Genomic DNA, 141,658 nt, shown 5'->3' with positions numbered 1-141,658 from the left:
GTGGTATACGAGAGAGCCCTATATTTGGCTTCGGTACTGGAGCAAGACACTACAGATTGCTTTTTGGCACACCATGAAATGAGACTTGAGCCAAAAAATACAGCATAGCCTGTGGTATATTTACGATTGTCAGGATCACCAACCCAATCGGAATCACAAAAAATGTTAAGTTGAGAAGCTCCCTTGCGATAAAACGGACCATGATCAACACTCATTTCAAGATATCTTAAGACTCGCTTAACAGCAACCTAGTGAGAAGTGGTAGGAGAATGCATAAATTGACAAAGTTGATTTACAGAGTATGCCATATCTGGTCTAGTAAGAGTGCAATATTGTAGTGCACCTACGAGTTGCCGATAAGTGGAGACTTCAGTTTCGGATAGTGCAGAACCATCGTGACTAGAAAGTTTGGTGCCACATATGGTTGGAGCAGAGTAAGGCTTAGCACCGATCATACCAGCACGATGGAGGAGGTCCAAAATATATTTGGATTGTCTCAAATGTAAAAATTCAAAGGTGCGGTGAGCTTCCATTCCTAAGAAATATCCAAGATCACCAAGATCTTTTATGGCAAAGGACTGCTGCAGTTGTTTTATAATTGAGAAAACAACAAACTTGTCGGTACCTATAATAAGAACGTCATCTACGTAGACAAGCACATAGATGGTAGATGTAGGTGTGGACAAGATAAATAATGATAAATCAACAGTAGATGTGCAAAATCCAATATCATGAAGAGCCTGAGAAAGACGATAATACCAAGCATGGGGTGCTTGTTTTAAGCCATATAAAGCTTTGTGTAGACGACATACGTGATATGAAAATTGAGGATCAACAAAGCCACGTGCTTGTTCCATATACACAGTTTCATCCAAATATCCATGTAAGAATGCATTAGAAACATCTATTTGACGAATGCACCAATCAAAGTTAACTGCCAAAGCCAATATTAATAGAATAGTAGAGCTTTTAACAATTAACAACAAGACTAAAAGTGTCGGTAAAATCAACTCCACACTTTTGATCATACCCTTTGGTAACCAATCTTGCCTTGAACCGATCGATAGATATCTGGTCTAGACCCACTTGTTGCGGACAATGTTATGGCCAGTGGGTTTAGGGCGCAATGACCAAGTGCCATTGGAGATAAGAGCATCAAACTCTTGACTCATAGCAGCTCGCCATTCGATAGAGGCAGAGGCTTGAGAGTAACAAGTGGATTCCGTAGGTTGAATGACACTACTAAGAGCTTGGAGAGGATGTTTCGTAGAGTAAAACATTTGGTAGTCAGGGAATGATTTGGGGCAAAGTGAACCTGTGCAGGAACGAGTAACATTGGGTGGCATCGGTTTAAGGCAAGCCGAGAGGGTGCAGGTGCATGTATGATAGAAAAGGTAGGTGGCGTAGGGACTAAAGGAGATGGAGAAGATGAAAGTGAAGCAGATTTAGAAATAGAAGAAGGAAGTGGGGAAGACAGACCTGAGTTAGAAGGAGCAGCTGAAGTCAATGTGGAGAATGCATCAACAGGTAGAAGAACAATCATACGAGTTGCATGTGCTGAGGAGTAGGGATGGCATTTTGAGAGAAAGTGATACCTGGAAAAACAGTTTCATCGAACACCACATGACGTGTAACAATAATTTTGTTAGAGATGGGATCAAAGCATCGATAACCTTTGTGATGATAACCATATCCAAGAAAGATACAACGTTTGCTACGATACATTAGTTTGTGAGCATTATATGGACGTAGTAATGGAAAACATAGACAACAAAAAGTGTGGAAAGAGGTGTAATCTGGTGGTATTTGAAATAAAAGAAAATGAGGATTTGCATGATGAAGAATTGGGGTTGGGAGACCCATCTCCACAATGTGGCAATTTTTTGGAGTTATAAAATATATTTCATCTCATCTCATCTTCACAATTGATACTATGTAAAATATATCAAAGCTGGAGAAATGTTTTTTTGTGAGATCCCAGAATTTCATAAGTTTTAATTATTTTAATTGTGTTATTTTATTTTAATTTATTTTGGTGTATTTTTCCTTATATTTTTAAATTTAGTGTATTATTTTAATTATGTTATTGTGTTATTTTAGTTTGGGCTTGTAAATTCTATTGTTTTTATTCTTGGGCTGTGTGTGTGTTTTGTTTGGGTTGTGTGCGTGTTTTAATTAAACCCAGCCCTTGTGTTTGATCCAACCCGTAATGAGACCAGCCCGTGAGGCATCTGGTAACCAGCTTTCCCTTAAATCGAACGGCGCCGTTTTGATGGAGTCTAGGGTTTCATCCCTTTTCTTCTTGTGCTGTGCAGCAGCAACTCTTCTTCTTCCTCCTTTCTTCTTCTTCTTTCTTCTTCTTCTTCCTTCCAGCGGGTTCCTCTTCCTCAACGCAGCAGCTGTCGACGCCAACCGGACCATAGTCACGCATTTCAGCCGTTTGTCGCCACCTCCATCTTGCTTCTTCCTCTCCGTGTCATTCGATGGAGGCTCCGAAGCCTTGCTGTCAAGCCGTGGCTTCACACGGCCACCACCACCATCCACCTCGAGCTTCCATGGTTTCTCCATATCCATCATTCGTTTGCTGTCAACCCGCACTGCCACGCACGGCTTGAGCTGCGGTTTTCCTTTCTTCCACCCGTGTGACACGCGGTCCCTCCAACCGCCACACTTGGCCTATTTAAGGCCACGGGTTCCTCAATCTATATCTCTCTTAAACTTTTCATCCCTTTGTATTGGAGTGTTTGGTCTGTGAATTTTTTAGTGAACCCGAGTGGTTGTGTGGCTTTGCCGAGTGCTTTTGATTCTGAAATTTGTGAGTTTTGGGTGTTAAAACCGAGAGCTTGAGATTTTGTTGTGCTTGGTTTTGTTCTAATTGAGGAAAAATTGATCGGTTGGTGTTTGTTGTTGCCGTGTGATAAAACCCAATTTTTGGGCACTGTTCCGCTGAGCTACCACCTTGAGCAAACGTTCTTTCGCTTGATCTTTCAGAAATACCTATCTTCGTGTGTACGTAATTTTTCAGTTTTATTAATAAAGTTGTTGTAATTGTATTTTGTAAACTGTCATTTCTAATGTAACTGTTAATTGTAATGATTTGTTGGAATTGGGCCATGGGCTGGTTTGGAGGACAGGGTATGACGTGTATTGTGAAATGGTGAAATTGTAAATAAATGATTAATTTTATAAATGAATTATGTTAATTGTATATTCCTATTAAATGATTGAACTGTATATTTATAGTTTTTATTGAAATGTGCTGTGATGTTACGTGGTCTGTTGCATTGGTTACTAAATATGTGGGTGCGTGTGTATCACGACTCCAAGCCGAGATGGGGTATTATCTCAGTGGAGCTCCTCTGGTCACTCGGGAATGTAACAGACTGACGTGACATCCCCTGAGTTGTCGCAGGGTGACAATGGGAATGGACGAGACAGTAACGCTCTCGTACCGATTCCGTGACCTTTTGGCAGGCGAGGTTAGAGGATGCTTGGCCATGTACGCGCAAGGCGCAGAACTGAGCATCGCTCGTTACGAAGTCTCATGCACGGACGTTACCCGTGATGTGACGAAGAGAGCCAAGCTGTGCGGACGGTCCATAGGGGAGACCGTGGTGCATGCTTAATTTCGTAATAATTATGATTGGGACCAAAAATAAGATTTTTGGTGTAAGTATAAAAATGACATTTTTGAAAAATTGAATGTGGGTTGTTATTCTGTCCGTATGGGGACGCGTGGTTATATAAATGTATTTTAAATCTCTTGTATGTTGTTTTGGTTAATTACTTGCTGAGATGTCATAATCTCATTATGGTGTTTTACCCTACGGTTCCGTTTTATGGTGCCGTAGAGTTTGACGCAGAGCCCTAGTATGAACCTGAAGGACCGACTTCGCAAGAAGCTTAAGTTGCTGATATGTTGTTCAGCGTTTTGGGATTTGTTTCCCTTATGTTATTTGTTTTCTTTAAATTATCTGTTGGAAGACTGTAAAATTCTTGTAAAATTATTTTACTGTTTTTTGAATAATTTTGATACTTAATGAAGAAAGACCTTTTATTTTCTCCACTGCGAATATTATTGTGTACATTTATTGCGTGTTGTACACACTTTGAGCACTGGTCGTTGGGGTGCGTGATCCGTGTGGCCATCATCCTGGTGTCACGAACTCCATAAAAATAACATGTGGGAGACGAGGGCGCCACAGGTGGTATCAGAGCGGCCTGGCTCTGGGTAAAACTGTATAAATACCTAGGTGCAGTACCAAAAAATTTTATTGTAATCGAGTTTTAAAAGACACGTTTTATCAGAAAGATGGACCAATCAGGAATGCCACATCCAGAACCTGAGAATGACTTGTCTTGTACTGATGGGAATCTCGCCATGGCTAGAGCCTAACCCGTATGATAGAATTTCTTCAACAGAATTTTTCGCGGCAAAGGGAGCAACAGAACGGTTGTCCGTACGAACGCTTTCTAGCTCATAGGACCCCTGCTTTTTCTGTACAAGAGGATCCACTTCGTGTTGGAAGGTGGATTAGTGATCTCGAAAAGACATTTGAGATTTGTGGGTGTACTGAAACTCAGAAGGTGTTATACGCAAGTTACCTGTTGCAAGGTGACGCGACTGCTTGGTGGGGGACCAAGCGGGAGCTTCTGGAAATGGAGTTAAGATCAATTGCAGCAGTATCTTGGCTATGGTTTAAAAAAGAATTCAATGATTGTTTCTTCCCGAACACTATGAGGAAACAAAAGGCACGAGAGTTTAATAATTTAGTGCAAGGGGAGATGACGGTCGAACAGTATGCCTGGAAGTTTATAGAACTCGGGAAGTTTGCTACACATTTGATTGCAACAGAGGAGATGCGGTTCGAGCGATTTCAGGAGGGTCTACGGCGAGAGATCCGTAGACAGGTTGCTTGTTTGCAAATTCTGACTTTTCAGCAATTAGTGGAGGTTGCTTCGATTGCAGAGCGAGAGTTTATTGATCCTGTTGCTGCTCCAATTGGGCAAAAGAGAAGAGTTTTCGGGGAAGGAAGTAGTTCGGCATCTGCACCTAAGTTTATTTTCAGGACTGGGGCCCGACTGCAGATGGCCACCGGAGTACGAATGGGGGGTCGAGCGCCAGTATGTGGCATATGCAATAGACATGCGAGTGCCAGATGTCTGGGATTCAGTGTTTCAGATGCGGACAAACGGGACATCTTGCTTCCAACTGCCCTACTATGATGCAGGCGAACCGAGGCGGTTACCATGGTGGGAGGACTACCTCAAGACCAACTATTTAAGCTAAGGTCTAAGCAGTGACACCTGGTGAGGTAGATGATGAAGCTCAGGAAACCCAAAATGCTGGAGTCATCACAGGTATAGATTTCTATCCAATCATTTGAAGTTACTTTATTGGGTGTTTTGTTTTGTTAGATTTAATTGGTAGTTTTAAATCTTTTTAGGTAGAGTTCGACTGTATGATTATTATGCTTGCACTTTGTTTGACTCGGGAGCATCTCAGTCGTTCATTTCTGCCACGTTTGCATGGATGTGCAACCTGGTCTTTAAACCTTTATCGCAGTCTTTGGTAGTGAAGTTATCAAATGGGGAAACTGTGTGGTGTTCGAAGGTTACCCTAGGTTGTCCTCTGGTTATTAATGGAATGACTCTTAAGGCAGATTTGATAAGGTTTAAATTACTTGAGTTTGACATTATTTTAGGAATGGATTGGTTATATCAGTATTTCGCCAGCATTAATTGTTGTAGTCGGATTGTTAGTTTCCAACTACCTGGGGGAAAGTATTTAGAGTTTGCAGGAAGGAAGATAAAGGCGAAACCTGCAGTTATATCTGCCATTCAAGCAAGCAGGGACTTAGCAAATGGGGCAGATGCCTTCTTGGTTCATGTGGTGTCTACATTTTCGAAGAAGAAATCTTTAGCAGATATTTCGATTGTGAGGGAGTTCTCTGATGTGTTTGTAGATGATTTGCCTGGCTTACCACCTGTTTGTGATTTGGAGTTCGCCATTGATCTAGAATCCGGTGCGGCACCAGTTCATAAGGCCCCGTATCGAATGGCGCCAGCGGAATTAAAAGAGCTGAAAAGTCAATTGCAGGAACTGGTTGATAAGGGGTTTATTCAGCCTAGTTTTTCACCTTGGGGAGCACCAGTGCTATTTGTTAAAAAGAATGATGGTACCCTTAGAATGTGTATAGATTATCGAGAGCTCAATAAAGTAACCATTAAGAATAAGTATCCCCTACCTCAAATTGATGATTTATTCGATCAACTTCAAGGTGCTACTACTTTTTCAAAAATTGATTTAAAATCGGGATACTATCAATTGAGGATAAAGGATCAGGATATACCTAAGACTGCATTTAGGTCTAGGTATGGGCATTATGAGTTTAAAGTGATGCCGTTTGGATTAGCCAATGCCCCTGCAGCATTTGTGGATATGATGAATAGAGTATTCCGACCCTATCTAGATTCCTTTGTGATAGTTTTTATTGATGATATTTTGGTTTATTCTCGAGAACCGGAAGAGCACACTAGTCATCTTCGATTGGTTTTGGGTAAGTTAAGAGATCATCAACTCTTTGCAAATCTGAACAAGTGTGAATTTTGGTTGGAGGAGATTAAATTTCTTGGTCATGTTATGTCCCGTGATGGAGTAGCAGTTGATCCAAGTAAGGTCGAAGCTGTATTGGCATGGCCACGTCCTTCAACGGTGCACAAAATTTGAAGTTTCTTGGAACTTGCTGGTTGTTATCGCAGGTTTGTAGAAGGCTTTGCTCGATTGTCTGGACCTCTCACTACTCTTACCAGGAAAAATGTGGAGTTTGTTTGGTCCGACAAATGCGAGAAGAGTTTTTAGGAGTTGAAGAAGAGGTTAACTACAGCACCTGTTTTGGCACTTCCGGAACCTCATAAGCCGTTTGTGGTTTTTAGTGATGCTTCCAAATTTGGTTTGGGATGTGTTATTATGCAGGAGGAAAGAGTTGTGGGGTATCCATCCCGCCAACTGAAGGATCATGAGAAGAATTATCCCACATACGACTTGGAGTTAGCAGCTGTGGTTTTCGCTCTCAAAATTTGGCGGTACTATTTATATGGTGAGACTTGTGAAATTTACACTGATCATAAGAGCCTTAAACATCTTTTCTCGCAGAAAAATCTTAACATGAGACAGAAGAGATGATTAGAGTTAATCAGTGATTATAAGTGTGAGATTAAGTACCACCCAGGAAAAGCAAATCTGGTTACAGATGCACTAAGTCGGAAGTCTTATTCAGTTGATAAGGCTGAGTTATCAGGGTTAGACTCTCTCCTTTCTGAAATAAGGAGACTTCTTGCTGCGAGTTCACAGCAGGAAGAGGTGTTGAATTCAATTCATGATATCCGAGTTCTTGATTTTGAGGAGTTGAAGACTTTGCAGGAAAATGACTCTAAGTTGTTAGATATTAAAGAAAGAGTCAAGAAGTCACAAGGACCCGCGCATTTTAGTCTAAGCAGATATGACATTTTTTTATTCCGTAATCGTAGGGTGATTCCTACAGATTCAGAATTTAAAGAAAGAATCTTGACTGAGGCCCATGCAGTGCCTTATTCAGTTCATCCTAGAAGTACAAAAATGTACCGAAACTTGAAGAAAAGTTTTTGGTGGGAGGGAATGAAAAGAGATATTGCTTTGTTTATTGCAAAATGTACAACTTGTCGGCAGGTTAAAGCTGAGCATCAGAGGCCCGCTAGCTATCTTCGACCACTCCCTATTCCTGAGTGGAAATGGGACGACATCGCAATGGATTTTGTAATTAGTCTACAAAGGACGCCTAGTGGGAAGAATTCAATCTGGGTTATTATTGATCGGTTGACCAAGAGCGCCCATTTCTTACCTATTTTTAACACTGATACTTTGGGAACTTTGACTCGGATATATGTCAAGGAAATTGTGCGTCTTCATGGAATACCCAAGAGTATAGTGTCAGATAGGGACCCACGATTCACGTCTCTCTTTTGGAAAAGTTTGCAGACAGCTTTGGGCACCAAGTTGAAATTCAGCAGTGCTTATCATCCTCAAACTGACGGCCAATCAGAACGCACTATTCAGACCCTTAAGGATATGTTGCGAGCTTGTGTTTTGGATTTTAAGGGAAGTTGAGAAAATCATCTGTCGCTTATAGAGTTTGCTTATAATAACAGTTTTCAAGCGACTATCCAAATGGCCCCTTATGAAGCTCTTTATGGGAGAAAGTGCAGATCTCCTTTGTTTTGGGATGATGTTGGTGAAGGGAACCTACTTGGACCAAAGATTATTCAGGACCTGAGGAATCAGGTTCGAGTTATAAGAGACAAGATGGCAGCTACGCAGAGTCGTCAGAAAAGCTGTTCGGACACGAGGAAGATGATTGGATGTACCTCAAAGTTTCTCCAATGAAAGACGTTAAGCGTTTTGGTAAAAAAGGGAAACTTAGTCCGAGGTATGTTAGCCCTTTTCAGATTCTGGAGAAGGTTGAACCAATTGCTTATCGTATTGCCTTGCCAGAATATTTTGGAGAGATTCATGATGTTTTCCACGTGTCGTCATTGAAGAAGAGCTTTGGTCAGCAGGAGCCACGTTTCGTTGATTCAGGGAGCATTCAACTCCGGCCTGATCTCACGTATGAAGTTGTTCCAACTTGGATCTTGGACAGAAAGGAGCAACAATTGAGATCCAAGTCGATACCTCTAGTTTTGGTATCTTGGGGAGATCCTTTAGCTCAGGATTTTTCGTGGGAGAGAGAAGCAGACATGAGAAAGTTCTACCCTTACTTGTTCGGGTAGTTTTGAATGTTTGTTTTCTTTCTCAAGTTTGTTTTGAGTTTTGTATTGTATCTTGTTTCGGAATCAATGAAGGAACTTAACAATTTCGAGGACGGAATTTCTTTTAAGGGGGGAAGGATGTGAGATCCCAAAATTTCATAAGTTTTAATTATTTTAATTGTGTTATTTTATTTTAATTTATTTTGGTGTATTTTTCCTTATATTTTTAAATTTAGTGTATTATTTTAATTATGTTATTGTGTTATTTTAGTTTGGGCTTGTTAATTTTATTGTTTTTATTCTTGGGCTGTGTGTGTGTTTTGTTTGGGCTGTGTGTGTGTTTTAATTAAACCTAGCCCGTGCAAAGTGTAAGCCCAGCCCTTGTGTTTGATCCAACCCGTAATGAGCCCAGCCCGTGAGGCATCTGGTAACCAGCTTTCCCTTAAATGGAACGGCGCCGTTTTGATGGAGTCTAGGGTTTCATCCCTTTTCTTCTTGCGCCGTGCAGCAGCAACTCTTCTTCTTCCTCCTTTCTTCTTCTTCTTTCTTCTTCTTCTTCCTTCCAGCGGGTTCCTCTTCCTCCACGCAGCAGCTGCCGATGCCAACCGGACCTTAGTCACGCATTTCAGCCGTTTGTCGCCACCTCCATCTTGCTTCTTCCTCTCCGTGTCGTTCGATGGAGGCTCCGAAGCCTTGCTGTCAACCCGTGGCTTCATACGACCACCACCTCCTTCCACCTCGAGCTTCCATGGTTTGTCCGTGTCCATCATTCGTCTGCTGTCAACCCGCACTGCCACGCACGGCTTGAGCTGCGGTTTTCTTTTCTTCCACCCGTGTGACACGCGGTCCCTCCAACCGCCACACTTGGTCTATTTAAGGCCACAGGTTCCTCAATCTATGTCTCTCTTAAACTTTTCATCCCTTTGTAATTGGAGTGTTTTGTTTGTGAATTTTTGAGTGAACCCGAGTGGTTGTGTGGCTTTGCCGAGTGTTTTTGATTATGAAATTTGTGAGTTTTGGGTGTTAAAACCGAGAGCTTGAGATTTTGTTGTGCTTGGTTTTGTTCTAATTGAGGGAAAATCGATCGGTTGGTGTTTGTTGTTACCGTGTGATAAAACCCAATTTTTGGGCACTGTTCCGCTGAGCCGCCACCTTGAGCAGACGTTCTTTCGCTTGATCTTTCAGAAATACCCATCTTCGTGTGTATGTAATTTTTCAATTTTATTAATAAAGTTGTTGTAATTGTTTTTTGTAAACTATCATTTCTGATGTAACTGTTAATTGTAATGATTTGTTGGAATTAGGCCATGGGCCGGTTTGGAGGACGGGGTATGACGTATATTGTGAAATGGTGAAATTGTAAGTAAATGATTAATTTTATAAATGAATTATGTTAATTGTATATTCCTATTAAATGATTGAACTGTATATTTATGGTTTTTATTAAAATGTGCTGTGATGTTACGTGGTCTGTTGCATTGGTTATTGAATATGTGGGTGCGTGTGTATCACGACCCCAAGCCGAGATAGGGTATTATCTTGGTGGAGCTCCTATGGTCACTCGGGAACGTAATAGACTGACGTGACATCCCCTGAGTTATCGCAGGGCGACGACGGGAACAGACGAGATGGTAACGCTCTCGTACCGATTCCGTGACCTTTTGGCTGGCGAGGTTAGATGATGCTTGGCCATGTACGCGCTGGGCGCGGAACTGAGCATCGCTCGTTACGAAGTCTCATGCACGGACGTTAACCGTGATGTGACGAAGAGAACCAGGGTGTGCGGACGGTCCATAGGGGAGACCGTGGTACATGCGTAATTTCGTAATAATTATGATTGGGACCAAAATTTTGATTTTTGGTGTAAGTATAAAAATGATATTTTTGAGAAATTGAATGTGGGTTGTTATTCTGTCCGTATGGGGACGCGTGGTTATATAAATGTGTTTTAAATCTCTTGGATGATGTTTTGGTTAATTACTTACTGAGATGTCATAATCTCATTGTGGTGTTTTGCCCTACGGTTCCCTTTTATGGTGCCGTAGAGTTTGACGCAGAGCCCGAGTATGAACCTGAAGGACCGACTCTGCCAGAAGCTTAAGTTGCTGATATGTTGTTCAGCGTTTTGGGATTTGTTTCCCTTATGTTATTTGTTTTCTTTAAATTATCTGTTGGAAGACTGTAAAATTCTTGTAAAGTTATTTTACTATTTTTTTAACAATTCTAGTACTTAACAAAGAAAGGCCTTTTATTTTCTCCACTGCGAATATTATTGTGTACATTTATTGTATGTTGTACACACTTTGAGCACTGGTCGTTGGGGTGCATGATCCGTGTGGTCATCATTCCGGTGTTACGAACTCCATAAAAATAATACATGGGGGTCGAGGGCGCCACATTTTTGGTACTCAATACCAAAACAGATCAATATATTGCAGTATATAGAAAGTTTTATGTTACATCAGTATTTATCCAAATTTACAATTCAAACTATTTTATAATTTAAACTAGTGATGTGCTTATCTATTTAACATTTGAATTTGAATGGTGTTGTATATCCTTCTGTTGCGGATGATCATTATCCTTTTGTTGTGGATGAACCTTGAGATCTAACGATTTGGGTTTGCATGCTGTGTCTAGAGAGGTAAGTTTAACAGATGGAAAGATGAATTCTTGTTCTAGGTCAGCAAAAGATGAGAAGGAGAAGCCAAATAAATCCTGTGATCATCTTGATTCTGCTAATTGAGCACACTCAAAGTAGGAAGCTAGGCCATAGATCTCGGCAATACTCAGATGATGTCCTTGCAATTAAAGGGACAAAACTCTCACCGAGATCCAAGAACATTGAGAAATGGGGTTGTTGTTTCAAAATGAGCGGTTAGAAAAATAAAAATATAAACTAATGTGACGGAGTGTATGGTGTTGGTAGCAGAGTAGAACAACTCTTTTTATTAATCCACAGTCCACATGATTGATTTGTTTTTACCCGAATATTAAAACACTAAAATTCGTTCATTAATCCACAGTTCACAATCCACGTTGATTTGTTTCCGCAATCCCTTAGGGCTGGTTTTGATAGTGGGTTGATATAAGATGACTTGGAAATAGTAGTAAAATGATTTGAGTTAAAATATTTTATAGGATTTTGAGAAAGAAGAGAGAAAATGTTGAATAAACATATTATAAAATTAAAATATTATTAGAATATAATTTTTTTAATATAAATTTTATTATAAAATTTGAAAATTTTGAATTATTTTATGTTTTGTTTGAAAAAATTGTAAGAATTAAGTAATGATTAACTAAAAAAATTAAATATTTAAAATTAAAAAAATATTTATATTTTTAATGTTTAAATAATAAAATAAAATAAAATAAGATAGGATAGAAACATCTTTCTATTCAAACCACGCATCAAAATAAGTTTTACTTTGGATTGTTGTGTCCCTACAATTAATATAATAAAAGAGGAAATAAGGGAATAGGTGGAAGCTGGTTTGCCTGACTTACCTACCACTTTATAGTAAACAGCATTGTTTGGTTGGAGTTGCCCCTGGCTCATCTCTAAAGACCAAGTGCTTTTGGATTTTCTGCCACTTTAGGGGTTGCAATCAATGTTTTGAATACCGTACCGGACAACGTATCGGTCAAGGTATTGGAATGAAATATTTTAGTACCGATATCATTTCGAGATAGCATTTCGGGATAACGTTTCGAGATAGTCGATCTATAAATAAATTATATATATAAATATATATAAAAATTATATTCTAAAATAATAGTCTATATATAAATAAATTATATACAAATACATATATATATATATAAATTATAAATAGTCTAGTCTAAATTGAGGGTTAAAAAATAAGTTTGTAGTTTGAAAAAATAAAAAAAAAAAAAATACAGGCCGAAATATCGCCGGTACCGGCCGAAATATAGGCCGGTACAGGCCGAAATTGAGGCCGGTATGACCGGTACCTGCCGGTATGGAACAGGTATAGTACCTGTACCGGCCGGACCGTCGAAACGAAAAATTTCGATCGTACCGGCCGGTACGATACGAAATTTAAAACTTTGGTTGCAACAATAACCGTCAATGTTTTTAATACTGTCCTCCGTACCACCGAGTCTTGTACCAATCACACGTTTTGGGGATCCACACAAAAATTGACTTCTATCATACAAGGCAAAACCCTTGGAATAAAAAAAAAAAAAAACACTTAAAACTCAAGTTCAATTATGGCCCAATTTTTCTTTATTTTCTTGATTTTAGAGAAGGTTTGGAGGATGAGATAATAATTTAATGTTTTATTTGAAAGTTTAAAATATTATATTTTAATATTAATATTATTTTAAGATTTAAAAAAGTAAAATTATTTATTATATTTTGTATTTAGATTTAAAAAATATGTAATGATAAATAATATAAGATGAAAATTTTATATTTTATTTTGTACCCCGATGTTATGGTAAGATTTAGCCTTAACAAAATTTAAGAGACATATTTGAGTAATATTATATACAGTCATGAGTTGTTCAAGTATTGCATATTCATTTTGAAAAAGTATGAGTTCTACTATTAAAAAATTATTATTTTTATGTAGATCACATATTTATTTATTTTTTTTAAAATAATGCACGGCGCTTACCACTCTATAATTACGAATATCATTTCTTGCTTTCATCAATCGCCATATCAACAGCATCTCAAGAATCTATTAAATATTTTTTCTTTTTGTACTTTGGGTTGGGCTCCAGACTGAAAGATATTGAGGTTTAAATTATCAATGCCTGCCTGCCAAGTAAAGTGAACATTCGAAATTGAATCGCACTTGGGTTTTGAACACATACATGTAATATATAATATGCCTTATTCTTATTCCATTTTGGGTCCATTGAAAAGTAAGCGGGCCCAAATTGGGCCTAATCTAATCTGATTCTAATTAGACCCACAATCTAATTAAGAACATGTGCGGAAACTAGACTTTCATCTTCCTGAACTCAATATACTAAACGAAGCTGACAGTTCCCCAATTCTACTGGTTCTACTATTTTCTGCTTGTTACCCAGATTTTTTGTTTTTTGGACTCAAAAGAGCCTGGAATATAGCTTTGATTTTGGCACTCATATTCTAGCCGTAGGGGCATTAAAAGTCAACATTTTTTTACGTAGATCATTTCTCAAATGCTTAGGTGTTGTTTGGTTACATAAATCATCTCATCTCATCATATATAATTATTATAATTTTTTCAAACTCTCATATAAAATATAATAAACAATTCAATTTTAAGATACAAATTATATTGTAACAATATTTTATTTAACTCTCATCTCATCTCATCTTATCTATATATCTAAACGAGGCCAGATTTCATGTCATTTTGAACAAAGATTGTGATTTGTATGCGGTGAATCGGCACTCATGTATCAATGCCATTCTACGGGTACAAAGGACTTATATGCTCTGATACGCAATTGCAACGTCTACATATGAAGCCAAAGCCGTCGTCATTATCCACTAACTCGTTGGGCAATCAGTTCATTTTTCTTGGGTACAGATTGATTGAAAATTCAGTATTCCCATGTGTTTTTTTTTTTTTTTCCTCGTTAAAAAAGAGTAGCAGCCTAAGGTAGACGTTGACAGAGGACCCTTAATTTGGATGACAGAATACAAGGGGATTGTATTACAAATTCCTCGAACTTTGATAGCTTGGACTTTTAGGACTTAGATAAGTATGAAGTATTCCTGATGTTCTTCATAATTCAAAGTGGCTCGTTCGTGATCGTAATCTTTCCTTTTGGCATGACAATTGGGCGGAGGGTGGTCCTCTTAGTAGGTCTTATCCTGATATTGAGCAGCCTTTATTAAAAATAGTTAAGTGTTGTCTCTAAAATGGGTGGGATGTTCCCCTTCTGGAAAGGCTTGTTGACCCCCAAAAAATTTCTGACTTGTGTAATTTTTTAGCTAGGAGGAAGGAGGGTCAAGATGTTTTAATCTGGTTAAATGACACGGCTGGTAATTTTACTACTAAAAGTGCCTGGGATTGTATCCGTGTTAGGGCGCCTCCTTTACCTTGGGTTGATTGGATTTGGCACAAGAATCTTCCTAAGAAAATTTCTATTATGATGTGGAAGGCTAATTATAACTGCTATAGCGTTGATGAGAAGATTAAATCTATTGGTATCCCCTTGGTTTCTAAATGCCACTGTTGTTCTAGGGGTCAGATTGAGGATTTGAATCATGTGCTTTGTACTGGTAATTTTGCTCGTCAGATTTGGCGTATGGCTGCGACTTAGTTAGGTGTTCCCATAGGTGTGTATCAAACTTGGCAGGAACAAATAAATTTTTGGTTCCGTCGCGCTAATAAGTATTCTCAAGTTAGAACTATTTTTGGTCTTCTCCATTCCATTGTTTCTTGGAAACTTTGGGATTGGCGTTGCAATGCCAGGTATGATGGTAAGGTTTCTAGTGTGGAGTCGGTTTGGCATGTTATCATTTTTTGGCTTCGCAGGATTATGCATTTGATTATGCAAGTCTCTAAGATTTCTAATCAGGATGTGGCTATCTTAAATAAATTGGAGATCCCGATATTAGCCCCTAAACCTAAGCAGGTGCGTGTGGAGAGATGGTCTAGACCACAAGATGGTTGGGTGAAATTGAATACAGATGGTAGTAGTTTAGGTAATCCTGGGCTGGCTGGTGCCGGAGGTGTTCTTCATGACCATAATGGTAAGCTCCGAATGGTGTATTCCGTGTTTTTGGGTTAGGGCTCTAATAATTTTGCAGAAATGCACAGTGTTTTGGAGGGGATTCGTAGGTGTTATCATCTTGGGTTTTCTCATGTTGAGATTGAGACAGATTCTCAGCTGCTTGTCAATTGGATTATTAAAGGGACTTACAATATCTGGTATCTTGAGGATTATTGGGATGAATTACATGACTACATCAGACGCATGGAATATCGTATTCATTATATTTTTCATGAAGGTAATGATGTGGCTGATTTTCTTGTTAAGAAGGGTGCTGGAGGTTTAAACATGAATTGGGTGGATGATAGCAATATGCCGACCCAGTTAAGAGGGATTCTTCGCACGGACAGGATTAAGCTTCATTATCTTCGCATCTCGTAAGTTTGTCCTTGGTAAGTTTGGTTTTCTATGGTTTCTTTTATTCATTGGATATTATTATTTGTTTGTGTGCTCTTTCTTGTAGGTGTTGGTTTGTTTCTAGGGTTGGTTTTTGTTTTTTGTTATTGTAATTTGAGCAACTGTGATTAATGTTTTGTTTGTATGGTTGTTTAGGTTTTTTGATATCTGGGTTTTGGTTTTATGCTTATTTGTATCCCGCAGGTGTTTGGTTGTAACCACAGTTTTTTTCCGTCACAAGTGAGGGCTATCAATAAAATTGGGGTACTGTTTTTATTTTTTATTTTTTTAAGACTTAGATAAGTATTTAAAATACGACTTTCTTTTGAAATGTTTCTATCTGTCAACTCTTAGTTCTTTCTCCTCTCCATACCTCATTACACTGGGGGCGGGTAACCATGCAGATTGAATGGTTACCCTGCACAGGACTTGAAAGAAGAAGAGTTCAACTTTGCCTCGCATGGTTGTTAGGGGGAGAGACTCCACCATGCACGTCAATGATACATTGTATTCTCATTTTACTTTGTTGAGATGATGCTATATATGATCAATACTCGACTTGGTTCTTATTTAAAACATATTATGTTTAATGATATCTTGTTAACTTAATAAAATAAAAGTGAAATGGAGATACAGTTGTATTTTTCTATATTTTATAAGATTTTTCTCCCATTGTATGCGGTATTTTTCTCTACCAAAAAAGAAGATTATCAATAAAAATGAAGATTTCATCCCTCTTTTTCAAAACAGAAAGTCAATTAAGGTGTGATTTGGATAGTGAATTAAGATAAAAATTAAAAGTTTGATAAAATATTGTTAGAATATTATTATTTTGATATTTGAAAAAATTGAATTGTTTATTATATTTTGTGTGAAAATTTAAAAAAATTATAACTATAAGATGAGACGAGATGAAACGTTTCTTGTATCCAAATATGACCTAAATCATCATGCATATATCATAATAACATCAAATAATGACAACATGGATACAATTATTCTATAGCTTATTCAAGAAAGAGTAATTCAAAAGAGTTGTAAATAGCCACTATCTCATAAAATCTCTCGAAGACGCTCGCAATGAACTACAAAAACTCTTCATATGTACTTTCAACTTTATCACCGTATTCAAATTTCCCTCGAGAGAAGATTTCCCTCGTGAACTGCCAGGGTGCCCACTTTCTCTCTCAGATAGGTGAAAAATCATTTTATCTCACTATTATAATTTTTTTAAATTTTTAAATAAAATATAATAAATAATTTAATTTTTTCAAATCATAATTTAATTTTTTTAATTTTATAATAATAATATTAAAAAATAATATTTTAATTAATTTTTAATTTTTATATAAACTAATCTCACACAGCGAAATTTAGTTGTTTATGGTCAATGTTGTCATGATGGGAGAAGCCGTCTTCATCGGGTTAATTGGGGGCCGGCTCTCGAGATTCATAAATCAAGTCAAAGGTCCATAATTTGGGTACAATAATTGCTGTCTATTAAGTAATTAGCTTGATTTTCTCCTCTATGGCCCCCATCCAACAAAAGTTGTTGCTCCTTGCTTAATCATGATGTCCAGCTCTTTTTATTTATAGATTTCTTTTTAAGTATAGAGAATGCTTTAATTATAAAAAAATATTATAAATTATTAATTTATAAATTTATTTTTATAAAAATTAGTTGTGGTCCGGTATTCGCAAAGGTTAAAAGATAAAATTGAATAGAAAAATTTTCTTATCAATCATTACTCATTATCTCACACTCTACACTCTATAAAAAATACTCACACATCCTATAAAAAAATCCTCACACCTTGTAAAAAAACTATGAGTTCCTCTTTAGAACAGACCGGTTGGTCTCATGGAATTAACAGCCTCCAATTAGAATGAGACACGTAGGGTACTTCATAAAAGGCAAAATAGACCTTTTTCATCTGATTACACCCTTGAAAGCCCTTCACTCGTGCACCTCACTGCCTCTGACGAAAGCAGACCTTGGAGAGTGCAGAAAAACCAGACGTCCTTCAAGACGTCTACACCTATGGCCATCAGATGAATAAATGGGGAAATGAGAGTCCTAAAGAATAAATTGAAGAATGTTCTCTTTAAGAAACAAAGTTGCATCTACACCCCCATGACCATCAAAGACCTGCAACAGGACAATAATGATCAACAAGCTGCATTGTTTATTCATTGATATAATACTTAAAAGTAATCGACAAGTCAGAACTATAATTTCTAAATAGACAAGTTCGACAATTTAGTGACAGACCCCATAAAAAGCTCCAGGAGAAGAAAAGTGTTCAATTGGACCTAGATGTTCAAGAAGATTATCTATACAGATGTCCTCATCCTCCATATATGGTTTTGGTCCAATCTCCAAACAGCTTTCAGAGCGAAAAATAGGTTCAAACATGGTATTTCCATCTGATGGTGACTTTGTATTCTCTGGGTTTGGTCAGGGTGGAAGACGAAGGGGGCACCGAAAATAGAAGCTTGTTTTCTCTGAGTTTGGTCCGTATGGAAGACGATGAGGGGCATGGGACTTGCGGAAGAGTTTTTGATCTTCTGTAGAATGGGTGTAGAATATGTAAATTGAAAGATTTACGTGGAGACCTATTATTGGAGGGCGGTTGTTTGAGATTAGACACCTTGACCGGCTTAAAAGAATTTTAAAAAATTATATAAATGTGAGATATGAAAATAAATAATAATTGATGTATAGACTGGATAAGGTGAAATGGAGCGAATTAGAGACTTGCCTTTTGCTTTAACATGGGTTGGAACGGTGCCCCATTATAACTTCCACAGCGATTAAACTATTTAGCAATTTTATTTTATCAGTTTTAACAATAAAAATGAAGGAAAATTATTAATCTTAATTGTCAAGAAATTTTTATGGAGAAAGTATAATATAAAATGGACCAATCATGATTGGGAATTTCTCTACAAACATTTCCATTAATCAATCAATTAAATGATAGAATTTACATTTGCATGACCCAAATCACCGATCATCACTTCCTTGCCTTCGCTTCGATAGGATGAAAGTGCCTCTCTCACTTTTTCATTTTTTCCCAGGTATCCACTCCGATTTGAAGCCGGGACGACTCGGTGGTAACTCGCCACCCATTTGCCATCTCCTTCGGTATCCTCCGGAGCATTAGATAGTACTCGGCTCTCCAAACCCACCACCAATAATAACATATTTTCAAAAAATAAAAATAAAAATAAAAAGAGTAAGCCTCATTGGTTAACTCGGCCGAGTCAAATGCAGCATGTACTCGGCGACGACTTTCTTCATCTGTTCAATTGAGTTTTTCTTAGAGGGGCTTCCCTTGAGCAGGAGCCAACTCGGAGTGATTCACATCAACGTAAGATGTAAGAACCGACTTACCCTATGGTTTTCTCGGCGAGTCCATGAAGCAAAGGTCGAGATTCGGGCCAGAAATCAAGATTGCTCCTGATGCCCGCGTGGCAGGACCTCTGGAAGTCCTCCAGGTTCACCAACCGGGCCGATTTACTAGACTCGGGTCCCGAGATGAGCCGTAGCACCTCCTCGAACAGTGACTCGTCGCAAGGAATCGCTAGCGGGCCCTGGTTGGCGAACCCGTACTCTTCTTCAGCTTGGACCAGGAGCTTCTTGAAGACCGGGTGGTTGAGGTAGGTCGCGCGCACCACGAACCTCTTGCAACTGGTGCCCACGCAGACCGCCACGTGTCCGGCCGGTACGTCAGACGGTATGCGATTGGCTGACATGCGAGCCTTGTTGCGCCACCGTCGCAGCATTTGGCGGAGCCTCACAATGTGGCGGATTTTGCTGCATTTTCCGAGTCCGGCTGACATTTTCACGGGAAAGAACGGAAAACAAAAGAATGACACTCCTTTTTGAGTCTCGACTACCGAGGGCTTCGATTTATTTACTTGTTTATTTATTTCAGATGGCTAGAAGCAGATGATGTCCAGGGAGTTGGCCGTTCGGGGAGGGAGGAGACTTATATAGGGATGGTGGCCCGATATTACCCTTGCTGTTGGGAATAATTACGTTGTTCTGCACTTCTGTGCCGCTTTTGGTGACTGTAAAAGAAATGAGATTGCACAATGATAAATGAGATTGCACAATGATACATACAGTTTTTATTTGAGAATTGTATTGTAAGTTAGTTTATTTTATTTTTATATTTTTTTAAAATTATAATAATATTTTTATTAAAATAATATTTTTTTTATTTAATAAAATGACTTACACATGCAGACTCTATTTAAAAACTGCAAATAAAATTTTTCAATGAGATTTACAATTTTGTAACCAGTAATTAAGCACTCAATTGAGTTAATCATTTGCAAAAGTAAATTTAATATATTATATGAAATTATGTCAATTTATAAATTTATTTTTGTGTGATATTTTTATTGATGTATCACTTTTTGAATGAGAATAACTTGACTCGTAATAATTGAGTTGTTAGAGTATGAGAGAGACATATACATGTATGACAAATTAAATTTTGTTCTGTCATTGCGTATAACCTAATGTTGGACTCAAGGAGCCTAATCAACCCAATGAGTTGAATTTAAGATATCAAGACCGTGATTTATAATAAAATTCTTTATTGTTTCGTTTTATGCTTATTATTAAAAAAAAACAAAAAAAAAAAAAACAAAAAGCTATCCATCATGTTAGTGCTATGTTTTGATCAAACTTAAAAACTCAACTTTGCCTTCCCCAATAAAAACAACTTCGGTCCATTGTGCATATGGGATGTCTTTTTAATTATTGACTTACAAAAAGAAAAAAAAAAGGTGTCTCAAATAAATTGGAAACTAGAAAAGTAAGGAAAGGTTCAAAGTGTAATTTGTCATTTTATTTAAACACACACATATTAATGTATTTAAATAAAAAGATAAAAATGATAAATCATATGTTGATATGTGGTGTGGATATAATAAGTAGCATTTTTTTTCTGTCAAATAATGGGTTTTCACTTTATCTTTGAATTTTCAAAACTAACGTATTGCATATTTAAATTATCAAATATTAATACTAACACTATTATCTAATTATGGACATTTAGATATATGAAAAACATGCGATGTGACACAATTTTAACCGTCATATCTTAACAGATGGGGGCAAAGCGCTTATTTTTTAGTAGCTCGAGGGTTCTAAGTATAATTTGTTTAATGGTTTGAGGGTAAAAAGTATGAAAAATGCTTGTTGTAAGCGCTTGGTACAAACGGCGTGCAAACGTGATTGACGTGAAGACATTTGATGAGAGAGAGATCGAGCTGATGAGAGAGAGATGAGAAGAGTTGAGGTGAGAGAGAAAGACCGAGCTGATGAGAGAGAAAGACCGAACTTATGAAAGAGAAATCAAGCTGATGAGAGAGAAAAAATTCATTTTAAATTTGATATGACATGAACGACTATATGCCTGTTGTATCTACTGACTGTATATAAAAGAACTGATAAAGTATAATCATCCCTAGAAAGTACGTATTCTTGCATATAGGCAATTAAGAAAAAAAAATAAACAAGGTTCAAATTCAAGATGATGAAAGGGAAACTCTAGGTTGAAAATATGAGACATGCTCAAAATGTATCTAATAATGTTGTTGGATGCGGTTCATCTAACTAGATTGTGTGCAGTGAAATTGAAACATGTATATGTCTCGGTTGCCAACAAAGGAATAGGAAAAAAAGAGAAATTATATTGGTAGTTTTAAACTGTATAAGTCTTGTATACTCATTTTAAAAAAATAAATTAGATAAATCTAAAATGCACGTGAATAAATTATTTTTTTAATGATCAACTTTATTTTTTTTAAAGAAAATGTATGAACCTTACATTTACGACTATATTAAATATTATTAAAAAAATATATTCATACAACTTTTAAGGAAGAGTACAATTTCTTAAAAATATATATATATATATATATATATTTAATAGTTGACGTAGAGAATATTGACAGTATAGAACTTTGATTTACAAAAATTTAAAATAAAGATTTTCATAAAAATCAAAATCTACCAAGTTACCAACAGACAACAGTGCTTAATTTGTGTGAGGAGAAGGTGGAGGTGCTGCCACGGTGGCGGAGGCCCAGAGGAAAAAGTTTGAGCTGTGCGTGCGGGACGGGTTGCTTTTGGCGCATGAAGTCAATAACTCCAAAAACCCACCATGCACATGCGTAGTTGGAAGATAAAAAGTTTCTCCAAACTTCCTTTAGGCCATCCTAGATGCTCTCCGCTACGGTCTACTCTACACCTCAGACACAACTACTCTGTATTCTCCAAATCTGACCATGTCCCCATGTGCAAACTGCAAAGGATGCCCCCACCCCTTTCCCATTTGTTTATAATTCCCCCCGCAAACAAACAAAGGCGCCGTTTAGAACTTAAGGTTGAACTATTTTAAGATGAGTTTAATTTTAAATTGAATTTAATATTTAAATATTTAATTTTTAAATCATTAAATTGATTTCAATTTAAATTTTTTTATATATAGGATTAACAATTTTTTTTAATTTAATATTTCATTACACGTGAGATTCACAATTTTTTTAACTTTCTATAAATATATCTAAACTCACTTTAACATCTAAACACATATAAATTCATCTTAAGTGAGTTTTATAAAATTTATTCTATCATCTCAATTCATAATTATTCATAAAGAACTTAATTCATCTTAATTCAATTCAACATTTAAACAATACGTAACTGTTTCCTCTCCCATTTTAACGTTTTATCTCTATAAATATAAAATGAATAATAATATAGTTACAACTCTTTTCACCATTCTATTTTAAATGAAATATATTTTTGCAAAATAAAAATCAGATCATAATGCTTTCAGTTTAAATTATAATTATACAGAAAATTATAAAAAGATTTGCTTGTGCATCATTTTTTTTCATAAAAAATAAGGTCGAGATGGTGGGGCCCCAATAGAAATCCAAGGGTCCACGTGCATGATATGCTTCGGTATGATACATCCCCTTTAAAATGTCTCATTTGTAAAGGTAGTACCCTACTTGTTAGGATTTAAGGATCATAGCATTTATTTTCATTGTTCATGCATCAGCATACACAATGTGAACAGCATTCGAAAACCACAGTTTGGGCAACAGTGATCTATAACATCCCCTCCATTAACGAATCGTGTTACGTACATTAATTTGTTTTGTTTTCTGGTTTCAATTAATTTGCATGTTCCATGTTCGTATTTAGGTCCCACTCTTTTTATGACGTGGCAGCATCCCATATGCAGGCTTCATTTCATCACGGTTCTCTAGGAACATGGTTGTATCCTAGGTCACTGCAATGTGCTGACATGGCATCATCTTTCATCAAGTTGGGACCATTTACAGAGGGTTCTGGGGTGGGACCCTTTGGGTCCTACGAAAAAAGACCGTCCAGGTTCGTATCAGCTTAGTTGTACCGAACTGTGTGCCGAACCCCACGGCCCGTCGCGAGTGTACTACTCTCGTACGGGCACCTCGGTGGCAATGTTCCATTCACACACAAATTCATCTGTGGTCTTATCAACAACATCCAGGTGTTCCGGCCCAACATCTCTTATTGACCGCTCGATCGTGAACCATGTCCCAAGCATTTTTATCATCCTAAATGATGATCTAAAAACATTTTAAACAATGTAATTGTATTTATCCTGATAGTCAGGATTGTACACTTAATGCCTTGTTTTTTTTTTAATTTATTTATATATATAAATATATAGTTTTGATTGGTCGAATTTCTAATTTAACTAAAAATATCTGTTTACAAATTCGTTCATACATTATATGAAAATCTTTTACATAAGTTAGTATAAAAAATATTATGTTTTAAATATATTTATATAATTACAATTGACTCTAAAAAATAATATATTTACGTGAATTTATGAATAAATAATGCTAAATACAATCTTAAGTATGCAATTATCGTGCATTTTCATTGAAAAAATAGATTTTTTTTTTGTAAATCTTAAATTTATTTACTTTTTTAAAAAAGAATGTCGAAAAATTACATTCGAGAGACGGGATAAATCATTTTCTTCTGCAATAACAACTTTCTATTGAAGGTGACGTGCATAACCTTCATGCTTTATGTGGTCTTTAATTAAGGTAGTTGATAGTGATCAATAGATTACATAAATGAAAAAGGGCAAAGAAGTTAGGAAAGCAAGGGTATTTATTAATACAGAATGTGGAAGAAGGACGTGTGTTCTACTTAGTTTTAGCCAAATCCAAAGCAAACTTGGCAGTTTGCTGTGATGTTTGTTTTTGGGGGAATCTCATTATCCCTTGTCATCCTTCGGGATCTACTCCTAATTAACTTGGATTAAGCCCGACAATCTTGGTGCTAGACGAATAAAGAGTACAATTAATTATATTCCCAAGCTGGCTTGGTGGGTGGGACAAGCTCGGATGCTTATGTTAAAATCACCCATTATAAGTACTAGAAATGTTTGTTTTTTTCAAAAGAGATGTCACCCATTATCTGCCTAATGCTTTGGATTTTTATCTCACCCACGCACAGCCTCTAGATACTGTCACACCGTGGCTGTGGTTCTTCGATCAACGCAAGCTGTAATTTGTCTGCTTTCTTAATTTTCTGTTGCTGAAAACTAATGATCATTAATATTAATGATACGAGCTCAATGCTCGTTCAACGTCCTATAAAACAAAGAGAATGGGATCTCGAATCTCGACGCATAAATTTAGATTTAGATTTTGATAAAATTAAAATTTAAAATCTTGAATTCTAATTTTGATTAGACAGAGAATTAGAGTCGGATTGAATTTTAATTTTGATGCTAGGCTGCCGTCCAGCAGTAACTGCTAAATATGCCGTACTGCCTAATCAAAATAAAAGAATATACTAACATTATATTCTAAATTTTTTAGTCAATTTGTTTTAGTAGCAATATGAATTCATTCGGCAACATTATAAATAGCCGTACCCTTTTTCTTTTGTTAATGTATTTGAGGCAGGTCGTAAAAGGAGATTAAAGAAAGACAGTACAGATGGGGGTGCACTAGAACGTACAATCCGGAACATCCAACTGTTTTTGTTCCAACAAAACAACGGACCCTCGTGAATAAAGACGAAGTTAAACCTCTTTAAGCATTGGATGATGCTAAGTCCACCAATCTCAGCTACTGTTGAGAGCTACCTTAGGTATAATGATTTTTTTTTTATATATATATTTTTAACACTTTAAAAAAATCGTAATATTATTAAAAAATATTTTTTTAATCACTAAGTAAAAAAAAATAAAAAATAAAAATTCTAACGATAATATCGAGCGGTAAAATCAGTAGTGAGAATATCATTTTTCTTAAAAGATTAAAAAAAATAAGATATTACAGCCACCGCCGGTAGCTTTTGGTCTGTTTTTTTTTTTGCTTTCTTTATATGTATTTTTTTAATACTTTTTAATATTTATTTTAAAAAAATATAATATTATTAAAAAACACTTCTTTAATCAATAAATAAAAAAATAAAAAATAAAAAAAAGGAGCGGTAGCTCGGAGCTGGGAGTGACGAGACTAGCATTATTCTTAAGTAATATTTATTTAATTTAGAGGAACAAATACAAATAGAATACATAAAAATAAATTTACAAACTGATTTGATTTTAAGAGATCTGTTAAAATTATTTTATAATAAAAATAATTTTATAGTATGAAGTATCACATCAAATTATATCAGTTTGTAATTTACTTTTGCGGCTAAAGTATTTTTCCTAGAGAAAAAAAAAATAATAAACCAAATAACCCATACTAGGCCCCCACCACTCATCAGGTGAAAAAAAAAAAAGGAAAAAAAAGAAAGAAAGGTTTCGGATACCACCCATCAAAGATGCAAACGGTATGCCGGATTATACGGGAAAGTGAGTGGAGACAACCTTTTTTCTTGCTAAAAATAATAGGTAGGTCACATGGGGGAGGTTGACGAGAAGCAGAAACATCATAATTCACCAAACGGAAAAGCATATCTTTCCCAACTCCTCAATTTAACCTCAAACTCATAAAAATAACCTTTCAACAAACATTCAAACAAACCTTTGATCAAAGCTACAACTATTATTATGGGGGTGGGTTCTGATAGAAGCCCCGTACCTCATCATGATTTACAATATATTCCTCCAATACTCATTACATATTTATATATATATATATATAGATCTGTCATCTGTCTTCCACTTCCTTTATTTATTTATTTATTTATATACCAACTGCATGCGATGGCTATGACAAGTACATGGTTTACATGAAATGTACTTTACACTCCTCAAATCCCCCTGAAAAATGATTGATGAACCAACACCTAGTCATGGGTTTTTGACGTCTGTCCAATCTAGGTCTGGTATACATAGAATCAAAGCAAGAATAGAATAAACTTCCTCGTACCCTCAGCTAACTGGTATTTTTTTTTTTTTCCCAATCTTTGAAATCTGTCAAAATTGCAAGATACAACATTTGACACAAAAGCCCCCTTGATAAATATCAAATATACAAAAAAAAAAAGAAAAAAAAAAAGAGAGAGATTTGTTGAAATAAAAAATCCAAAACCAGAATACATATTAGAATCCTATTAGTTGTGGATGAATCCGAATGGTAAAAATTGCTTAGTCTTATATGAAGGAATTTATTGTTTTCTTGCTACGTCGTATGGAGGGAAATCTTGATAGAAAATGATACACATACAACCTTCTACACAATCATGTTTTAAGAATTTTAGCTATTGATAAATATTAAATAATTAATAAAATATTAAAACAAAAAAGTAAGAAAAACACAAAACCTTCATATAAGACATCGAAGACATTAGTGATTAGAATCCTCCATATTGGTTGTAAATGTATCCGAGATTCCGAACAGTGAAAGTTTGTTTGGGTCAGATAAGGAGGAAAATCCTGATATAATAAGATTTGGGCTCTTGGCCCTTGGGTTTCTGCATTCGAACAGATAAGTGTACCTAAGCTCTGGGGTCGAGGTAGAGCTTTGGGCTTTGAAGATGGATTGGGTTCAAGTTTGCAATGTGCTTGTTCGTGACACAACTCTCTCCCTAACAATCGAGCACGGATCCTGTAGATTCATTTCCCTTTGGTCACACCTTCCCGGCTATTTTGTCTTTTTAATTTTCCTGGGTTTTATTTAAAAAAGAAATCACACGCGTTAACAATAAGAGGATATCTTAGAGCCGATCGGGCTTATAAGAGCTTAAAAACAGCCCGCCAATCCTGTGATGCCATGTATGAGGCACACCTAGTTAACTGTGTGATCGAGATGCATATGATGAGAGCCTTTTCAATGTCGATACCCTCCCCCCAACTTCCAACTCTCTAATGCTGATGCAGGCCAGTTAACTTCTTTCTTTTCTCACTTTTTTATTTATTTTATTTTATTTTTTTGCCATGACTGCTAACGAAATGGTCGTCTGCAGGTATTTACGTATTTATACTAAGATTATGAATCGACAAATAATATATAGAGCATGAATCTCATATATTTTGGTTGATTTAGGTTGAAATGCCTTATTGCGCATTCATGGTATCAAATATTTTTTGCATCGTTTTACATCTCGATTTTTGCAAAGGCGTTGGGGCATCTTCATGTATACTATGGATACCTTTAGCTTCTTTTTTTTTCTTCATAAATGCTTCAATGAGAGGTAAGAAGGGGCGTGAGAGAGGGGCTTGAGCTTGCTACAGCGAAGAGAGGTACTGCAATTGTTAAAATTCACCCACTAGGTCTTTGTTCTCTTTTTGGGTATGGCTTTCTTGTACTTACGGAAACCCATTGGCTGAAGATTCTTCCAAATCCATAAACGAGAAACAATCAGGTGAGTTAAAAGCACTTTGGTCATATATACCATTTTATGGATGGGAACAACCTCTGAAGATGAGACGTTTGGGCGTCGGAACTGTCGGCGTTGGAATGAGAGGTGGGCATCGGAACCATTGGCGTTGGAATGAGGTAGGCGTCGGAACTGTCGGCATCAGAATGAGAGGTGGGCGTCGGCAAGAGACGGACTGAGTATCTTCGAAAGGGAGAAACAATTTTAAAAGGGGGCTATGTGAGCTTGTGATTCTCTGTGGGTGAATCTTGCATCTATTATGTGTAATGTCCAATGTGGCATATACTTAGTGGAGGGCTGTTTCTATACTAAAAGCAGCCGGACCGGCTAGAAGCGCCCCTCTAACAATAAATAATAATGAAAACAAAATACCGAACGACAAAAAGAAAGAAAGAGAGAAAAAAAAAAACGTATGTTAAAAAAGTTGTATACCGAAAGTCAGTACCTCCTGCATCAACTGTTATGGAAAGACCCTTTCTCAATTCAATGGAGAGAATGAATGATATGGTGAAATTGTAAGCTTAATGTGTGTGGGGGGGGGGGGGGGGGGGGGGGGGGGGGGGGGGGGGGGGGGGGGGGGGGGTGGGGGGTTGAAGAACAATCATCAGCCTCAAATTAAAAAAAAACAAAATTCAATGCAATAAATAAATAAATTATCGATGCCACAAAGATGTTGAAATATTACATGAAAATAAAAATCGATTCCCACAATTACATCAGAACAAGAGAACACCTTACGCATTCTTTAAGACTCATCTTTAATTTTGCGTTTCTTTGACGTCCTGATTTGGTCACTGTGCAAGGAATATGCTTCACTGTGCTCTACAATTACCGATTCTCCCTCACTTTCTCTTCCCCTCTTTGTACTCCTCCTATAAAATGTTCACAAATTATTGTGTAGCGCACACCAGAACCTTTTAAGATTCAAATATTAAAAAAACTTTTGATTTCTTTGATTTAAATCAAAGTCCAGTAAAAAAAACCTGTCAATACGTGAAACATCTTCCATATGTTTAGCCAACCAGCCAATGCTTCCCGTGTTTGTTGGAACCATAGACCCAGAAATGTGCAGTATTTCCTCATCAAAACTGCAAATATGAACCAATGATGCGAATCAAGTGATCAATATATAAAAAAGGACGCTTTTCACATAAAATCAGTAACAAATTTATGTAAAATTCCTTGGTATGAGAGAGAGGATGGTGGAGAAGCATGCCATACTTTAGTCAATAAAAGGATAAACAGATATGCAATTCTTTGTGTGTCAGTGACCAGCTAAATACCAAATGTAATTAAAAATGTGTACCTCTTGACTGAAAAGCGTATCGTGGTTCCAACCTTTATCACATGTCGCTTGTGAAATCTGCTAGCATATTGTTCCTCACCGTGTTTCTAGGTCAAACTCCACATATCATAAAACAAAATCAACATCTCAACCATATAGATGTGTTACAAACACAAAGGAAAAGGATGTGAACTATGAAATGTGATGGTGAAGATCCACTTACGGTTTTATATATAAATTCTTCCCGAATGTCTTCATCTGTCATGACAGCAGATGAAAAACCAAGAACAATGACATGAATGGATGTTTGAGTAAGCTTCACAACCTTCCCTTCTGTAAGTGAAAAATATGAGGATAGTCAAACATACAGTACATAGTCATGAAATCTGATGGGCCCTAGTCTATGAAAGTGATAAGATCAAGGAAAAGAAAGAAGCTGAAAAAGTTGATTGCAGGCTTTGTTCCACTAGGGGCAGGAACACACTGACATACAAAGGATTAAAGATGATTCTTGACATCTTTGACAGGAAACTTTTATAGCTGTCCATGTCCTTCCCTATGGTAATCCTATATCACATAGCATATAATTATGCCTAAACTATAGCAATCTTGCTTTATTTATCATAAATACTACCAACCGACCCAATTGATAATTACTCCTAATTACCATTTATTACTCCTTATATTTATGATTCGGTGTAGGGATCCTCCTAATCCTATCAAAATCTTAAATGAACTCTAGATCTGCTCCCTTCCTAGAAAACAAATCTGGTATTATACATTACAAAAAGAATAATAATAAAAAAAAGGACAAGGAAAAAAACATGAAAAGGAAGAAAGGAAAATACACTATCTGGTGAATAATCAGAATGGTCATAGAAAAACTACCTAAAAGCATGTTAGGCTTCGGAGAAAAAAGTAACAACTTTGCTTCTAGTCTCACACAAAAATAAGGGTGAAGTCCAGGAAGAATCTTTGCAACTTTATCTTGAATTTGGACGTCATATGCTAATACCACACCATCAAAAGTTTCATTGAACCTGTAGTCAACACCAAAATGCTCACATAAGCACATCATCCCAAGCAGACTTACTCCATCTTGTAGATTTCAAACGATTAAGATTCAAATTCAAATCAGACACAGATGTCTCGCACTCTCTACCATCCCCCTAAAAAAGACCAGAGTGCTTAATGCTACAATATTTAAAACCGCAGAATTGCACTTTCAACTATGAAAAATAACATAAATAGTGCCACACGATGCAAGTTATGCCATATCCTCTTGCCGGCAGGAGTGTAATAAGCAACATCATGGTCAATCAACAATAATAAAAGTGGTAAGGCTTGCTGCATATGCCAAAGACCTTCCACTCATAGAATTGGCATATTAGGATAAAAACCCTTCCATGGTTACTCAAATGTATAACATAGAAACTTAATCAACTAGTGAGCAAGCAAGGTGATCGAGTGCAATAATCTTAAAAATTGAGATATCAGTGCACATTAACCATTCATGATTTTGAGACAAAGGGTGCAAAGAGAGTGCATCAGCATGTGTACTTGTCAACATATGAACTTACCTGAAGTTCAGAGATCAAGTGTAAGCCATCATGTGCACTGAATTTGCACCAAAAATAAAAATCGGAAGGAACATAAGCATGAAGAGTTAAACATCACTATTAATACATGTCAGTAGAGTAAAAGCATTATAGTTGCATCATCAATGACACAAAGTTAACAGAGTATACAGAAATAAGGATGTTATCAAGCATTGTATGCAGGCGCCTAGCTCTTTTTTTTTTTTTTTGTTTAATGATCAAGATAACAAATTTATAAAAATGGAGATTACAGCTCATGGGGGAATAAGGAGAGGTGTTAGATGAAGATATGTGGTGGGGTGGTTTGTATGGGAATGCATCCAATAATACTCGATGCAAATGCCTAACTGAAATATCCGATAAATAGCCATGAATAAGAGCAAGACAATACCAAAGCTATCAGTATTCAAAGCATAACCATTTAGACTCACAGCATATTCGCCATCTTAGTTATTTTCTCAAGTTTTCTCGTCATCCAAACAATAGCACATCAACGCCAGCCCCGAACAAAATTTAACTCCGCAAGTAATAAATCTAAAAGAGTAAAAGCTCATTCATACACACTCCAATAACATGGACACCAATGTTTCATTAACACCAGCATAAAAATTAAAAATCATCAAGCCCCAGAAAATCCAAAAACACAGAAGGGTAACGAAGAGTACTTGAAAAGCAGAGAGCTGAGCTCGCGTAGGACAGCTTGGGGAACCTTGGTACTCTTCGATGGGTTCACGTAAGCAACCAAATTGGCATCTGATACCTTCAACCCCTCCATTGACGGGTTCCAATTACTATTAGGAACTAGGGTTTCATTTCGCAGAGCTATAAACCCTAAGCAATTGAGAGGGCTTTACTGCCAGAGAAGCAAAAACAGACGCTTTTACGGCCACGATGCTTTACATCGTTTTAGATGGAGGGTCTTAGGGTTTTCGTGGGATTTGGGCTATATATATAGCAAGAAAGAGGCAAGGGGCTTGAATTTGCTGGGCTTTATAGGCTGGGCTTGTATTTATTAATTTTCCACCAAATAATTTTGATTGGATTATCCAAAAATGATAAAATCTCTCTCTCTCACAACTAAAGTTAAAAAAATATACATATAAAATAAGTACAATAATATAATATTTATTGTTATCCGAATAAATTCTTTGGACAACATTACATGCTCCATAAATATTAGAAGACCCAATTTACGTGTCTCTATTTCTCTCTTAATTTATGAGTTTTATAAAATTCAAATCTCTTAAAGAAAAAAGGTAAAAATTATAGTTAGTTTTAAGTTTTAAAAGATAGCAGAAAGATGATAGGAATGTATTTTATGTAATGTTATTGAAAATCTATTCAATAGTGTAATTTTGCAATACATTGGTAGTTTTGTTTATGATTTTTGCCCACATGTCATTATTGTCATGTCTTATCAACAAAGCTCATTTATCATCATCATGGAGTGGTAACTCAAGAATGAAATGATTTCATGGAAGAAAAACAAAACAAAAATATTGTATTTTTTTTTTTTTTTTAGTGGTTCTATTTTGTTGTCTATAGGTTCTCACTCTATGTGCCGTTTAGTGCAAATTACATTTTTTTTTTTACTTTTTTTAAAAAACTATTTTTTAAACATATTTAAACATTAAAAAAATACAAATACACTAATAGCCACTTTCTTAATAGTTAAGAAAAAAATTAAAAATAAATAAAAATAAAATACATAAGCGGTTAAAATGAATGAGCAAATTGAAGAGGCATAATAACATTATTATTATTTTTTTTTATAATTTTCTGATTTAAGCATTTTATTCCATTTAGAAATGATAAATACAGAATGTGAATCCACTACATTAAATAGAGAAATTTTAAATAGAAGCCTTGCACTACATACATCTACATAATCAATATGTAATTTATTATTTTTGTCATTTTATCTTTTTGTTTTTGATACAAGAGGGTGGGAGATTTCGAGCCAAGATTTTCTATTTGGAGAATCGGGTCACATGCCATCAGGCTCTTGCCAATGTCATTCTATTTTAATACTTAAATATATGTATTTAAATAAAAATATAAAAATAACAAATCACATTTTGATTAAATAGACACGTGTGTTGTAAGCTTTCTTATAGAATAACTCACATTATTCGCGATTTAGATCTCTCTCTCAAAATTGCAACCAGAGTGCAAAGCAATGGTCCCAATACTTGATTGCAATCATCCACACTTACAGCATTCAATACGTCATTGCTACGCTAAAACTTCTGTACTGAAATTTCAAATGGGTGGTGCCACCGATAAAAGGTATGATAGTGTAATTTTTTGGTATTTTATTTTTTAAAGCATTTTTTCTATGTATGTTTTTTTTTTTAAAAAATACCAAAAAAAAAAAATACAATATACAAAAATAAACAAATACAAATCCAAAAATAAAAAATAAAATAAAAAAAATAAACAAAGCAAACGATACAAATGATAAATACACTTTCTCGGTATACCTATCATTTTCCTTTTCAAATTGTTTTTGGGGGTAAAAGAAGTTAAGCAACGATCCCATAATTAATATCTTTATATCTTGTGTATCAATTTTCACAATCATTGGTTGAACTTCTCGTTGCTGAATTTAATGGTAGATCTCCATGAACTATATCTATTTTGCAATGCATATGGTTGCACATATCTTATTTTTTTTTTTTGGCAATCAGATGTTAAGAATATAGTACAAATAATAAAATCCATCTCTTCCCATCAGATTAAACTTTTGAGACAAGTGGTAATTTTACATGATATCAGAGCAGAGGTCGAGCAGAGGTCTTGAGTTCGAACCCTGACTCTACATTCTACACTTTACCCATTTAATTAAATATTCCACGTGTCGGGCATACTCATTGAGGAAGAGACTGACGAGGAAGAGTATTAAGAATATAATACAAATAATAAAATCTATCTCTTTTCATCAACTTAAACTTTTGGGACAAGTGATAATTTCACATAAGAAGTATTCTAATGGCTTCTCAAATAATGAAAAAGCAGGGTAAGCTCGTACAAACGAAATTACTAAGGAACCTCAATTGGCTAATTTTCTGATTAATTTCTGAGCTTACCCCAATTAACAGATCAAAGAAAGGGTGCAAATGGATGCTCTGCTGCGGGTGCCATTAGGCCTGGATTGAGGAAACGAAGCTGGTAAGGTGTCTTTGTGCGCACTATTGAATCGATTCAAGAAACTCATCCAATGTTTGACCCATACACTGATTACAAGTGGTTATGGAGCTGATGCAAAGTCAAGCATTCCATGCAACATATGCACCAGATGTCCTCTCCCCAGATAACCATCCGAGTTGTTCCAGCTTTTGCAGTATATTCACCACAGAGATTATTGATGAGTAATTTTTTTTTTGAGATGCTAATGAAAAATATCAGAAAAATGCTAATCTTTGGGGCCTGACTTCTGAGTAAGGTGGATCTTGATTCAATTAGAAACATTGTACAGAAGAAAGCATATTTTAAAGCTGAAACTCAAACATCAATATGAAATACCTTAACAGCAGCAAAAATACACTGCGATTACATATAACAGCCTTACAACTACATTGCATACATATATCATTCTTCACTGCCGATTTGCAGTTGGGAAAAGAGAAAAAAATAGATGCACGTATTCTGCTACTGAATCAGTATCATGAGGATGTTTAAAGCAATGCTCACACAAATTCTGTGTGAACAAAGATGGGTATGGGATATAAATATATGAAAAATTATATTTGCAAGTCGGTGTGGGCTCTACACTGCTAACATGTGAGAATTTTATTTGTAAGAGAATTTATATTACCTCCTGTTATTTCCTATTGAAGCCCTCTTGAGTGTCATACTCTCACAGGCTTCTGTAAAACGGCAGACAAATAAACCTCTAATTTCCCTGACCCGGCTGAGTCTGCCTTCTCCCCCACAACCCATTTGAGCTTTTTATATGTAAACCTTTCAATCAAACTTGTTAACTCACTTTTCTTCTCGTTGTTAGGACAACAAAAATTATCCAACCAAAACAAGCCGCCAGCCCTTAAAATGCGATCAATATCAAACATAAGGAACTCCAATTTCTCAGGTTTTCCCCCCATATCCAATCCACCAACGACGTGAACAAAATCAAACGTGTTATCGTAGAAAGGGAAACGATGATCTAAACTCAAGAATAGAGGGAAAAGTCCTCTTGCAGCAATAAATTCGCTAATTGGGGCATCAATATTCAAGGTGCTAGTGATCACAGTCACATTCCTCTCTGCCATTCTAGCAGCAAAGGTCCCAGACCCACCACCAATATCAAATCCAATTCTGGCCCCTCCACTTCCCAAAGCTAAAACATCATCAATTAGAAATTCATTTTTGCCTCTAGACTTGACAAACTTCTGATTCTCGTACCCACCAACCAAATCGAAACAACCAACACAATCTCTACTCAGTTTCTCGCTGTTCAAACACTCAAAACTCTTACACTCAAGACCACTCCAGATAACATTCTTATCAGCGACAGGTTTCCAGAGAGAAATGGGAAAAGGGTCGAGACCCACCTTAGGAACAGACTTGGCAAAGCACCTTCTTCTGGGCAAAGGCTCACAACCGCGCAAAATTAGCTTCTGGGCAACGCTCCAATCGTCAGGGCAAGGCCCAGAGACCTTGTAAGCCATATACTGAGACAATAAGTCCACGGATTTCACACAGGAATGGCCCACGGAAGCAACCATTTCGGTGATCCCAGTTCTTGAGTCTTTCCCCAGTGGAAGCTGGCGAGGCTGGAGAAAAAGCTTCAGCTCGTTTGCAAGGTGAGGTCTTGACAGATCGAGGCTTTCGTAGCCAAGAAGCTCTTTTTTCATCTTGGCTAGCTTTTTCTTCGAGGAATCGATCTCTCTGAGGATCAGCGAGACGTGCTCCGAAATGAGAGAGATGTTATTGTGAGTTTGGTGAAGTAGGTGGCTTTGGCGGTCCTTTGGGGAGGATGTGAAAGCGTAAAAAGCAAATAGATTGGTGGTGAACAAAGAGAAGAGCATGATAATGTTGATTGCTGAAGAATACAGGGCTGCTGTTCTGAATCTTGCTGTTCCATCCCCGATTTTCAGAGCTACTGACCCCATCAAGGTTCTAGTTCTTCTAGTTTTGGCTCGAAGAAAGAAGAAAGTGAGATGGTTCCGATAGATGAGACTTGTGAAGTGGAGCTTGTGGAAGAGGATGGAATGAAGAAGTCATATGTTATCGAGAGGAGATTGGGATCGAGAGGAGATTGGGGTAAAGAATCAATCTGCTCCCCGCCGCACACCAACACTTGAAAGTCAGTTTACATAAAGCCAAAAAAATAAAAATATATCTCTCTCTCTCTAATGTTTTGATACTTTTTATAACTGTAACGTATGTTATAAAAAAAAAAAAAAATTGTTTTGTAAAAGCTGCACAATTTTTTTTTTTTTTAAAAGAGTAGATTTTATATTAAAAAAATATAAATAAACATATCATTTTTTAGTGAAATCTATTTTTTTTTTAAAAGATATGTACAAAACTTGTTTATTTGAGACTTTTACTTAAGAGTATTATTCTTAAAAAAAAAAAAAATGTATTTTTATGCAAATTTGTAAAGAGCAGAATTCATACAGCACACAGTTCGTTCACATTGTAAATAGCTTCCTGACCAAATATTCTAAAAAAAGAAAAATTGGAGTAAATTCTCATGAAAAAAATATTTGCAGTTTTGAGAATGGATGGCCTAATTCTTTTATGAAAAATGATAAAGATATAGGGAGGACTTCACGGGGTTGATACAAAAAGAAAGAATTTTATTGTAAAATGTCATATAATTACAATTAATTAAATAAGAATTAGTTTATAATAATATAACATAATATGATAGGATAGAAATACTATATATATATATATATATATATATATATATATATATACACGCGCGCGCGCGCGCGAATACAATAATTACTCTTCTGCATTCCAGAATATTCTAGCACACCACATAACCAAACGAATATTTTTTGATTCTTCGTTCTCTCTTCTATCAAATAAAAATAATATTGTTTCTTATCTCTCTCAAATAAAATATTGTCCTTTCATTTTTTTTTGGCAATAAAAAGAAATTTTTGATTGAATTGAAGGAAAATCAGGAGTCTACATATATATATATATATATATATATATATTCTCAGGTATGCTCATTAACCCTCTATCCCTTTTTTTTTTTTTTTTTTTTGTCTGTCCATCATTATACAGGATTTTCTCGGGTATATTTCTTCAAAGCTTATCCTGCATTTGATGCTTGCGTCTGGGTGTTTAGCCTTGAATTAGCTAGCTCTCAATAGTTCCGTTCTGTTGTTGTGTGTTTCCATTGCGTATGCTTGCGAGAAGTTGCTGGATCTTGTTTGTATATTTTTTGTCTTGCTGGATTTGGTTGGGATTGGTCTTGAGTGTTAAATAATAGGTAGGGTAATGTACTAATGATACCTTACACTTCATTTCCTACTGCTTCATTACCAATGATACCTTACACCTCATTTCCTACTGCTTTACTACCCAGTTTTTTTTTTTTTTTTTTTTTTTCCCTCCTTCTCCTTCTAGTTATTATAATATGGATTAAAAATCCCAAAACATGAATTTCTTGCATAATTTAAAAGAAAATAAATTCAATCAACTAACGAAATCATGTAATTTAATTAAAAACAATATGATCTTTTGTCTTAAATAATATGTTTCATTATCTTAAATAATATGATAGGATGGGTTTTCCTATGATTTTTTTGTCTTGCTGGATTTGGTTGGGCTGGATTTTGGAGTGTAAGAATTTAGAACCAAAAAAATATTGCTGAAACATAAACCTGCACGAGAACACAATACTCTGAACCACACGGGAGCATATTTTTAGGTCTTTCAAGCCCGAGCTTCTCCTACTTTAATAATAATGTGTATCACAAAACAGTACGAATAATAATGCGTTCATAAGTTTTTATATGTTGGCTGTCGTGTGGGGGAATCTGTTATTGTTTACCAAATAGATTTCAATACTCATATGTACTTGGCTTGGCTGTGCTCATTTGTTCGATCGACCAGGGGTTCTAAATTTTTTCTGAATATGTTATTGTTTGCCAATCTGTTATAGTCAGTCAACATAAAGAACTTGGAAAACTTTTCACCATTACAGTCCAAGGGTCAGTGAGAGTCAAAATGGCCTCAAATTTTTTTTTTTTTTTAAGATTTAATTAAAAAATAGCAAAAAGCCGAGCTACACATAGAGGAACACCTAACTGGAATTAATAATTTAATAGCCTCAAAATTATTCAAGGGCAATACTAACCTTTACAGAAGATAGGGGTGCTACCCGCACCCCCGTCCGGGGTGTGCCCTTGTCCCGACCCCTGCCCGCCGCATGGGTGGAATCAAAGTGGGACGCATCTCAAGCACGGCGTTTACTCAGACGCCAAGAGTTAGGCTCATGATATCTGTCATAAAGCGGTTCGATTCTTTCCTGTCGTTTGCGCTTGCTCATCTTTGTAGGATCTGCCACTTTGAAGAACCTTGGTGCCAATTCAACAAGCCATTTTGGATCTATAACCGTGACCTCTCGCATGTACTCTTTTGTGGTCATAACCAGCTCATTGTAGATGACCCAGTCAGGTTGTCTCTGGAAAAGAGCACTGCTAGGATGGATATAAACTGGCTGATTCTCAACCAGGGTCCTATAACCCTCCTGTGGGTCCTTTCTAGCAGCATGGAAAAAGAATCCTGCAGTAATTGCCTTCCTTATCTTTATAAAATTCCTTCCTGCGCTCATTACATCCAACTTATATCTGCAGTGCAGTATCAATTATCGAGTCAGAATAGATATATGACAAGCAAGCTCTACCTCAGGTGGCATTACTATAACCACAGACAATCGTTAAAAAGTACAGCAAGGATGCTGCTACATCAAAGAATCAGAAAGTCTCTTTACACGTCCTTTTCTGTTTGTGACTAACTAAATGGATTGAGAAAAAATCCTAGCAGCAAGCAAGTAATAGGGCTCATGAAAATTCCAGATAAATTAGTCAAAAAGCAGTTATCCTAGCATCATTTATAGTAGAAAAATGTCACTTCAGGGTGGAGAGCACATTTTAACTTCACTGATATACAAACTCAGATGGCCGTTCACTGCTATCATAATTGCGTGGATACAACCAGGGTGGGAACAATTATTATTTTGCAACTAAGAAATGAAAGTCGGAACTGGAAGCAAAGCTAATGGCAGGAATCAATTCTAGAACTTTGATAGATAAAAAGAAAATGGAAGACCATACTTATCCATGATGGTGAGCAGCTGTTTCCTGACATCCTGAGCCCTCCTCAAGGACCTAGACTGAACAAAGTTCTCAAAACACCATGGCCCAGAAAAGTTATTATTTTTCCAGGCATCATAAACTGTAAGTAACGTCAGATGGTCTCCCTCAGGCTGGAAAAACTTGGCCCTCTTCTGATCTGCATGGGCTTGTTTCTCCCGAGGCCTGTAGAAGATATTGCCCGTTTGAATCATTGCAATGATTGTCAAAATCTCATCACTGCATCCAAGGTCCACACTGGCGAGTAGCATCTTAGATAATGGTGGTTCAAGCGGAAATTCTGCCATTTTCCTGCCCAATTTAGTCAGAAGCCCCTCCTCATCAAGAGCTCCTAGACTGTACAGCCGTTCCATGGCAGAAAGGAGCGCTTGTGGGGAAGGTGGGTCCATGAAATCAAAAGACAGAAGATCATTTATCCCCATAGCTTTCATGGTAAGCGTAGTCTGCCCTAGGTTAATCCTCTGGATTTCAGGAACTGAAGTAGGAGACATCTCATTGCGGTATGCACTCTCAGTATAGAGGCGATAACATTTCCCCGGCCCTGTACGACCAGCACGCCCGGCTCGTTGCTTGGCCGATGCCTGTGAAATAGGAGTTATGACCAGTGAATCAAGCCCTTGCTTCGGATTATACACATTTTGCTTCGCAAACCCAGGATCAATTACGTAAAAAATCCCATCAATGGTCAAAGATGCCTCAGCAATATTTGTAGCCACTACCACTTTTCTCTTCCCTGGCGGGGCAGGGTCAAATATCCTTGACTGCATTTCACTAGGAAGTGCACTATATACTGGTAGAATAATCAATTCCGGAACATTTTCACCTAGCCCTTTCATCCTCTCATAAAGAGATTGGCATGCAAAATCAATTTCCTCCTGACCAGTCAAGAAGAGAAGGATGTCTCCTTCAGGTTCCATCAAGTGGATCTGTAGCACGGTAATTAGGGATGCATCTAAGTAATCGCTTTCTGGCTGTTTCGTGTAGAGTATCTCCACAGGAAAAGTTCTACCAGGAATTGTAAATATATTACAGTTGAAGAAATACCCTGAAAACTTCTCTGCATCCAGTGTCGCAGAGGTGACGATCAAGCGAAGGTCAGGTCTCCGTTTCACTAGTTCTTTAAGTAATCCAAAAAGAACATCTGTATGCATTGTCCTCTCATGTGCTTCATCAAGCATAATAACAGAGTACTCAGAAAGGTTCTCGTCGATCAAAACTTCCCGAAGAAGCATGCCGTCTGTCATGTACTTGATGACAGTATCTGGACCAGTACAATCCTCAAAACGAATAGCATATCCAACTTCCTCACCCAACCGACAGCCAAACTCTTCAGCAACCCTCTTGGCCACGGACATGGCAGCCACCCTACGGGGCTGAGTACAACCAATTTTCCCCTTCGTAGTATATCCAGCTTCCGCAAGATATTGAGTTACCTGAGTTGTCTTACCCGAACCAGTCTCACCAATGACAACTAGGACCTGATTGTCATGCACAGCCTGGATGAGTTCCTTCTTTAGTTTGTAGATTGGCAAGGTTTGCCTTTGTTCCTGAAGGGAGAGCTTTGACCTCTGCCCAAAACTGATGGATTTTCCATAAGCATCCTTCTTCCATTCAGGCATGTCATATGCGGATAAACCAACACCTCTAAGCTCCTGTGCTAGATGCCTCTCACCCATATCTGGCATAGGGTCTTCCCAAGGACGATTCAGATCCTTTGGAATAGAGTCGAGCATCGTACGCTGTTGCTGTTCCCTCACCTCTCTCCGCTCCTTTATCAGTGCAGACTGAAGCGCAGCTGCACGACCCAAAGACCCTTCTGGGTTCTTGAAAATCTTAACAGGTGACATATCCATCGAATACCGGCTCTGCCCTTGCAAGAATTCCGGCTCATCCTCGTTCAGTTCAATCTCAAGCTCTTCCTCAGCACCCTCTTCTTGATAAAGCACTCCATCTCCTTCCTCATCATACGTCGGGTAATCTGTAATACTCATAACACCCGAAGCAACCAACTGCTTAGCTTCCCATATCTCCGGTGAACTCATCCTTTTTAATGGTCTACGTGAAGGCACACCATCGTCCTCCTCCACAATCCTGATCCCCGAGAGACCCGTCCTCATCACTGGCCCCTCCCTTGACCCGCCGGACGGATTTGTCCTATTTGTATCGTCCTCTGAGCTCTTCTTCAACGGAAGCAAATCCTTACCAGTATTCTGATCAACATCCCTCATCGAAAGACTCAGCTTCTGACCCGATACCGAAATCACCTTCACGTGGACTTCCTGATCCCGCTTCACCACATCCTTGGCATTAGCAATCCGCCGAGTCGCCATCTGTGAAACGTGTACTAAACCCTCCTTCCCCTTCAAATCAGTCAATTGCACGAAGCAGCCCGTGTCCATCACTCTTGAAACCCTACCCTTGTAAACCTTATACAATTCGGGCTCATTGGACTGATACCGCCCATTGTGCTGGTCTCTACCTCCTCTCCGATAATCCTCCTTTTCACCATTATCCCTATCATCCACATTTTCATCGTCTCTCCCATTCTTCTCGTGTCGATTCCTGTGCCTTTCCTTATTCCTGTAATCCCTTCTATCATCCTCCTCATCATGGATATCCCTATCTCTATGCCTCTCGTCTCTATCATATCTATCCCTGCGCCTATCTCTTCCATCTCTACCACTGTCTCGGTCTCTGTCTCGGTTCCTGTCTCTGCCTCGGTCTCGGTCCCTGTCCCGGCCTCGGTCTCGGTCCAGGTCCCGGTCTCTCGCTCTATGCCTATCTTCTTCCAAGGGTTCTTCCCTGTCTCTACGGCGCTCCTGGGCCTCCAATTCGATTTCCCTCTCGATCTCCTTAGCTCTATCCCTATTATCCGCAATCACCAGCGCCGAATACTTGGTGTTCTTATCATCCGGAGCGATCTCTTTGCTCGATTCCTTCTCGGACTTCGGCTTCGGAGGAAGAATAGCGTGTATTATTGTCAAAAGCGTACGTACAAAGTAATCGGGCATCTCGGCGCCGTTTTCCTTCAATTTCGCGTCGAATTCGTCCACGGTCTCGCAGTCCCGGCCCAACTCGGTGATGAATTCGGCGAGAACTTTGTCTCCAAACCCTAGATGCGTTTCCAGTTCCGAGCATACCTTGGATACGAGCGATAAGTATTCGAGCTTCTTCAGACCGTCGTCTTTGGGAGCGGGTGCCATTGGTGAAGATACAGAAGTAAGAGATTCAAGGAAGCAATAGAGCGAGACTTGTGCAAGTTCTGGGAATAAGAGTTCACTGTTTTTGGGACTCTACCAGACAAGAAGGGGAAGACATTACGTAATTGTTAGTTTTGGTCTCTTTTGAACTAAATCGAAGGTTTTATCCACTGAAGTGCTGCAGCCAATCACTCTGCGAACTGATTGATATATTAGATTCATTTATAATAAAAATAATTTTATAATTGAAGTCATTTTAAATTATAAAATTATTTCATGACTAAAATATTTTAACAAAAAATAGTATCACATAACAAATAATTTTTTTAAGACATAATTTTTCAGAAAATAATAAATATATTTTTATAATTGAAAAATGATTTTTAAACGTTTTAAACGGATAAAAGAGATCCATCCCGAGTAAAAGATCAGCACCAGAATGGCTAAAGTAAAAATCAAATCGCAACAAAATTTAACGCCATCACCGCCATGCCAAATACTTTGTGTAAACCAATATAAGAGAGAGGCACACGAACGTCTAATGGCAGACATATTTACCAACAAAATTTCTGCTCCAACAATCATAGCGTTAGCCACGACAAGCTTTTACTATTTGCCATTCATAAAAGGACAATCTCTAAACTGGGGTGGCAACGAAGGAAAATTACACGACATTTTCTCCAATACGTTAAATGAAAGATAATTTTATAAAACATTTTACAAAAATAACGTTACTTTATAAAAATATCCTTATCTTACAACATTGTTATAAAATGTATTATGAAATGTACTGTGTGTATATCAATCAATTCTTGGCAACAAATACCCTTTAACCATCGTTACCAAGAAAAAAAAGTTAACTATATTTTAAAAAAAAAATTATTTCTCTACATATTAGTTATTGATATGTTAAAAATTAAGAAATTTAAATTTAAAAAAAAAACTCACAAATGAATAAAATAAAATTATAGGTCCAGCAATACTCTTAAAACAATCTTCATCTTATAAAAGAAACACAAGTCCTCTCCTTCCTGCCAGCAGCCCCAAAAAATGTCATCAGTGATGAGCCTTAGCATCAGCTTTCTGATGTGACTTTGCCTTTGCCTAGCAGCAAAAAGGGGAGAAAAATAAATCAAACTTCCATCAAATTTTTTTTTACAAAAATACTGTAGATAAAGAACTGCTGCCGACGGAGATCAAAACAAGATTGATAAACCCAATCATGATAACATAGAGAAAATATTATACTTCTGCGGACTTGGATAGGCGTTCTTTTTTTTTTTCGACAAGTGGCTTAAATTAGGTGTTCTTTAGCTCAGAAAGAGAGACAAAACATCACAACAAACCCCCTAAACTATTATCCTTCACAATCCAAGCTACAAATTTCTGTAAACGCAAATTGTCATGAAAGTATCAAATTGTAGTGCTAAATACCAAAATTGGAAGTTTTGAGGTATCAATGCAAAACGGATAATAGTTTGAAGGTAAGTATAATTTCCCACCAAGAAATTGTGTACTTTAGGAAGAATTTTTTTTAAATTCTACTTCAGTACACTAAATAGATCATATCAGGTAAGTTGCTCACTTCAACCTCTCGGTTAAAGGGTGCTTAGCAATAAAACTACAAGATAGAAGTGAGCTTAAAAATGTAACTCAGGAATATCCGGGACATTTTGCTGACGCACATTGAATTCCATAAGATGAAAAATGGCACCAAGCCATTTACAATTTCATATATAAATACTGCAGTTACTTGGGTGAAGAACTTTGGCCCTAGGACATTGTATCCTCTCTTGAAATGGTGCTTAAATAGACATTATGTGCATTCTACAAACAGAGCATTATTTTTTCATAAATCTGTAAACAGAGCATTATTAAAAGAAGGTTTTGACATCCAAAAAACCATATCCTCAATGAACAGACTGTTATTTTGTCTCTCATCTTTTTTCATCCCTTTCCTCTTAACAATCTGAGTACCTCATCCAGGCTTCACTAATCTCTAACCCACTTGACTTGCTTCCATGTCCAATGGATCAACACTTACATTAATTTCAAGAGCAGTTAAAATGTGAGCACAATGGCTCCAGCTAGACCTCCAAGCTAGGTCCACTGCAATTTTATGAAGTAGTCATCCTTGATGGCTTGGCTTCACCAGAGCACTCGGTAAATGGAGGCCAAAATGTTTTGGATGAGTGGGAACTCTCACTTGTAAGTTGGGTTTATCCAAGCATCAAACCATGAAAATTAGAAGCTATGCTAGCCAGCATCTTAACCCCTTTTTCTTCAGTCTTTCAAATGTAAAAATTCCTTATCCATACAGACCCCCAACATATGTAGCCTTGGCTATTATCATGTCACACAAAACTTTGATCAAGCTAGAACTCCGACGTTATGCTTATTTTACCTTATATATGATGAAGAGTCATCATGTAATCTGAATGCAATGCTCCCCCTCCCCACTCCTTCCCCATAAATGAACTTAGCAATCTATTATTAACTACATGAAACTTTGTTCAACATATGTCTAAACAGTTACTAGTTTATGGGTTGCACATTATGCTGGGGATGTTCACGTGGCCCATGTTGGTGTCAAAACAATCCGCACTCTTTTCTTCTTCACTGTTTTTTACTCTCTTCAATGTTAAAACACTTTCAAAGTACAAAGTAATATATCATGATATTTTTAAAGAGATACCATGCCATTTTATAGGTTAGAAAAATATCATAAGTATAAAAATGCAAAAATATATACATATGATGAGAGTAATTTAGAATATATATATATATACATATATATGTTACAAAGAACATAGAGAGGCTTGTATCCCTGTTCTATTCTGCAATGAAGTCTCTCTCTCTCTCTCTCTCTCTCGGAGATATTATACTTTCTTCCTCAAAAATACCATTTCTTCAGCAAATATGACCTCCAAACTACCACGGTTATACTAAGCCCCCAAGAGGAAATACCTACACACAGCGACTAAAAAGATTGAAAAAACTAGATTAACTCCAACACATCATCATTAGCCTTAGCACATAGACATAGAGTTTTAAAGAAAAATTCCCTAATTTCTTCCATCAATTGTTCTTTGTCTTCAAAACATCTCTCTTTCCTTTCTAGTCATAAACTCCACATCAAGCACAAAGGAATCACTTTCCAAATGGCTCCAATAGGTAGACTCCGCCCAGAATACCTCCGACAAGCTAGTAAATTCACCACATGCTTTGGCATCACCCAAGAAATGCCCACCCTTCCAAAAATGACATTCCATAAACTATTAGCCACCTCACAATTTGAAACACAAGTTCTAATTATCCACCTTATTTAAGTCCCGGCCATTAAAATCATGCCCGCCCAGCTTAACGGATAGACATTAACGAGGGGAGAAATTGAAATTTACGTTTCAAAGTTCTTCCCTTTCTTTTCATGTGGTTGGGGGAGGGAGACCCAAACTATAAGCAATGTTAACTTGTAGCAATTTCACATGCAAGCGTGCTAACTACAGACCCACTTATACGAGCAGTGAAACAGATAATTCTGGACCGGGCCAACCAACGGTAGCACGCAAGTCAAAAGCTAAAATCCAGAAAAAAAAAAGGGGAAAAATATGATCATAAATTACTTTGAGAATCTTAAGCTTCAGGCTTCCATAGACCACACCTAAAGTGAATGCTGATGCACGAGCCACCTGCAAAGAACAAAGAACTCAACTATTTGAATACCAGGAACGCCGAAAACACTAAATTGTGATAATTGACTTCGAATCCAAACAGAGATTTGATGAAGAATGAAAGGTGAAGATTGAAGAGGTACAAGAGCGAGAGTGCTGGTGCCAGAATAAGGGCCTGGAGGCGGTGCCATCCGATGACCAAGTGCTTTTGGTAAAACCCTAATCGGATCAAAATGTCCCAATTCGCGGATCAGGTTTTCTCCCCTTGCTTTCGCTCTCAAGTATTGAATATCACGAAGCACATAAAGTGTCGGGTCGGATTTTAAACCGAAAGATCGTGTGGCTCCGCATCAGTTTGGGTCAGCCCAGAAATCCAATCAGGACAGTAAGTGCTGGCTTGGATTTAAAGATGAGATGATTTTAAATAAAATATAAAAATTAATAAAATATATTTTTATTTATTTTAAAATTTGAAAAAGTTATATTATTTATTATATTTCGTATAAAAATTTAAAAAAATTATAATGATGAAATAAGATAAAACACTTTTTAAATTCAAACCGGCCTAAACCGAACAATGAGATCTCTTTTTGTTTCGAAATAATACGCATGGCTCTGCTGAAAGATTACTTTGATCAAATCATCTTATATAAGAATTGGAAAATGATATATATATATATATATATTTACAATTTTACTTACATGATAAAAATTTCAAAATTCAATATTTGAAATTCAAATTTAAAAAGAAAACACTATAAAATGAGGCTGCTACTTGTATAATATTATGCGGAAAATTATAAATACATATAGAACCACTCACTCATAAAAATTACTACCTTTTTATTTCATGAGATGAGATGGTGAAATTGGGCAATGCTAATTTTTCAATCTTGAAATTTTCAACCTCAATCACATGGATGAATTTTTCATCTTTAATCATACCGATTGATATAATACATTATAAATTTCTTCATTGATCAACCATTTAAATTAGCACATTTTCTACTTCCTCTTGACCAAATAAATAGGAACATTTATAAAATTTAAACAAATAGGAATATTTTATTTTAGAGAGGAAAGAGGAAAAAATCTATTTGGCAACTAGTGGGGAGAATTGTTTTTAGGTTGGAAGACTAGTAGTCATAGGGGAAGAAGTAGATGACCTAAGTTTTAACATTAGTTCATGAACAGGTTTGAAAAGTATAAAAACAATATACATAGATTATAAGGGCCTTCTAGAAATAAGCTCTAGCTGGCAAGTCACTCCAAAGACTCCATGTTACAAAGAGTTGGCTTACATCTGGTGTGAAAAAAACAATGAATGTGTCCTATTATATAAAGAGTAGTACTACATGTACTTACAATTTTACGTACAATACTCATTTTGTCAATTTTTTTTTGACATAAAATTTCATAATTTTCAGCATATCAATAGGTGACATGTGGAAAAATAAGTTTTTTTTTTTTTCAGTACAATTAACATGTTCTTATGTAAATGAATAGATTAGATCGATTGAAATGAATAAATAAATAGATCTAATTCGTTCACTTTTTAACAAAACGCATCCAGTAATTTCTCACTAGATGTAAGCCCAACTCTATTATGAATTTCAGGTAGACTCTGCAATTCGAGAATAGAAGCCTGGGACCTAAAATGATGAATCAAAGTATAACATTTATAACCATCCACACACTGATGAGAAATAAGGATTCAATTATTATTTCAATCAATAGACTCGACAGACCCAATGCCTCCATTTGCGAAGCAAGAGCAGCATGCTAGCAGTACAAAACAAGGCAAGGTTCAAAGTAAAGTAATGTCTCACACTCTCACATGTGGGATTTTCTTGCCAAAATGAAACTTCACAATTAAAAGTATAGCAGATTGGACAACCACCTATAATGATCCCAAGCAAGATATACATCACAGATGTGAAACTGTTACTGCTTCTTCTCTTCTGCTTTCCTCGGCTGAAAGAAAAGGCACATCAGTAGCATGAGAATGTAGATCATTATAAGTTGTATCATTTGCAAACTACAAGCAGAGAGAAACAGAAACAGAAACAAAAGACTCTCCTCTGCTTATCCACAAACACGCACAAATACACAAGAAGCAAGAAACAGAAACAAAAGACTCTCCTCTGCTATCTAAAGCTATACACAGAAACATGTGACTTTCTGCTTATGAAAGGATCTATTGTTCTGGCGTTTAGTAAGCACCCAGCACGGACCAAGGACTTCTGATATTGGTGAGTGTAGTGTCCACAAAAAACTATTTATTCAGTGAATTGAGGAGAATCATGTAATTGTGCTATAATCATCAGAAGATCATAACTACAATGCACTTATAGTTAAACCAAACATCCATTCTATTTAATCCAGAAGGAAGTTTATCTAAAGTACAGGAAGAAAAGTCATGCAATCAGCATACATCGCATACCCATGATATGTAGCAAAAACTGCAGCCAATGATTTGTAGGAAACTTTGATCAAATTCATGTCAGACATGTAAAGACATGATGCTCATCACTAACATTAATTTGAATACGTACAGAAGAATCCATGAACGAACTCCTAGTGTGTCATTCAATTTTGACAAAATACACGGTTACTTCTCCCCTAATTACTTTTGCTACCTATTTCTCTCCTACATGCAAGTGAACACTTAAAATGGGTCTCTCATTATTGTGAAAACTCATCTCTCCCCCCAAAAGACTCCTTCAACTCAATGGAGCAAAAGAGAAGAGCTTCCCCCACACCCTCTTGTAAATTAGAACACCCTACCCTACCTTCTCCTCTCCTTCCCTCTTCCTCCATCCCTTTCCCCTTTCCTCTCCTTTTTTTTTTTTTTTTTTTTTTTTCCCCTTCAGGCCATTGGAGGTTAAAATCTCTTTCAGTTCGCCACTTACCCACACAAACCCTACATTGTAACTCCTTCGTCCACTGTTGGTTGACCAATGAAAGGGCCATTCCACTGTGACAGCCACACAGCACCCACCTGAAGCAGATTTGAGCCCCCGTTTTGAAACCAACCTCTTTTAGCTGTCAGCCTGCCTACTTCCCTTTTTATTTTTCTTAATTTCTTTTCTATTTTCCTTATTTTCTGCTTTTTTTCAGGGACATTGAATCTCCAATCTATGACCATCAGCCGTCCTCTGCCACCCATGCACCTTGTCAGAAATCTCTTGGTGATCGGCTCCACCAAAACCACATTTTCCTTTCAACACACATACTGTTTCCATGTGCCATTGTGCTTCACTGCAGATTTCTTACCATCTGTTTTTGCCAGAAGATTCGTGCTCCTACCTACAAAGATGGGAATGGAAGTTCAACAGAAACCACCTCAATTTGGTTTTCTGCGGGGTTCACCTTATCAAAATATAATTCTGAACTGCCTCAAAAATTGCTCCAATGGTCATATTTTCGAACGAAGAAATGGCCAAGAAACATGGCATGGGCTCCAATGAGCTTCTTTTTTCTTTGCTCTATATTGGCTGCATTGGGGTGTTTGTTGGAGTCCCCATCCCCCACCATTGTACTTGATCAGAAAAAAAAAAAACACTTACCATGGGTTTCGGGAATTGGCCATGCCCAACACACTGGCCATCTCCATAAAGTAGAAAGAACAACAATTCTAAAGTTGAAGGCAAGGCTCAGTTTTAGAGAGTAGGGGAGAGACTAATAATATTCCGCAAATAGCATCAACAAAGAAAAGCAAGACAGGAGCTTTATAAATGAAAATAACAAATATTTTTACAACAGTCCCAGAACGATAAACGCCTGATAAAAATGATTTAATATATACACTAGAGGTAACTAATAAATGACGAATATGGCAAAACAATGTACCACAAAACAACCAATTCAGCACCCATCGATCCCTAGCTTCAGAAATAAAACCCATACGTATCAAATGTTCGACCAAATGCCTCAACCACACACCTAAATAGAAACAAAAATAGAAGACAACCGACACATCTGTGCAGCAAGATAGAACATGCGCGCACCTTAGTACCCGGCGCGTGTTGGTGTAGCTCTTCCTCAGGGATGATAACGGGCCAGGCCTCGCCAGCTTCACGGAACATTTGCTCGGTCTCGAGGAGCTGGCCCTTTTCGAGAATCATATTCCTTATAGTCTGGGCCGGGGTGGCTGTGGCATCGAAGACCTCTTCGACCCCGTTGACGAAGGCGACGGTGATCTGGGGCGGGTGGTCGTCGGTTCGGCGCTTCACCTGGATTTGACAAGCGGGGTTGGACTCTTTGGCCTTGCGTGCATTGCACTGCGCCAAGAACTCCATGCACGATGCTGTACGTGGGTCTAAGGCATTAAACTCGATACGAACCCTTGAGAGGAACTTCAACATTACTGCAGTCTTCTTGTCTCTCTCACTCTGTGCTCAAAGATTTGGAGGAGTCAATGAACTCGATCCACGCTCGCCGCATTTATATTTTCACCTCGTTGTTTCGCATGCCCGGCCCACGTAGGAAATATAAAGCTTTTTCCGCACAATACACACCCGCTTATGGAGGTATCTTTCATCATCCTCATATCCTATACACTCCACATAATTTTTGAGTACACAACGCTTGCACAACCCATAATTAAATTTAGCATTATTCTTTTTTTTACACACCCCTATGATAGGATCCCCTTTTTTTAGAGTTGCTACACAAAGAAATTATACAAAACTAAACCGACAAACTAATGTGATTTAATATAATCCATTAAATCTACTTTACAATAAAAATAACTTTACAAATTATTAAAAGAAGAGAAATTGCCATCGCATTAACTAATGAGTTAAATATAAAATTAGTCCCTATGATTTTTATCGGAGGGACCAATTTGATCAATCTTAGCAGGAGTAAAAAGCTCAATTAATTTTGTGTTTAACCTTTTAACTAATATCGGTGAAGATTATCAGATCAAACCATCCCCACCAGAATTTTAAATCTCAATGTTTCACGCAAAATAGAGTAAAGTGGTAAAAAGGTAAACAACTTGACGATAAAATCAAGCCAAAAGAGAACGAAGATATTGAGAGCTGCAATAAGCCTTTCCATCTGGAGAAATGTACATTCAGTAGTCGTAAGGCTAACTGCTGATCTCCCTATTCAGTTTCATTCTCTTCGCACTTTGCGCCTCCGGCACACTACTCCCCTGCTGCTGGAATGATGTATCATGCTGATATGCACAGTTGGCACCATTCCGACATCCTCTTGAACTATTAAAATATATGCAAGGTTTCATAATTTTAGGCCTCAGATCTCTCGATTTGTGGTTATTTATCAATTCCTGGTTTGCTCCTGACTGGTGACTGTGACGGTTACCATATTGTGGAAGGGCCTCTGGTCTTTCTCCCCCATGTTGTTGAATCAAGCTCTTGTAATAGTTGATGTCCTTTGCAGGAGGAGCTCCGACAGAGGTTGGTGGAGAGGAAACTGGTACAACTGGGGGCAGAGAAATTGGTGGATTTGGATGTCGTACTCCAACCCCATTTGGCTTAGGGTAGAACGGTCCACCTAATACGGTAGCTGATGAGGGTGTACCAGTTACTCTCCGATTAATGGGAATGGGATGTTGATCCGATGAAGCCACCGGAGGTGAACTAGCCTTGGGTACATCCTGTGTATTGGTGCCCATTCCATAATCTGTAACCAATTTCTCAATCATTTTTGGGTTGCTTAGAATTGTAATGAGCAATTCAGGGTCAATCAAGTTTCCATGCTCATTGGTCTTCCCAATTGCATTTATGGCAGCAGATGCAGATGCTACAACGTCAGGTTGTGCACCAACGATCATTGCAGCAGGTGGCTTCCGGACTAGAGGGTTTGCAATGGTAGGTAAACTACCTTGAGACGGAGATGGAATTCCAGGAGCCAATAGCAGTGACTGATGGCTTATAGGAACATTAAATGGTGCAACAGAATCAGGTGATACATCTACCGCAACGTCTTCATCCTCAATGGGAGTAAGAGGTATCAAAAGAGTTTGCTCATCTTTGTGACTCGAGTCTTCTGTATCTACTGAAACAGAAGGGCTTTATGGAGCATGGAAAACTGTTCAGTTCAAGGAAGACTATAACCGAAGAACAAAAGCCTTAGGAAGGAAGAAGTATCATACTTAGGAGGAATGGCAGACGGGCGTGGATAAACAGCTTCGAGTACTCTTATCTCCCTCTGACTTTGAACCTCGCTCTCCTCACTTTCTTCCCCCGCAACCACTTGCCAAGTGAAATCCAGCACAAACTATAGAAATCAAAACATAACAAAGAAACATTAAACGAGCAAAGGAATGAACTGATCCAAAGCTTGCATAATGCATCTTCAGTGGCATGATTCAATTTAAGAGTACCTGAGAAGGAGATCTCCATTTGATGAGATGAATTTGGGACAGCTTAATCTGCAGCTGGTTATCAGGATGAGATCCTTCAAAGCCAGGGGGCAGGTTATCATCAGACCCTGGTCCTGTTGAATGCAATACCGATGACGTCTTTGCTTGGAGGTGATCTTGAGCACCCAGCCCAACTTGTGTAGGTGACTCCTCTGATAGGAACAACCTGACCTGTTCCATAGAGATATCATTATAAATAGTATCGTATCATTAGATGCTTGGTCCTCATTAAATTTCACACAAGCAACTACAACTTTGGTACACAAGGAAATGGCAAGTTAAACATACTTCAATACCAAAACCACTTCATCTCCTTCCTTGTTTCCAATCTATATCTGACTAGGGGTCAAATAAAATTTGTAAAAGCAAAACAAAAAATCAAGGAGTACACAAATGGAGAAGAAAGATTTCAAAGGTAGTCTTCCAAACCTATGCATAAGATGAGTTTACAATCATGACGCTCATTTCAATATGTCCATTTTGACCGTTTCTAATCCAGAAAGATAAAGATCCTTGCAAGGACTACTGAAAATGGCAATTCCTGTGCATTTCACCCAAAACTCATTTATGTTGAGGGATTTCCCTCTGAACACTAATATAGCATCCCAATTGCCATCCACTTAACCAGTTAACACCTTACTTGTTTAGGCCCTGGAGGAGTTGAAACAGAAGATGGGTTCATATAGGAACTATAGCTGTGCGTGGCCATGGTTTGGAGGATAGTTGAAGGTATCATTCAAGACTGCCACTTGACCAGATTTTAGGAATCAGCTTGATCCCCACGCCCGACTGGGACTGCAGGCAATCTTTCAACTCTCAAACCCTAGATAATTGCCTGCTAAAGGAAAAAAAGAATCTAAAGTATTCTTTAGAGTTTCTGGAGGAGAGATATCATGGCACATATGATTTTCCTCGACGAAATTTCAAACAAACAACCAAATATCCAATCTCCCCCACCATGGTTCAGATTTTCCTTAGGAAAAGCATAGAACCAAGCCAAACTAACTTCAAAATCCCCCACTCTTCAAAGAAAAATAGAAAGGAAATATATATGGCCATCTAGCCAATTCCAACAGGTAAACAAAATCAAATCATAGACGATCCTTTGGTCACTTCAACCCCGGTAAACAATGTAGTTATTCTAATGAATTCCGGACATGCTGAGACAAGATTTACTGGAAAATATGGTGACCATTAAATTTTAGGCATGTACTGCAATATTGGCATTGCCATCAATAGCATGGCAAAATTTGCTCATCGACAAGGGCTCATCTTCCATTAGCCACAGGGGGAACATTTCAAATTACTGAATCTGATGCCAGAGCTCTTTAAAAAGCCTCTGATCTGACACTGCACGTTTGGATACCAATATAGGAATTACTAGCCATATCCAGTCAAGACAAAGATGCTTTGCGTGCCAGACTCTGGAAAGAAAAAATTCATCTAAATGGCTGGCCAACCAAGGACTTCAGTCACCTTTCAGTCTGGTTCTTTGGCATTCCTTAGCCATGTGTGGAGGGGACGTCAATTGACCCTCCAATGTCAAAGATGGCTGAAGTCTTGGGCTAAGCCTCCTTTTCAAAAAAGAAAGAAAGAGAGACAATTTTAGAAGGGAAAAATATGAAAGTACTGCTAAGTTGCACCACTCCATACAAAGACATCAGCATGGATACATTGAAACTTTTGGCAACAGAACTAAAGGAATAGCAGATCCACTGATTCTTCAACCTCTAGAACTCGCAACAAAAATATTCATATTCAAAACCGAGGCTCAAAGAACTTCATAAAAATAAATCTCAGTAAAACTAACCATCGACTATCCATCAAAAATTGCCTGGAAAATTCTTCATCCATGCCCCCCCCCCCCCCCCCAAAAAAAAATAAAAAATAAAAAATAAAAATAAAAAATAAAAAAACAAAAGAAGAAAAAATAGAAATTGAAGAAGTAGCCCAGTACTTGATGCATGTCCAATGAGACAATAAGTTGGCAAAAGGATATGACTCTGAGATAAATGAAAGATCACTCACAGGGAAACTTTAGCTTAGATCCTTCCCTGATAATCTTAGGACTCGTCAGATGCCAAATGACACCAACAACCAAAACAAAAGGCATCCTTAACAGAAATATTAAAAAACAAAGGATAAGAATTGAAAAGCAACTGTCCTGATTAGGTATTGAAACAAAACAAAGCAAGAAGTAAACAATAATACAGAATTCCACTAAAGCATGATGAAATCCAGCTTATAGTCATTTATATATCACCCAATTAATACCATAAGGAAAGAGTACCGAAGTATAGATAATTCGTTCACTTAAAGGAATGAGCTATTAATGGAGGAGATGGCTACTAGTTAAAATGAACATAAAATCTCTAAGCGTCTGGAGATCAAGCAGTATTATAAGTTCTTCAGAACCTCTTCCTAAACTAACATTTTCCAAAAGTTCTTGGTTCCTGACCATGAAATATACCTAGTTTATACATTGTTAAGGTATTTTAAAAAAACCCACATCATAATTACCAAAAAACAGAAGTAAAAAACAAAAAATGCAACTGTTGCAACATGGTATGTATTTCACTTCTCACAGCTGCTTTTAATTCAAACACCATGACTAACTGAGGTATGATTTTGATATAGCAAAGACCCCTTCCCAAACACAATTTACAAATGACTTCTTATGAAATATAAACGAAGCGCCTTTCCATGGCAGTTTTTCTCCAAGTCGTCCTAGTAATTGATCCTTAGAGGAATCATAAGCACGGACTTCTTTTTCTTTCTGTGAAGGGTCATATACTTCAAACAAGGCCTCTCTTCAACATCTTTGGAATTCATTTTAACTGTCTTGTGCCATTAGGATCTATCAAAAGTAATATTCACTGTTTACTAAAAGGCATCCCCATTCTTTTTTCGATAAGTAATATAATTCCCATCAGCAAAGGGCAGAGGACACAACCCTAGTGCACATGTAGTATAGAAGAGACCCACTATTCAGGAGAAAAAGAAAAATAGAAGTTCAAAAAATCAGAAAAAAAAATCAGAAAAAAAAATATTATGATCTACTACCATGTGTGGAGGGAATCTAGAACATTTTGTTTCAGCTCTCCCACTGAGATTCTCTATCTTCAAATGTTCGTGCATTCTGTTCCCTTCACATGCATCATACTGAACATATAGGACCAAAAACTTCCAGCATGTAAAAGATCCACTCCTGTTCTCACCCCCCCAAAAAACCATCAACAACTCTCTCACCTTTCTATACATAACCAAGTCAACACCAAAAAAGAAATTAAAGAAAAGCTCCATAACTCTTGCTACTTCACAATAAAGAAGGTGATAGATGGACTCCCCACTCTTGTAACACATAAAACACCAGTCCACTACAATGACAATCTGCTTCCCCAGATTCTCCAATAGCAATACCTCTCCCAAAGCTGCCATCCACACAAAAAACATCACTCTTAAAGAGACCTTCACTCTCCGAATATTCTTCCAAGGACACTGGGAGCCCATAGGTAAAGATAAACCTAATATTACGATTTCACTTCAAACTTGAGTCTTTTCGAAGGGATCCTATACCCCATTTTTTTCAACTTTTCTTGCACAGCACATATTAGAAATAAAATAATATAAACGTCCTCCAATCATCTTTTTTTTTTCAAGCTGAAACTACCATGTCCTCTGCTCTTTGTATAGAGGGGATAAAAAAAAATCTATTATGATCTGCTACCATAGTGATGATTGGCAGCATAACTGGGTACATTTAAGGCACTTCCTATCCAGGTTTTACAGTTAGCAAGTTGCTTATTATCTGAAACATTCAAGGCATTTATTCCTCACAAGAAGTTCCCTATTCCGTTGACTCAGCAACCTGCTTTCTCCTTCTACTTCCAGATACGTTTTGTGTCAGCAACAAAAAGAATGAGCTTGGTATAGATGTAATAAATTTGCAGTACTAAGGGTAGAGGAAAAGAGGGATTGAAAGAAGGAACTGGCCTTGAACCGTGAGTCTATAGCCTAGATAATACATGAAAGATAGGACCTTAAGCACTTGGAAAGATTTCTCTCCACAGAACTGTCGTACTCGAAACTTAATCCCCAATACCATATTCCCAGCGATCTTTCAGCTCTACTGATACCAGTGTATTACTTCAAAGTAATTTACTCAAAATATCACCTATGGAAAGCAATGTCATTAATTTTCAGCATTTGGCCAGAAAATATGCATGTTATTTACACAAATTTCCTGCCAGCTGCTCCATGGTTTCAAAAAATTTCCCTCTTTTTGTCATTTTGACATTTAAGTGTGCTTCTGTACTCAAATGCAATACATTGGATACAGAGTTATGTGAAATTTCCATTTAGTTTTTTTAAAAAATAAAAAAAGGTCAGAATTTTTTCTTCAAATGCCAAAAAAAGTTACCAAGAACAGTAAAAAGATATCCTTCAGAACAACATCGACAATGAAACAGACATGGCAAAGAATGACAAACAAGTTCCTTAATCAGAAAAATTAAGTTAGATAAAAATAAATAAATAAAAAAAAAAAAAACCACTAAAATTACATAAATTAGAGCTCAAACAAGGGAATGTTGAATTACATCAATTTTCATTTTGTTACACAAAAATTAGGTTTTCAGATTTCAACCCGGTTATCTGAATTTTGAAATGCAGTTTTTACCTGACAAAGGTTTACATCTGAAGCCCATGAAACCCTTTTCGATTTGTGCAATCCCCGCATAGTTTACAGACTCAAAAATTTCCCCAACTTCTTTTCTCCGCTCCGATTTCCAATATATGTTTATGATAGGTTTCAATTGGGTTCGGTCATAGAGTTCAGAGTAAAAGAAGCCCAACTCTCAGATTTGAATCCCTAGCCTACTGTATCAAAGACCTTTAAATCACTTACCACTTCTAAGAACCCTAATTGTACGAAATATACACGACTGAATCGCAGAAGCACGGGGACCGATGGAGATCTTATAGTAATAAAATCTCAAGACTAATGACAGAAAAGTAGTCCATGGAAAGAAGTCCATAGAAACCCTGCATCCTGTGGATTTGCTTTCGTCGTTTTGTACATTTTCCTTTTCTAGGTCGCGTTTGGATACCTAATGAGTTTCATCTATCTTATCATTATAATTTTTTTAAATTATTACATAAAATATAATAAATAATTTAATTTTTATAAATTTTAAAATAATAATAATATTAAAAAATAATATTTTTTTTCAATTTTTAACTTTTATCTAAAATCATTCATTCTCATCTAATTATCCAAATAAAACCTTACTCTCTGTCCAATCACGTGCTCGCACATGAGGTGCCGAAACCCGTGAAGTAGCACTTATAAGTTATAAGGAGCTTAAGTTATTTTAGAAGTAATAACTTTTTATAATTTTTTTTTAAACATCACTTAAATATTTTTTTTTTAATTTTAAATTTTTAACCTTTTTTTCTAATCATATATAATCATTATAACTTCTCAAACTTCTAAAAGTAAACATAAAAAATAATATAACTTTTTCAAATTTTAAAATAAAAAATATATTAAAAAATGTTTAAATTTATAATATTTTTATTTAAATCTTTTTCTCTACTTTTCTAAAATCGAATAAAAACTTTTAACTCAAAACATTTTACTACTATTTATAGAATTTTAATTTTATCTCATTATCCAAGTATGCCCTTAATTACAAGGAGTTTATCTCTTAATGCTTTATTTTTTATACACTTTTTAAGAAATATTGTAAAGATGTTAAAATTAAAAAATATTTCACTATTATTCACTCTAATGCAACTTGACGCTTGATCTGTGGTTGTAGGTAGTCAGCTCTAGATAGCAAGAAAATGGCATCCCAGACTCCATCCTGCAAGTGGAAATAATGCATGGAGATTGGAGAGGTCATCGACCAAGGGTCTTGCTAATGTTCAAGTGGGAGAACACTTTGATCCCAAAGTTTAGCATAAGAAGATTTTATTTTTTCATTGTTTATGCTTGCTCATCCATAGTTATCAACAACTTATTTATCCCGTGTTGCGTTTGGATGTTGAGATTTGTAAATATGATTTTTGAATTTGAATCTTTATAATCTAAATCTCCTTTTTAAAATAATATGTTAAATTTGAATTTGGTTTTGTGTGTGACAAAGCCAAACAAGATTTTGACCGTTCTAAAATCTTGAATTTCAAATAATGGTTGATTTGAAATTCAAATCTAAAATCTAAATTCAAAATTTTCACTATAAAATGCATTTTATCAAGCTCTGAAGTCCCTCTCTTGAAGCTTGATTGTGGGGAGTGTCTCTCGAAAATCTTGGGAGAAGTAGGTCTTTTTGTTTCTTCTCTACTTTTAGCACAATCGTTTATTTTTACAGATGAGATAAGATGATATAAGATGAGTTGAGATTAAAGTTAAAAATTAAATAAAATATTGTTAGAGTTTATATTTTAATATTATTATTTTTTTGAAATTTTCAGTTAAATTGTTTATTTTATTTTGTGTGAGATCTGAAAAAATTATAATGATTAGATATGATGAGATGAAAAATCAAACAAAGCCGATAGTAAAATATTGAATTAGGGTAGCATGTACTAATATGTATTCCTGAAGTTTTCGAAAGAATTGTAAGAGTAAAAGAAAGCCCATATTCTCCCACTTAACATTACTTCAACTCAGGCACAGGTGGCCCGAATATGAGGGTTACACATTCTTGTGACGTTATGATAAGTTGGAAAATGTCCAGAAAGTGTTGGGACCTTGTTAAGAACCTTGATAGTTGTGGATATTAGGCTTGTTTGTGTGCTGGATAGTGGTGGATATTAGGCTTGTTGTGTGTTGTTGTGTATTAGGAAGAAGATGGCAATGGTGGAAGAATGGTTGTTGTACGGTTAACAGATTGCACGCTAGATGTATGAAGAAATGTTGAAAATGGAAATCAAATGGATAACTACGGGAGTGCTTTGAGGGCTCCCAAACCTCCTTACAAATTCCACTACAAAATGCCCAAATGTTCCCAATACCTTCCCACTCACTTTCTTTTGCCTTAAGACAATGACCCTTCTAACAAAATTGAGAATAAACTAGAATGACCTTGACAGGAACATAAAAAAGGATAGACGAACACACCGTTTGGTATCAATACCAAATGCTGCATTTACAAACTTAATAAAGAGACCCACTCAATGGTGCGCAGCACCTTAAACTTCCTAACACTAAAACGGTGCGCAGGACCAACTTGCACTTGTTTCCTTTTTCTTTGACGACGTCGTCTCTTAGCCTTCTAATCTTCCAACTTCTTCAAGTTCTGTACTTCTCCACCCAACAATTCCTTCAAGCCTCTCTTCAATTCATCTTAGTTCCAACCTGTCAAAACCCTAACAAACCTCTTGGATAGTACTATATTTCTTGCAGAAGTCTGAAAGAGAAGCTGAAAGCTAGGACCGGCGTTTTTTGTCTAGATAACACTATTATCGAAAAAAAGAAAAGAAAAAAAAGAATAACGATATTTATAGTTTAAGAATGTGCAAATCTTACACACTTCCTTCTCTTTTTTTTTTTCTTTTTTTTTTTTAAATTCACCATTAAAAAAATAATTTTTTCACGTTAGTTGTATACTAGATGGGCGTTTTCAAAGAAGTTGTTGAAGAAATCTATTGGACTGCTTTGAAATGTCTATTGCCTGCTAAACACACTGGGATAGATCGAGCTCCCAAATATCTAAAGAAAAAATACAAAAAAAAAAAAAAACCCTCAAATCTATTGCTCAAGTGGAGGTGAAGGTGGGTTGGGGGAGGTAGTGGGGGCAAAGAGGCAACTCAATTTAGGAGGGCAGGCAGCACGCATTGAGTAGAAAGAAGCGGGGATATATGTAGATGGGGCTTGTAAAGTTGTGACGCCTAGTGGAATTGCAAATATGGGCAACAAAAATAACTCTACAAGAGTCAGAAAAGAGCACCAAAAAAATTAAGTGAAGTGGGAGCTGTGGGGACTCTTGGCTGATAAGAATGAAATGAATTCGAGAAATTAAGGGAACTGAAGAAGAAACACAGAAAATCCATTTTATTACAATAACATCTGGTGAAAAGCTCTCAACACTGTAAACAAGCAAAAACATCCTGTAATATCACACCAAATACTCTTAACTATCTTATTACTGAGGAACGACATTACAGCAAATAATAATAGGGGAAAAAAAATATGGTAGTGGTAACAGTAATGTACATGCAAACATCACTCTATGTAACCTCCCAAAACCACCCTGAAAGCCACGATGGATAAACTAAGGTAAAATCACAGATGGAAAAAAAATCCAGAATTCAGATCTAAGATGCTATCCTTCAAGTAGATCATCAATTGACTCGCCCATCTAGAACAGGTGATGTACCATAATTTTCATTGGGGTGTACAATCACTTTCAATGTGTCCCTTCACCTCTGCCATTTTCTTTCTGCAAAAAGTAAGGTCAAGCAGCAAGTAAACAAGTATTCATACATAAATGCTCTTTTGTATCTTCTTAGATTTTGTTTCTTTACTTTTTCCTCTCCTGACAGCTTTCTTTTTATGAAAAAATATGTAAAAAGTCAAGACAACAGTTCTGTCAACAGTAGGAAGTGAATTCCAGAATCTCGAAACAAACACCACCCCGACGTCTTTGCTGTTGTGCAAGAATGGAACTTACATATACCAAGTGTCTTAACAAGCGGTCCTGAATAGCATATAGAGGACTACATGATAAATATCTGATTTAATTGCCTGATTATGGTTAATAGAATTAGGGTGCCATCCTCGATTTTAAAAAACAAAATATTGCCCAATTATATATATATATATATATTTTAGTTGTCAGAGGCAGAACAAATGGATTGCTGGTTGGGAAGATGGCATAATCAGAGTGCTCAAAGGATGTGCTATACAGCAAAAATGCTGAACTAACAATATCTAATGCATGTCTTCACAGTATGGTTCGTGTCTAGGCAACAAAAACCATCATAGTATTGAGTCAGGCAGCATCCACAATCATTTTCTTTTTTAAGGAAAAAATCCTCGCAATGGCAGAATCATATGGTAGCAGCTTCTACAAAACTCAGGTTGTAGCACAAATGGAGAATCCTTTAGTTGGGCAGTAAAAGTTTTGGGGAAATATTACGCAAACACCTGCCAAACTAACATACAAGTTGCAATGTCCCCTCAGTACTATCAATTTCTACAAAGTCCCACAGGGAAAATTACCAAAAAAATTGCAATCTACCCCCCCGGAAAAATTAAGTTGACACAGATACCCTTGATAAAAAAAAAGTAGATCTAGAAATAAAACCAATAAATAATAAATAAATAAAAACATTAACAACCAAAACTTTTATATATAAATTCTATTCTTTTGTTTTTTAAACTTTTTAGTTTTTATTTTTAATGTTTTCTGAAATTTTTATAGTTTTTTTTATTTTTTATGAAGAGTATTTTTATAATTGTATCAAATTTTAATCTTTGGTTTTTCTGTCTTTTTCTTCCGCTTTTTTTTTTCTTAAAAGTTTTTTCACCTTTCTTTGATTATATCGTTATTTTATCCTCTTTGAGAATTTATGGGGGTAATTTGTTTTTCTGGGGAAAAAGTGGTACGTGAAATTGCTTGATAGTCTGGGGGTATATTGCTGAAATTGAAGTTTCGGGGACATTACAAATTGCATGTAAGTTTATGGGGCGTGTATTTTTCCCAACTTTTATTTTCTTTTCTTTTTTTATCAGTTTTCAGAACTTTCCTTTTATAAATTAAAAGGAAAACCTCATTAAAACGGGCAATCAAAGATTGAACAGAGACCTAAACTTTTCACATGATGAGAATGCATCCCATCTTAGGAGAAAAACCAAGCAGTATGAATTTTAATGGTGCTGAAAGAAACCATTCTATGACGTAGACGGTGCTGACTAAGCATATTTTGTGGAATAGAATTGGAAAGAACACTTATTAGCAAAAATTGTAGATAATATGTACAACGAGGTTTAGGTGATACCGTGAAGATAAGTACCATTTCCCTTTGCACTCTGTTGGGCTTGAGACATTGACCGTTGAATACGTGGAGACCCCTGCCTCCCATTTGCACCAGGTAAGGAATGTCTCTTCTTGATGTAAATGTCTCTGTCTTGCACATCTGGACTTGATATTGGAGACTTGTTAGCTTGCAGCTTGGCTCTTGCCGATTCCGTTGCTTGCATGAAATGGGGAAGAGAATTATTAGTACTACTATCTCTTGGTTCTTGTTCGATATGATCAGGCCTGGGTGAACCAAAGGAATTGCGCCTCTTCCCATTTTTCTGATCTTTAGGCAGTTGTTCCATACTACTCCTTGAGGCAGAATCAAGATTTGGATTCGACGGAGAATTCTTACCTCCTGACAGTGATTTACGCTTATGGTTGGATCCACTCTTATCAGTTTTGTTCTTTTTAGCTCTCACAGACACCTGACTAGAAGGTGTCCCATGAGATTCTGGAACGGTTATATGACTTCTGGGAGAAGCTTCTGGGGATGACCGGTACGATTGGCGGCCTATCTCCGAGTCCAGCTGTCTCTTCATATCAGATGCATTATTCTCCAGCTGCAGCTTTAGCTGTGAGGAGTTCGCAGCTACCTCAAGATTAATGGACTCGCCATTTGCATCACCGGGTTTCTCTGGCTGATCCGAGACAAAAGGCGATAAATCGAATGGGGAGATGACAGATGCATCCTTGGATTCAACATCAACATTCTCTGTGCTATTAGGTTTGCAAATTCCTTCCTCTAAAACTTTGGCTTCATGCCCACATTCTGTGGCTCCAACTTCAGACCTATCAGGTGAATCAAGGGTAGAGGTAATAGAGAGTTCAGTGCCACATTCAGAGCCACCAACTTGAGCCCTTGAACTATGGGGAGCTGAAGTTTCTGCCGTAATCAGCTCCTTTGTCCTGATAACAGTATCCGTTCCAGACAAAATTGTGTCTGTATGTGATTCAACTCCAGCATCTTCACAGGAAGGACTCATTGGTCTATCTGAATTGGGCGTTGAACTCAGCTCTTTAAATTTCGACTGGGCAGCAATAAATGCAGGATTGCTCACTTTTCTTGATCCAAATACAAATTTCTTTGCTTCAGTCTCAAGCTGTTCAGAGGCAAGCCTTTTCATAGAACGTTTGGGTTCTTCAGTTTCGGCTTCAGGCTTCACAGAAAGAGAATTGAACTCCACCTGAGAAGTTGAATCTGCTTGAGTACTTTGGTTTGGAGTGGAAGTTATCATCAATGGGGTTTCATTCGCATCAGACTGACGCTGCTCCAAAACATCATTTTGCAAAGATGAGGTGGGATGGCATGCCTGAAATTCAAAGTTGCTGGGATCATAAGTAATTAGATTGTCTTCGCTTTCAGACCTCTCTAATGTTTCCTTATTGCTGGAATTCACATCTTGTGACTCCATAAACTCTTCAGATGAAACTTTAGTTTCCACCAGTGACACAACATTCTCGTCCTTTTCTTTTTTCTGTTGATCTGTTACTAACTCTGCTTTCTTTGACTCCACAGTATTTGGTGAAGTAACAGACATCCACCTCTCCAACCAATTCCAACCAGAATCAGGCTTAGAAGAATCACACTTGACATGGATAGGTTTGGTCTTTGGTGTTGATTCCAACAACTTTAAACAACATATAAATCAAATTAGTCGAGCTATACACGTTTGAGAATAAATAACAAAGAATGCAGTTATAAACAATGGAATTAAAACACCAATATATCACACCTGGCGAGCAAATCTATTACTTAGCAGCTTGTCAATGGAAGTGTACGTTATAGTTGATTTAGCTACTACACTTTCATTCACCTGTAAAATGAAATAACCAGGCAGGGTTGTTAGAAAACATCATGACATTGATTCATATAACCTGTTCTCACTTCAACATGAAGAAGAATACCAAATGCAAAACAACATTCGTCTCATAACCTCATATGTTTCAAGATATACTGGATGAGTTCAGTAGAATTACCTGGGTATTTGAGCTATTGTTACCCTCCTCGTGCTTATCATCTAACTTATTTTCTGGACATGATACTTCTAGAGACAGGCGAGCACGTCGGGCACGAATAAGAGTTTGCATTTTGACAATGGCTTGAACACAACGTAGGGTTCCCACAGCATGATTCCGTACTAAGCGCCCACGAACAGCAGCTTGCAATTTAACAACGTTCTTAAGCTTTAGCAGCATTCTCAGACCCTGGCACATAGTTCAGAGAGAGAGAGAGAGAGAGAGGTTAGAATTGGCATTCACCAGTAAGTTTTGGACATGTGCAGTTGATAGAAAAGGGATACCATAAACCCTCTGATAGCAGTTTGGATGACAATAACAGCAGACTCCTCCAGGTTGACATCAGGTGTACTTTCATTTTCAGCAGCAACTATGGTCTCAATTACTTTTGGGTTCACCGAAGTTGATAACTGGGGTTTTTCACCTGTTGATTGTATCGCCGAAACTTTCTCAGGAACGGTAGAGTTGGCTGGCAGTGGATGATTAAGAGTAGCAGATTCTGGGCTTTCCTTATTTCCAGAAGAGGGTGTTTCCGAGATAACAGTGTTGCTAAGCACTCGATGCCGGGCAGACCTTTTCCGGAAACTCCAGCCACGTTTGTCACCTGAACCCTTGCTCTGGAATGAAGGAAAAAACAATAACATAAACACACATGTATGCACACAGAGAGAGAACTTTGACTGCCCTGCCCTATAACTTAGTACAAGCACAACATTAAGTTCCCCATCCATTTGAATTATGTATTTGGTTATAAAAAAATAAACACAAGTTTTCATCTTATCAGTTACCCTTTCATGTATCTCTACTCTCTCTCTCTCTCTCTCTCCCCCTCTCCCTCTCAATTTTCTTCCCCTTGTCTAGAACCAAAATTGTGGTTGAGAGTAGACACCACCACTGTAAGCGATGACCATAGCCATCAAGATGTAGGAGTGTTCAAAGGGTGGGCTTGTTATGAGTTATAGATTCGGACATTTTGGGTTCAATACTGCCCAAGAAAATTCCTTCGTTTACCTGATACACGATTTTTCCAAGTAGGATTGTGTATCACTTCCTAGGAGTGGGTTCAAAGGACCCCGTCGAACCATGATCAACATAATGTGCTTTGCTGTTTGTGGATTTTAACAACTATAAATTCTTTTTTTTTTTTTTTTTTTTTTGTAAGTAAAATACAACGGTAGAGTGTGGCTGCTGGGATTCGAGCCCAGGTCTCCACGGCCACAACGTGGAATTCTTACCACCAAACTAAAGCCACTTATAACTATAAATGCTTCTACAATAGTCCTGCCTGGGGCCAAAGTATCATGTATATGCCACTTCAATTAGCCAAAAAAATAAAGGTGATCTTCCATAATGCATGGTGATCTTAAAACAGAAAATATCATTGAAAACGAGCATTCCCTGGACCAACCAAAAAGTGATACCAAGAGCTCAATCAATTACCATGCTGTAAAACACTTCCTCTCAAGAAGAGGGCAGTAGTTCTACTTACGACCCACGCACGCTTAATCGATATGCATAGGCATCATCACCCACATAGGTTGATTGCACAAACAAGGTTGCGTAATTACTGAATAAACGAAATCAGAAACAACAAATTTCTCCAGATCTTAATACTAGAAAAGAGAAATCATAAGCTCAGCCCAATCAAGTCACCCAATTGTGATGAACTCAGTCTAATGCCAATCCGGACCACTCAGATCTTAATACAAAAAACTTCCTTTAGTAGCAATTTCAAAGTTTCCAAACAGAGAACAATCGGCTACTTAGTAACTCTAAAAGCACCCAAACTAAGAACACCACCACTGCATCAAATGCAAATCTTACAAGACCATCAAACCCGGATTGAACAAGTCAAAGAAAAACGCGAGAGAAGGTCAAACAGATCTGAGTGAAGAAAAACAAAGAACTCCGAAGTCGGGACGAATCGGGTACCTCAGAGACCTCGAGATCATCTTTGTCCGCTGAATCGCTACCGCAGGTGATTATCTTGAAGCATGAGATAGATTTCGCCATTTTTTTTGCCTACTACTACTGATTACCGAACGTTTCTCTCAGCGAAGCCAACTGAGAGCACTCTATCGGACACAACACCGCCCAGTCTATATTGGTTTGGTGCGATGTTGGGAAACCGAAACATAACACAAACAATGCGGTAGCTTAAGAGCACGGACCTCAACACACTCCTTAAATCTAGCTAAGTCTCCGAGGCACTGTCCGCTGAGAGGGGAGAGAAAAAAGCTGTCAGATCTCCACATTTTTTTTTTATTATTCTTTCTCGTTATTGGAAATTGAAAATACCCACATTATCCAGCCGTCGAGTCACGAGACTCGCGAGAAAAATAAAATAAAACAATAAAAAATTTTACGTCTACGGTTTACCAGGTATTGAAAAGCAGAAAAATTTAATGTCCGTTTGATAGATTTATTTTATCTTATTTTATTATTATAATTTTTTAAAATTTATATATAAAATATAATAAATAATTTAATTTTTTAAGATTTTAAACTTTTAAAATAATAATAATATTAAAATATAATATTCTATCAATATTTTATTAAACTTTTAATTTTTCTCTAAAACTATCTCATTCTACCATTTCTTAAAATTTAAACACACCCATCATTGAGAGAGATTATTTTAAAATTTCTATTTTTCAAAAGTGTTTGAATTATTAAGTTTATGTGATATTAGATAAGAGAATTTTAATCATTTTTTTAAAGTTTTGTATTCAAATTTGTGAAATTAAATTAGTAGAGTTATGAAGTATTTGAATATAACTTATCCTAGTATTTTTTTTATAAAATTTATTTTGAATTTTGTTTTTATACTTTTTACTGAGATTTTAAAAAAAATAGGTAAGAATTTAAAGGTTAATTTTTCCATTTGAACAAAGATTAGAATTCTATTTTAATTTGGACAAAGGTTATAAATTATAATAACGTTCTGATATAATGTAAAATCATTATTTATCTTAAAAATTTAAATTGATAGAAAGAAATAGATTTAATTATTTATATTATATTTTTAAAAATTATAATACAAGAGATGTTTTTCTAAAAAAATAAAATTGTAGATAGATATTTCTCTCCTTTTCATTTCATTCTTACCATCAACACAAATAGATACATAATTATTGGGACGACTTTCAAGAGTGACATTTGTTCGAGTTTTGTAGAGGTGATTAGTGTTGTAAAGTGCTGGTGGTGTTTTGCACTCAAGTGAGGTCCACCTGTTTTAAGTTTAGGTACTTGTTTTTGTCCCATACCAGTCCGTACTTTTATTAAGGCTGTGTTTGTGTGGGAGAGAGAGAGAGACACATGTAAGGAAAAAGGAACATAAGTTTAACCGTTAATGATTCCCAATTTGTGTTGTAATTAGTACCTTCCCTTTTTTGGTAGTAAGGGAAAAAGAAATTTCCATGAATAACTACGAAACAAAAGGCTTTAAATACAATTATGAAGTGCTTAATTATTATATTTTTTCAATATTTTTGTAAATTTTATCATTTCAATGACACTTATTGATGTGTTATATTCTAAGTAACATTTTATTTAAGTGATCGATTTATAATTTTTTTTAAAAAAGAAATCATTAGAAAGTGACATTAATATTGGTCGTTAATCATCGATCTTATCCGAATTTAATGCTCTAATCCACCTATTGTTTTTGCTGACTTAGGTATTGAAATTATTCGAGACCAATTCCAACCATAACCTTTTTCTTTGTTTTTAAATAATTTTCCATCGATCATTGATATTTGATACCCAATTAAATGTATTAATACACCCTATAATTTTTTCAAATATATATCATAGGCCCCAATGGGTATATTTTTATATAATCCGCACTTGAAGGTTTGAATATGCTAAAAAAGTTTAGCTTTCACAGTTTCCGTTTGAGCTTAGATATGCTAATTTTATTTATTTTTATTATTATTCTTGTTAATGATAAGACTGTGAGTAAACGAGTGACGGTTCAGCTTTGGATGGCCGTTGGATCATTTGTCCCAGTCCCGACGGATGAACTACCTAGCATTTGAATATAACCTCATAAAATACATGTCTAATGCCCATGGACAATCTGGTTCTTTTCAACGACCCAAGAACAACAATAAAGTCCTTGTTTTGAATGGAGAAATAATTTCATCTCATTTTACCGTATAATTACAACTTTCAATTTTTCATATAAAATATAATAAAAAATTTAACTTTTTTAAATACTAAAACAATAATAATATTAAAAAATAATATTATAATAATATTTTATTCAATTTTTAATTTTCATATAAAATTATCTCACCACATCTAACTATTAAAGAGGGCCTAAAATAGACGAGGTACAGTTTATTTAGATAAACTACAAATTAGTACGATTTTAGGCGTGAAAGTCTCGTATATTTTATTGTTTTAAAATAAACCAATTTAAAAATCACATGAAAAAAATATTCTTTTAATGGTATATCCTATTTTTTTTTTAAAAAAAAAGTATACAAAATTTATACATCTTAAGACTGACTGTATATAATATTACTCAATTTTCTATCTTACTTTAACCTCCATTATTAATTTTATTTTTATAGAGAAACAGAAATTAAATACTTAATAAATATTATAAAATTTACATTATCATTCATCTCTCTTTGATTTTAAATTTTAAGGCCTAGTTTGAATAAGAAGATCTCGATAATTTGGGGGGGGGGTGGATTGGGGACCCAACAGGAGTTTTGAAAACAGGTGAGGCGAGGTTAGGGGAATAAAAAAAAAAGGGTGGGTTAACAAAGGAGGAAGGAAGCAACAGGGGTTGTCCCATTAATTTATCCATTCTAACCACTAAAGATAAGCTCATTTGAACCATAATATAAATAAATAAATAAATAAATAATAATAAATAAATAATAATAATAATAAAGTAAGGTGAGCACATCCAACCATAAACCAACCCCATTTTTAGACAGATTATTTGTCCGGACATGGCAGGTGGCTTTCTCATCTGGCAACCCCCCATGTATACGAGCGAGCACATGATGGGAGTCCTACGCCGCGCTGTATGCATCCCCAAACAATCCCAGCTTCCACGTTGCCCATGAATCAATCAATGAATCTGTCATGTGGGCAACTCTCTCCGTTGCTTTTTTTTTTCTTTCCTTTCCTTTTTGGTAATCAAATTTCGAGCTCTTTGACGTCCATATATAGAGTTGAGGGTCTCCATCCTCTCTCTTATAATATAGTCAATGCATACACCAAACTCTTATCTAATCATTTAAAAATGTATATGCGCGCGCGCACACACACCCCACAGGGTTTTCGTCTTAAGCACTCCTTAAATGCAGAGTGGGATTTTAGAAGCTCACTGAAGGAATTGAGTCGCAGTCATCAGGAGGATATGTATGCATCCCCAAACAATCCCAGTTTCCACGTTGCCTTAAGGGGAAAAAATTTTAGGTGGGAGAACTATTTTGAGCAAAACGACTGAACATTTAGATTTAGGTACAACGGCATATATGACTGACTGTCCACCATTTTGGGGCCTCATTATGGTCATTCTGGTGGAGCCCTTTGTCACATGGGGAAAGCACCTTGACTGTGCAGCGATAAAACGTTCCTTTCACATTTTTTTTTTTTCATTTTTTCTTTAAGCAAAGAAAAATACTACTGCTAAAGAGAAGAGAAGCAACCAAATCATCAAACTAAAGGCTGTGCCCTTTTTGTGTGACTCACATGGTAGGCCAAAATAAAGTAATCAGTAGAGCTTGAAAACGGATATAATGAGTCATATTGTATGGGTCTCCTCCGATGTCCTAAAAGTATATGGACCAAGTAGCATGAAAGGACAGTTTCCTGAGGGTCCTACATTATACCACTCCAAAGTACTACTTACGGTCGTTTATATTCAGGTCCAGTTCATGTTTTGAATGCAGTGAGATGAAAAATTTAAGGAGATTCGACATATCAAGCACATCGGTGATTAACCCCACACATCCATATTGTCAATGGAAGTGGAAATTTTGACATTTGAACTCCAAATCAAACATGCAGCCATATCACACCCAAGAAAATGAATTGAGCAGATCAATAAGTAAATAAAACTGACTCTTAATCTCAATTTCTAATTGCATCTGAACATAATAAATTAAAAAATGACTTAAATTTAATCAAATGGACGACATTGATATATTGATAGATTTGAAGAAGGTTATATACGATTGCACACTACCTTTATTTCAAATGGAGTTGAGACACCAATGCACTTTCTATTGACGCTAGCAGTTAAGCAACCTATGTGTTTGCCTCTTGCTGAGCAACATCACCATTCTCTTGCTGGGGCTCTAGTCCATTGTGATGAGGCAGCTGTGGCAGTAAATGTTGCTCCCATGTCGAATGGTTAACCTGTGTGTGATGCGGATGCTGCAGCTGGAACATCTGTTGATCGATGGAAAGCTGCTGGGCCATGCAGTGCGCGAGGTAGCCCTCCCCACCACACTTTACCACACTAAGCCTTAAATGCTGGACTTCAGCCCTCAAAGCCTCCTTTAAAGCTTCATGTTGAAAATAAAACAAACAATCGCCACCAATAACATTATTAAGTACTTAATAGGACAAAATCAAATATCAAAATATGATTCTAAATTACACTACTAAAATTCTCGGGATGAGAAATGGAAATAAAGAGAGCAGATAAAAATAAATGCAAGACTAGCAAGAATTGAACCGGTGCCTTTAATGTCTTGTATCAAAGCCCAGACTGTCATAGAACCACATAAAAATTGTTTCAGAGAAAAATATTCATGTTTGAGACAATCTATAGGAACTTGTCCAGAGGAAAAGTTTCAAGGGGGTGTGGAAACATTTTTTTTATGAGTAAGAGGGCGTGGAAACATATGGTTATTGTAGCAGTGAAATAAAAATTCACAACCCTTCTCTTGATGATGTTTGTGTTGTAAAATACATAGATAATTATCTAGTCAAAATACCAGGGTCATTTCCATTACAACATGCAAGTTCTCGATCCCGTGGGGTTTCATTTTTTTTATAAGTGATTACGCGGGGTTTCATCTTCTTTAACAGCATCTTTATGGCCACATCAAACCAACATAATTAAGCAGTTAAGTACGTATTACAGAGCCCTAAGTAAAGCCAGCCATGAACCTGAGGGTGGTAGAGTACTTATGTGAATTAAAACACTTCTATAGAACCAGAAAATAAATGCAGGTGTATATAAGATTGCACACTTTTCTGCACTCTAAAATAAAGTTACAAAATCAAATGAAATTTCAACATGCATGAATTCTAACTAATCACTCAAGCACACAATTTTATCAAGTACCATTTCTAAGCTCTCAAAAAAATGAAACAGCAACTGAGTTAAAAACGTATAAATATGACTGGAAGGTAAACAGATGGGTTAGAGATCTTAGAAACAAAGTTAATACCATAATCTCATCTAGAACTACAACTACAAAATTTTGTAAAAGAAAATACATCTTTGTGCTCAACTTGTGCATTGTCTTAGGGAGCCTCTCTTGGACGCCCTAATGTGCTAGATGTGAGCCACTCTAGGCTTCACATTTAAACCACGTGTGGGCACGTTTACTGTCACTGATCTTCAGAAATCTCTTGCATTAAATCTCTCAATATCACATTTACTCACAGATAGAAGGGCATCTCAATTTTAGGTTTTCTTTTTCTTCTAAGTCCCCAAAAAGAAATCATATACATTGAATTTAATCCCTTCATATATACTTATCAAAAAAAAATTAATCCCCTCATATATAATGTTCCCAATAACCCAATGAAGCAACTAAATCCTACCGTTGATAATGTTTCCAGTTGCATATGTCAAGAAGTTGATATCCTAGGAGAAGACATTGAACAATACAGAGAAAATTGCGATAAATAATTATAAAACTAGAATTTTCTGTGATACATATTTGGACAATGTAAAAGGCATAAAAAATAATCCAAATCAGTTTGTGAAATAACAAAATAGATCTAGAAATGCCCAAGGGAAAATATCAAAGGAAACAAGTACATCAACAAAATAGAAAATCTTCATATACTCACGAGCTAAAGAAAGAACCAGCAAAGTGGAATTAGAAGCTAGAGTCAAGCACATAAATTTTTGTAACAGGAGAATGAGAGTGATCTTCAGTGGAATAAAGAAATATGACGTAGTCCTTTTTTTTTTTTTTTTTTTTTTTGACGGGGTATATCAACAATTAAATCAGGAGAAATACAACAAAATAAAACCAACAGTTCATGCTAGATTCGATTAGCAGAAAAAGTGTCATGTGATATCACAAAAAATAAAGGTCGGTTTCAGCTGACTAAAGTATAAGGACAGAAAAAAAAGGGATACACTATACATACCATTTTTGAGTTTCGACTCTTGTTCCATGGCCTGAAGGCGGAATCTCAACTCATTATTCTCACTCTTAAGTTCTGTAGACTCTCTCTGGATTGGGAAAAACAAAAACAAAAACAAAAACAGGAACTTATAAATGAGTATCAATCATTTTTTTCCTATAGGTAAATGGGTATCAATAATTAATCAATTAAATTACTAATGAATACCAATATCTCATCATCCAGATACTACCTGTAACTTTGTAACCTCGTTTGACAAGGTGGTGTTCTCTGTCTGTAGAATTTGTGCCTTGTGTTCTATGTCTGTGGTGTATCGCGTCTTCCGATCCTTGGAACGAGCAGCTGACATACGATTAGCCAAAACCCTGGATGAGCAGATCAGAAATGAGTACAACGATACATAGATTGCTAATAGACCGATAAAATTTAAAGAGGGAAAAAAAAACCTCTTGGCTCGTTTGGGGTCTGATAGTGCAATCTCAGCCAGTTTCGCATTTTCCCTGATCTTTTCCAGCTCAACCTCATTAAAATGACCATTTCCAAACCCCATGCAAAACTTAGTTGAGCTCCCCTCTGGTGCATTGCTAGGTGATTGTTGACCCACTTGAGTTCCTATAGGTGGGAGCTTTGGTGATTCGTCATCAAAATGCAAATTTCCCATATAACTATCCATTGAAACACTTCTCGAGTGTCGGACAGTAGGCTTCGTGTCTCCACTAGCAATTCTCTTTCCTTCTCTCTTCTCATTAGTAAAACTTGAGCTTGACCCCTGCACACAGTTTAGACAGTCATTCTTGCGACTTTCCACTTCATTATCGCTGCCATCACATCCCTTCATCTTCGAGCCATTGGCTCTACCATCCCTATCCTTTTCCTCCGTACCATATGAGTTCATGTTATCAATGTTTTCCAAATTCATAAATTCATTAAACAAGTCATCCAGAACTACTCCCTCAGATATTCCCTCATCTGCCCCATTGGCAATGTTATTGCCAGCCCTATCCCTCTTCAATTCCCCCTTCAACACCAACTGGATTGGCTTGTCCACCCCTGAATTCTCGCTTCCAGAAATAGACTGATCCAAAACTCCCCAACTCCCAATGGGAGTCAACTGAGGTGAAGATTGAATCATGGTTGAGAATCCTAATGGAATACCATCACTATTGGAGCGCCGGTGTCCTCTGCGAGGAGGAAGGCCCTCACCAACCCGAAATGCATTACCTCCGTTTATAGGCGAAGGAAGTGATAAGGCATGAGAATTAACAGCACTTTCTTCCATAGACACATCCATGGAAATTGGGTCAGAGAGCGAGCTCATCGAAGGTTCAGAATAAGGCAAAGGGCTCAAAGGGGGCAACAAGCTATCAAGCGCAAAAAACGTAGGTTGAGACAAAGACCTAGAATGGGAAATCCCTGGGCTCAAATTCTGGGAACTCCATTCCCCAGAAGCCGGCGAGGACCCGACAAACTGCGAGTATTGAAGCAGAGAAGCAGGGTTAATCGGGTGTGAGGGTGGTATACCAGGTCTCTTGTTACCATTCTCACTGCCTCCAGGACTCAAATTTTCCGGTAGTTGACGAACAGGAAACCCCATCTGAGACGCATTGAAATTTTGCATATCCGATTAGTTCTGTGATTTCACTCTAAAAGCAGATTGATGCCCCGCTAGTTCAACTTTCATCAGCGCAACCCCATCTCCCACTATTATACTAAACCCTTTAACAAAGATACAAAACCCTAAAACCACTTTACTACTTTACATAGTAATCAATCAAAACCTCCAAACCCCACACCAATAACAAACTCTACAAAGTTACTGATACCCAAATGAGCAGAGACAGACGAAGAAAAAAAGAACTGACTGCACGACCAAACGCACAGACACGGTTAATAGTTATAGACGATAGACCCTACCTCTTTGGTGTCCGCACACCGCAAATGAAACCCAAAGTAAAAGCATGACCGACTGCTATTGAAGTCCGCGATAGGTTTTATCGGCCAAAATGATCCACAGTAGAGATTAGAGAAAGAGAAAGTTTGTTTTGCCTCTCCAATTTGATACTTTTAGTTGACCACTAATTAAAATTTATTTTTTTTTATTTTTTATTTTTTACTTAATAGCTAAAAAAGTAATTTTAAATATATTAATATATTTTTTTATTTTTTAAATATATTTAAATATATTAAAAAAATATAAAAAAAAAAAAAGAAAAATTTACGCTGGACATACCGCCCAGCGGTCAAAATGGGACGGCATAATAGCCGCCCCCTTTTTCTTTTTCATACCACAGGAATAGCCTTCTCTCTCGGACACTACATATTTTGACGTGATAACACGGCATTATCTATCAAACGTTGAATTATAACGAATAAATATTTTAATTATAATTAGAATTAAAATAAATAAAAAGAAGAAAATTAATATTTTAATATAATAATAAATTTAAAGAGTTTATTATTTAATATTATTAAAAAGGGGCTAACTAAATTTATAAAAGTGAATTTTTGTTTAGCCAAAAAATAGCTAGGTCACTACTAATAGTCTAATACTCTAACACAATCAAATTGAAATACGATGAAAAATGTAATATATAATTATTTATAAAATTGTAATTATTTTTAATATATTTGATTTTGATATGTTTGAATTAAAAAATAATATTTAATTAAAAAAGCTAATGTGAAAATTATAAGAAGCACTGATTTATATTTGTAGATAAAATAACCAATTACTAGGATATTGATTTTGATTATATTTTAAAACTTGTATGTGGGTTGAAATTCATGAACTAGGACGGTTTGAGGCCATGAACTAGAAGTGTTATAGGCATAAAGAGACCTCATAAAAATATATCCATAAATTGACATAATTTCATATGATACGTTTGATCTGCTTACAATAGAAGTATATTTACAATCTAATATATCACATTAAACCACATTAATTTGTAGATTTATTGTAAAGTCTTTTTATGGCTATAAATTTATCTTTTACAAAATAATAATACTAGATATAGTCGTAAGATGTTAAAAAATGAGATCTATTATTAAAAATTAATTTTTTATACCAATTCCATTCCACTTTTTTACAAAGAAGTGTACTGATATAATTATCCCTGAATTGGTGCTGACAGCTTGTAATCTGACACGCACTGTATAGTTATATTTTTCCTTTTTTTTTTTTATAATATTCTTCTTGTTTATATAGAATTCTTAGCACTGTATAGTTATATTTTTCCTTTTTTTTATAATATTCTTCTTGTTTATATAGAATTCTTAGTCATTCTATTTAAACCTATATGTTGAAGGATATGTAATTTTTGTAATCTTTGGTCAGTTTCTTCAATCCATCTTTCTTCGTTAAAATTCATGGAAACAAATTTAAGATTCTAACGTATTATGGGCACTTGAGGTTCGTGAAATCAGTAAAATGTAAAACAAGGTAAACTGCGTTAGCGTATTAAAAGCCTGTGTCTTTGGAAAGCAGAGCAGAAACAATGATTTTTGGACTCAAAAGTCAAGGAGAGCGCCGGACAACTCGTCCACCTTATCATCAGAATCAAACTAAAGCATGTCACATCTCATGGCCATGCGGAATAAGTTCAGCGATACATGTCATGTCCCGAAAATGGCCAAATTATTCAGCCCAAGAAAATCATCTACTTTAGAGTGACACTTCCTTACATACAAGTATTCCGAACCTTGAGATGCAACTTCCAACAACTACCTAAACTTACCAAGGACCGATCCCTTCATATGGACAACAATTAACTAGTTTTAAACCAAGGAATGCTTGTTCCTTGGTTCAATGTGGAATACGAAGGAAGATGAGAAGCCTTTCATTCGTTATTATGTTGATATCAAAGTTACATAGATGACAAACAGAGGAAGCAAACTATCTGCAGGATGAGAGTAAACCGACTTGCATCCTAACAAGCTTGTCCTGTTGTGCCAAATAAATCCTTAGTTTAAACGGAAAGTAGTGGAGGATGCATACCTGTTCATTAATGGCTTTTTCTCGTTCTCTATTATCCTATTCCTCCATTTCATCGATGTTTACTCATCTATTTGATTGTGATGTAGCGATTTGTTCCATGCTTAGCCCAGTGGTCCTTCAGATCAACAGGATTTGATAAATCATGTCCTGCTGCTGCAAGGCGGCTGAGCAGCTTGGTAAAGGCACTTCCACTCATCTTTCGCCCACCTACTCGAGTGTGCCGCTTGTTGGGCACAGCTGGTAGAGGATACATTGACATGGTTGTGGTGCAGCATGAAGATTGCCACCCCCCATTTCCCCATTTGTAACACTGCCTTAGGATTCCAGTGCAGGAGCATACTGGTGCAGGCATGGTTGAGTCATCAAATGCAACCTGATTCAACCCCAGGTCCGGTCCCTTCCAATCAGACTTTGAACCCCCTGACTGTCTGTTCAGATCATCACCTCCACCACCCATATCCTGCCCACCTTTCCACTCATGTGTCTTGCCAAACATGATTTTATTCAAGTCATCACTCTCCCTCTTTATCTTCTTTGGAGATTTTGAAGCCTTCTTATCAGATGGCATTCCCTTGGTCTCCTTTGTTCGTTTGGCCCGTCGTGACTTAGCAGCCTCAGAAGCAACTTGTGATATTCCAATGGCATCAGTTGTGTGCATTTCCCTCGTATTGTAAGAAGCCTCACCCATGTGGGGTAAATGATGTGTGTGCTGCTGTGGGTGGTGGATGTGCTTCACCCCCCGTGAGATTTGGCATCCTGGTGGGCATGACATATTACCACTGGTCAAGGAGTTTTCCCGGTATTGTAGAGTGGCAATGGCATTGTCCCGTTCTAGAAAGGCATTATTTCGTTCTGCAATTGCTGTATCTCGTTGCAAAAACGCCATATCTCGCTCTGCAATAGCTGCCTTTTTCTCAGAAAGGGCCAAGTTTCTTTCTTGAATGGCTGCATCTCTTTCAGCCATAAGGCCCATTATTTGTTTCATCGATGGCTGATGTTGCATCAACCACTGCAACAACAGAAGCTTTTGAACTTCATCACATTGGTCATTAGTTAAGAAAATGTAACTGTAGCAAATTGTTTCTCGTACCTGACCCTGAGCTGTTTTATATTGATCTGCTTTGTGTCTGCCATTTTCACGGTGCCCTCCGTCATCCATCTGAGATCCACAAATGGCTATAATTGTGGACAACAGTTTCAAACCTCAGTTAATCAAGCATTATCGCTTATGCAGGCTACAGATTCTGTATCTCAAAGCAAAAGGAAAAAAACTGTTCATATTTTGTTTATGGCTTGTCGATGCGCAGATGCATATAGGCAATAACACATTTGGGTAGAGAGAGAGAGAGAGAGAGAGAGAGAGATTACTATTCATACTACAGAACCGTAGGCAGAAGAACATCAGGAATCCATCCTGGTGGAAATATAAGAAATCATGCATAAATCCAAAGTTCAAGATGAACATGCTTCCATCAAACTGACCCACAAGATGCAAAAGTGCTAACAATCAATATCACCTATAAATAACTGATACGCAAAACTGCAAATGAGAAATATGATGCATAAATTGCATTTGATAGAAATTCCGAAGAAGAGTCTCAGAAAGCTCATATCAAATGAAAATGCTGTTGAAATGACTCTTAGCTAAAGCATGGGTCCAAGCAAAGATGTTGAGCTAAAAGTAGAAATAAGTTACAAGAGCCCTAAAGTGTTTAGAGAAACAATATATAAAACTGGATGGTGACCTTGATCAAAATCAAATGTAAATTTTTAGTCCTAATCAGAAGAAACAAAAGATATGTAAATTTTCATGACTATAAACACTGACCTTCTGAAGATATACCGGGTTGGATCGTGATTGCACAAAACATATTGGGTGTTAGTATATAATGGAAGTGACCAAGGGTACAAATTAGGAAAAATAAATACAAAGGCACTTGGCAGAATGCTCTTGGATAATTTGAGCAAATGCATGCCCGCATGCAGAGCCCTCAATTTGACAATGCTTAAGTTCAATACACGAGATGTTTAGGCTCTCATGAAAGAGTCAAGGACTTCTAATTTTGTATTTTGCTTCTATACTTCTTGGCCCTATTGTTTTATGCTTGTGCATAATGATTTTCTCAAAACCCAATCAGATAGAACATGCCATGTAAAAGCTTCCTTCTAAGGAATCAATAACATGTGGTAGTAAGAGCAATCAATTAAGCAATATAAAGAATCACGACATAACCAAAGATGCTTAATCGTATAACAGCATAGCAATATCATTTCAAATGCCAGTCAATCCTAGTTTAATCCTTAAGATCACCTTCACAGTACTAAGTTCTAGGTTGATCCTCTAGATACCTTGACAGTAAAGACTTGTGAGCAAACAATAAACGATGCTCAAGAGAAACCATCAGAAACCATAATGGTGCACAAACACAATTACATGGACATACACTTCTTTGATGTAAACTTGCACCATAACACTTTGCTTCCCTTACTTCTCAAAACTTGCACTATAACTTCATGTGATTTGGACTAAGATGCACATGAGAAAAAGTCATGGAAGAGGTAAATCACATAAGGGATCATCATCAACTCGTGCAAGGTTGATGTTAGTTTTGACAGAAAGACTGATGTTTGCATCTTGCTCCAAACCTACAACCCACAAGGAAGGAGGGGTCTAGTGCAGGTTTTTGAAAAGTTAGGGAGATAAAGTAAAAAAGGCCCAAAGCACCCCAACAAGGTAATTCACAGTATGCTTCAATGAACTTCTACGGGGGATGAAGACCACATGTGGTCAACCAACATTAGACGCAACAAGGAACTCGTTTTCTGCTCCACTAAATGAGCTAGAGAAGCACCTTCATCTCTATCAATAACATCGGAATATATGCCCAAAGCCAAAAAAAAAAAAAAAAGCTTTTGGTTCACCCTTTACTTTATATTCCCAATACCAAAAAAGAAAAAGAAAAGAAAAAAGCTTATGGTTCACCTTTCAAATTCTGGAGACAGACTTACTACTCTCTCTCTCTCTCTCTCTCTCTCTCTCTCTCTGTGGGGAGGGCTGGCAGCAAGGAATTTAACTGTCACGTGCAAAGGCAATGAACTCAAAACTAATTAATGTTTTTCTAATTCTTTCCCCAGCTTCCTTTTTCGTTGCCAAATATACAAAACTTTCCCATACATAATAATAGCTTTGAACATCAATCACATATCCAAGATACTAAACCCACAGTAGAAAGTCCAGTAATGATCTGAAATTGATACGGTTTATGTAGCGCAATGTTTGGACACGTATTTCAAAAGGCCATACATATCTTGAGCTAAAATTAGGCAGGCGGACTACAAAAGTTGCACCGAAGATGGCATTTCTAAGAAAATAGAAAGCAACCATTTCTTTTCAACTTTCTACAAAAGAAACTCCGCCAGTCAAACCTTCAAAGGGATTCTCAAAAATCCAAAACAATCTTGAAGAGCGAGCTTGGCAGTGTAATACTAAACCACCAAGACTAGTTTCTACTGCTCCAACAGAAAGGGTTACAGAGAATCCAGTTCAAGCAGCAACAAGCACAAATTCGGTACGCAGTAGCAGTAGCAGCAGCAGCAGCAGTAGTAACAATACCGATAATCGGATGAAGGAAATTAAAGCGCAAGAAACAGCAGAGAAGAGATATCGAAGCTTACCAGCAGGTGCGAGAGAGCAAGAGAATCGGAAGAGGAACGGAGACTCTGGGAAACCTAAATCGAGAGTGTAAAAAAAATTGTGAAGGTCACCGTTGGGACAGATTGGTAGTATCCGCTTTCCCTCTTGGGAGTGTTGGGTTTTACCCGTCTGCCTGTCCCTGTCTTCATTTTTTCTTCCACTGTTCGGTTTTTGTTTTTTTGTTTTTTTTTTTATGTTATTTTTTTCGGGTTTGTTCGCAACACATTTCGGCCATTAAGAAACAAAGCTCTTTGCGAAGAATAAAATATAAAAGTTATATCAAAATGTTAGGTAGAGTATATTTAATGAGTTTTGCAACACAACTGTGACCACACTTCACATTTTATAATTTTTAAAATTTTTAAAATTTTTAATTTTTTTTTTTGAGTTTATTTTTTTTTAAATTATTTCAAATTTTCTATTTATTATTTATATAATAAATATTTGATAAAATAAAAAAAAATAAAAATTAAAAAAAATGTAGAGTGTAGAGTGTGAAGTGTAAGGAGGTTGTGAAAATTTATTCATATTTAATAAATAACTTATACTACATAATTTAATTTTAAAATTTAAAATTTAAAATTTATCATTAAAATAATATAGATTGTAAAATAACTCAAAAATATACATGAGACTGAAGTGCTTATGCGGTACGAAGCTGATAATATGCAATAGGAAAACTCTACTCTTATGGCCTGGGGTTATGTTGTTTTTTTTTATTACTTAATGATTAACTAAATATTTTTTAATAATATTATAATTTTTTAAAAAAAATTATAAGTGTTAGAAAAATCATGTAAAAAAATCATAAAAAAATAATTAAAATTAGCTAGCGGGAGCTCCCAGCGGTGGGAGTAGAACCATCCTATGCAATATTTTATAGAATTAATTTGAACAATCTAGAAATTTGTATTAAGTTTTTTTAAAAAATATTCATAACTTTTTACTTTCTCAACTTTTAATTTTATCAGTTTGATCTTTAAGTTTGTAATTTTTCCCAACAAAATCTTTTCGTTAATTAGATTAATAGCGAAAACGTTACATTGCACATCGCGTTTTCTAAAATAATAAAAAAAAAAATCAAAGTTGAAAAGTTATATACAAACTTAAAAATCATTTTTTTTTTAAATTAGAAATAGTGCTCTAATTCCTAAACATTTGAATTGGACAGAACGGTAGAAAAGTATTCGAATGAAAATAATTAACCAATGAGAGGCCAATCAAAGTTGATGGATCATGATGGTAGTCCGACAAGGTTACACGAGATATTAGGTCCTAGGAAGATGGACCTACCAAAACAAATGAAAATAGATAAATGAATGAAAATATATATATTCGTCAATATATTGTTGATATCAAAATCTTCTATTTTGACTAGAATAAGAATATATTAGTTTTTTATTCTTTTATAATGATAATTTTTTCTTTTATATCGTGGTGGGGTTCGATCAGGTTCTCCTACTTAAATATCAGACCTTATATCATATAATTTAAAAAACCTTCACCTTTTATAATTGAATTAGTCTACATACAGTTCTTAAATAGAGATTGTTCATGCAAATCCATATAATTATATTTTAAAAAAATTAAAATTACTATAATAACCTTTTCAAAATGATATTTTTTCTCTTTTACCCACATTCATCAATGAGATTGTACATACAGTCTCCCACTCAAAACTGTAAGAAAACTGATTGAGAATGATTCAATCACCCGAAAGATGCAAAAAACTTGAGAGAACCTAAGAAAGATCAAGAAGGTCTTGGAACTCGTATGAAAGGGAAAAACTCAGAGCTTTTGTGTTATGTAAAAAGTAAAAACCGTAACTGAAAATACAAAGTAAACTAAATATATATACAAGGAAAGAATGCATGTGCTATACACGTGCAATAAACTAAGAGAAGAAAAATTGAACTGTTTACAAGTGTATTTTTACATACTTCAATACTCTCCCTCAAGATGGAGTGTGAATATCAAGAACACTCATCTTGGAAAGAAGAAAAAGAAACTAATTAAAAGACAAGGTTTTGGTGAAGATGTCTGCTAGCTGATGCTGAGAACTGACATGTAGAGCTCGAATTATATCAGATTGTATCTTTTCACAAATAAGATGACAGTCGATTTCTATGTGCTTAGTTCTCTTGTGAAAAACAAGATTTGCTACTATGTGAATGACAACTTTACTATCACAAAACAGCAATGCTGGAGAATGATAAGTAATGCCAAAATTTTGAAGTAAAGCAATTAACCAAGTCAATTCACAAACAGTAGAAGCCAAAGCCCTATATTCGGTTTCAACTGAAGACCTTGAAACTGTATTTTGTTTCTTTGATTTCCAATAAATCAAATAATCACCCAAAAACACACAAAATCTAGTTACTGATCGTCTAGTGTCTAGACAAGTTGCCCAGTTAGAATCTGTAAAAGCCTTCAAGTGTAAAGAAGAAGAAGATGATAAAAAAACTTCCTGTCCAGGTGTACCTTTGAGACACCTTAAGACATGATATGCAACAACTAAATGTGTTTGAGCAGGTCTATCCATGAATTGACTTAAAATCTATAAAGAGTAAGCCAAATCAGGTCTTGTTATTGTCAAGTAAAGCAACCTCCCACTAATCTTCTGTAAACAGTGGGATCTTCCAACAAACCAGAATCTATCTTTGTCAATCACAGATTATAACACATTGGAACATTGGCTGGTTTACAGCCAAGAAAACCAAAATCTGCCAATATTTCCAAAGCTAATCTTTGACAAAGTGAAATTCCTTTAGAAGTTCTAGCTACTTCTAATCCAAGGAAGTATTTAAGATCTTCAAGATCTTTAATCTGAAAAGCATTATGGAGAATGGATTTTATGTCTTGGACAACATTAAGATCATTGTTAGCCATAATCACATCATCAACATATATCAAGAGAGCAATGTATGTAGAATTAGAAACTTTAGTAAACAGTGAATAATCACATCTTGACTGTGTAAAACCATGTTCTAAAAGGCAGTTAGTAAGTTTACAATACCACTGCCTTGAAGCCTGTTTTAAGCCATATAATGACTTAGTTAACTTGCATACCCGAGTCTCCCCCTTGGTGCCAAACCCTTGAGGTAGTGTCATATACACTTCCTCATCCAAATCTCCAAGCAAAAATGTATTAGTTACATCCAATTGATGCAAATACCAATTATGTGAAGATGCAACAACAAGCAAACATCTTACACTAGTAAGCTTGGCAACGGGAGAAAAAGTGTCAATAAAATTCAACCCCTCTTGTTGAGTGTATCCTTTAGCTACAAGCCTAGTTTTATTGCGTTCAATGGTCTCATCTAATTTGTATTTAATTTTGTACACATATTTACAACCAATGACATGTTTATCAAGAGGCAAATCAATGAGAGTCCAGGTATTATTTTTCTCAAGAGAAGATAATTATGTCGTCATGGCTTCTTGCCAATGATGAACTTTAATCCCTGATGATAGAATTTAGGTTCGAACTGAGATGAAAGATTAATGATGAAAGCACGATGTGTGGGAGAAAGTTTGTTATATGAAAGGTAAGTAGACAAAGAATGAGGAGTACTCACCTTGGAAGAAGTTGTAGCAATAGAAGAATCATAATTTGATAAAGAAGAAGTGATTAAATCACAATGATATTGCTGCAAATATTGTGGTGTATGTCTGACTCTAGTAGATCTTCTGACAGAATGATTAATAGTGGAAGGAAGAGGATCTGAAACTTGCTGTGATTGATCAATGGGCACATAATGGGAAGAAGATTATGTAGGATTAATGGGAAAAGAAGCAACAGGTGTATGAAAAATTGGAGTGGGTATCACAAAGGAATCTAAAGAAACTGAATTAGGATCTAAAGAAATGTGGTTGTTGTGTTTATATGGAAAAAGATGTTCATAGAAGACAACATCTCTAGACATAAAAACAGATTTAGAGTGTAAATCATACAACTTGTATCCTTTGACACCAAATGGATAGCCCAGAAAAATGCATTTCCTAGCTTTAGAATTAAATTTAGATCGTTGAGAAGGAAGAGTGCTAGCATAACATAAGCAACCAAACACTTTTAAATTGGAATAATTTGGCTTGAGAAAAAATAAGTTCATAAGGAGATTGATTAGAAAGAACAAGGGTAGGCAATCTATTTATAATATAAGCTGCTGTCAAAACACAATCACCCCAAAAACAAAGAGGTAAATTGGCTTGAAATCTTAGGGCATGTGCAACTTCCAGTAAATGCCTATGTTTTCTTTCTACTACTTCATTCTGTTCAAGAGTGGCAACACAGCTCTTTTGATGGATAATGCCTTCAGCGGAAAAATAAGAAGACATATCAAACTCTTAGCCATTATCACATCTAAGGATTTTCACTTTGGAACTAAATTGTGTCTCTACAAGGGTAATATAAGAAATGAGTTTGATTCTAGTTTCATATTTGTTTCTCATTAAATATACCCAAGTTGCTCTTGTAAAATAATAAAAAAATAGTAAGAAATTATCGAAAACCATCTAGAGTTGGAGTAGAAAATGAGCCTCATATATCACAATGGATTATTTCAAAAGCACAAGAAGTATGAGATTCACTATGTGGAAAAACTAATTTGGATTGTTTTGCATAATGACATACATCACATCTTGTATGTTTTGAAGAAGTCACAACAGGAAAAAGTCTATGTATGAAACTCTATTTTAGAAAAGAAATATGACTTAGGCGATAATGCCATAGATCCAAATTGACATAATCAGAAGTACAAACTGAAGGTACAACTAAAGATATACTAGAATCAGTTGCATCAGACAATGATGCTTTAGTGTGCAACAAATAGTAAAGACCACTTCTTTCTTCACCCAAACCAATCGTCTTCCAAGCATACAAGTCCTGAACGAAGCATAATTTGTTGAAGAAAATTAGACAATAATTTGAAGAATGGATAAGATGATTAGTTGATAAAAGATTAAAAGAAAAGGAAGGAACACAGAACATTGTGAATAACCAAAGAATCTGAAAGTTTAATAATTCTTGTGTGTGTAATTGGTGCTTTGTAACCATTTGGCAGAGTTACACAAGCTGATTTAACAATGGAGCAAGAAGAAAGAAGTGACACTGAGCTAACCATAGGGTCAGTAGCTCTAGTGTCGATAATCCATGGAATATCAAGATCTGAATGATACTTCTTAACATAAAACAAGCAAGGATCAAAAGTCAGATTAAAAAGGGATTTACCTAACTGATTAAAAAAAAACTGAGGATTTTGCCAAGATTTGGTATCTACTAAATGAATGTAGCAAATTTGTCAGATGAATTATGTATCTCAAGCAAAGAAAGTAATTCTTGACATTGCTCTTGAGTAGAAGCTAATGAAGATATCTCACTAACTTGCTTGTCCTATGAAATATTACCAAATGAGTTACCATCAACAAAATTGGTTCTAGGTTTGTTGTTCTTATAGCTAGGAGTATACCCATGTAATTTGCAACAATTTTCTTTTGTGTGTCCTGCCATTCCATAATGGCTACAAATAGGCTTCGATTTTTTAAAAGAAGCCCTGAATCTTGGACCAGATTTATGGGAATCATGCACAGTAGAAACCAAAGCAGTGGACTCTAAATTGGAAGATTTATAAACATGAAGACTACGATGGCGTTCTTCTTGTAAAATCAGAGAAAAAACTCTATTTATGGGCAGTAGGGGATTTAATAACAGAATTTGGGCTCTAACATTAGAATATGTATCACTAAGCCCCATTAACAACCTCATCACATATTCTTGTTGTTGATATTCTAGTACGGCTTCCAAGACTCCACAATCACAATTTGATACCATGTAGGAAAACTGATTGAGGATGATCCAATCACCCGAAAGATGCAAGAAACTTGAGAGAACTCAAGAAAGATCAAGAAGGTTCTGGAACTCGTATGAAAGGGAAAAACCTAGAGCTTCAGTATTATGTAAAAAGTAAAAACCGTAATTGAAAATACAAAGTAAACTAAATATATATACAATGAAAGAATGCATGTGTTACACACGTGGAATAAACTAAAAGAAGAAAAACTGAACTGTTTACAAGTGTATTTTTACATATTTTAATAAGAACTGTAAATAGAATTTCTCTTTATGATTATAATAAGCAATGTTATGAATACCGTACCGGAAGCCGTACCAGTCAAGGCACTAGAATGAAATATTTCGGTACCGGTACCGTTTTGTATACCGTTTAGGATAGTCGATATAGGAATAAATTATATATATAAATATATATAAAAATTATATTCTAAAATAATAGTCTATATATAAATACATATATATATATAAATTATAAATAGCCTAATCTGAATTGAGGGTCAAAAAATAAGTTTGTAGTTTGAAAAAATAAAAAAATAAAAAAAACAAAATTAAAGACCAAAATATCGGCCGGTACTGACTTTTGGTGAGCCATCAAAGCAAGTTGAATCTCATAGAGCAAATCGTGCAAGTTTAACAATTTTTGAGTGAGATAGAAAAACTGAAAATTGTAGGCTTCGATTTGATCATTTAGTTTTATTTATTTATTTATTTTGATACCCAACGTGTATTCTTGATATTTTATAGATAATTTTGTAGATTCTACAAAATCATCATATATAACTGTTCCATAAGAAATGATCATAAATTCACACTAGTTCAAAAGTTAACTGAGTAAACAGATTATTGTGTTTACACGGTCTCCAGATCATCAATTCTACCCTAAAAAGAATATATCATAAGAATTTTATAAATATCGTTTTTCGTATATAGGTTTATCATTCTAGATTACACGGTATACATGCTAGGTGGCTTATTTAAATGTTCTTTTAGATGGTAAAAATATTTTATCTTATCTCATCATTACAATTTTTTTAAATTTTTAGACGAAATATAATAAACAATTCAACATTTTCAAATTCTAAAACAATCATAATATTAAAATATAATATTCTAATAATATTTTATTCAACTTTCAATTTTTATCTCCGTTTATCTCATCTCAACTCACTATCCAAACGAAACCTAAGAGTAAGAGGAGATTAGGTATCAAAAATTGAGAATTGATTTGCCAAACTCTTCCTACATGAACGTGAAGTGAAATAGTATTACTCGAAAATTAAGGGATTGTTCAACGACACAATTGTTCTTAATATTTTCAGATATTTTATTTTTAAATATCACTCAAACACAAGATATTTCTCAATTTTAAATATTTAATATTTTCATCTAATTATTACAAGTTTTCCAAACTAACAAAACATAAAAAACAATACTACTTTTTTAAATTTTAAGACAAAAATTATATTCAAACAATATCTTAACTTTATATTATTTTTATTTAATTTTTTTTCTTTTATTTTTTAAAATTTAATAAAATATTTTAACTCAAATCCCATTTGTAGATTTATTGAAATATTCTATATTCAAACGGCCTTAAAAGCCCACAAAAAGGTTAATGAATTTGATGCATTGTTTCCTTAGGACGAGTTGAAACCGCGTAGAATGTCGGCCTAAAATTGATAATCTTATCGAATCGAATAATAATCTGAGTACTAAGTTGGCGGCCCCATGCGGTGGGTGGTGGTGTGAGATTCGTATTTTCAAGACCACAGTCCCACGAATGGGCTTTGCTCATTAACCTTTGGGCGCAAATCTCGAAACTCAAAGTTTTTTTATTTTTATTTTTTTAGATAAACTCGATGTTATTTAGTACACATAATAGCGTGCACTTATAATATATATATATATATATATATATGTATATATTCTATTTATCATATCCATGCACTACATTTTTTATTTTTATTTTTTATTTTTTTCTCTTATCAAATATGTTGTATATGAATAATGAGTAGAAGAATTTAATTAGTTTAAAAAGAATAAAAATAAAAATAAAAATAAAATAAAATAAAAATAAATACAATGTATAGTGTGTGAGATGTTGAATAGTAAAGCTCATAATATAAATGATAGTAATTATATATATATATTTAAGGTATATATGCAAGAGTCTAGTTAGGCATTGGGCAATGTTTGAGATTTGTGCAAATGTATATGTCATGTCGTATAGAATTAGAATTAAAATTAGAATTCCTCTATTCTAATATCACGTAAAATTATCGCTTGTATCTATTAAGGAAAACTGCATCAATTCTGTCTAGTAAACTGATTACTATCCAAGTTTAGCGTTCTAGCTGTTACGAATCTTTTCATTCATTGTAAATTATATTCTTGCAAAATCACAGCAAACATACATATGTGTTAGTTATCTAAAATAGGTTTTGTTCTTATATATATTTGATTCAATAGTCAATGAAAATGCGTGGTGGTTTTTCCATTGAAATCGTGTGTATCTTAAGATTTTATATGGTATCAAAGAGACATACAACCGTCCCTAAATCGTCGAACACACTTCATGACTACCCGATTCATGAATAATATTTTTAAACCCAAACAACTCAATATTGTCACCAAACATCCTCTTCCTCAAAGTCTCGAACCAACGTGTGTGACCCAAGCCTTATTCATGCCACAATGGCGTGAATACATGTCTGATGAGCTCACTGCTCTTATGAGACATGGCACTTGAGACTTAGTTACACCCCCAGCATGCTGTAAACCCGTGAGTTGTAAGGGGGTCTTTCGTGTTATGCAAAAAACTAATGGTTCAATCGATCACTTTAAAGCTCGACTTGTTGCCAAATAGTATCATTAAAGACTTGGGATTGATTACATGGAAACCTTTAGTCCTGTCATAAAACCAGCAACCATTCGATCTGTGCTTACTGTTGCTGTCATGCAAGGTTGGACTTTTAAGGCAAATGGATGTTAACAATGCATTTTTGCATAGTGAACTTACTGAGGATGTTTATATGAGTCAACCTCTAGGGTTTAAGGACTAGTCAAAACCCAATCATGTGTGCAGGTTACGTAAAACCATCTATGGGCTTAAACAAGCCCTTCAGGCATGGTATTCAACCCTTAATGATGCTTTTATTCATCTTGATTTTCATAACTCTAAGGCCGACTCCTCACTTTTCATTTATCGAAGTGGCTCACTTATTTATTACTTTTTGGTATATGTGGATGATCTTGTGCTTATTGGGAATGATTCAAGCTTTGTGCAATATATTATTTAGCAACTTGGTGCTAAATTTTCATTGAAAGATATGGGCACTCTTCACTATTTTTTGGGAGTGGAAGTTATTCCAACTCGTGCAGGTTTATTCTTGTCACAGCATAAATATGTTCGTGACTTGCTATCCAAAACAAACATAGTTGGTGCTAAAGATGTTTCAACTCCCTTATCTACTAGTACATCCTTAAAACTGGTTGATGGTACTGCTTCTTTTGATAGTACTGAATTTCGTCATGTAATTGAGAGTCTTCAATATCTTTCACATACTCGTCCTGATATTGCTTTTGCTGTTAATAAGTTGTCTCAATTTATACACAAACCCACAAATACACATTGGACAATAGTTAAAAGACTACCTTGTTACTTGAAGCAGACTATATTCCACGACATTCAACTCCGAAAGGATACCACTTGGCGTCTCACAACGTATTCTGATGCTGATTGGGTTGGGAATGTTGATGATTGTACTTCTACTTCAACTTATATCAGCTTTCTAGGCCACAATCCCATCTCCTAGAGTTCCAAGAAATAACAGGCTGTTGCACGCTCATCTACAGAGGCTGACTACGGATCATTAGCTAATGCAGCCTTGGAAACAATGTGGTTACTTAATCTTCTCAATGAACTCGGATTCTCACTCAAAGCTCCACCTTCCCTACTATGTGACAACCTTGGAGCAACTCATCTCAACTTTAATCCGATTCATCACTCTCGAATGAAGCACATCTAAATTGATCTTCATTTTGTACGTGACTTGGTTCAAAAGGGCACTCTTAATGTCAAGCATGTTCATACCCAAGACCAGCTTGCAGATTTGCTGACCAAACCTTTATCTAAGCAGCGTACTGAAATTTTTAGATCCAAGATTGGCCTTGTTGATGGAGTCCTATCTTGCATGGTGTATTAAAGGAGACTGCATCAATTCTGCCTAGTCAATTGATTACTATCCAAGTTTAGCATTCTAATTGTTACGAATCTTTTCATTCATTATAAATTATATTCTTGCAAAATTATAACAAACGTACGTATGTGTTAGTTACCTAAAATAGTTTCTATTCTTGTATATATTTGATTCAATAGTCAATGAAAATGTGCGGTGGTTTTTCAATTGAAATCGTGTGTATCTTAAGATTTTATAGTATCAATAGTTTTTTAAAAAAATTATAATTTTAATAATTTATATTTATTTAATATTACCCGTAATATATTGATTGTGAATGATATGCATTAAGAATGAGAGAGAGCACAATGGACACGTGAAAATGAAACGGGATAAAAAATAAAAATAAAAATAAAAAAAATAAAAGGATAAAAGATAAGAAAAGAATGAAAGAACCCCTCTAACGCTCAAAAGATAAAAAATAATTGAATAACATGTTAGACATGACGTGGCCAGATCAAGTCAATTACGTGCCACTACAAACGAACAATACATATTACATTAATATATCATTCAAAATAAATAAATAAATAAATAGGACCAAAAATGAAGTATAAAACGAAAATTGTGAAGAAATGGAATTTCTCTTTCTTTCTAAATTTGTTTTTCTCATAGGCAGAAACTAATGGAGGGAGAAAACAAATTTTGCTCGTAAATACATACAAACACACACATATATATAGAAATGATTTATACAATCTCAAATAGATAAAAGACTTGTATAAAATTTATCTATTTGAAATTTATACTTAATATTACTCATATATATATATATATATTTATATTTCTATGCAAGTACAAATTATTACATCATAGATAGGCCAGTCTGTCATTACGGTTTTAGTACTATCTATATATTAATATTTATTTTATTTGTACCTTATCCTAACTCTTTCGAGTTTGTTACATTTAAAACAAAAATATCTCATATTATTATTATTATATATATACATTAATTAAAAGCTATTGATTACCAAATTATTTTGTCCGCGTGATTAATCTTTGTATCTGATCTATTAAAATCATAACTTTATTAACGTGTTAGAGTACCGTATTCCCTATTCATACGCGTGTGTACTAAATGACCAAGACCATCGAGAACAACTATATATTATGCATATATATTCGAAACATGTTTACTAATTTCAAGATTTTCTAGAGTTTAAGGCCGGATTCTAGAAGACGAAGATAAACATATGAATTAGGTTTTGCAAAATTCAGAGTGGTACTAGTGTGCTGCATAGTTTTGACTGATGGGCATGTCCACTAGTACTACAAATTTCATATCTTATTTTATTTTTTAAAATTTTTTAAACATTTTAAAATATTTAAAAAATATATATATACCAATACATTAAAAGTCATTTCTTTAACCATTAAGTAAAAAAATAAATTAAAAAAATTAAAATATACGAGCGGTCAAAATGAGAGGCAAACTCATGCAGAGCGGAACTAGGATTTTGAATTTGGGAGAGAGGCAATTGACAAAGTGTGTGGTATGTGTGAGTATAAGTAATATATATTTTTTTCACGTGACTATATAAAAAATAATAATCACACGTCATAAAATTGTATACAAAAAATAAATGTCTATAAATCATCTTATAAAATAATTTTCTTCAGAATTTTTGTAATTTGCTAGAGACCATTACAAAAAGAAAAGAAAATGAAATATCAACTTAAGATTTATCCTTCAAATTAAGCTCGACGATGATCTTTTATGGAATAAAATTCATCTATTATAATCTCTGAAGTGAAATTCTTAACAATTTCTTTCTCAATATAAACTAGCAAATGATCTGTAAGAAACTCATATTCCATTCGAGTACGCAATCTAGTTTTTATAAGTTTCATGATAGAAAATGCTCGCTCAGGCAGTCAGGCTCAAGATAAATTATAATTATCATGATTCATAAACTTTAAGATCTATGAATTTAGAACATTAATAACGAAGATGAAAGGAAATAAAATAGAGTTGTTCTTACAAGTAAATAATAATGTACATCAGTACACTATATATGTTTAGATTAACATACCCGAAACTGTAAATCTAGTGTTATTGGTGGAGAATGCTTCAGGAGAAAATCAACTGAAAGCTATGGTCTGTTCAGCTGTGCTTTGACTCTAGCATTAGTGTTGTAGGAAAGGAAAAGAAAACTTAAAGAGACGTTGTGTAGTAGAGAAAGAGAGAGGTATCGGTGATAGATTGATGGGTTGAGTAACCGTGTCAATTGTAATTATCAAAATAATTATCGGTGATAGCATTAACATTTTATACTGGAAAAAAAACATTTTTTTAAAATCAAAAAATATATATTAATACATAAGTACTAGCTAGCTAGTTAGAAAAAATGATAGGAAAAATGCTAAGCGTCCCATTCCCAGCTCCCGTTGGGAGTTATTGCTTGCACTTTATATATATATATATATATATATATATTGTTTTTGTTTTTATTTATTGATTAAAAAAATATTTTTTAATAATATTATGATTGTTTTATTTTTTTAAAAAAATTTAAAAATATAAAAAAATACATGTAAAAAAAAAAAAAAACATTTATACTGGCAATAGCTCCCAGCGGTAACGTAGCCCCATCCAAGGGAGAAAGACCGGATCATGTCATCGGTTGAAAATTTCAAGTGTCTTTTCGTAGATGACTAGTTTTCTCAAACTGATCAATAAATTGGACATAATTTTAGCAAAACGTACGTTACAACATATTTTTTACTCCCACTATACATCAAATATTTGAAAGTCAACTAATTACGAAAAGGTTGTCGAGAATAAACCGATCAGGAATAACGAAAATGTTAAATTTACTAAAAAAAAATTTATAAAAAATTTATTTCTTTACATATCAGTTATTAATAAATTGAAAATCATAAAATTTTAAATTTTAAATTTAAATTTTAAAAGAAAACTAATAGAATGAATCTTATAAATAAAAATACAAGTAAAGTAAAAATATATGTAGCACTACTCCAGAAATAATATTATACTATGGGTTAAATATTTATTTAAGCTTAGTTTCTATATATGTCTAATTAATTATGCCTTAGGGGAACATTTATTATATTTTTAAAATAATGTTAAGTGATAAAAAAAGTGCTTTATTCCGTATTTTTGCTATTAATTGGGAGCAAAGCTTATCCACGAAGATAATTAGGTAGTTTATGTTAATTAAGAATTAAGGTTGAACGTAAGATATGATCTATTTCTTTAAACATACATGTTTAAAGATATGCACCTTGTTAAAGATATTTTGTAAGATATGCACCTTTTTAATCAAGACAAACTGATATATAAAACAAACAGACTGGATCCATACAAATTTATCAAAGCTAGCTCTTCTGAGAAAGACGAAAAAAGAAAAAGAAAAAAAAGATAAAGAAAAAGGAATATGTATGCTGATCATCAGAAGATATAAAAGTAGAACCCAGTTTCCAGGAAACTGTAGGAAACAATTAGTCAAACAAGTAGAAAACGAAGTGCTTCGCCATAATATCTGATCAGCATCAAATATATATAATTAATTTTTTTTTATTATTATAAAAGACCAAGAAATGATCAAATTTGTTATAGTAATAGTATTAGAACAACAAAGAAAATTTACAAAATTAAATTCACAAATTGATCATGTGACTTAATATGATACGTTGAATTTATTTTATAATAAAAATAATTTTACAATCTGACATACTACATCAACTTACAGCAGTTTGTGAGGTTACTCAATTTATTATTATGTTCATTACAAAATTATCCACTTTTTTCAAAAGAAGTATGCGAGAGTATTTATATATTCTAAAACTGTAAATATCATTTCTCAAAACTCAAACCATGACTTTGGATCAACAAAAGGCAAAACTAGACGACTAGCAAGCTTAAAAAACAAATTTAAGGCACTACGATATTGCAATACAAGACCGAGAGAACAAAATGATCATCGACCAACGTCGAAGTACGTACCATGTACACTTCCGCAGTACATGCATGCGGAGATCATACCACAAACTACATGCTTACTTTTGATTTAGAGCTAGCACTATCAACAGTTACCTTAAATTTAAAACAAAATCTAGGGGAGTTTCTTCTTCTTCTTTTTTCTTTTTAATAATTCCTTTCATTTTTTTTTAATATTCCTTATTTTTTGCTCTTTTAGGTACTACGAACACACCAATAAAATTCCCTAAAATGAGATCATTTGGTCGAGAGCATTGGAATCTAGACGTGAAGTTAAGTACTCTCTCTCTCTCTCTCTCTCTAACATAGTTATACGCAGAAAAAATATCCAATTAGTACGTACACATATTGGACAATTAAGTTTGATCTTAGATTTAGCCCCAAACATGCAAAGAGTGTTCCTCTATTTTTAGATGCCATAGCTAGTTAGTTGCCAATATGATTAAATGTGTTAGCTAGATTAACAAAGATATTATAAAAAGGTTGTCAGATATTAAACGAAGATGTGTTCGTATCGATCGTTATTCCTCTTTGTGCTCTAGCTGACCTGTATGTTCAAAGGATGCATGAGATCAACTAATTATAAGTAATGGTATATGCAGTTGTGGAGTGCATAATTGTCGTGCAGTTATTTTAAAAAAGAGTAAAGTCTACTATTAAAATATTAATATTTTTTTTGTAGGTTCTGTATTTATTTATTTTTTTTAAAATAATTGAATGATATTTGCGCACTCACGACTGTAATTATCATTTTTTATTAAGCAATTAATTCTAAAAAGATTAATTGATGAGTTTGAAGGAAATAATTCCTCTAATTAATTTTTTGTTTCCTAGCCTTACACAAAGATGAATTAAGAGCCATGCATGGATATAACTAATTATTAAAAGAAAATTAATACTCTTGACTTTATTGATCAGTACTACAATATTACAATTCTGCATGCGATTTACAAATTATTGTATTTATAATGAACTGGCGGCCTGGAACATTAATATTATTTTTTCGAACATTTTTATTTTCAAACCGTGCGAGAAATCAAATTTAAAAGAAAACACCACTATAGTACTGTTTGTCACTGTAGTTTGACCCAAATTCCCTCGCTAGGAATATCTTGATGAACCACAAACAGAAGATAATATCCGGATGGTGCAAGATAGCCCGAGCCGGCCGGTGTAGTAACCTGGACTTCATACGTAGAATTCCCAAGTTTTGTCACCGTCTCCGCACCAAGTACCAGCAACCTTTGATTCATGGAGAACGAGTGCGTGGTAAAAGACGGCGACACCACCGTCACAGAGACCTGATTTTGAGCCAGAGCTCCGGCGACTGAAAAGCGAACTGCTAGCTTTCTGCCAGGGTTAAGTTTGGTCTGGGATGGGGGTGATACAATTTGTGGACGCAATTTTGAGAATTGTGCGTCCAAATATGGAGGGTAAAATGCCTCTAAACTTAGTTCTGTAGGGTACAGCACGTTGGTGAATACGTAACCCGAATGAGGGTTGCTGCCACCAACGAGAACTCGACCATCCCGAAGCAAAATGGCCGACGAATGATACATCCGAGGTATCGTGCTCGGGTTTTGTAGCTCGAAACGTGAACCCAACTTGTTGTCAGGTCGGTAAATGACAGGATTCAAGACTGGGTTTCGACCAATTTCCCATCCAGCCGTCCCTGCGGATGCGCCGTTGATTATCAAGACTTTTCCGTTTGGAAGCAGAGTCATGTCGCCCATGATTCTGGCCTTAGGCATGGTCTCCATGACCCACTGGGGATTTGGGTCGGTGATTTTGATCCTGGCGCAGGTGTTCAAAGCTTCCACGAAGTTACCCTTGTTGGCTTGGGTGTAGGCCCCTTTTGGAGCTCCACCACAAACCAGAACTTCAGCTTCTACAGACGAGGCTTGCAGATTCTTGAGTGGAAGCAACACTGCGGAGCCAGTGCTCGGGTAACACCTCGGATCGCCGCCCGGTATGGCCGGGTACGTCTTCACGACCTTGTTGGCGGCATAGTCGAGCAAAATAGCTCGATTATTTGCGAAGATGAATAAATTCCCGTCAACGTTAAGAAACACAAATGGGTACAGATTGTTCTCTATGTTTGCGTCGTTGGTTTGCGATAGAAATGGAAAACTGTACAAATTAGGTGCGCCACTGCTCTTAGGATAAAACTCATAGTTAAACTGTTTTCTCCCGCCGATTATAATCTGCCGTCCGCCGGGAAGAATATGATTAGTGGCGTACCATCGCGAAGCTGCTAATCCGTTGGGTATCTCTGTCCAGTCACAGCCGGTGCAGGGTACGAATGTCCTGACTCTCCGTTCACCACTGTTGAATCCACCGGTTTGGATCAGACGGCCATCGGGCATGACTGCCCCCGAGGAGCACCAAACGTCTGTTTGGACGAAAAGTGCTCGGAAGGTATTGGTGATGACGCTATACTCGGCAGAGTGAGCAGTGCAGTCTTTCGGGACGGTTCGGCATTTACCGCCGGGCAGGGACAGGTTCGATTTACCGAAGTCGGTGCGGTCGAAAATGATGACGCGGTCGTTTTTGAGGAGTTGCATGTGCATGGCTGTAATACCGATGCTCTTTTGCAAGAGTTGCCAGCTCCCGCCAGCGGCGTGGGTAAGATAAGGTTTGGCAGAGAGGAGGATCAGTTGCCAGGCGAGGAAGGAAAGCATCACATGAGTTCGTGCCATTGGTGTACCTTGGTGTTGTGTGTTGCTTTTTGTCTTGGTCGAGTGCAGAGAATGTCGGAATGTCTTGGTCTTAAATAGTTGTGGAGAGAGAGAGAGAGAATGAATAGGTTGTGGGCCCAACATTTGCTTATCAAAATTGTACTTCGAGAGCTAATCCTTACCCAATCATTGTAGAATCGAGGTCACATCAAGGATCATTGAAGTCAACTGTATTAGGATGAGGATTAATTGATAATCGTCACTTTATTTTTCTTAATTTCCTTCTTATTATGAAGCATTGAATCTATTCAGCAAGAAAATAAATAAGTAAATAATTAAATTCTTTTAGTTATAATTTTATGATAAAGTGTTAATTCGATATAACATTTTATTCTCTCACTTAATTATTGGTAGCTGCGGAGTTTGTTTTATGACTTTATCGCAATATGCATAAATTTGAAACTCTTCGGATAAGATGACTAATTTTGATTGGTGACCGTAAAATCTATTGAAGTTGTTCGAGTCTTTTGGAAGAGAGTCCAAGGGTATTGATTTACCTTAATTGAGTTAGAGCTCAATTGGCATGTCATCTCTTTTTATTCCAAAACTTTTGAAATACACATTACTCACGTGATATAATTTATTTTAAAAGATATTTTTAAAATTTAAATCTTACCAATCAACATTTATCAACAAAGTGATATAGATGATGTGCTGATCTACACATCACTTAAGAATGGAATAATTCGAAAAAATAACTTTAATGGAGAAGAGTGAAAAGTATGTGCGAAAGAAATGAATTATTTTATATAACTATAGGTCATTGTATATATATGTTAAATAATCTTAGAAAAAGAAACCCTCTCCCTTAAATACGAATCATGGAATAAAGAAGCTCTTCAAGTTTTTGTTCAAATCGAATGGTTCAATTCGGAGAGAGGTAGATAAACATATATAACATCTAATTAGGAGTGGTTTGAATTCAGAGATAAGTTGAGATAGATTGAGATGGTTTGTGAATAGTAGAATAAAAGTTGAATTATTTATTATATTTTGTGTGGAAATTTGAAAAAATTATTTTAAAATTTGAAAAAGTTGAATTGTTTATTATATTTTGTGTGAAAATTTGAAAAAGTTGTAATGATGAGATGAAATGAGTTGAAGTGAGTTGATGTGAGTTTTGAATGCAAACGAGGCCTCAACTTCAATACTAGTTAGTTCCAAAGAGATGGTTCATATTTAGGTTTTTCTTTTTTCAACTTACATAAAACAAATATATAGAGAGAACCTTCGTTCTAGGTAATGATATTAGTTCTTTTCCCATAAGTAATCCTTTGAATTGGGTCAATGTCGTTAATTTTCTTAATTTGAAAAAAATAAAAGTTATTTCTTATAGCTAGCTAGGCATATATATATTTGGTGGGGGTGTTAGTGCGTGGAGTACTTCATAGGAATTTATAATTAGTTGGGTCGACAAATGATCAAATCGTTAATATTTAAATACTTAGTTTATGTTGGAGGTTAGATTAGCATATATCATGCAATATATAGCAATCCGAAGGGGTTGGTCGATCGATCGAGCATTAATTATATAAATATATATTTATATATAGATTCTCGTAATATTGTTAGTTTTTGGTCACGTTATTCTCTTACCAAACAGTATACTTTGAACCGTCATATAAGCACGAATGTCGTGTGATTTGACTTGTACAAACCAGCATTATTTGGATTCATTCCCCAATATTCTTTTTGATTTCGTTATCTTAGTTGATCTTCTGTGGAATTAATGTATTATAAGTAGTAGTCAAATATATATATATATTTTTAAAAGAAGTTTCGGTTGCGTGCGTACATCCGTTGAGGATGATATTGGATGACAAATGTTATATATGATTGTGGACTAATATATATATATTTTTGTGCCAAACAATTGAAGTAGTCAGACCGTGTAAGTTATAAATTGCCAATAATTAAAATAACATAAATAAGCTTCTTGTAGAAGTTATATATCATTTAGTACTTTATTAATTATCTATTTCTCTTACACTCTAGTTTTAGAATTTAGAAAATAACTCTAAAGAAGCTCACAGCTGGAACAGTACTAGAGGAAACCAGCGATCTGGCCGGGGCTAACTCAAGTTCTCTGAGCCAATATTCGTAAAAACAACGTCGACACTACAAGAAATCAAACTTTTTTCAACAATTTTAAAATCGTTGCAAAAAAAAAAAAAAAAAAAAAAAAATCGTCACAAATAGTTCTTATTTGTGATTATTTTAAAGTCGACGCTTAATTCTAGCATGAAATTTAAAAATTATTATGGAGAATTTAATGTTTCCTTTATTGCGGTGACTTTTATATCTATTGCGGCGATTGTAGTCGTCACAAGAAAGTATTGTTTACTATAGCATCATTTTCCATTTGTCGAATTTTGAAATTGCCATAACAGATATTATTTGTAGCAAAAATTGTTGTCGTAAAAGTCATCTAGAACACTTAGCGAAGAATAAAAAATGTTGGAAAAGATAATAAAATTTAAACCGCGTCTTTTCCCCTCAATTTAATTCCCCCCATCCCTCTTGTCCCTTAAGTCTCAGCCGCGCATAGCCTGTCCAGCAGCCCCACCACCACCTCACCTCCTCGTCTCGATGCATTTTTCCCAGTTTTCGAACTTGGCTTTACAATATGAAGGGAATAAACATCATGTTTTGAGGTTGAATTTCGTCTGATCATCCTATCATATCATTTTACGTCCATCTGGTGTCAAGTACTCTTGTGTCCTTCGTATATAAGACCATGACAATAATGTGCATGAAGCAAGGTCTGTGACTCGGAAATTAATTATCGGGTTCTAGGATTGTCGGATTATGAGTCGCCATGTAACTCATCTTAGAGTAATTGATTGTTGGAGAGTGTTAAGGAAGATATGTTTTAAGTTTTTTATGACATTCAATATAATTAAGCCTACTTTAAGGGTAGTCATGTAGAGCGATATTGTGAACATAGCTCAATATTCTTAAAAGTTCTCACAAAACTAATAATATTAGGACCACCAACCACGCCACGAGCTATAACAAACGACAACACATTTACGTTATGTTTGGATTCAGAATTGATATCAACTCATCTCATCTCATCTCATGATCTAATCTAATCATTATAAATTTTTTAAATTTTTATATAAAATATAATAAATAATTCAACTTTTAATTTTTATAATATTTTATTCAACTTTCATCTCAACCTACTATCCAAACCTTACCTTAATTCAATGAATTTGCCAACATAATTTTTTTCATTAAATGTCGAGTTTTTTTCAAAAATAAAATCAATTGGATATAATTTTTCTTGATTTAATAAAATTCATAAATTGGAAAAAAAATAAAAAATTCGGTCAAAGGGTTGTAATTGTTATGCTAACCAGCAATTTTAAAATAATATTATACAGTTTTGGGCAGTGGAATGATATGTCAGCAAACTAGGGAGGAGCCCCCTGGGAATGATGACGTAACATTATTAATTATTAATTTATTCCTATCTACTCTTAAAAAAAAAAAAACAAGTATATATATATATATATATATATATATATATATATTCTGTCGGTAAACAAATAGCATAGGTAGGTGCTCCTTGGGCAACCATACGGCCAACAACGTGAATATATTGATGAAATATTCGGCAAATTAGTGGGATGTACTCTAGCTTTTGAACTTTCAGGGAGGGGTGCCACGTCATTCCCTGGTTATGGGCTTGCCTCTGGGTTGGAGTCGTGTCTCCAATATTGTCGTGTCTTTTTGTTTATCCATTGTTTTTTTTTTTTTTTCGTCTTTGTAGGCTTATCCATTGTTTGTTGATTGTTGTAAGGCGTATAAATTCCGTATATTTAAAAAAAAAAAATAGATAAACTTAGAACTTTCATGTATTTGACTAATTACGCATTCTTATGTCAAAACTCGACTAAAAACAAACTAACAGACTATTCAACTTACTCATTATATATATATATATATATATATATATATATATACATACACTAGCAGTAGGGTAACATCCAAGGGATTTTTGCCTAATGTTTTTTTTTTTTACCTAGTGATTAAGGAAATATTTTTAATAATATTGTAAATTTTTTATTTTTTTAAAAAATGTTTATGATGATTAAAAATATACATGAAAAAAAGAAAAAAAAATTAAAAAAGTGAAATACACATTCAGGACACATTTTCGGATTACTTTTTCGGTAGCTGTATCAGTTATTTTTAGTTAATTAAGAATATTATCATATTTAAATTATGTTAAAACTTTAACTATTTATATAGTTTTACTTATTTTAAAATATTTAACAAAATTTCATCATTTATTTAATGATGAAAGATTAGTATTTTATAAATTAAATTTGATAATTTATTTATGATATGATATTTATATGTTAATCATCATTTAAAAGCATATAAACTTACCCGATTCAAGCCTATAGCTCTCAGCATTAATGCCAATGGTATCTAGTCCAATAGGCGTTTCACTTATCTAATTCTGTGTGCAAACGAGGGCCTCCACGGTTGACGGTGACAATGAACTCCGATAAGCATCCAACACACGACCTCCAGTGCTAAATGCCGACTCTGAGGCAACCGTAGTGACATGAATGGCTAGCACATCTCGGGCCACACGGGAAAGGACTGGATACTTGGTGGAATTAACTTTCCACCAAGTTAATAACTGAAATACATCACTAGGTGCCTCGACAGCTTCCATAAAATATCGTTTGACCTCAGATATACAATGCATAATATTCCTTGTTGACATGAGTTGATGATACTGCCGTATAATACGATTGCCTCTAACCCCTACAGATGGGTCAGTATCACCTGAGGAAACTGTCAATCCTGTCGGCCTCGAATGTGAGGAGCTACCAGCTGCGGATGAAGGCTGAGCACTAGTACTGTAGTGATGATATAAGTCATCAACATCACTTTTTAGCAATCTAATAAACTCTGCAGCCTTCACTGCCCCGAGGATGGAATTTACCCAAAATTCTAGAACGGCCAACTTAACTCGGGGGGTCAAGGATCACAGCCACAAATAGCAATCTATTTATCTTCTCAATATTCCCCCAATATTTATCATATTTGATCTTCATCCTCGTAGCCATAGCAGATAACAATCCAGCAGAGTCAGTACAACTATTTTCCAATTGGAAGTGAAGCTCCGAGAGCTCGCTGAAAAATGAGTTCGCAGTCGTATATTTGGATCCAGATAGCCGCATGGTTATCTCATAAAAAGTTCTTAAAAATTCAACAAAATAACTCACACTGTTCTAATCATGTGCGTCCGGCGCACCGAGCCCCTGTCCTGCTGGCTCCAACAAAGCATACCTCAGGCCCCCATCCTCGACCTCCATCCGCTCGAATGCTTTTTGGTACTTCTGTGCCACATCCAACATCATGTATGTAGAATTCCATCGAGTCGGAACATCCAAGCATAGCATACTAGAACATTCAATCTTCAGATCTTCTGCTATTGTCTTAAACTTGGCAAACCTTTGAGGGGAACCCCTCACATATCGTACAATGTTGCGAACTCGGGTTATGGAATCATGAACCTCTTTTAATCCCTCAACAATTATGAGGTTAATGATATGAGCACAGCATCGAACGTGAATAAACTCGTAGGCCCGAATGACATCATCTCTCACCGTCGTGTTCCGCTTAAACCAATCAATTGCTGTTTCATTCGCACTGGCATTATCAACTGTAATACACAGCACTTTTCGAATTCTCCAGTCCTTTAAACAATCATCCATCTTCGCCCCAATGGATGCATCTTTATGATCCACAATTTCTTTAAAACCAATAATTTTTTTATGCAAAATCCACTCACTGTCAATGTAGTGTGCTGTGATACACATGTAGCAGACGTTCTATATGGAAGTCCATGTGTCAGTCGTAAAAGACACTCTTTGGCCAGTGGTAATAAACATCTTCCTCATCTCCTCCTTGTCCTTCGCATGCCTCTTTATATAATCTCGCATCACTATATACCTTGATGGAATGGAAAATCGTGGCTTAATAAAATTTAGAAACTTTCGAAAGCCTCTTTTCTAGACTGTGGTAAATGGCATCTCATCAGTAATTATCATCTCTGCAAGCATGTCCCTCAACATCTTCTCACTGTATTGAGAGATGACCAATTTCTTAGTCTGTGTACCATCAGTGGCTGTAGAAGTTTGGTAACTGAGGTTAGTCTGATCAGTGGCTTGCAATCCCTTCGTTATCTTATATCGTTGACAACCATTTAGATGTGCTATTAACACACTGGTACCTTGCTTCTTCGAATGGCATCCACAAAGTGATCTACAGTAATGGTATCTTGCTACTGGGTTCGCAATTTCACCAGGAATTTTGGTGAAATACTCCCATGTCCATGACCTCTTTTTAGAAGGTCGTGGTGGTTGATCTTGCTCAATGGGCATCTCCTCCTTTTTGTTGAACATATCTTCATCCTCTATATCAACTGGGAGTGGGAGTCGACTACTCGCACAAGATGTAGCTGCTCTAGATGTAGCTCTAGGGGTGGAAGTACCCACCGGTGTAGGAGTTGTAGCATTGGCATCCGCCATATCCCCTTGTGGACGATCATCTCTACTATGTCTAGGATCCATATCACAATCAATGAAGCTGAAAAAATTAAATTAGAAGTAAAAAATTAGTTTAAAAATAAACTAGGCTATTGTATTATACAATAGGACATGTATTATTATATCATAATATATTATTGTATCGATGTATTATTACATCGAGGTTCGGTTGACGTGCGCTCGACTCAGCAGAACCCATCCAGAGAGGTTCGCTCGACTTGCGCTCGAAGTGGCGCTCGAGCAGAACCCATCCAGAGAGGTTCGCTCGACGTGCGCTCGATGTTCGCTCGATGTTCGCTCGAGCAGAAATCATCCAGAGATGTTCGCTCGACGTGCGCTCGACGTGGCGCTCGAGCAGAAACCATCCAGAGATGTTCGCTCGACGTGTGCTCGACGTAGCGCTCAAGCAGAATCCATCTAGAGAGGTTCGCTCGACCTGCGCTCGACGTGGCGCTCGAGCAAAACTCTTCCAAGGAGGTTCGCTCGACTTCCGCTCGACATATCGCTCGAGCCAATATTCAATACAACGTGCGCTCGACTTGCGCTCGACACCTCGCTCGAGCGCAAGTCTGCAATACAATGTAAAATTCAGGGTTTTGAGCGCCGTGTTGGGACTATATTGAATATTCAATACAACCAATTCACAAGAATCACAACTGTTGACTTCGACTCCGAATAACTATTCGGAGCTACTCCGAATTCCGACTCCGAATTCTAACAATTCCGTCGAAGTTGGCGTCGGAGCGGAGGTCGGACGGAGTCGGAATTCTCGAAATTTTGCACACCCCTATCGGAATGTCTTTGTCTTAAATACTTGTGGGGGAGAGAGAGAGAGAGTGAATAGGTTGTGGGCCCAACTTTTGCTTATTAAAATTGTACTTGGTGAGCTAATCCTTACCCAATCATTGTAGAATGGAGGTCACATCAAGGATCATGCAAATCAACTTTATTAGGATGAGGATTAATTTATCATAATCCTCTCTCTTTATGTTTCTTTCCTTCTAATTACGAAGCATTGAATATATTCAGCTAGGAAATAAATAAGTAAATAATTAGGCATTGAATAATTCTTTTAGTGAGAATTTTATGATAATGTATACGATATCACATCTTATTCTCTTGCTTATTCTTAGCTATGGAACTCCTCGTATAAAGATCACTGATGTCAATCACTGACCGTAAAATCTATTGAAGTTGTTTTGAGTCTTTTGGAAGAGAGTCCAAGGGTATGGATTTACATTAATTGATTTAGAGCTCAATTGGCATGCCATTTCTTTATAATATCATTTTAAAAGATAAATTTTAAATTTTAAATTTTAAATCTTAATCAATCAAATCTTACCATTAAAATGATTTGGATAATGTGCTGATGTATACATTAGCTCGAATAATTCAAAAAAATAATGCAATAAAGAATAGTGAAACGTATGTACGAGAGACCAGAATTACAAAAAATATGTTTTACAATATGTAAGCATATTATAATGAGATTGTAGATGCTGTACAGCAAATTTCAAAAATAAAGAAAAGAACAATAGAAAGAGAGATTGGTAGAATAAAACACAAAGAAATGAGATAAAAGGAAACTATATATCTTTATAGAGGGTAGAATTTTCAAATATTATTTTATATAACTAAAGGGCATTAAACATGTCAAATTATCTTAGAAAAGAAACTCTCTCCTTTAAATACGAATCATGGAATAAAGAAGCTCTTCAAGTTTTTGTTCAATTCGATCGAAGAGAGTTAGATAAATATTATAATATGTAAATCTCAACTTGAATACTATCCATGATATGATGGTTTCAAACAATGTGAACTCGATCCATACAGATCATAGTTCATAGGAATTAAAACAAATATATAGAGAATCTTCAGTACTCTCCCTAGTGATAGTTCTTTTCCCATACGTTATCCTTTGCATTGGGTCAATGTTGTTAATTTCTTAAAAAATGAAAAACATTTTTTTATAGGCATTTATTTGGTACGTAGTTGGTGTGACGACGTTCGTACTCGTGGAGTTCATAGGAATTCATCAGTTGGGTACTCGACAAATGATCAAGTCGTTATTTAAATACTAGGTTTATGTTGGAGGTTAGATTAGCAATAGCAATCCGAAGGGGTTGGTCAAGCAATATTTTCTCGTAATGTTAATTTTGGTCACGTTATTCTCTTACCAAACAGTATACTTTGAACCAACATCATATATAAAAGCTAGCACGATTAATGTCGTGCGATTTGACTCGTACAAACCAGCATTATTTGGGTTTGTTCCCCAATATTTTTTTTGTCTTTGTTATCCTAATTAATGATTTTCTATGGAATTAATGTATGACTAGTCAAATAGTTTTTTTTTTTTTTTTTCGGTTTCGTACATTCGTCGAGGATGATAAGAACAATAAAATATGATCTGTGACGACTCATTATAGCTATTAATTATCGATCGAGTTTTGGGATTGTCGATCATATGGAGCTAGCGGTATTAATGTGAACACAGCTGAATATATAATGAGGAATAAATTCTAACAAAGCTCATCATGTTTTGTCTTAGAGAATCACAGCAAGCAGTGAAGAATTAAAGGCAAGATATTGAAGTTGAAAACTAATATTTATTATAAATATTAGGACCACCAACCATGCTACGTACGTACGTACTCATGATGGCCATAACAAATTAATGACATGAACACAGTTAATTAATTCAACGAATTTGCCAATTAGTACTTAATTTTTTCCATTGTTTTAAATGTTGAGTTTATTTTTTCCAGAAATAAAATCAATTGGATCATCAAATTATAAAAATTAAAAGTTCGGTCAAAGGTGGTTGTAATTCTTATGCTAGTAACCAGCAATAATTCTAATAATATTATACAGTTTTTATTATGAACCCACTAGATAGAACTCACTCTTGAAAATCGGCATTTAAGAGAAGGGTATTTAGGAGCTTATAAACCACTAATCAATCTCATACTTAGTCAATGTATAATCGTAACAATCACCATGCTTCGCAACCGACGTCCACGACTGTCTCGCCGTTCATACGAACTGATTGTGTGTTAGGTCTTTTCTAGTTCCAGATAAACACTGTCATGCTGGCATCACCTCTCGTACCGCACGATTGCAACAACGCCAACATGAATCACATATATGAATTGTTTCTGATACCATTTGTTATAAATTCACTAGGTAAAACTTATCCTTAAGGATAAAGAAATAGTGCCTAAGAGTTTATAAGCCATCAATTAATTTCATATTTAATCGATATGAGATTTTAACAATTTTAAATAGTAGAATGAAAAGTCAGCAAACTAGGGAGGAGTCCCCCGGGAATTAATAACGATGATGTAACATTATGATTCCATCGTCCCGAATCCACTTCTTAAAAAAACAAGTGCGTATATATTCTATCGGTAAACAAATTAATAGCATAGGTAGGTGCTTCGATCCTTGGGCAAGCGTACATGCCAACAACGTGGATATATTGATGAAAAAGTAATTTAATTTATTATCTCAATTTTTATCATCTTTTTATCATAATTTTATAATATAGTATTAAATAATTAAAAATTATTTATTATATTTTATTTACAAATCTATCATTTAATATTACATTATACGATGATAAGATAATGATAAAAAAATAAATGATAAATAGATTTTTTCTTGATAAAATAAAGAGTAAAGTGAGATCATGTCTTCTTCAAGCTTTTGAACTTCCTGGCCGGAGGGGTGCCACGTCATTCCATTTTTATGAATTGTGGATTTGCCTCTAGGTCCGAGTCGTGTCTCTATATTTTTCCTCTTAAAAAAAAGAAATATATTCTACTGAAAAATGATATCTTTACATCTTATTTATTATTTTATTATTATTTTTTTTTATTAAAAAATAAATTCAATCAACTAACATAATCATGTAAACTGATTCAAAATAAATTTAATTTTTTAAAAATTGACTCAAAGAGTAAGAGAAGGTCAAATTTTATAAAAAAAATTGAATTTATTTTTAATTAAATTATATGATTACGTTTGTTGATTGAATTTATTTTCTTTTAAATTATAGAAGAAGCTTATATTTTGAGATTTTTAATTCAGATTCAAAGAACAAAAAGAAAAAAAAAATAATAAAATAATAGTAAATAAAATGTAAGAATATCATTACCTCATTCTATATACTCATTATCATTTAGTGGGACTTAATTAGACCATGCATCCAATAGGATATCACTGTTTATTAGTTGTTCTTTTAATTGTTTTCTCTTAACGTGAAATAGAATATCACCGATGACTTGATGTTACATAAAAAAAGGATGCTGATATCATTTGGGCCGATTGGACTATGAATATGGGTGAGAGGAGCACACGGGTCATTGCGGGAATATGTACTAGTTTGGTGATGTGAGATAGTTTTAAATAAAAGATAAAAATTAAAAAAAATATTGTTAGAATATTATTTTTTAAATGGAAGCCTAAATGTTTCTATCTGAAATTTAGACTTGAGTCTTAACCTTTTCCTAAGATCATTAATAGTATTTTAGCTAAAGTCTAAGGTGCGGTTTAGATAATGAGATGAAAGTTGAGTAAAATATTATTAAAATATTATTTTTTTAATATTTTAATTGTTTTAGAATTTGAAAATTTTAAATTTTTTATTATATTTTGTGTGAGAATTTAAAAAAATTATAATAATAGAAGAGATGAGATGAAACATCTCTTATATCCAAACATGGCTTATTATAAATGTCACTTTTTTCATTTTGTCTATCCATAATAATTTATATCCCACATTGAATTAGTATATCAGTAGCTATAATTGTTTGGATCTTGAACTACTCTCAACTCATTTCAACTCATCATTACAACTTTTTCAAATTCCAATATAAAATATAATAAACAATTCAACTTTTTCAAATCTCAAAATAATAATAATATTAAAAAATAATATTTCAACAATATTTTATCATCTCAACTCAACTTAACTCAACTCACTTCAACATCCAAACACACTCTCAAAATTTCTATCTACACATTAACGTATATCTTTTATATGTTTTGACCTAATTTTTTACTTTCCTTTTCATAATTTTTAATAATCTACACATCATTCCAATTTAATTATTAATGAGATTCACTATTTTTTTAATTTTATATAAAAAAATTAAACTCATATCAACATATGTACATTTAAACAAGGTTGCTCAAGTTTGAGCTCAACTCGAGTAATTGGAGCCCGACTCAAGTTGAGTTTTTGTGAATGATTAAATTCGATTTGAGTGATACATTCTTATGTCCAAACTCGGCTTAAAACAAACTAACAGAATATTCTCTTTTTTTTCTCCTAAGCAATTAACAGAATACTCTTATTCACAAGATCATTAATTTTTCAAATTCAAAAATAAAAACAAATTAACATAATATTCTTACTCACAATCTATAATTAGATATAATTTATTTTTCTTACGAATACTATTATTTACAGATGCACTTCAATGGCTATAAAACTGGTTTGGATACAAAAAAACCTCTCAAATTATCTCATTTAATTATTACAATTTTCTTAAACTCGTATATAAAATATAATAAACAATTCAATTTTTTCAAATTTTAAAATAAAAATAATGTGTTGGGCTCACTCACTGAATGAGAGTTTGACTCACACGTGATGATGAATATTAAAAATATAATACAAATAATAAAATTTAACCATTTCCATCAATTTAAACTTTTGAGATAATCACCGCATGCAGTTCTCACGCGCCGCTCTTAACTGCGTGTGGTCTTCATGTGCTACCATTTCGACAGCTTTTCTCGCCACACGCGTCCGGATTTCGAATCGCAACCATCAGATCTTTCAGATCTGACTTTTGTGATTGAAAGAGACAAGCGTATTGCCTTCCTTCAAGGGCCGTCATAGAGTCTGAAGTCTACTGGAGGTGGTCTAAACTGTAATCCTTCATTTTTCGCATCTATCTTATTGTTTTCCTTATTGTTTAGTAAAAAAAAAAAAAAGATTTCGTCTCTTTGACGTTTGTCTAAAGAGGTTGATGATTTCTCTCTTTCTATGAAGGATGAGATTGAGTTTCTGTTTAGACAGAGTGTTGTCTCTTGGACGTTTATCCGTAGAGAGTATTAGCAGTAGTGAAGACCAAACTAATCACAAAAGAAAATAGTGTACTAGTAAAATTCTAAATGCATTAACTGGTTTTTGAGGTAATGGTTAATATGTGGATATCCTTGTATGTATCCGATCATGGATGTAAGTTTATTTAATGAATAAATAATGATAATTTCTCTCAAAAAAATTTAAACTTTTGGGATAAACAGTAAATTGAGTATAAATCTTTTTTGTTGTGACTTTTGCTCGTTACCGATAGTCTCCATTGATAAGAAAGGGAAATTGAACGTGACCACCTGTCCTTGTCCTGAAGCAATTCAGCCAAGTAGGACATTGGCAATGGTTTCAAGTTCAAATCTTGACTAAAACTTTAAAAACTTGAGTTTTTGGCTAAATCCAAAATCTTTGAAGAGGTTAATTTATATTGAACTAATCATTCTAAAGTCAAAATAATAATATAATATTATATATTTTAATAATTTTTTTTAATATTTTACATATACACTCTATATATTAATTAATAATTTAATTTTTACTGTCCAAACAAATTATTTAACTTGAAGAAGAAATGAAGAAAAAGAGAGAAGAAAATAAGATAAATGAAATATTTTTTAATAAAATATTCTTTTGGTTGGTGAATAGTAACTCACCAAATATGACTTTTGTTTTCTATTTATTGTAGCTCATAACTTGAATTGAAGTGATTTAGCTAGTCCAATATAGTTGACTTTGGAAAAACTTAGTCAAAATTTAGACTTGACTGTCATTTGGCTAGTCCAATATCTGTGCTCTTACTTATTTTTTTTTCTAAAACATATATTTTTTATTTTTTTTAAGCTGTATTTTTTAATCTTATACTTCAATCCAAACATCTATAAAAAAATAATCTAAAATAAATGTTTTTGCAAACTCCGAAGTAAAACATATTTAAGAAAACATTATTCAAATCTTTCTATCTATTTTAACAAAGGTCATAATATATGTAAAAAAGATTCATAAAATCTCGAACATTTTTTGAATTTCTCTTAACTAAACATTCCCTTAACTAAATTTTGGATTGGTTTGGATTTAGAGATGAGATGAGATGACTTTAGATGAAAGTTAAAAATTGAAAAAAATATTATTTTTTTAATATTATTATTATTTTGGGATTTAAAAAAGTTGAATTGTTTATTATATTTTATGTGAAAATTTGTGAAAGTTGTAATGATAAGATGAGATGAGATGAAACACTTTTCGAATCCAAATGGGCCCTATCTATCAATCTCACAAAACAACTCGTGTTGAAGACTTGAAGTAGGAGAAAAAACTAATGTTTTGAATATTATACCGGTGACCGTTTCGGTTGAGGTATTGAAACAAAATATTTCAGTACCGGTACCATTTCGGATACCGTTTCAGAATAGTTTATATACGTATAAATTATATTTTAAAATAATATTCTATATATAAATAAATTATATATAAATATATATAACTTATAAATAGTTTGGTCTAAATTGGGGGGTCAAAAAATGAGCTTATAATTTAAAAAAATGAAAAAAAGAAGAAGAAAAAAGTAAAGATCGAAGTATTGGCTGGTACAGGCCAAAACGACCGAAATTCTGACAGGTACAAAATTATACACTTCTCCGTACTGGCTATGCCACGAAATTCAAAACTCTGGAAAAAAAAACTTTTAAACATTTCAATAGACAACTAAATCTATTATTTATTCTTTAACAGCGATCACACTTGTTTATTTATTTAACATTACACCTTCCACGATTTTTCACTAAACTGAAAAGGCTTGAAAAAAAAATATTTATTCAATAAATCATAATAAATAGTATCAATTTAATGTAACAAATATTATATTATGATCATTTCATATTATTTTGATGAATGGAAAAATTTAAAATATCATATATATTTTTGTTTCCTAAAGCAAGCATTTCATTAACATAAAAAGATTTGCATGAAGAATGGGTGTAATTTCCCAACAAACATCCAATTACAACAAATGCGTGTAGTACAAAAGAAAAAAATAAATCAGATTTGAGACAAAAAATGTGGTTTCCATCCATTCTCTAGAAAGAATGGACTATCTTAAATGATGATTTTTACAGTTCAATGTATGAATTGTGGTGCCACCACTATAGGCGGTGATTGTTGGAAGGGCATTATAGTTTGTTGGCCTGAGATGTTCGCAGAAGATACTAATATCCTTATCCTCAAAATCTCAATTAGGGAGATGGATAACATAGTAGAATATATAACATTGATTAGCACGAATCGTGGTGGCCGGATTTCTTTACACTCGCCTACGATAGTGCGTGAAAGTCACATGTTGGTGATAGTGAGAGGGGGTGGTTTAGATCTAAAAGATTTTGGGAGTGAAGAAACTACTCATATGGCACTTGCAGCTATTTTAAGGCATGTGGCGGTCATGCACGAGCTAAACTGCGTGAGAGAGTCGAGTGTTGAGATTTTCGCAATAGTTCTACACTCTACTAGTATATCGACAACTAAGAAGTTGTGGTGGAGTGCGTATAGACAATCGTTTGTTGGAAAACGATGGATTGAGCCTAAACCAAATCGATAGAGAGGAGAAAGGGAGCCAATGTTCCATCATTCTCTCCAGTTCTACCGAATCGAGAAAGAGGAGAAAGGGAGCCAATGTTCCATCCTTCTCTCCAGTGGAACTGGAGAGCAGGGAGGATGATGAACTCTTTTTCTTTTTAGGGTTATAATCACACTTGTGATTACAATATCTTATATCTTACGTTGAATAAATACCATATATTTCAAAACAAGATAATGATATATTTATAATATTCTTTAAAATTTTATTTTAAATAAAATAGAAATAGGTTAAGATTTCAAAAATTAAATAGAAATTTGATTATTTTGAATGATATTAATTGTAAGAATATGAATATTTTGATAATTTCATATTATTTTGATAAATGAAAATTTGAAATATCTTATATCCTACAATGAATAAATAATATCTATTTCATGACAAGAAGATAACGATACACGTATAATATTCTTTACAAATTTATTTTAAATAAAAGAGGAATAGGTTAAGATTTAAAAATTAAATAAAAATTTATATTTTGAATGAATATTATTTATAATAATATGAATTGCAGGAATATTAATTTTCGTGTGAGAATTCGTTTCTCTCGTTAATACGGTCGTTATTTTCTATTTAGCAATATTATTTTATTATTCTTTTATTCAACTGGTCTTCGCGGCGCAGTTTGTACTTTGAGAGCCGATCTTCGCAGTCCCGCAAACGAGACGCTAACGCGCGCACTCGACTCCCTTCGACGAATCCATTAATGCCACCACAGCTAGAGCTTCAAGGCGCCCAGGTCTGGCATCCCATCTCTCTCTCTCGGTCACCCTTTTCCTTGTAGGCTTAGTTACTCTGTTAGATTACCCTAGGGCTTTCTTTTTCTTTTCTCGTTTCCATTGTATTTCTCGATTCAAGCTCAGAGAGGCTATTGATTGACAGAAACCTAATAAAAAAATTTAGTGTTTCCCTTATATTGGTGAATATTTAGGTTTCTGATGGGTGTTGGGGATTTTGGGTTAGCTTCAATCTTGCTCGACTATATAGCTTTAATGGTTGAAGGACGAATTTTTTACGAAACATGAGCTTTAAGTTTTTTTATGTGGAATATGTTTCGCACTCCAGATCGTTTCATGTTGATTTGGGCATTGAGGGTGGGCTAAGCGGTAACGAAACGGCTTATAGAGGACTTATTAAAATTTAGGGCTTATAAAATGGATGGGGAGGATAAGAAGTGCGGGTCCAAGAAAAGATTGAAGCCGGCTGAGATTGGTTTTGAGGCGGATGAGGATGAGCCAATTGGGTCTTTGCTCAAGTTGAAGAGACCCCGAAATGCTAAGAAGGTCAAGTCAGGGTTAGAGAGTGGCGGTGATGGGCTCAGGAAGTTTGAAGTTAGAGAAGTGAAATTGGAGGTTGAGGCTGAAAATTTGGGCGAAATGGATGATACTTTGGCGAGTTTCAGGAAGAAGTTGAGGGGTCCAAAGAAAGACAGTGGATCTGGAATTGTTAGGGGAAGGAGTTCTTCTTTGAATGTAGTGGATTCTTCTGATAGATCATTGAATGGGCCTACAAACAATGGGGGATTGGATGAAAAACTGATATCTAAGGTTGTGGGGGAAGTTCATGTAATGGGCGATGATGGTTCTGATATGACCATGGATGTAGGGGTAGCAAACAAGTGTAAAGGGAAAGTTAAGAAACCCAAGATAAATTCAGTACCGAAAACAGCTGGTTATGTTGCATTTACTACTGATTTAGAGTCTCTGGGATCTGGATGTAGTTCTTGGAGGGAGCAAGAGTCTAATTTGTGGCCTGGGGAAGGTCCTGATCAGTTTGTGGATGAGCCTTTGGAAGACTCGATATCAGCATTTGTTCGCAAGGCACAATCTGGCACTAGGAAATATCGTGCATCTTCAAGTTCAAAGCAGAAAACGGAAGATGAGACTTTGGAGGATGGTTTCAGCCCTTGCTCTGAAAGTGTTTCGGGGGTTTCTAAGCCTGTGACCGGAAGGAGACTTAGATCTGGTTCTACCTCAAAACTTGACTGCAATGGTTTGAAATCCAGAAATGAAAGATCTGATGACTGTTCTTCTCAAGTTTCTGACTTCGTTGAAGAGAATCATGATTCAAATAGAAGGCTTCCTTCTAATTCAGCAGTTAAACTGGAGAGTATGAAACCCAATGACAATAGACACCGATTATCTTCCGAAGTTATTTTAGAGGTTCCACCTCCAGTTTCACCAACTTCAATATCCCTTCTAGAGGGATCCAAGATGAGGCTACAGAGGACCCTTGTGGTTCAAATGCTCAAGGAGGATCTAAAATAAATAATGAAAACTCTAATGGAGTTTGTAATGGAGAGTTTGCTCGTATTCATTTCAAGGATAATTGCGCAGCTTGTAGCCAAAAGGCTGCATTGGGAACTCGAACATTCAAGGATACATTAAAGCCTTGTTCAATGTTTAACACAAGCATTGTGGTGCAGGATGTTGTAGAAATGCCAAATTCTATCTCTGGTCCAGAAAAGATGGAAGAGGTCAATGAGTTTGGCGAGGGCAACTCTGACAGGGGTTTTAGGGATTCATTGACCCAACACTCAGAGGGCGTTTTGATAACACATGTATCAAATGCAGACCTTGAAGTTTCTGAGACTTGCTGTGAAGGTGAATTGTTGAACAAATCATGCAAATGCACTTCCCAGGAAATTTGCAATTCGGTTTCTAGAAAAACTTTTGAGGTTTCATCGAAATTTGTCTCTCAAAATTCATCTTGCCATGTGAAGATGGGAGAAACTTGCAGTGCTTGTGATGATCTTAAAATGTGCACCGATGAGCCAGACCTTACTTCAGATTCTCTGCAAAAGAATGATTCTTTTCCCTTCATTCAAAATCAAACCTCAGAAGATCTGTCAAAAGGTATTCATGTTCGTAGCCACAATTATCATTCAGTCGGTGAAGAGGTTTGTAGAGGTTCTTCTCCATCTATAACTCGAGATGAAAATGAAAATTACCCAGAAGATATTATACCTGTGCCTGATTGCAAAAGCAAAGATAAAAAGCTATCATCTGGCCAGCGTGCTGGACGCAGGCCTAAGAAGCATAGGCATGGAGATATGGCTTATGAGGGGATGCTGATTGGGAGAATTTATTAAATGAGAAAGGTTTTCTCGAAAGTCAGGGTGTTATAGAGAGTGAGCATTCTTTTGGAACAAGAGTGAAGTGTGATACATCTTCAAATACTTCTGCGGAGATGATTGAAAATGGTGGTGCAGCAGCAGTATCAGCTGGACTGAAAACTCATGCAGTTGGTCCAGGTGAGAAGATTAAATTTAAGGAGGTCTTGAAGCGGAAAGGTGGCCTCCAGGAATATTTGGAGTACAGGTTAGTTATTATCTTTTGAAACCTGGCTTTATGCTTGCATGTTGTTTAGTGTTTTTGGATGCCTTCTCGTAGAAATTTTTATTTTCTGCTATAAGAGTTAATTTTGTCATTTTCTTCAAACGTCTTTTTTAATTTAAAATATTCATATTTTTTCATATTCAATCTAAGTCCTATTTTATGAAGTTTGTGTTTTACATTTCGATCATATTCAATAAATCATAATCATGATTTCCTTGCATCTTTTTTCTATTCCTAATTAGGCGTTTCTTTTATACATTGTGTACTTGTGCTATGCTTTGTGCGTGCTTCAATAAAATTTTGATTACCTATCAAAAAACTTTAATTCTGTGTTATCTAACCCGGGAAAAAAACACCTTTTTTAGTTTCTGTTATAGTTGCATTACCTTGCATGTGCTTGATATGGTATGGGTACATGTTGTGAACCCATGTTATTTTTAGGTGAATGTACTTGAAACTGGACAGAGGATAATTCTTTGGGTGCTTTTGAGTAGTTAGACCCACTTATTTTGTTATTTAGGATTTACTGTAAAACGAAAAAATTTTCTACTGTTTCTCTCCCACCTGACTTGGAAAGATGTTGATATCCTTTTAGGTAACACTGCCCCCATTTTATTCATTGAAGACCTTTCACGGTTGGACATTTTGTAAATGTAGTCTTTAGCTAGGCTTGTTATTACACTTGGACTGAAAGGAAATTATATACTTATGAGTTTCAAGTGAGATTTGCTTCTTATTATAAAGAAACTGGTATTTGCTTCTCTTTGCATTATATTACAGTATCGAGGTATAGATGAAACTTGTAAAAGACTTGGTCATTGAAATTGTAGCTGGAAAAGCAAACTCTATATGATGGCACACTTATATTACATGCTGGCTTTGCTAGCCTTCTATTTAAGCTCATGTTTAGTGCCTTGATGCTGGGGCAAAAGGGTGAGCATTACCCTGTGTTGAACTTTCCTATGGGTTAAGGCGGATCTATCTGATAAAAAGGCTGGCTACACCCATTACTTTTACTTATATAAAAAAAAAAGGTTGGCTACACCTAATGAGTACATTGTTTCCTTAATAGTAGCACCCATATTGTTCTTTTGTCGCTCTTGGCATGTTCCATTTTTAATTGGTCTCACCCCTCCTTCCCTACCTTTCATTCTTATATCTTAAGAATGTTTTGCTGAGTAAATGATCTACAATGGTGGCTGCTTCTTTTATGACATAGAACCTCACCAAAGCAGGGCTTTTTGGACTCACCCCTGGTGAGTAATCTTAACAAAAACCAGAACCATGAACTGATTATGTAGGGGAACTCCTAGTGTGAAATCAAACCCAGAATGTTTGAGTCTTACAACTCATTTCAAGCTCCTTTTTTATCACTAGGCTACACCCTGATGTGTCTAGTTGTGCCACATTTAGTAATATATAATTTATCATTAGGGCCCTTGTTTCGCTTTGTATTTTTAAGTTTAGATTATTGCTTGTTTGTCATAACTGACCAAGATTACTTTGTTTTTGCATTTAAAACTGTCATGGATTTGCTTCTCTAAGCGGAGCTCCAATATTGTGGCTTCGACATGCCTTTCTATGGAGTTCATGAACTTACCTTCCGACCCTCTCTTATTAGCTTCATAAACGATTTAATTATTAATATTGATTGGGTCCTGCAAATTCCTTATTGTTTCAGACAGGAATATTTCAGCTGTTACAGCTCTATTTAAATATCTTTTAGCTGGAACTGTTTTTGCTAATTAAAAGCTATTGCTTGGTGGAATGCAGGAATCAGATATTAAGTCTTTGGAGTAAAGATGTTAGCCGCATTTTACCACTTGCTGACTGTGGGGTCTCTGATACTTCTTTTGAGGGTGAGCCACCACGCGCTACACTTATTAGGGAGATCTATGCATTTCTTGATCATAATGTAAGTTTTGTAAATTCATCAATTGTTTATTTATGCTTTGCCCTTGCTTTTCATCAATATTAATGTTTGTCTTTTCTTTTTTTGCTTATTAGCTTTTCAGTAATTTGGGTTAAGGTTTTTTTTTTTTTTTTTTTTTTTGGGGGGGGGGGGGGGTGGGGGGAGTAATTTTTTCTATATGGTTTGTTTCATGTTTATGCTTAATCCTTGGAAACTTTTGACAGGGTTATATAAATGTTGGAATTGCTTCTGAGAAGGAGAGAGCAGAAACTAATGCTAGGCATAACTATCAGCTTCTGAAACAAAAAAATATTGAGGAGACTTCTGGAGCTACAGTTGCAGATTTAGAGGATGGAGTTTCTTTTATTGTTGGTCAGGTTAAGAGTTCTGAAACTTCAATGGAAGCAAAGAGTGATGTTATTATTGAAAATGAAAAGCAGATGTGTGAAGCTACTAAAGATAAGAGACGTGGTACTCCGGTTGCACTTGAATTATCTGATATGATAGAACGTGAAGAATGCCTAAGTACTGGTCCATCATGTGAAATGCTGGATAGTGGAACAGACCCTGCCATCACACCTGAGCTAAAGAATGACTCACGTACCATTTGTTCCTCAGATGATCACATTAAGGGGACTCACTCTCTGCAATGTGATTCAGAGTTCAGAAAGAAAATCATTGTTGTAGGAGCTGGTCCTGCTGGCTTAACTGCTGCACGCCATTTGCAACGTCAGGGTTTTTCTGTAACCATTCTTGAAGCTAGGAGCAGGATAGGGGGTAGAGTCTTCACAGACTGTTCATCTCTGTCTGTTCCAGTGGATCTTGGTGCTAGCATTATTACTGGTGTTGAGGCTGATGTGGCCACTGAAAGAAGACCAGATCCTTCCTCATTGGTTTGTGCTCAATTGGGCCTTGAGTTGACTGTATTAAATAGTGATTGCCCTCTTTATGATATTGTTACGGGTCAAAAAGTTCCTGCTGTTCTGGATGAAGCATTGGAAGCAGAATACAACAGCCTTCTTGATGATATGGTGTTGCTTGTTGCCCAACAGGGGGAACATGCAATGAGAATGTCTCTTGAGGATGGCTTAGAATATGCCCTTATGAGGCGTCGTTTGGCACGATTAGGAACAAGGGAAGAAACTGAAGTGCACAGTTCAGTGAATGCTTTCTTTGATGCTGAAAAAGGTAGCGTTGATGGCAGTTTTCCACAGAGGCATTGCTCTAAAGAAGAGATTTTGACACCTCTGGAGAGGAGGGTTATGGATTGGCATTTTGCAAACTTAGAGTATGGCTGTGCTGCTCGGCTTAAGCAAATATCTCTTCCCTACTGGAACCAAGATGATGTTTATGGAGGATTTGGAGGAGCTCATTGTATGATTAAAGGGGTTACAGCACTGTTATTGAGTCTCTTGGAGAAGGACTTGCCATTCACCTGAACCATGCGGTCACAGATATTTCATATGACACCAAGGACTCTGGAACTAATGGTAGTCAGTGTTATAGAGTCAAAGTTTCTACGTCAAATGGCAGTGGATTTTTTGGAGATGCTGTCCTAGTTACAGTGCCACTTGGATGCTTGAAAGAAGAAACCATAAAGTTTTCCCCACCTTTGCCCCAATGGAAGCATTTTTCAATCCAGCGGCTTGGTTTTGGAGTTCTTAATAAAGTGGTTTTGGAGTTTCCAGAAGTGTTTTGGGATGATTCTGTGGATTACTTTGGAGCAACTGCAGAGGACACAAACCGGAGGGGCCAGTGCTTCATGTTCTGGAATGTCAGGAAAACAGTTGGGGCTCCTGTTCTTATAGCTTTAGTGGTTGGCAAGGCAGCTATAGATGGCCAAAATATGAGCTCATCTGATCATGTAAACCATGCGTTAATGGTTCTCCGTAAACTTTTTGGAGAGGCTTCAGTTCCTGATCCGGTTGCATCGGTAGTGACAGACTGGGGCAGGGATCCTTATAGCTATGGTGCTTACTCCTATGTTGCAGTTGGAGCATCTGGAGAAGATTATGATTTATTGGGCAGGCCTGTAGATAACTGTTTGTTTTTTGCTGGTGAAGCCACCTGTAAGGAGCATCCTGACACAGTTGGTGGTGCAATGATGAGTGGGCTACGGGAAGCAGTGCGTATAATTGACATATTCAGTAGTGGGCATGATTACACTGCAGAAGTAGAGGCAATGGAGGCTGTACATAGACACAGTGACTTTGAGAGAGATGAAGTTAGGGACATAACAAAGAGGCTTGATGCAGTCGATATATCTAATGTTCTATACAAGAACTCTTTGGATGGAGCACATATTTTGACAAGGGAAGCTTTATTACAGGAGATGTTCTTTAAGGCAAAAACCACTGCTGGACGATTGCACGTGGCCAAAGAGTTATTGGATCTTTCCGTTGAAACCTTGAAATTCTTTGCTGGGACCAAAGAAGGGCTTACTACACTCAACTCATGGATACTGGTACCATTTCCCTTCTATAGTATTCGTCCATATCTATATATATGGTATATGGAGTTTTCTCTAGAAATTGTTCTTTGGCTGTCAATCCTCCAATGTTTTTAATGTTCAAACAAAGTTTCTGATTCTATATATTTTATTGGACTTATGGCAGGACTCAATGGGGAAGGATGGGACTCAACTCTTGCGGCACTGTGTTCGTCTACTTGTGCTTGTTTCAACTGATTTACTTGCTGTGCGCTTGTCAGGTATTGATTTATTTTCCTGGTTTTCTATGCAGCATTAACACATGCATATATTCATCGATGTGTGGCTGTACTGAAAAAGAAGAAAAAGAAATATTGATTTGGCTTTAATTTATAGCTTGTCCTCTTAAGACTGTTTCAGTAAGTTTCAGGAGGTTGATAACTAAAGTTACCTGAGACAAAATCATTCACATTTTCAACAATATAGCTCTTCGAATATTGAAGCTTTTCTTGAATGGTTAAACTGAGGCATGCTGAAATAATTGGTATACAATTATGCTAAACTGAGGTATACTGAAATAATTGTTATACAACTTATCAATAAAATATCGTCTTACTTACAAAAAAAAATTGTTATACAATTGTGGCATAAATGTTTTGTTATAAAAGTTTAATAAGGATTGATTAGAGGCGAATCATTCATAACTTAGGTGTAAATGACCCGCATGAATTTGTTTGTATTATTATTTTATATGAAGTCATTATAGTGGTAGTATAATACCAACAATGGTGATGAATGGAATGTGTTTATTGTTGATAATTTTGATGTAGGCATAGGGAAAACAGTGAAAGAAAAAGTTTGTGTACATACTAGCCGTGATATACGTGCAGTAGCAAGTCAGCTGGTTAATGTGTGGCTCGAAGTCTTTCGCAAGGAAAAAGCTTCTAATGGTGGATTAAAGTTGAGGCAAGGAAGTGCTGTAGATTCAGCAAGGAGAAAATCTCTTAAAGATCCATTAATAGGAAAGCCGCCTCTGCACACACATCATGGTGCTTTAGAGAATAAAGGAGGCTTGCAGGTCTTTGCATCTGCTGGAAGTCATTTACATTTGAATGCAAATGTGAAGAAAGTGAGTGGTAGAGCAGTCAAACTCGAAGCTGCAAATGACTCAAAATTGGATTTTACATCAAGGTCCCAAGGTCCAACAGACACACTGGATACTGAGCCCGAGGACAGCAACACTGCTATTTCTGAAGAAGAACGAGCTGCCTTTGCAGCTGCAGAAGCAGCTCGTGCGGCAGCACTTGCAGCTGCTGAGGTTTGTTTCTCTTTATTTTTTTACAGTGCCTTTGAGTGACTGTTTTGTGTTCTTACCTTAAAAATTGCATTGTTCATGGTTATTAGCTTAGTCAATTTACAACCACTTCCACTTTTAAATATTTCTATTCTTTACATCATAGCTAATGCTACCAGCTTTCCTGTCCTATGATGGTATTTTGAGACTTAATTCCGGTATCAATTTGGAGTAAATTTCTGGAGAACCTAAATATCAAGGTTGATCGTTGTTTGACAGTCAGATTTTAGCTGCAGGGCCATTTCATCTGGTCTTTACTGTTGATGTCATATTGTGTTGTACTCTTCAGGAAATAATGCAATGAGATTCTGCCTTTTCTTTTCTTATGTTAATAATATCTACTAGGTGATTGCAAGTTTGGATAACATTCAATTATGTTCACATTTATCTGGTAAGTGTAGGTTCCGCTAGCACTGCATTTCTGTGCCCATATTGTAACATGTCTTAGGCTTGTATTATTATTATTATTATTATTATTTCTATCTGAATCTTTTCCTCTTTGATTTTCTGATTTGTTCTCGATGTTGCTGGAGGAATTTAGTGTTCGTGTATGTTGCAGGCATATGCGTCAGAGGCCAAGTGTAACACATCGTTGCAGCTACCTAAGATACCGTCATTTCACAAGTTTGCTAGACGGGATCAATATGTCCAGATTGATGAATTTGATACTCGAAGGAAGTGGTCTGGTGGTGTTTTGGGAAGACAAGATTGTATATCAGAAATAGACTCCAGGAACTGCAAAGTTAGGAACTGGTCAGTTGATTTTTCTGCTGCTTGTGTGAACTTTGATAGTTCAAAAGTTTCGGCGGATAACCTCTCACAGAGGAGCCATTCAAATGAGATTGCTAGCCATTTGAACTTCAGAGAGCACTCTGGGGAAAGCGTGGCTGTGGACAGCAGTATTTATACTAAAGCATGGGTTGATTCGGCTGGCAGTGTCGGGATAAAGGACAACCATGCCATTGACAGATGGCAATCTCAAGCAGCTGCTGCCGATTCTGATTTCTTTTGCTCAAATGAGGAAGATTCGAACACAAGTTGGAGACTACCCACCTGGAAGCATGATAGACTGGCAAATGAGAGTTCTATCTCACAAGTTACAGTAAACAAGGAATCTGTAAAAAATCATCCTCGAGGGGCAGATCGCATTAAACAGGCTGTTGTAGATTATGTTGCATCATTGCTCATGCCCCTTTATAAGGCAAGAAAAATTGATAAGGAGGGATACAAGTCAATTATGAAGAAAACTGCAACTAAGGTTATTGATTTTTCATCTTCCACCCTACTTTCTACTTCTCTATCATGTTGAAAATTTAATTCTGCTGGATTAGATATGACATGGTTAAACAGGAGGTCACAACGGATGTTTTTTTTTGGGCCCCTTCTTACCTTAGTTCTATTTTCAGGTCATGGAGCAGGCCAGTGATGCAGAGAAATTCATGGTTGTTTCAGAGTTTCTTGATTTCAAGCGCAAGAACAAGGTGTGCATTTCCGTTTATATGCTTAATATTAGAACCAATTATCTGGGAAATTTCTTCCTCTTCTTGTAAATAGCCGTCATTAAAGGCGGCTTTGTTGATTCCCATGAAAAAGCATTCGTGCCCTAGTGCTTTCATTGGGGGGCTTGCGTGGTAAACTTTTCGTTCAAGTTTTATAATAGATAATTTGAATAATTATGGGACACTTTTACCTTGAAAAATCAAAAGATATTGTTAGTCTTTTATTTCTGGCATGAACAGATATCATGATCAACTGAATGATTAGGTACCTCTTTTCTTCTAAGCTGTTCTCGTGTTTAACTTGCAGATCCGTTCCTTTGTGGACAAATTGATTGAGAGGCACATGGCAATCAAGTCAGACGTGAAATCTTGATGATCTAAAGGATTGTGACCTATTTTGAGTTCATTAATGTGCAAGATTTTGAGAAGTCTGGGGGAGTTCTCGGCATATGTTGGCAGTGGTGGGATGGAGGTTCTTTTATTGGTGTTTCATTAAAAAGGGTGGTATGCTGTTAATAGGGGTGTAATCTGAACAGGCTACTCAACAGGTAGCTGGAATTCAACTCGGTTAAACACGACTCGTGCTCGATTCGTTTATTAAATGAGCTCGTTCGTGAATATGAAATAATGATCGATTATTAAATGATACAACTCGTACAAAACTTGACTCGACTTGATTAATGTTCGCGAACAAACTTGTATAAGATCTGACTTGACTCGTAAGCTCGCTCGTGTAGTTGTAATGCACATACATTGTTATACAGATATGCAAACACATGTATGTACATAGGTTATTAGAAAACTAAACAATGTTCTTCTGCAAACATTAATGCTTGTGGCTGAAAATACATGCCTATATAATTTTTTGACACAAATATTAGAGTTCACATTGTGTATGGGTAGCATTTAATGTTAGGGAGTCAGCTGTGTTTATATCTCTCTGAGTTGTAGAATGCGTTCCAGAATGTTAAGTTGAAAACGTAACTCTAGGATGCACACAAACATACATTCGAACACAGGTTTTTTCTGGGTTATTGTTCCATTCTTGAGCGATCGTTTCAGTCGTTGGGACTTTGAATTTTTCTGGAGATGGGTCAGTATTGTATTTATATGTGGCCCAACTTTTCTTGGGCTTCCTATGAGATTCTCAATAATAAAAGCCCACAAAGAGTTTAATACCCAACAAGTCCTCGGGAGACGAGGTTGTTTCTGTAATTGTGTCTCTCGCTTGGCTAAGAGAACCTGAGGTTCGAGCAGAGTGGCATTCGCATACGAGGACTGGGACGGTGCGATCTACGGAACAACAACAAAAACTGGAAATTTTCTTCTCAGATTTATAGCAAAAGTGAAATGTCTCACGGTGATGAGACCGCCCCATTCTTCGGCTTCCTGGGCGCTGCGGCCGCCCTCGTCTTCTCCTGTAAGCAAGTTCTATATCTATGCGATTATTGTTTGCTTATTAATGATCATGGATCGAGGGTTTGGTTGATGTGGGTCTAGGGTTTTCATCGGATGCCTGCAACCTTTTCTTTCAGGTATGGGAGCTGCGTACGGAACTGCAAAGAGTGGGGTAGGCGTGGCGTCGATGGGTGTGATGAGGCCGGAGCTGGTGATGAAGTCTATCGTGCCGGTGGTCATGGCTGGAGTGTTGGGTATCTACGGTCTTATCATTGCCGTCATCATCAGCACCGGGATTAACCCTAAGGCCAAACCCTATTACCTCTTCGATGGCTACGCACATTTCTCCTCCGGTCTCTCTTGTGGCCTCGCCGGCCTCTCTGCCGGCATGGCTATTGGAGTCGTTGGTGACGCCGGTGTTCGGTATATCTCTCCCTCCTCTAACATATATGTAGTTGTATTTGCTCATGTTATCAATTTACTTATTGATTGTGGTTTGCTTGAATGGATCGATCGGATCAAGTGATTGATGTGGATCACTGTTTGGCATATTTGCTTGTATTTCGGATGCAAATAGTGAATATGGGAATTTTGGGTACCTTTTTTTTTATATAAGTAAGAAATTTTATTGATTGAATGAAACTAGGCATCGCCCATGTACACATGAAGTATACAAAAGAGACTCCTAATCACATTCTACAAAGCTGAAAAGAGAACAAGAACTCGTGAACGTTCCCTCCCTTTAGTACAATAGCAGCCAACCATTGAACTAAAGAAAACACAAAAAAATTCCATAACTCCCCCACATTTCTCTCCTTGTTGTTGAAGCATCTCTCGTTTCGTTCCATCCCATCCATATACACCACAATAGACACAAAGGAACCATCCTCCATGTCGCTATGAGTTGGGAGCAATGATGATGCCTATTCCAACATGCTAAAAGTTCCGTCACACTCTTAGGCATGACCCAAGACAGCCCGGCTTGACTGAAACTACCCACCCATAGCTCCCTCGCCACCTCACAATGCAGGAAAAGGTGCTCAATTGATTCGCCGTTACTTTTACACATGTAACACCACTCCATCACAATCATTCCACGTTTCCTTAAATTGTAAGCCGTCAAAATCTTTCCCAAAGCAGCAGTCCAAGTGAAAAAAGAGACTTTTGGGGATACGGGAACTCTCCAAATACCTTTCCAAGGGAACCGAATGGGCTGATGAGCTGCCAACTCTTTATAGAAGGACTTAACAAAAAAAATTTTGCACCCTGAATGTTTCCACAACATTCTATCCCTCCCGTTTCCTCCTAACTTCTTGGAATATAAAAGACTGTAAAAACCTGCTATTTCGTCCTCTTCCCAGTCTTGCGCATTTTTGGATAAGATCAAATTCCACAGAACACTTCCATTGGCACGGCACAATACAACTGAGACAACGGCCTGCTGATTTTTAGCCAATCTGAAAACACTTGGAAAAACAGTAAATAGAGCACTCTCACCACACCATACATCAAACCAAAAACTGATTCTAGTCCCCACTCCCACCTCAAAACTAGTGTGTTTTATGAACTCCTCCCACCCCTTTCTGATAAATTTCCAAAGACTTACACCAAAGGTACCCCTGCCCTCCTTAGAACACCAACCCTCCCAATTACAACCATACTTTCGAACAATAGCCATTCTCCACAGTGAATCTTCTTCCAGTTGAAATCTCCACAACCACTTCCTCAAGAGGGCTTTGTTAAAAAAGGACAGGCTACGCACCCCCAAGCCTCCCAACTCCTTTGGGCACCACACCTTCTGCCAACTCACAAGATGAAATTTATGTTCTTCCCCCATACCACCCCACAAGAAAGCCCTAAATAATTTTCCAATCCGATTGGCCACTCCCACCAATAAAGGGAACAATGATAGAAAATAAGTAGGAAGATGAAGATGGTACTTTTGATGAGGGTAAATCTCCCCCCTTTTGATAAGTAGAGCCGTTTCCAACCCGCCAATCTTTTTTCTACCTTCTCTACAACACCATCCCATATGTATTTTGCTTTGAAAGAGGCCCCCAAGGAAGGCCAAGGTATTTCATAGGAAGAGAGGCCACTTTGCACCCCAACAAACTTGCTAGATGATTGATATTGTCCACCACCCCCACCGAGACCAATTCCGACTTTCCGAAATTCACGTTAAGGCCCGAGATAGCTTCAAAACACAAAAGAATAGCCCTTAAAGTTTGCAACTGTCCACTGTCAGCATCACAGAGGATTAAAGTGTCATCTGCATACAATAAATGAGAAATGGAAAAAGCACCGGAGTTAGAGTTGCCCACCGAAAAACCAGCAATAAAACCTCCCTAAACTGCTGCCTCCACCATACGACTCAAGGCCTCCATCACTACAACAAAGAGAAAGGGAGATATCGGGTCCCCTTGTCTCAAGCCCCTCGAGCTCGAGAAGAAACCACAGGGTTGCACGTTAACTAAAACAGAAAACTTAGCGGATGATACACAATGTTTCACCCAACCCACCACCTATCTCCAAAACCACACCTCTTTAACATATATATCAAAATATCCCAGCACACATGATTGTAAGCCTTTTTCATATCCAAACTGCAAAGGACTCTTGGAATACCTGCCCTCAGCCGGCTATCCAGACACTCATTCGCTACCAAAACTGAGTCTAAAATTTGCCAAATGCGTACAAAGGCATTTTGGGGCTTGGAAATGATTTTATCCATCACTAAGCTCATTCGATTAGCTAACACCTTTGAAATAATTTTATAAATCCCGCCTACCAGACTAATGGGGCGAATATCTTTCAATTCAATAGCACCTACTAGCTTTGGAATGAGTGCAATAAAAGTAGCATAAAGGGACTTTTCAAACTTTCGGCAAGAATGAAATTCATAGAAGACCCTCATCACATCCTCTTTCACTATGTCCCAACTTTCTTGAAAGAAAGCCATAGAGAAACCATCTGGACCCGGAACTTTATCTTTGCACATCCCTCTCACTACCTGTAGCACTTCTGACTCCTCAAATGGTCTCTCTAACAAACTCGTTGCACTACCATCCAACTGTTGAAAATGTAATCCATCCAATTTAGGGCGCCACACCTCCGTCTCTTTAAGAAGCTCTTCATAATAATTCTCTATATGGGCCTGAATGTTTGCTGGAGATTGATGCACTGTGGTACCAATATGAATCACCTCAATCACATTATTGCGCCTATGAGAATTTGCCATTTTATGAAAGAACTTAATACATTTGTTGCCCTCCTTCAACCATGTCATCCTAGATTTTTTGTCGCCAAGAGATTTCTTCTAACAACAAAACCCTTTCTATTTCGGACACTACCTCAATTTTTCTCAACAAAGACTCTTCTTTTACCTCTCCTTCTTCTAGAGAGCTCAACTCATTCCACAGAATACTCTTTTGTTCATCGATGTGTCTAAAAATCTCAATATTCCACTTCTTCAGATCCAACTTGAGGGCTTTAAGTTTAGAAGCCACAATAAAGCTGGGAGTACCATGAAAAGAGTATGAGGCCCACCAATTACTCACCTCCCCAAAACCGACCATTTGGAGTCACATATTTTCAAATTTGAAATATCTCATTCTCCCATTTAAACCATCACAATCTAGCAAAATGGGGAAATGGTCAGAACATACCCTTGGCAAATGCTTCTGAATTAGATCCGGAAAATGTGACTCCTATGAAGAAGAGACTAGAAATCTGTCCAATCTTGACCCCCCTCTATTGTTAGACCAGGTGTAAGACCCCCACTAGAGGAAGATAAATCAAATTGAGATCGAAAATCAGCTTTGAAAAGTCTTCCATAGCCTGTGTCAAAGAAGAAATATCCGCCCTCTCACAAGGAAAGCGTATCACGTTAAAATCCCCACACACAACCCAAGGTAATTCCCAAATATGATGCACTCCCACGAGCTCCTCCCACAACAATTGTCTATCTCTATCAATATTAGGTCCATACACCCCCTCAAGAGCCCACCTCCAACCATCCACAACATTCTTAAAAGAGATGGCCACTGAATGGTTCCCAATGCAATCCTCTACTAGATCCACCACTCTCTTATTCCACATTAACAAAACCCCTCCGGATGCACCCAAAAAGGCTAAGAAACTCCATCCCACAAACGAGCAACCCCATAGACTCCGGATAATATTCCTATCAACATGGCTCAACTTAATCTCTTGGATACAAACAATATCAGCTTTCCAACTGCGAAGAAGAGAACGAATGCGAAGACGCTTATTTGCATTGTTAATCCCCCTGACATTCCACGACATGATTTTAGGCTTCATAAGAAAAACTGCTCCCCCTCCCTTCTGTCTTTCCCTACCCACACTCCCCTCCTTATTATCGTAATTGATAGTGCATATTAATCTTCTCAACTCTCTATCTTGTTTAGCGGCTGATTTTTCTGCCGCTGAACAACCAGATTCAATGGCCACCAGAAGAGCCCTGAATTGCTCTTTGTATCCCGCACAAGAAATCCCCAGGAATTCCTGAAGCTCCTCCACCTTTTTCAGCAACCAATCCGCAGGGATATAGACTGGCTTAGAGTGAACTGTACAGAGTGGGACTACCCAACTCATTCGGATGACCCCTATCTTCATTGACCACCATCTGTAATCCCCTTGAAAATTCATTCAACATCTCTATTACGGACCCCACCTCCTCTATTGGCCCACTGACCACAATCAATTCATTAGGAACAGGCCCCACTTCCCCTGCCATCGTAAGCCCATAGAAACCCCCTCCTCGCAGCTCATCCGAAGACAACTCAGCACTGCTACTCTCGCTTGCATCACCAAAACAGGGCTGTGTCCCCCTCAAAGGCATTTTCCCCATCCTTGGGATAGGTAAATTGGTCTCCCCACCCAAAACCGTCGGGATAGGTATGTTGGACTCCCCTTCGGAACCTCCCTTTCCATTACTGTCCTCTCTCATTTCTCCTTCCTCAAAATTCTCACAATCCCTCTGGGAAACTAACATTGCGGACCCACCAGGGTGGTCGTCGGGAGCCGGCGACCCTTTCTGTGGTGGAGCTGGGTCCGGCTGATCACATATCAGCAACGTGATGAGGGGGCAACTCCCCTGCACCGGTATATTGGGTGAGACTCGATATTTCTCCTTCCATACCCGTGTTGGGCCTGAGCCTTGTCCAGCCCAAATCCAGTAGACAAACCAATATGAGAGGCCCCGTAGGAAATTGGCCCAAGCCCAAGCCCACGTCCCCAACAACCTTACCTTTAACGCACCGTTTCAACCAATTGATATTTTCAAACAAAACACCCACTTGAAGTTCCATCTCAACCAACGCCTGCAGAAGCAATTCCTCATTCAGCCCGATCGTTGCCTTGCCATTCTCCTTACACCTTTGAGCCCTCACTAAAGAGAAAGACCCTCCTGTACCTGCCGAGCCTGCCCTCTCTACTTTTTTGCTGCTCGAGGCACCTCGAGCTCCTCTCGGTACAACTGTGCGAAAGGCTTAAGCACTGTCACCGATGGTGGGTGCGAGCTTCCACTACCTTTGTTTTTCTCACCTGGAACAGAGGTTGGAGCTAATAGCTCCTTCAAGGTCTCTCCAAAGTTCCTCCATCCGTCCCCCGTCCTCCCTGCTGGTACTACTATCAGACCGCGCCTCCTCTCAATCCCAAACTCCGACAAGGAAAAGAACCTGCCGTGAGTGTTATGTCTTTTGTGCATAACTAGGACCTGACTTCCCTCCTGCGAGTTCTAAGAAACTCAGAGGGACCCCTAGAAGCAATACATTCCTTTACCTTAGCAGCCAGCCATGCCAAAGCATCTTGGTCAATGGAGATATATGTGACGATCCGACAGCTACTCTCCGCTATTCTCCACCACCTATCATCTTCCTTCGTAAACTCAAAAGTCTTATAATCAATAATAACGTTACGACATGACTCCATCGCAACCAAACCAAACGTTAAAACAGGGTAACACTAATCACTAAATAGGAAACCACGAAGCTTAGACACCAGTAGCGCTACTCCAGTGACAACGAAGCACCATCGTGTTTTTTCGCATGTGTACGGAGAGAAAAAATTTTAGGAGAGAGAAAAAATAAAAAAAGACCATCAACTGAAAAAAGAATTATAGACATATATTTTGGTTTGACGCATATATTATAGAATTATAGACATATTTTGGGTACTACTGGTTATTTAAAGTTGATTTTGACCCATCTCACTCTAAATGGAGATCATCTTAGTTCTGAGATGGGAACTGGAGTGGGGGGATCAATTAGATTTGTGAATCAGTAACATGTATTGGGTATGCTACTTATTCTAAAATATTTATTCCCAATCACATATTGCAACTAGCGAGTTAATTCTTAATGAAACAATTTTTCATTTTCTTTGATGAATGGTTTTATAATGCTTATAGGTGACATGATATTTACCTGAGAAATCTCTCTCGTACTCTTGCTCTCATCACCCTTGCCTCCTACCCCACAGTCAAACAGTCTTTCTCTTTTGTAAGATTTGTGTTTGTTCTTTTGCATGCTTCTCCATATAAAAACAAATACTGTGGAAAGATGTACAAATGAAATTTATGAATAAAATCTTAAATATTTGACCTAAAATTTGTCTTTTTAGTTTGACTGTATAACCTCTAGCTGAACGGCATAAGTGATGTAGCCCGGCCTCTTAAAATTCCAAAGAAAAAAAAAACCCTTCTTCCCCAGTTATATTAGCCATTAGGCTTAAAAAGCAAAACATTAGCATTCCAAAGACAAGGTAGTACTGGTCCTTTGGGGTTAGAATATTTGTTGTGGGTTGTGGTAAGATGTCACTCAATATACCCGCACTCTGTTCATTAAAATGTCTCTTATTAGGATGATTTCACTTAATGTAACCATTGTATTTTGCAGAGCAAATGCACAACAGCCAAAGCTCTTTGTTGGGATGATCCTCATTCTTATTTTTGCTGAAGCATTGGCGCTCTATGGTCTTATTGTCGGCATCATCCTCTCTTCTCGAGCTGGTCAGTCAAGAGCTGAATGAATGTGCACATTCTTCTGCTGGGTGGTTGTGTTTTGTTTCTGTCAAGCCAAAAGTTTTCTTTGTTACTACAGATTCTTGTTGATGAGGGTGATTGTCTTCCCATTTCTATCAGGAAGTGTCATGTTATGGTGCTAGGATATAGAATTAGAAATTAGTTTTTCCGCTTAATAAGTTCAATTCTTCATCTATATGATTATGCATTATGCGGATTTAATTAGAGGCTGTCTAGAAATAGTGTATACTTTTATAAAGGATTTGTTCTCATCCTCTCGCTTAGCTTCAATTTTTCATGCTGAAAATGTGGTAGAGATTTAGCCAAAACCTTCTTGCATGTTTAGTGTACTGATCCAAGCTCTTTAAAATGCTAAGCAGAAAAGCACCACAAAATTAAGCGAAGGTGGGATGGGGAAAGAGGGATGGGGAGCTCTAAATTGTTTGCACTGTTACTTCTTAATAGATGATGTTGCCACTTCTAATGTTGCAGAACCTTTGCATACTACATTTCTGGATCCAGTTAAAATTGAAAGCGAAAAAATTATGTTCTCGTTCTGCTTCTATGACCCAAGAAGGTTATGTTTAATGGTGAAACAATCAAACAGATGGATTAATTATGCAGCCGGTTGGACTTGCAATATCGATTCCGTATGGCTAGGTCGATGAATTGCCCCTACACCGCACTCCAGTTAGTATTATTTTCTTCCATTTCTCGATATTCCCATTTCTCCATCCATGTCTCTCTCTCCTCGAGCTCTCTCTCTCATTCAAAGGGGAGAATCGTGACCTGGCATTTAGATCCGAGTTTTTTCTTTGGTGTGAGGTGTGGTGTGGTGTGTTGTTTCTGAATTGATTGTTGAGCAGAATTTTTCGATAAATTTATTGGGCTCATTATATTAATAATGAAGGTTAAATATAAAAATAGTTAACGTAATTTGGTCTAGAATTAAATTATTTCCTGATTTTTTAACTTTTTACTTCCCTTGGTTTTAATATAAATAAAATTAGTTATTGCTGTAAAAAATCTGTTAGTTAATTGTAATAAGTGTTATGTCAGCAGCATGTTGTTAATAATTATAAGTTAATAATACTAATAGAACCCCGTCCTATAAAAAAATTAAGGATCATCTTTGATTTCATATTAAAGTTTAATATTAAAATAGTCTGTGGATTGGCTTTTTGAGATTAATTTCTTAACTTTTTATACTTCAATTTTAAATTATGCCTCTATACTTATAATTTTGATCAATTTAGTCGTTTCATTAATACATCGTTATAGAATTTTGGGGGGTGGGTTTGGTTCTCAAACATGATTTGAAGGTCCTAAGTATGCCATCTGTGAACAAATTAATTTCACAAGTGACCATTAAACCTTATTGAGCTCTCTTCCCTGCTAACACAGGAATGGTGTCAGGATGAATATTGCATGTAGTGATATTTCTAGGCGGTATCCAATAACTTAGTAAGACAAGACAGCGATGGTTGCAAGCTTTAGAGAGTAGGGGCAAGGTCCCCATACTAGAGAAGGTCATACGCAAGCTGGACAGAGATGCTTCAAATCAAGCGAAATCAAAGGCATTCGTTGGCACCTGAGATGCTAAGGATCGAAGACTTTTGGGATAAGGAGCGGCTTGTCAGACATAGTTCGAGGAGGTGTCTCAGTCACTTCTATTTGAGTGTTAATAATGTTAATAATGTGGAGTAAAAAGGACTCGAACCTTTGCACGCCGGTACCAAAAACCGATGCCTTACCACTTGGCTATATTCCATACGGCCTTGTATTGGACGTTAGAAGGGGGGGAGGGGAAAGGGAGAAGCAGGGCTCGAAGAACTAGCCAAGCCGTGCAAGGAGGGGTATAGCAAGCAAACAAGAAGATTCTCCCTTTAAGACCGACTACAAGAAGCTCGAGAATGTGTTACCTTTTGTTATTTTTATTGATTTTAACAATCGAATCTTAATTGGGATAAAAACTTGGTAGATTAGAGTTTAAATTATCACTTTTGGTTGTTTAGGATGTAACTTAAAAACAACTGATAATTCACGTTGAAAATTATTTTTTGGGCCCCAAAAAAGCTTGTCCCTTTTATTTGTTCCGCTTGCTCTCTTTCAGGCGAAACAAGCCCTGTACAATATCAGACAATCCTCAAGCTTTACAAACTTCTGGGTACATTTCATTCACATTGCAGAGATATACATACATGCTGTTACGAAGAATCGCGCTCAATTTGTAAGCAGTGTCTACTTCAAGCCTTTCAATTCACATATGAAACTGCTACTGTATGGATCTAATTTGAACTGTACAACTTAGCAGCAACATCATATACTTAAAATTGACATGGATACGCCCCCTAAATCCAACAAGCTTACGAGAGAGATGGAAAACTGTGTTTCCATATAGAGGATTTATGGGATTCCCTTAGGGATAAGAAACCGATTCCAAAAATCGACCTGCAGACTTGACTTGGGTTCTCAAACCCCACCAAACTTGCAACAAGGGCAGCACTATTCCATATATGGTCCATGTCTTTCGTGTCCTTCCATAACCGGTATGCTAATTGTAGGCTCCTCCGCTTTGAATTCAGCTTAATACCCCACTTCTGGTAAAGCCGTTTTCGTTGTATTTTTGTGAACTTATGCATTTTCCTGCACAACATTTTCCTTTCCTGATCAAGAGCCTTCGCGCTGCCCCACCCCATCAAACAAACAAAAAACTAATATATTAGACATTTCTTGCCGGCACTTGAAAGGACTTCGCATAAATATCACACTAAAAAGAGTATTAGCATTGATTCCATCAAAGTCATTTTCATTTAGTTAAGTGTACATATTTTTCATCAATCAAAATCATTTGAACCATAACTATATATTGGATTAGTCAAAATAATAATATATTATTATTTTTTTTTTCCATATTTTGTAACTTCACTAACCATATGTTAATTAATAATTTAATTTTTACTTAAATTATTATTTCCCAACTATTATTTTTCCTCAACCTAAATTATTGGAATAAAATATTCTTTTGGTTATGAATAGTATTACTTCAAAGATGGAGATGAGTTTACGCATAATGTAGCTCAAATGTCAAGCTAGCAAGTTATGACTCCTCCAATGCCAGCAAATTAAAAAGCCATGAATTTAGATGCATTGACATTTGGCTAAACAAGGAACTCAATATTACAACAAACATTTGCAACCGCTCTTTTGTCTTCAAGCAATTTCTGGATCCTATCAGGAAACAATGTAACTTTTTTTAAGGATTATGAAAGTCTCTCAAGTTCATCATTTATGTATTTGGGAATCTGTAATTTTATGATGAGTTCTTTTACATATATTTTTGTATATTATTTATACGTTTGATTGGTTAAAATAATTATTTTATATTAAAAAAATATACAACCAATTATATTAATAGAATATATGCCAAAATAACCGTAGATAAAGTTTTTGTTTTATGATATTGTATTCATAATAATGATCTATAGATGGGGTGCTTCGGTTGGTCACGGGGTGGTACGGCACTCCAGTTTCACGTTCGTACGTACGTGTGTGTACTTGTGCCTAAGAAAATCTTCCAGATGGAAGAGAGGCTATACCTTGAAGCTTTTGTGAGAGTTCCACCCTTATCCACCATGCTAGCTCCATGCGAAAAAGTGTCCATCAGAAAGGACAACCGTCTGAACTCTACTTCCATGTACACAGAGTCTGAAGGATCACCTTTGAATAAAAGGAAGAAATAGGTTCTGTGGACCAATGGTACATTGCACGCATCCCAGAGTTCAATTATTTCACCTCTCTGCCTCTCAAATTTGGAGAGCCTGTTTGAAGCTGGCTGCAAACTACCCTCCTGTTCTGCCAAGCCAACCTCGTTTACGTTGTCTTTGGCATCATTCATGTTGTGTACGGCCCTTTGCACCTATCACACATGACAAGCCCATAATGAAATTGAGCACAATATATGTATTTAATGCTGAAAATGGGTATTAACCCACCCATAATTTCTTTGCTGTATCAACTTGCATGTTTTCCGGTAGTTAATAAAAGTGATAAGGTTTAAGTGATATGATCAGTAGGATGAATAAGTACTCCCAAATGAATTATACTATAACTCCCAACCTACAGACTTGAATTAGAACCAAGTGAAGTAGAGACCCAAAGGTGGTGTGTGTGACAGGGAGAGAGAGAGGGGTTCGCTATCTCACCATATCATCAGATCGTTTATTAGTTGAATTTTTGGCTTCATTCAGTCCAGCAAAAGCATCCAGCTCTGAATCAGACTTGTTGCTGTTCTGTGCTTCTGTGTAAAAACTCTTGAGAGACTTTTGAGAATCTTTTCTAGAAAAATATTCATCGTTAACACTAAACCTCGGGGCAGAATTAATTTTCTGTGGGCGTTCTGGACTTCTAGGGAAGTCCTCAAATCCAGTAGGTGGAATAGTCACGAGAACTGCCCCGCAACTTCTGCTTCTAAGCAATGTCGGCCTTCTAGAGCGGAACATATAAGCATCAGAATATCTTGGAGCTTCCTCTGATGGACAGAAACTGATAAGACAGCTGATAGCGTTTTGCATGCTCTGAATTCTTTGCTTTAGATCATCATAAACGTAATCTGCATTGACATCACTCAAATCTTGAGCTCTATTCTCAGGGAATGATACTGCTTCTTCATGCATGACCTTCTTAGATCGTTTCTGTGGAGATGATACTGCATCTTCATTCATAGCCTCCTTAGATACCTTCATTAGGGATGTTGCAACATCTCCATTCGTTGCCTCCGTAGGTCCCTTCGTTGGGGATGTTACGGCATCTTCATTCATGACCTCTCTCAAGGGTAAGTGTCCAATTTTTTTTTCAGGACCAGGTAAGGACAGAGGGGCTTCTACTTTTCTATCCATTCGTAATTCCTCCTCTTCGATGCATCGAACTTCCTTGCAGTCATATTCAGATTCTGAATCAGCCATTTGAGCAGTCCAATCCAAACACTCATATGGATCAGGGCCAACGGTACCGACATCCAGCAGGAAGTTGTCTTCAGGATTCTCATCCAGTAGAAAGTTGTCTTGATCAAGATTCTCATCCAGCAGAAAGTTGTCTTCAGGATTCTCAGCAAACTGTTGGGGGTACTGCTTGTTGACACTGCGTTCGCTGGGTCTGCCAAAATCTTTAGAACAACTGTGTGTCCTGGGATCGAGATCGAGAAAACGAGGATTGACTAGTTGTGATGAATGGAATATAGGACATTCATCCATTCTTAAAACCTGTTCATCTCCAGTAGATTGTTGTATAGTACTCTCAACCCAATACTGAGCCAGCTCATATTGCCGAGTCAATTCTTTAATCTCTTGATTCATCTGCATCGCATATACTAATTGAACTTGTGAACAACCGATGTACAATAGGTAAAACTTTATTTTTTTCTATTTTCTTTTTTCCTACTACATTCTGACTAACTCATAGCCAACCCACTTTCCAAATTCCAAGCCCACACCACCTTCCAAAGAAAGCTTTGGCAAGTGCACTACTTTTTAATCATAAATCAAGTAAAAGATTGACCATGCCAGAAAATATGTTTTAATTGAAAAACTGATGATAACATCAAGAAGTCTCCAAATAAAGATATTTTCAATGGGTCTTTTGCCTCACCCACGATATGGGGCAGAAGTGAACAGAAGAAAAGCCTAAATTTCATTCTATTGATGTCCCATTATATTTGTCTTTTGTCAAAAGTCACATGTCCATTCGAAATGCTATGATTAGTAGCTAGGTGGAAAGCTTTTAATTCTACTTCTAGAAAGTACTGTGCCTTACGAAGTCGACAAATTTACAAGAAGGGAATCATTGCTCTTGAAAAATAGGAAGAAAAACTGTTGCGAATGATCTCATTTACCTGAATTTTTCAAAGCAAACCTCTGTTCTAATAATAAAAAAAAAGAGGGCAAATATGCTTCGCATCCTCAAACTATCATGGGTTTTGCTTTGCACCCTAAATTACTAATATAAACTCATTGAACCTACAAATTATCAAACTTTGACATTTTCCACCTTCCATTAAAATCTGCCCAAGAGTATGTCACATAATCTATTTTTTTTTTTCATCCCAACGGTCATAATCGAATGTGGGTGCAAAGTACAAATTTTTAGTAATTGTGGATACAGTCTTAGTCTTAGCGTGTGGAAGCTTTGTATAAAAAAGAGTAGGATTTATCCAATTTTTTTCAAATGAAGTGTATAGAGCTCACACACCTTAAGACTACAACTATCATTTCTCTTATAGAATATAATAAACATTTATTATTTATCTTAGCACCGGCTCAGCATATTGTTTCTAGATGTATAGAATCCTTAGTCCACTTGTACCGCAAGATATAAAACCCTCGATAATTTAAGGATACAAAGTATTTTTTCCTTTTTTTTTTAAGGAAAAAAAATAATCACTTAGCTGAAAGGTCATCTTTCTTAATAATTTGTAGAGACTGAAGTGTAAACATTCATCTCATCGTACCTTCGCAATCCTGAGATCTTTCTCCTTCATTATGGAGACGACATCATATGTGATGAAATTTGGTGCTAAGCTCTTCATGTACTCGCTCTCCATTCTACCCACCATTTCTCTTTGCGGTTGCTTTATCAATGCCTTATTGGACATCCACACATTGACCTTTGGGTTAGTAGTCACTTCTTTAGCACAACTCCCAAACAAGAGGGTGTTTCTTGATTGGTCAACGTGACTACGGGCAGGGCTCATGGTGCAGATCATGGCTGTCCTGGCATTGCCACCAAGGGAGTTCTGTAGAATGCGTGTTAGCTTAGAGTCCCTAAAGGGAATATGCCCATGTCTTCCCTTGCTGCATCCAATCGCGACAGTAAATCGATAAGTAAGAAATGATTTAAGCTAAAACAATAAAGAAGCTAACAATTAATGTCAATTAAACACTAAAAAATATGAAGAATAATAAATAAAAAAAAGTCTAGCGAAAATTATATTTTGTACCCTTCAGGCAGAATTGTCAGTCTTTTCAGATTTACATTCTAAACTGCTAAAAATGAAAATGGAAACCCTAAACTACTAAATGTATAATTGGCACCCTAAGCTAACAAGGTCACGGGCCGGTAACAATATTGATGAGGATAGCATGCAGGGAGCTAGCAAGAACCAGTACTAATAGAAACCTTGACCTAGGCAAGCAGTCTATAGTAAGTGTTCAACACATAACTAAATAGAAATCTTACTAGTAAGTGTTCAACACATAGTTGTTGGGTTTTGGATTATGATGGCATAATGTTTTCAGTTTAATATGGCCTTCTTAACTCTATGGAAAAGGTGTTATAAGGGTGCAAACTGGAAAAGCACCTGTAAATTCGAGGGTGGGAAGTGTGTTTTCATCTTACATATTCTGCATGCTCATAATCTTAATTGTTTTTAGGAAAAAAGAAAAGATCATGACCTTAATTTGCGGATTACAGTTCCTAGAGTCAGTAAACTTATGTGGCAACCTTCTTTCAATCTTGCACCAGCTGACAATGTCTGAGACACACGCTCACTTCCAGCAAGATCAACAAAATGCTGTAGAAAGATGCAAACTTAAGTGCTCATTTCCCACAAAATCGTTCCTACAGAACTTTCGGAAGAAATTCATTAATAACCATTTCCTACCATTTGAGATACAAGAATGCTTGCATTTTCTGAGCGTTCATATTCACGAGCAGAGCTTTCAATTGTCTGTGGAAGAGATATAGTAACCAGCATCGTTTAGTATAAAAAATATTGGAAAAGAAAACAACTAAGAGGTAATTTGCCACGCATACCAGTCGCAAAATTTGATGGGATCTGGAACTAGTTTCATTCAGAAAGGTTTCTCCTACCTTCCTTTCAGCTGCAAGCAAGCAATGTATATTATGGAAACATTATGTGAGATAGGAAAAACTTCATTTTGATAAACAAAAACCAACACAAGCTCATCACCTTCACAAATGGAAAGGAGTTCATGCAGATGGTTCCGGTCTTTCAAAGTTATCTCTGAGAGTCTCTCAACAACAGTACCTTTCTGTTGAAGTGAAAATCTTCGTGATCATTCAATTAAAATTATCTTCACTATGATTGTAACAGAAGGAAAACAAAACGTGAAATATTCACCTCTGGATCATCTAGAAGTCGAAGTGGAGCACTGTCTGACCTCAGAAGGTCTCTGACGGCCTCATTATAGATCTCCATGCCAGAGAACTTCAACACAAATTCTCTTTCTTTATGCTATAAGATGAGAAAACATGTGAAACTTATGATACTTTGCCATGGAAAATAGATAACTTGTATGTTATGCATTTATACTCACCATATCCATGTAGTTGTATATATCTGCTATTGCATATTCAGTGATTCCAGTCATGGTGTATGTCTTTCCACTGCCGGTTTGCCCATATGCAAAAATGCTTGCTGTGCATATTCAATAACTTGTCTATTATCAATTATACGAATCCCCCGATCGAAATTAAAGACGAGGTCAAAAAAGTTACTCACAGTTAACGCCACCGAGTGCAGAAAGGGCAATCTCCTTGGCTCCTTCTTCATACACCTGCTTCGTGAGGCTGCCACTCCCAAATACTCGATCTATTCCCGCGGCATTGATTGTCGAAAGTAAGAACAAGAAGGAAACGGGAGATAATTAATAAGAACAAATTAAAGCTGATTGGAGAGATTCTATAATACGGATTTAAAAAAAAAAAAACCTTCATGTTATTAGAAAAGCCTATCCAAATCTATGCATGAGCTTGGCAACCCTTTCAAGCTATTGAGTTGGCAAAATATTCCAGCCTAAGCACTCTCATTAGGTTCTGGCCTTCGTCTGTTATATGGAAACTTACACATATTACACAAATGGCTCATTAAAGACACCTTCGGGTTTCGGTTCTACAATTTAAGGCATTCGACATGATAAATCTCAAGACCATATAATGTTATTATCATTCTATTTCTATCACATATCCCGTGATAATCGTCAAACATTTGACTCAACGATTCGCACTGATCACCCGTGTATATTCCTACACATGAATCATATATACGAGAGAAGAAAAGGCAGTCAAAATGAAGAGATAAAAGCGTGAATAATATGAATTTTAATTACCAAAAGTATGGGTAGTGGGAGCCATGGCCCGGTCCGGCAGGGCTTGCTTGAATCTGATGGTGTTGCCATCGACGCATTCCCAGTCGGAAACATTGTTCGTCGCGATTTCTTTCTCATTCAAAGGCCTTAACCTCACCGAAACGAAAATTCTCTCTTCTTGTCCACTCCAGCTCGAAAAGTCCCCTTGCATCAGTACTTGCTCCTCCTCCTCCTCCTCCTCCTCCTCCCAAATGATCAATTCATGTGAAAGAAGAACGCATTCACCTCCAGAATTTATTCTTCGTAGCTTAGTATTGAGTTCTCTTCTCACGAGAAAAGAAGCCTAAAATGGAGAGATGCGAAGGAAGACTTTGAAAATCAAATTGAACCGACCTTAAAGAAAAGAAAGATCGGCCATTTTGCGATCAAAACCGTCTTCTCATCTCCGAGGAGCTCTGGAGATGAAGATGGCCTGATGGGTGGAAAGGGTGGGAATGGAACCGACCTTTGAAATAAAAGCGCCACCGACTTTACCATTTTAACCTCCATTAACTATTAACGAGATCGCCGCACTTTCATTCGAAACAGTAACAAATTTCAAATAACATAACTACCTTTTTAAGATGTTAATGGCAATTGAAAAACAACATTTTTGTACAGTTTCTTATAATAAAACGATTTTAGAATCAACCAACGATCAAATGTTCAGGATTTCTTTGCAAGATCAAGGTCTTGAGAAATTTTATCTTTTAAATATTTAAAATCTAAATAAAATATAAACATAATAAGTAAGTCTTATAATATTTATTAAGTGTTAAATATTATTATTTTACATATATCTCACACCTCATATATAGATCCCAATCCTCTTTTATGGAACCTTCTTAAAGCTTTTTATTTTTTTTATTTTTTTTAATGTTTGTTTTGCATGATAAATGCCTGTAAAAACAAAACATTGACCTTTTCTTTTTCTATATATATGAGGGTCAAAAGTTGACATGTCTTTTGTTTTTTTCCTTTTTTTAACGTTTGATAATCTTCAATTTTTCCTTTTGCACCAATTGGGAAAA

General features: G+C 36.1%; 16 protein-coding genes and 2 non-coding genes across 26 annotated transcripts; 5 read left to right on the top strand and 13 right to left on the bottom strand.

Moving 5' to 3' along the window:
- The first annotated feature begins 5,707 nt into the window (after nucleotides 1-5,707).
- Nucleotides 5,708-15,918, top strand: LOC121262763 (uncharacterized protein K02A2.6-like). The gene is made up of 10 exons (XM_041165357.1): nucleotides 5,708-6,131; nucleotides 6,201-6,679; nucleotides 6,763-6,876; nucleotides 6,977-7,100; nucleotides 7,233-7,459; nucleotides 7,709-7,840; nucleotides 7,931-8,109; nucleotides 8,277-8,804; nucleotides 15,237-15,517; nucleotides 15,575-15,918. The coding sequence occupies exons 1-10, from the start codon at nucleotides 5,708-5,710 to the stop codon at nucleotides 15,916-15,918; spliced, it is 2,832 nt and encodes a 943-aa protein (XP_041021291.1).
- Nucleotides 15,919-18,874: 2,956 nt separating this feature from the next.
- LOC121263174 (indole-3-acetic acid-induced protein ARG7-like) lies at nucleotides 18,875-20,026 on the bottom strand. The gene has a single exon (XM_041165999.1). It carries the CDS (start codon nucleotides 19,777-19,779, stop codon nucleotides 19,327-19,329), a length of 453 nt encoding a protein of 150 aa, XP_041021933.1. The 5' UTR covers nucleotides 19,780-20,026; the 3' UTR covers nucleotides 18,875-19,326.
- An 8,402-nt stretch (nucleotides 20,027-28,428) lies between these two features.
- LOC121263116 lies at nucleotides 28,429-31,638 on the bottom strand. The gene is made up of 6 exons (XM_041165910.1): nucleotides 31,360-31,638; nucleotides 29,985-30,136; nucleotides 29,320-29,429; nucleotides 29,118-29,203; nucleotides 28,795-28,899; nucleotides 28,429-28,683 (listed from the first exon to the last, which is right to left on the bottom strand). The coding sequence occupies exons 1-6, from the start codon at nucleotides 31,467-31,469 to the stop codon at nucleotides 28,557-28,559; spliced, it is 690 nt and encodes a 229-aa protein (XP_041021844.1). The 5' UTR covers nucleotides 31,470-31,638; the 3' UTR covers nucleotides 28,429-28,556.
- On the bottom strand, nucleotides 30,640-30,703 carry LOC121263943. The gene has a single exon (XR_005940422.1). It is a non-coding gene; the product is annotated as a small nucleolar RNA snoR101 (small nucleolar RNA).
- A 2,099-nt stretch (nucleotides 31,639-33,737) lies between the features above and the next one.
- LOC121262966 (probable methyltransferase At1g29790) lies at nucleotides 33,738-36,031 on the bottom strand. The gene is made up of 2 exons (XM_041165688.1): nucleotides 34,512-36,031; nucleotides 33,738-34,029 (listed from the first exon to the last, which is right to left on the bottom strand). The coding sequence occupies exon 1, from the start codon at nucleotides 35,806-35,808 to the stop codon at nucleotides 34,546-34,548; it is 1,263 nt and encodes a 420-aa protein (XP_041021622.1). The 5' UTR covers nucleotides 35,809-36,031; the 3' UTR covers nucleotides 33,738-34,029; nucleotides 34,512-34,545.
- Nucleotides 36,032-37,956: 1,925 nt separating this feature from the next.
- LOC121262806 (probable pre-mRNA-splicing factor ATP-dependent RNA helicase DEAH5) lies at nucleotides 37,957-42,401 on the bottom strand. Its single transcript, XM_041165413.1, has 2 exons — nucleotides 39,001-42,401; nucleotides 37,957-38,514 (listed from the first exon to the last, which is right to left on the bottom strand). The coding sequence occupies exons 1-2, from the start codon at nucleotides 42,240-42,242 to the stop codon at nucleotides 38,121-38,123; spliced, it is 3,636 nt and encodes a 1,211-aa protein (XP_041021347.1). The 5' UTR covers nucleotides 42,243-42,401; the 3' UTR covers nucleotides 37,957-38,120.
- A 718-nt stretch (nucleotides 42,402-43,119) lies between these two features.
- LOC121263210 lies at nucleotides 43,120-46,217 on the bottom strand. Its single transcript, XM_041166044.1, has 3 exons — nucleotides 46,054-46,217; nucleotides 45,863-45,928; nucleotides 43,120-43,343 (listed from the first exon to the last, which is right to left on the bottom strand). Exons 1-3 carry the CDS (start codon nucleotides 46,099-46,101, stop codon nucleotides 43,296-43,298), a joined length of 162 nt encoding a protein of 53 aa, XP_041021978.1. The 5' UTR covers nucleotides 46,102-46,217; the 3' UTR covers nucleotides 43,120-43,295.
- Nucleotides 46,218-47,612: 1,395 nt separating this feature from the next.
- On the bottom strand, nucleotides 47,613-50,428 carry LOC121263188. The gene is made up of 2 exons (XM_041166015.1): nucleotides 49,921-50,428; nucleotides 47,613-47,884 (listed from the first exon to the last, which is right to left on the bottom strand). Exons 1-2 carry the CDS (start codon nucleotides 50,275-50,277, stop codon nucleotides 47,855-47,857), a joined length of 387 nt encoding a protein of 128 aa, XP_041021949.1. The 5' UTR covers nucleotides 50,278-50,428; the 3' UTR covers nucleotides 47,613-47,854.
- A 351-nt stretch (nucleotides 50,429-50,779) lies between these two features.
- LOC121262945 (zinc finger CCCH domain-containing protein 6-like) lies at nucleotides 50,780-57,350 on the bottom strand. Its single transcript, XM_041165653.1, has 4 exons — nucleotides 56,986-57,350; nucleotides 52,269-52,478; nucleotides 52,038-52,162; nucleotides 50,780-51,954 (listed from the first exon to the last, which is right to left on the bottom strand). Exons 1-4 carry the CDS (start codon nucleotides 57,043-57,045, stop codon nucleotides 51,009-51,011), a joined length of 1,341 nt encoding a protein of 446 aa, XP_041021587.1. The 5' UTR covers nucleotides 57,046-57,350; the 3' UTR covers nucleotides 50,780-51,008.
- Nucleotides 57,351-60,340: 2,990 nt separating this feature from the next.
- On the bottom strand, nucleotides 60,341-66,549 carry LOC121262842 (protein IQ-DOMAIN 32). 2 transcript variants are annotated; one of them, XM_041165484.1, is made up of 6 exons: nucleotides 66,287-66,549; nucleotides 64,639-64,971; nucleotides 64,316-64,543; nucleotides 64,072-64,152; nucleotides 62,331-63,966; nucleotides 60,341-60,754 (listed from the first exon to the last, which is right to left on the bottom strand). In XM_041165484.1, exons 1-6 carry the CDS (start codon nucleotides 66,365-66,367, stop codon nucleotides 60,735-60,737), a joined length of 2,379 nt encoding a protein of 792 aa, XP_041021418.1. In that variant the 5' UTR covers nucleotides 66,368-66,549; the 3' UTR covers nucleotides 60,341-60,734. The 2 variants fall into 2 exon arrangements, with proteins under 2 accessions (XP_041021418.1, XP_041021417.1); XM_041165483.1 differs by having other exon boundaries at nucleotides 62,316-63,966; nucleotides 66,287-66,548.
- Nucleotides 66,550-70,447: 3,898 nt separating this feature from the next.
- Nucleotides 70,448-74,741, bottom strand: LOC121262896 (bZIP transcription factor 29-like). Its single transcript, XM_041165578.1, has 4 exons — nucleotides 73,165-74,741; nucleotides 72,951-73,083; nucleotides 72,722-72,806; nucleotides 70,448-70,890 (listed from the first exon to the last, which is right to left on the bottom strand). The coding sequence occupies exons 1-4, from the start codon at nucleotides 74,334-74,336 to the stop codon at nucleotides 70,631-70,633; spliced, it is 1,650 nt and encodes a 549-aa protein (XP_041021512.1). The 5' UTR covers nucleotides 74,337-74,741; the 3' UTR covers nucleotides 70,448-70,630.
- Nucleotides 74,742-75,442: 701 nt separating this feature from the next.
- Nucleotides 75,443-75,524, top strand: LOC121263944. The gene has a single exon (XR_005940423.1). It is a non-coding gene; the product is annotated as a small nucleolar RNA snoR20a (small nucleolar RNA).
- A 722-nt stretch (nucleotides 75,525-76,246) lies between these two features.
- On the bottom strand, nucleotides 76,247-80,554 carry LOC121262989 (protein BASIC PENTACYSTEINE6-like). Of its 8 annotated transcripts, none has more exons than XM_041165733.1 (4): nucleotides 80,391-80,554; nucleotides 78,084-78,129; nucleotides 77,806-77,891; nucleotides 76,247-77,724 (listed from the first exon to the last, which is right to left on the bottom strand). In XM_041165733.1, the coding sequence occupies exons 2-4, from the start codon at nucleotides 78,115-78,117 to the stop codon at nucleotides 76,783-76,785; spliced, it is 1,062 nt and encodes a 353-aa protein (XP_041021667.1). In that variant the 5' UTR covers nucleotides 78,118-78,129; nucleotides 80,391-80,554; the 3' UTR covers nucleotides 76,247-76,782. The 8 variants fall into 8 exon arrangements, with proteins under 8 accessions (XP_041021667.1, XP_041021674.1, XP_041021672.1 ...); XM_041165740.1 differs by having other exon boundaries at nucleotides 77,806-77,874; XM_041165738.1 differs by having other exon boundaries at nucleotides 77,806-77,959; nucleotides 78,084-78,192; nucleotides 80,391-80,553.
- A 14,969-nt stretch (nucleotides 80,555-95,523) lies between these two features.
- On the bottom strand, nucleotides 95,524-97,228 carry LOC121262901 (aldehyde oxidase GLOX1-like). Its single transcript, XM_041165594.1, has one exon. The coding sequence runs from the start codon at nucleotides 97,159-97,161 to the stop codon at nucleotides 95,536-95,538; it is 1,626 nt and encodes a 541-aa protein (XP_041021528.1). The 5' UTR covers nucleotides 97,162-97,228; the 3' UTR covers nucleotides 95,524-95,535.
- Nucleotides 97,229-113,102: 15,874 nt separating this feature from the next.
- On the top strand, nucleotides 113,103-114,780 carry LOC121262995. The gene is made up of 2 exons (XM_041165749.1): nucleotides 113,103-113,252; nucleotides 113,579-114,780. The coding sequence occupies exon 2, from the start codon at nucleotides 113,668-113,670 to the stop codon at nucleotides 114,778-114,780; it is 1,113 nt and encodes a 370-aa protein (XP_041021683.1). The 5' UTR covers nucleotides 113,103-113,252; nucleotides 113,579-113,667.
- A 131-nt stretch (nucleotides 114,781-114,911) lies between these two features.
- Nucleotides 114,912-123,690, top strand: LOC121262799 (lysine-specific histone demethylase 1 homolog 3-like). The gene is given in 10 exon segments (XM_041165404.1): nucleotides 114,912-115,572; nucleotides 115,575-115,833; nucleotides 117,625-117,766; nucleotides 117,988-119,146; nucleotides 119,149-120,227; nucleotides 120,379-120,472; nucleotides 121,022-121,509; nucleotides 122,105-122,803; nucleotides 122,952-123,026; nucleotides 123,352-123,690. Coding segments are annotated over 10 exon segments (4,722 nt in total). The 3' UTR covers nucleotides 123,418-123,690.
- Nucleotides 123,691-124,260: 570 nt separating this feature from the next.
- On the top strand, nucleotides 124,261-131,709 carry LOC121263159 (V-type proton ATPase subunit c1-like). Its single transcript, XM_041165978.1, has 3 exons — nucleotides 124,261-124,464; nucleotides 124,580-124,865; nucleotides 131,360-131,709. The coding sequence occupies exons 1-3, from the start codon at nucleotides 124,395-124,397 to the stop codon at nucleotides 131,490-131,492; spliced, it is 489 nt and encodes a 162-aa protein (XP_041021912.1). The 5' UTR covers nucleotides 124,261-124,394; the 3' UTR covers nucleotides 131,493-131,709.
- Nucleotides 131,710-133,552: 1,843 nt separating this feature from the next.
- LOC121262859 (kinesin-like protein KIN-7F) lies at nucleotides 133,553-140,784 on the bottom strand. Its single transcript, XM_041165520.1, has 12 exons — nucleotides 140,610-140,784; nucleotides 140,003-140,092; nucleotides 139,818-139,918; nucleotides 139,622-139,735; nucleotides 139,451-139,532; nucleotides 139,294-139,361; nucleotides 139,142-139,207; nucleotides 138,933-139,051; nucleotides 137,990-138,332; nucleotides 135,690-136,838; nucleotides 135,084-135,403; nucleotides 133,553-134,169 (listed from the first exon to the last, which is right to left on the bottom strand). Exons 1-12 carry the CDS (start codon nucleotides 140,632-140,634, stop codon nucleotides 133,851-133,853), a joined length of 2,796 nt encoding a protein of 931 aa, XP_041021454.1. The 5' UTR covers nucleotides 140,635-140,784; the 3' UTR covers nucleotides 133,553-133,850.
- Nucleotides 140,785-141,658: the final 874 nt, after the last annotated feature.

This window comes from Juglans microcarpa x Juglans regia, chromosome 4S (assembly GCF_004785595.1).
Source record: "Juglans microcarpa x Juglans regia isolate MS1-56 chromosome 4S, Jm3101_v1.0, whole genome shotgun sequence".
NCBI classification, from domain to species: Eukaryota; Viridiplantae; Streptophyta; class Magnoliopsida; order Fagales; family Juglandaceae; genus Juglans; species Juglans microcarpa x Juglans regia.
The sequence above is the reverse complement of the archived record's forward strand: the minus strand, read 5'-3'. Positions and strand labels throughout refer to the sequence as shown.

Bases quoted from the DNA above. Each gene is read 5' to 3' on its own strand.
- LOC121262859 (XM_041165520.1), bottom strand. From the start codon at position 140,634: ATGGCTCCCACTACCCATACTTTTG. The intron at 136,839-137,989 runs GTACGATGAGAT...TATGCGATGCAG, and splicing joins AAGATCTCAGGATTGCGAAG to ATGAATCAAGAGATTAAAGA. The intron at 134,170-135,083 runs GTATAGCCTCTC...GGGGTGGGGCAG, and splicing joins ACTCTCACAAAAGCTTCAAG to CGCGAAGGCTCTTGATCAGG.
- LOC121262763 (XM_041165357.1), top strand. From the start codon at position 5,708: ATGGATTGGTTATATCAGTATTTCGCCAGCATTAATTGTTGTAGTCGG. The intron at 6,877-6,976 runs GTTAACTACAGC...GTTATTATGCAG, and splicing joins TTTTAGGAGTTGAAGAAGAG to GAGGAAAGAGTTGTGGGGTA. The intron at 7,460-7,708 runs GTCAAGAAGTCA...ACTTGTCGGCAG, and splicing joins TGTTAGATATTAAAGAAAGA to GTTAAAGCTGAGCATCAGAG.
- LOC121263159 (XM_041165978.1), top strand. From the start codon at position 124,395: ATGTCTCACGGTGATGAGACCGCCCCATTCTTCGGCTTCCTGGGCGCT. The intron at 124,465-124,579 runs GTAAGCAAGTTC...CTTTTCTTTCAG, and splicing joins GGCCGCCCTCGTCTTCTCCT to GTATGGGAGCTGCGTACGGA. The intron at 124,866-131,359 runs GTATATCTCTCC...TGTATTTTGCAG, and splicing joins GTTGGTGACGCCGGTGTTCG to AGCAAATGCACAACAGCCAA.
- LOC121262896 (XM_041165578.1), bottom strand. From the start codon at position 74,336: ATGCAAAATTTCAATGCGTCTCAGATGGGGTTTCCTGTTCGTCAACTA. The intron at 73,084-73,164 runs GTTTTTTTTTCC...CTGCTCATCCAG, and splicing joins GACCCCAAACGAGCCAAGAG to GGTTTTGGCTAATCGTATGT. The intron at 72,807-72,950 runs GTAGTATCTGGA...TTCCCAATCCAG, and splicing joins ACGAGGTTACAAAGTTACAG to AGAGAGTCTACAGAACTTAA.
- LOC121262995 (XM_041165749.1), top strand. From the start codon at position 113,668: ATGGATGGGGAGGATAAGAAGTGCGGGTCCAAGAAAAGATTGAAGCCG.
- LOC121263188 (XM_041166015.1), bottom strand. From the start codon at position 50,277: ATGTTGAAGTTCCTCTCAAGGGTTCGTATCGAGTTTAATGCCTTAGAC. The intron at 47,885-49,920 runs GTGCGCGCATGT...CTTTTCTTTCAG, and splicing joins AACACGCGCCGGGTACTAAG to CCGAGGAAAGCAGAAGAGAA.
- LOC121263210 (XM_041166044.1), bottom strand. From the start codon at position 46,101: ATGGCACCGCCTCCAGGCCCTTATTCTGGCACCAGCACTCTCGCTCTT. The intron at 45,929-46,053 runs GTACCTCTTCAA...TGTTCTTTGCAG, and splicing joins GCACCAGCACTCTCGCTCTT to GTGGCTCGTGCATCAGCATT. The intron at 43,344-45,862 runs GTAATTTATGAT...TTTTGCTGCTAG, and splicing joins TGAAGCTTAAGATTCTCAAA to GCAAAGGCAAAGTCACATCA.
- LOC121263116 (XM_041165910.1), bottom strand. From the start codon at position 31,469: ATGGAGGGGTTGAAGGTATCAGATGCCAATTTGGTTGCTTACGTGAAC. The intron at 30,137-31,359 runs GTACTCTTCGTT...TGTTGACTACAG, and splicing joins CTCAGCTCTCTGCTTTTCAA to GTTCAATGAAACTTTTGATG. The intron at 28,684-28,794 runs GTTTTTTTTACT...AACATTTTATAG, and splicing joins GATGTTTCACGTATTGACAG to GAGGAGTACAAAGAGGGGAA.
- LOC121262989 (XM_041165733.1), bottom strand. From the start codon at position 78,117: ATGTTCTTCTGCCTACGGTTCTGTAGTATGAATA. The intron at 77,892-78,083 runs GTAATCTCTCTC...CCACAATTATAG, and splicing joins ACGGTTCTGTAGTATGAATA to CCATTTGTGGATCTCAGATG. The intron at 77,725-77,805 runs GTACGAGAAACA...CTGTTGTTGCAG, and splicing joins ATAAAACAGCTCAGGGTCAG to TGGTTGATGCAACATCAGCC.
- LOC121262945 (XM_041165653.1), bottom strand. From the start codon at position 57,045: ATGCGGGGATTGCACAAATCGAAAAGGGTTTCATGGGCTTCAGATGTA. The intron at 52,479-56,985 runs GTAAAAACTGCA...TCTATGGAACAG, and splicing joins CAGATGTAAACCTTTGTCAG to GTCAGGTTGTTCCTATCAGA. The intron at 51,955-52,037 runs GTATGATACTTC...TGCTCCATAAAG, and splicing joins CCGTCTGCCATTCCTCCTAA to CCCTTCTGTTTCAGTAGATA.
- LOC121263174 (XM_041165999.1), bottom strand. From the start codon at position 19,779: ATGTCAGCCGGACTCGGAAAATGCAGCAAAATCCGCCACATTGTGAGG.
- LOC121262806 (XM_041165413.1), bottom strand. From the start codon at position 42,242: ATGGCACCCGCTCCCAAAGACGACGGTCTGAAGAAGCTCGAATACTTA. The intron at 38,515-39,000 runs GTATGGTCTTCC...ACTGCACTGCAG, and splicing joins CTGCTCACCATCATGGATAA to ATATAAGTTGGATGTAATGA.
- LOC121262901 (XM_041165594.1), bottom strand. From the start codon at position 97,161: ATGGCACGAACTCATGTGATGCTTTCCTTCCTCGCCTGGCAACTGATC.
- LOC121262842 (XM_041165483.1), bottom strand. From the start codon at position 66,367: ATGGCGAAATCTATCTCATGCTTCAAGATAATCACCTGCGGTAGCGAT. The intron at 64,544-64,638 runs GTATCCCTTTTC...ACTATGTGCCAG, and splicing joins CTGCTATCAGAGGGTTTATG to GGTCTGAGAATGCTGCTAAA. The intron at 64,153-64,315 runs GTAATTCTACTG...TTCATTTTACAG, and splicing joins ACAATAGCTCAAATACCCAG to GTGAATGAAAGTGTAGTAGC.
- LOC121262966 (XM_041165688.1), bottom strand. From the start codon at position 35,808: ATGGGGTCAGTAGCTCTGAAAATCGGGGATGGAACAGCAAGATTCAGA.